This window comes from Pristiophorus japonicus, chromosome 15, assembly GCF_044704955.1.
Source record: "Pristiophorus japonicus isolate sPriJap1 chromosome 15, sPriJap1.hap1, whole genome shotgun sequence".
In the NCBI taxonomy this organism is placed as follows: domain Eukaryota; kingdom Metazoa; phylum Chordata; class Chondrichthyes; family Pristiophoridae; genus Pristiophorus; species Pristiophorus japonicus.
In genome coordinates this window covers 158261443-158405621 of record NC_091991.1, presented here as the reverse complement: position 1 = coordinate 158405621, position 144179 = coordinate 158261443, and the positions used below count along the sequence as shown (strand labels likewise).

General features: G+C 44.6%; 1 protein-coding gene across 1 annotated transcript; it reads right to left on the bottom strand.

The window, feature by feature from the left end:
* Window positions 1-31774: 31774 nt before the first annotated feature.
* Window positions 31775-138702, bottom strand: LOC139281624 (uncharacterized). Its single transcript, XM_070901769.1, has 31 exons — window positions 138595-138702; window positions 137466-137597; window positions 136985-137134; window positions 130712-130828; window positions 123369-123579; window positions 120786-120952; window positions 118953-119065; window positions 116208-116286; window positions 113142-113279; window positions 110118-110280; window positions 109161-109282; window positions 107699-107839; window positions 106135-106248; window positions 102801-102929; window positions 101519-101680; window positions 100263-100427; window positions 99789-99954; window positions 97714-97913; window positions 92007-92099; window positions 84918-85122; window positions 81142-81329; window positions 79400-79497; window positions 77663-77847; window positions 66751-66953; window positions 61604-61766; window positions 51912-52021; window positions 42500-42622; window positions 40576-40629; window positions 36462-36603; window positions 33167-33343; window positions 31775-31788 (listed from the first exon to the last, which is right to left on the bottom strand). The coding sequence occupies exons 1-31, from the start codon at window positions 138700-138702 to the stop codon at window positions 31775-31777; spliced, it is 4332 nt and encodes a 1443-aa protein (XP_070757870.1).
* Window positions 138703-144179: the final 5477 nt, after the last annotated feature.

Here is a 144179-nt window from a genome sequence, read left to right as displayed (position 1 = left end):
CAGGCGTGTGTGAACTTACGGAGGCTGGCCAAGCGCTGCAGGTCCGCAACGAAGTCCGAGATATTTTGTCCCTCCCGAAGCCGGTGTGTGTAGAACCGGTGCCGGGCCATGTGTATGCTACTCGCTGATTTGAGATGCTCACTGACCAGCTGGCTGAGCTCTTCGAAGGACTTGTCCGCCAGCTTCTCGGGTGCGAACAGATCTTTCATCAGTGCATACGTCTTTGGTCCGCAGCTGGTCAGTAGATGTGCCCTCCGCTTGTCAGCCGCTACCGTTCCCAGCCAGTCCTTTGTGACGAAACTCTGCTGGAGTCTCTCAATGAAGTCGTCCCAGTCCTCACCCACACAGCAACGTTCCTCTGTGCTACCGGTGGCCATCCTCGTGGTTCGGTGATTCCCGTTTCTCGTCGCCAAATGTGATGTCCCTGCGCCTTGTTCCTGAATCACATGAGGCATGTATTGCAGACATGGTCACTACGTGACCTTCCTTTATTCCCAGGACAAAGAAGTGATAACCCTGCGTGGGACCTCCCTTTAAATACCTGAATGCCCAGGTGAGGAGTGTCTCCCAAAAGTTCACCCCCTGTGGTCAAGGTGTGCATTTCCAGGACTTATATACAGTGTACAGTGTGGTTGCATGAAGGTTAGTTACATGAAGGTTACAGTTGTATGAAGGTTGCATACATGACAGCATTCATCATCAACAAGTTAGAAAGCCACTTGCCACCCAACACCCAAGAATGGAGAAAATGGAAAAGTGGCTAAAAAGAATAGCATTTATATGAGCTAAATAAAGAACAAAAACTTTTTCTCAGACACCCATCTGCATACCCTCGTGCAACTAGAAAGCCCTACTCTTGCTTTTTCTGTTATTCCTATGTGGTGCAACCTGTGGCTTGAGCAGTGGTAGAGGCAGACTGCTCAGATCCCTGCTCCGACTGCTGAGATGCTGTTGGCCGACGTCTTCTGTGTTGTGGAGCTCTTAAACACCCCGCCAAAGACTGCTCCAGCTGCACCTGTGCAGGGGCAGACTCGGCCATTGGCTGGGCGATTGACAGAGATGGGTTGTGGGTGAGAAGTTGAAGTGCTTTGCGTGGAGCCACACTTCTACGACCCCTTTCACCATCATCCCCCTCACGGCCCAGCCACACTTCACTGCTACCACTGTGCTAGATGTGATCTATTCTTCACAACATCGTAACTGGAGAACACTTTGGTGCAGATCAGTGTGGCCCTGTAAGGCCAAGGTACCTGTCAATCTATTTAAGGTGCCAGACATGTTGCCATCCAGAGTCTGCATGGTGGTGTTGAAGGCGTGCATGGACTCATTTGATTGGAGCGTATGATGATCCATGGCGCTGACCACTCTATCCATGGAAGAACACATCATCTCAGTGGTCTGTGACATCACCCCTCTTCATACTTGGAGGTGGACTCCTCCAATCTCTGTGATCATGGTGATTCCATTTTGAAGGCCTGTCAGTGCATTGCACATTGTCTGCTGCTCAATGATTCTCCTCTTCATCGACGGTCCCCGAGGTACATTATATGTGTGTCCAACTGAGCAAAGCTTGGAGAGGGGTGAGCCCTGACACGTGACACTCCACTACTCTACCTGTCTCCACCATTTAACCTTGCTCACCTGTGAAGTGTGAGTCACCAGGTGAAAACCCAACTATCTGCCTTCCTAATCCCACCGGTGTGTGAATATCTGAGCTGGTGACTGGTCTGCATGAATCCTGTGATGGTGCGCCCTCAGAAGGACTCAGCTCCTCTGAGGAATCGTTGTCAGCAACCTCCACTGACAGCCTAGGTTTCCCGTGGGCTATCGGATTCCCCACCCCGCTCCCAGTGTATTGGGAAATTAAAATCGGGGCCATAGAGTCATAGAATGATACAGCACAGAAAGAGGCCATTTGGCCCATCGTGCATGTGCCTGCTCTTTGATACAGCTATCCAATTAATCTCAGTCCCCTACTCTTCCCCCATACCCTTGTAATTGTTTTCCTTTCAAGTAATTATACAATTTTCTTTTGGATATTGCTAATGAATCTGCTTCCACCTTTCAGAGAGTACAAATGTTTCCTCATGTCACCTCTGGTTCTTTTGCCAATCACCTTAAATCTGTGCCCTCTGGTTACCAACCCTTCTGCCTCTTGAAACAGATTCTCCTTATTTATCAGTTTGCTGTTTGTGGGACTTGCTGTGTGCAAATTGGTTACCATGTTTCCTACATTACACTCAAAAAAGTACTTCACTGGCTGTAAAGCACTTTGGGATGCTCTGAGATTATGAAAGGCGCTATATAAATCCCTTCCTTTATAATGGAGGTCCAGTACAATATCACCCATTTTACACTATCACTAAAAGTTAAAATGACCCCCACAGGGCGTATAACAGGCAGTCAATCTGTTGATGCCAGTTTTCTAGTTCCCCTAAATGAAAATTGCCCAGGTTGTTTATCATTTCCCAGTAGTGACATAAGCAGGTACAGGCTGGATTGAGTGTCTTTAACTGTCCAAGCAAGTGAAATACATCTTGTTCAAGGTATGAGCAGCACAAGCTGTACTAATCTACTTCCATTACCAGGAAAATGAATTCTGCCAGAGTAAACAGAGCACTCTTAATAACATTTCCTTACACTGCTAAAGTTTTATCGTTGCATACACTGGAATAATAACTTGAAAAATCTTTGGAGCAAAGTGAATTGTCCTCTTTATTAAGATTGATGGAATGAACAAATTAAATCCATCAATTCTTTGTGGAGAATTTATGACATACATTAGAATGAATTAAATTGAGCAGCTAAGTCAACGCGAACTTTCAAATAAATTCTGAGCTGTCCCAGCATTGATGGGACATGTAGATACTTCGTAAGTCAAAATATGAAACAGAACCACGCAATTAGGCAAATGTTCATAATTTAAACTACAAGATGACTGTTCGCAGAATGTGACTAGTTGCATTTTTATGAAGACCAAGTCAAAAGCGAGTTGCTTAAAAGATGCCGAGACCGGTGAATTAAAGTATCCGCCCGGGGAATCGAACCTGTAAATCATGAACTAAAACACTAATACATATATATAACTTAAAACACACTGTGCCACCCAGAAATCGATCCAGGGCCGATTATAGAATGGGAATCTTACATAAGAACATAAAAAACAGGAGTAGGTCATTTGGCCCCTCAAGCCTGCTCCACCATTCAATAAGATCATGGCCGATCTGATCATGGACTCAGCTCCACTTCCCTGCCCACTCCCCATAACGCTTTATTCCCTTATCGTTCACAAATCTGTCTATCTCCGCCTTAAATATATTCAATGACCCAGCCTCCACAGCTCTCTGGGGCAGAGAATTCCATCGATTTACAACCCTCAGAGAAGAAATTCCTCCTCATAGTTTTAAATGGGCGGCCCCTTATTCTGAGACTATGCTCCCTAGTTTTAGTTTCCCCTATGAGTGGAAATTTCCTCTCTGCATCCACCTTGTCGAGCCCCCTCATTATCTTATATATTTCGATAAGATCACCTCTCATTCTTCTGAACTCCAATGAGTATAGGCCCAACCTACTCAACCTATCTTCATAAGTCAACCCCCTCATCTCCGGAATCAACCTAATGAACCTTCTCTAAACAGCCTTGAATGCAAGTATATCCTTCCTTAAATACGGAGACCAAAACTGGACGCAGTACTCTAAAGCTGTGGCCTCACCAATACCCTGTACATTTGGAGCAGGACTTCTCTGCTTTTATACTCTATCCCCCTTGCAATAAAATCCAACATTCCATTTACCTTCCTGATTACTTGCTATACCCGCATACTAACGTTTTGAGTTTCATGCACAAGGACCCCCAGGGTCCCTCTGTACTGCAGCATTTTGCAATTTTTCTCCATTTAAATTATAATTTGCTTTTCTATTTTTTCTGCCATAGTGGATAACTTCATATTTTCCCACATTATACTCCATCTGCCAAATTTTAGCCCACTCACTTAGCCTGTCTATATCCCTTTGTAAATTTTTTGTGTCCAATTCACAATTTGCTTTCCCACCCATCTTTGTATCATCAGCAAACTTACACATTACATTGCACTTGGTCCCTTCATCCAAGTCATTAATATAAATTGTAAATAGTTGAGGCCCCAGTCCCGATCCCTATGGCACCCCACTAGTTACTGTTTGCCAACCGGAAAATGACCCATTTATCCCGACTCTCTGTTTGATACCACTACACTGGCAGCGCTGCCGATAATAACCTTCAGTCAGGTGTTGAACTATATTTATTGCAATGGGTAAGTCATTGATACAATTTCATACATATAGGGATTTCTGCAACTTCTCGCCTGAAGAAAAAAGCGAGTAAAGCATTTGATGGTGTTGGTAACACTCATACCTCGGAGTCAAAAGGTTGTGGATTTAAGCTGCACTCTGGGCTCCAGCATATGACTTAGGCTGATACAGTAGCCCCGCTTGTAACCCAGCAGGTGAGAACTATGTGGACGGCGGGTGGGGTTAAACTGGTGGCCGGGCAGGACCTGCTGCGCTCCCAACCCGTCATTTTAATTGCCGGGATTCCAACAATGTGGGGCCCACCCACCCACCACAGGCAGGCAAGGTCCCGATCAAATGCAAAAGTCATAGCCCAATGACATCATCAGTGCTGCATCATCATTTTTAGTTAAAATCATAGGAGGCCCTCAGGGGGACCAAATACTACAGGAAGTCCTGGTGGAAGACAGTGGAGTGGCCAATGTAATTATAAAAATGTGACTCTTCTGAGGAATCCTTGTGGGGCAGTAGGAGCAGGAGTGCTCCCCTCAGACCCGCAGTCCTTGGGCCTCCCAAGCCATGGTCTTGCCTCTCCCTCCCAGCGCCAGCGCCCTCAGTGAACTCCCTTCCCCAGCACTGACTACATGCCAGGCATCGATCCTTTGGTTCTCCAGTGTTCTTGAGCTTCTGACCCAACTTCTGTTCCTGTCCTCAGTCCCAACGTTACTCCTACAAAAGCAAAATACCCCGGGTGCTGGAAATCCGAAATAAAAACAGAAACAGACGCTACTCATGCTGTTTTCAGGTGGAAGACTGTGGTGGGGTATTTAAACAGTGCCTGTGAGTTAAAATGTCCCTGGCCTTAGGCTGCACGCTCCATGGGGATTTCTCTCCCGCCCGTATCTTGTCCATGCCGAACGTGCCTGAGTTAGAATCGTCCATTTCATTATAGTATTGAAAGAGTGCTTCCTGTCAGAGGTGCTGTCTTTTTGTTAAGACATTAAACCAAGCCACGCTCTGACTATAAACAGAAAATGCTGAGTATTTCCAGCGTTTTCTGTTTACATTTCAGATTTCCAGCATCCGCAGTATTTTGCCCATCTCTGACCTCCTGTTCAGCTGGCATAAAAGATACCACAACAATATTTGAAGAGCATGGTGTCCTCCTGGTGTTCTGGCTAACACTCTTCCCTCAACCAACAGCATCAAAGACAAATTAACGGTTTATTCATCTCACTCTAGGATATTCTGTGCACAGATTGGTTGCTATATTTGTTTACAAAAGAACAGACTTCAGTTCAAAAGTAATTCATTGGTGGTAAAGCATTTTGAGGATGTCATGAGTACATAATAAAATGCTCTATAAATACAAGTTATTTATTCTCTTCCTCTTCCAGTGTCAGCTGTGGCTCAGTGGGTAGCACCCTTGCCTGAGTTAGAAGGTTGTGGATTTGTGACCCACTCCAGGGAATTGAGCTCATAGTCTCGGCTGACACTCCAGGGCAGTGCTGAGGGAGTGCTGCAGTGTCAAGTGTTGTACCGCCTTTCAGATGAGATGTTAAACCGTGGTCCCGCCTGCCCATTCAGGTGGACGTAAAAGATCCCATGGTATTGTTTCGAAGAGAGCAGGGGAGTTATCTCTGGTGTCCTTGCCAATATTTATCCCTCAATCAACATCACAAAAACAGATTATCTGGTCATTATCACATTCCTGTTAGCTGTTGTATTTCCTACATTACAACAGTGACTTCATTGGCTGGCTGTAGAGTGCTTTGAGACATCTGGTGGTCGTGAAAAGCGCTATAGAAATGCAAGTCATTCTTTTTTCTTTTTTGATTTGAATTCAAAATGATGCTAATACACATCTAAGCATTGTTGGATTTGTAGTTATTTTGCATGTTGCTTGTCAATTAAAGTATGACTTTCAGCTTGAGCTAATACTGAATTGACTAAATGACCTCGAAATTGTTTCACGTCGGCAGGGCGGCGCGGAGTGGGTGCAGGGAACATTCCTTCCGCCAGATCGAGAAGGCCCGAGGCCCACGCAATATTGGGCCTCAGGCTTCATTTACATCAGCCCGCCGACACTTGCTGAGCATCCCCAGGCAGCTCGCCAGCAAAGGCATTTCAATTTTGCGCCGTTGTGTCACCGGCAGCAGCCTTCCACTAGGTCTTACAAGAGAGGTGGGGGGAAGCGATCGAGAGGGAGGGGGCGATCAGGAGAAGAGAGGAAGCGATTGGGAGGGTGGCTGTCAGCGACCCATGGGTTTAACGTGGATTCCAAGTGGAGCACTCCTGCTTCTCCTGACTCCATATTCAGGTAAGCATTTTTAACAAAACTTACCTTTTGGTGATGGTCTGCAAAAGGACCGCTGGTTAGGCCGCACATACATAGGAAGGTAGAAATTTGTAGTTGAGAGAATACCAAGGCTCATCAAGCTCGCCATATGCCATCCTGGTAGTTGTACTCAGTACCCTGGTACAAGGGTAATAGAGTTGCTGACTAATCGCAATCAATCTCCATCAACAAAGGAGAAATACTACGGATGCTGGAAATCTGAAATATAAACATAAAATGCTGGAAATACTCAGCTGGTCAGGCAACATCTGTGTAGAGAGAAACAGAGTTAACGTTTCAGGTCAATGACCCTTTGTCAGAACTAATGAACAGCTTTTAAGCAAGTGCAGAGCCAAGGGAAAGGGGGACAGGGAAAGAACAGAAGGGAGAGGTCTGGAGGGAGGGATTGATTAAATGACAAAACTCCTTTAAGGCAAAAGGAGTTGATCAGAAGATAAATAACAAAAGATGGGTCCAGAGGAGGTGTAAATGGTCACAACAGAATAGCAGAGGAGGAAGTATGGAAAATCTGGCAAAGAGAAAGCTTTTGTGGCCCGGAACCTTGGCGGAGAAAGGCAATTAGAGCCCAAGGGTGTGGACCATCCCACCACCCGTGTACCACCAATAGGGGACCCCACCCCAAACACCAGCCCACACCTCCTTCACTCAGTGGCTCTGGTGCAGCCACCCTTCATTACTAACACCTATTATCCGAGAGGTCTAAGGATGTCTAAAGTTGTTAAAATTCAATGTTAAGGCTCATAGGTTGTAAAGACGGTTGTATCTCTATCAATTAGTCTGCCACAAACCCAGAAATGAAGCGAGGAAAACTCCAGTGGTGGAGAGCTTTTTGGAACAACCTTAGGTCCAAAGTCACCTGTTGATCCCAAGCATGCTACACTTACCACATCATGTAGACCTGGTTTTCCCGAACACATAGCCGACCCTCTGGCCCAATTTTAAAAAGGGTGCCTCAAACAGCCATATGCAAAGTGGCAAATGCATGTTTCAGGCGGATGGCCCTAGACGCATCTTTTGATGCTCACACCAATATGGTGAGAGGCGCTCTTCAGGCTCCGATCAGGTGCACTCGCCACCCATCATCATGGATGCTTCTGCACCTGTTTTACGTTTGTAAAATGGACACAGTGTCATCGGATTTTGAGGCCGATGTGCCAGATTTAAATAATTTGAATTAGATACTGATCTGAAGTTAAATCTGAACCAAAAATTGATTTATAAATCCTTCACTTTTAATATTAATGGGATTGTAGGGTAGATTTGGTTAGTTTAAAACTTTAAAATAGTACCAGTTGATCTTCCGTGGCATGGTACGTAGAGTCAAGACCAGGGACACTTTTAGGTCAAGCATGGTTAGAGGGTGGGGAAATAATTGAACCCAGACGGAGGAAGGGAGACATATAATGGGCAGTTGATCTGTTATCGCCTGTTTTACACTATCATCCAAAGTCACAATTACCCGCATTACGTTTGGCATTAAATGAATTCTCTTTATGGCCTTTGGGCTTTGGTTTGCAGAGTGGTTTTGTAGCAGGTTCTCAGTCTGCATGGTCAAAATGCCATTGATATAGAAGTTGCCTGATTGGTTTGAATGTTTTTCAGTGGATGGAGAGAGTGGTGAAGAATGTGACAAGAACTGTTATGTAGAGGGAATCTTTGCAAGTTCTCAGGGCAGATGTGTGAGAAGCTCTGTAGAATCATAGAGCTATGAGCTGATTCTTGACATTTTTTACTGCAAGGTGTTGGTGTGCCCTTCCACCTCCGCTCCTTCCTGTCCTTCCCCAGGCCTTCCTCGACAGATGATGACTCCTCTAAGTACAGGGCTCTTTGCTGTGCAGCAGATTCACGACAATGTGTGACACTCTATCTGGGGCATATTACAGAGTGCACCCCGAGTGGTGCAAACATCTGAACCTATGCTTGAGCTGTCCAATCATGTGCTCTAAAAGGATCTTATTAGCGCCCTGGCTTTGATTGTATCTTTGTTGCTCGGGTTTGGTGAGGTTGCACAGGGTTAAACATAAGAACATAAGAAATAGGAGCAGGAGGAGGTCATATGGCCTCTCGAACCTCAATAAGATCATGACTGATCTGATTGTGGACTCAGCTCCACTTCCCTGCCCGCTCCCCATAACCCCTTATCGTTTAAGAAACTGTCTATTTCTGTCTTAAATTTATTCAATGTCCCAGCTTCCACAGCTCTCTGAGGCAGTGAATTCCACAGATTTACAACCCTCTGAGAGAAGAATTTTCTCCTCATCTCAGTTTTAAATGGGCGGCCCTATATTCTGAAACTATGTCCCCTAGTTCTAGTCTCCCCCATCAGTGGAAACATCCTCTCTGCATCCGTCTTGTCAAGCCCCCTCATAATCTTATACGTTTCAATAAGATCACCTCTCATTCTTCTGAACTCCAATGAGTAGCGGCCCAACCTACTCAACCTTTTCTCATAAGTCAAACTCCTCATCCCCAGAATCAACTTAGTGAACCTTCTCTGAACTGCCTCCAAAGTATATCCTTTCGTAAATATGGATACCAAAACTGCACGCAGTATTCCAGGTGTGGCCTCACCAATACACTGTATAGCTGTAGCAAGACTTCCCTGCTTTTATACTCCATCCCCTTTGCAATAAAGGCCAAGATTCCATTGGCCTTCCTGATCACTTGCTGTACCTGCATATTATCCTTTTGTGTTTCATGCACAAGTACCCCCAGGTCCCGCTGTACTGCAGTACTTTGTAATCTTTCTCCATTTAAATAATAACTTGCTCTTTGATTTTTTTTCTGCCAAAGTGCATGACCTCACACTTTCCAACATAGTACTCCATCTGCCAAATTTTTGCCCACTCATTTAGCCTGTCTATGTCTTTTTGCAGATTTTGTGTGTCCTCCTCAAACATTGTTTTTCCTCCCATTTTTGTATCGTCAGCAAACTTGGCTACATTACACTCAGTCCCTTCTTCCAAGTCGTTAATATAGATTGTAAATAGTTGGGGTCCCAACACTGATCCCTGCAGCACTCCACTAGTTGCCAACTAGAGAATGAACCATTTATCCCGACTCTCTGTTTTCTGTTAGTTAGCCAATCTTCTATCCATGCTAATATATTACCCCCAACCCCGTGAACTTTTATCTTGTGCAGTTATCTTTAATGTGGCACCTTGTCAAATGCCTTCTGAAAATCCAAATACACCACATCCACGGGTTCCCCTTTATCCACCCTGTTCGTTACATCCTCAAAGAATTCCAGCAAATTAGTCAAACATGACTTCCCCTTCATAAATCCATGCTGACTCTGCCTGACCAAATTTTGCTTTTCCAATTGTCCTGCTACTGCTTCTTTAATAATGGACTCCAACATTTTCCCAACCACAGATGTTAGGCTAACTGGTCTATAATTTCCTGCTTTTCATCTGCCTCCTTTTTTAAATAGGGGCGTTACATTTGCAGTTTTCCAATCTGCTGGGACCTCCCCAGAATCCAGGGAATTTTCATAAATTACAACCAATGCATCCACAATCTCTGCAGCTACTTCTCTTAAGACCCTAGGATGCAAGCCATCAGGTCCAGGGCATTTATCTGCCTTTAGTCCCATTATCTTACTGAGTACCACCTCCTTAGTGATTGTGATTGTGTTAAGTTCCTCCCCCGCTATAGCCCCTTGACTATCCACTGTTAGAATATTGTTAGTGTCCTCTACCGTAAAGACTGATACAAAATATTTGTTCAGAGTTTCTGCCATCTCCATGTTTCCCATTACTAATTCCCCGGTCTCATCCTCTAAGAGACCAACATTTACTTTAGCCATTCTTTTCCTTTTTATATACCTATAGAAACTCTTGCTATCTGTTTTTATATTTTGTGCTAGTTTACTTTCATAGTCTATCTTCCCCTTCTTAATCATTTTTTTAGCCATTCTTTGCTGGCTTTTAAAAGCTTCCCAATCTTCTGTCCTCCCACTCATTTTGGCCACTTTGTATGCCCTTGTTTTTGATTGGATACTGTCCTTTACTTCTTTAGTTAGCCACGGATGGCTATCTTTTCTCTTACACCCTTTCCTCCTCACTGGAATATATTTTTCTTGAGAGTTGTGAAATATCTCCTTAAATGTCCACCACTGTCCATCAATCGTCCTACACTTTAATCTATTTTCCCAGTCCACTTTAGCCAACTCTGCCCTCATACTTTCATAGTCTCCTTTATTTAAGCTTTGTCAGCAGCCATTCTGTCACACTATTCCCAGGGTTGAATAATGGAGGCTGCCAGAGAGCCGAAGAATAAAAGCATTGTTGCAGCTTCCTGGGTACCTTGCACAGACCGGCATGATGTTGTTCCTGAGATCGGCCACTAGCTCTACACTGATAGAGCGGTGCTCTTTTCTGTTGCTGAGTGCTGCAGGCTCGTGCTCCGGTGCCCTCATGGCCACTTGTGTACTGTCTATCACACCCTGCATCGCGAGGGGATGCCAGCCACTGCTGCAAGGCTTGAACTCTGTCCTGTTGACTGCTGAAGTCAGTGGGTAAGGTAAAGTATTGCTCAGCCCTAGCAAGTAGAGCATCAGTCACCTGCTTAATGTGAGGGGCAGCGGATAATGCAGACTGAAAGGAGCCAGTGCCATAAAAATTCAGGGCTGTTGAGGGCCTCTGGCAAGGCATACCCCCCCCCCATTGGCCCAGCAGGCAGCAGGTCCTGTTGCAGGAGGATGCAGAGAACTGCGACAGCCCGCCTGGGGAATCGCACTGTTCCTCAGTTAGGTCCAGGAAGCTAAGTCATGGCCTGTAGACTCTGTGTGCTGGGTACAGCCTCCTGTGACCTGATGTATTCTGAGAGGCTCGTGTGCTGGATGAGGCTCCTGCTCCTCCTCCAAGTCTGCTTCATCCAGAATAAAGAAGCATGAATAGCTCCCATATTATGCAGAGAAAGCTGACAACTCCCTGAAGCTGAGCCAGACCGTTTGCAACCTTGGTGTTGTCTTTGACCCCGAGATAAGCTTCCGACCACATATCCACTTCGTTATCAAGACTGCCTACTTCCACCTCCGTAACGTCGCCGAACTCTGACCCTGCCTCAGCTCATCTGCGCTGAAACCTTCATCCTTGACCCTGTGACCTCTGGCCGGCCTCCCATCTTCCACCCTACATAAACTTATGCTCATCCCGTGACTTAACTCGCACCAAGTCTCGTTCACTCATCACCCCTGTATTCGCTGACCTAAACTGGCTCCCAGTACAACAAAGCCTCATTTTTAAAATCCTTGCTTTCAAATCCCTCCAGAGCCCCGCCCATCCCTATCTCTGTAACCTCCACCAGCCCTACAAGCTTTTGAGATCTCTACGCTTCTCCAATTCCGGCATCTTGTGCATCCCTGATTTTAATCGCTCCACCATCAGCAGCCAGGCCTTTAGGTGCGTCGGCCCTAAGCTCTGGAATTCCCTCCCTAAACCTCGCCACCTCTCTCTCCTTCTTTAAGATGCTCCTTAAAACCTACCACTTTGACCAAGCTATCGGTCATCTATCCTGATATTTCCTTTTGTGGCTCGCTGTCAACATTTCTATTGATAACATTCTCAGGGATATTTTGCAACATCAAATGCGCTATATAAATGCAGGTTGTTGTTGTAAGGCAACAAAAGTTTAGAAGAATAGCGATTTGGAAACCGGAAACTCTCCTGGCAGTCCAAACAGCAAAAGACCCTGCGATGCATCTGAGGGCCCTCTTTTATACTGATTCAGGAGCTCGCAGACACCTATCCCGGTAGGTTTTGCTCTCGGGTCCGTAAGTGGGTGGAGCATCTGCGAATTTGAATTAAAATGCAGCGGGAGGTGGGTATGATGTTACCGGAGTGTTACTTTGATCTTTCAATTAGGATGCCATTTTCCTGGGGCGGGCACCTGACACGTAGCCACAAACCGGTCAGATGAAATGTTGGGTGTGTGTCTGTTGCAGGTAGTGTGTGGGCGGCAACAGACACAACTTTAATCCTCCCCACTTGCACCGTTCCTGCCAGGCGGGGGAAGGGGGTAGGGTTAAAATCGCCCCGTTAACTTTTGCTATTGAATTGTTAATTAAATTAGATTTCAAAGGAATGTGGGAATAGACAGTCTATCACTCTATCAACGTGAGAGAAAGACTTGCATTTATATAGTGCCTTTCATGACCACCGGACATCTCAAAGCACTTTACAGCCAATGAACTACTTTTGAAGTGTAGTCACTGTTGTAATGTAGGAAACATGACAGCCAATTTGCGCACAGCAAGCTCCCACAAACAGATAATCTGTTTTTTTTGTTACGTTGATTGAGGGATAAATATTGGCCCAGGACACTGGGGCTAACTCCCCATCTCTTCTTCGAAATAGTGCCATGGGATCTTTTACCTTCACCTGAGCAGACGGGACCTTGGATTAACGTCTCACCCGAAAGACGGCACCTCCGACAGGGCAGCACTCCCTAAGCAATACACTGGAGTGTCAACCTAGATTTATGTGCTCAAGTCCATGGATTGGAAGTTGAACCCACAACCTTCTGACTCAGATGAGTGTACTACCCACTGAGGCTCAGCTGACAGAAGACCCAACTTTTAAATGGCCAGAATAATGGAACAGTTAAAAACTCATGTAACCTAGAAATGCTTATGCTGTCAAACAGGATAGAACACTAATCTGTCACACTCAGGTCTTTATGCATTAACACCCCCAGTATGGAAATATAATCTCCAGAGACAAATTAAATGAGTTAAAGATATTCATCATGCACAGCAAGACATGTACTGAGGAGAGAAAGTTACCACTCTACATTAATGCATTCAATGGAGGTGAAAATGAGAGTACTGCAAGCCAGACGGCACAGGCTCATGTCACAGGTTCAATTAATTTTCAACAGATACCATAAATCTATTTTGTTTGACTTATGAATATTCCGTCAAAGGATAGCTCATTCTCAGAATGAGTTCACTGCCGACAACCACAAATAACGTATGCCAAAGTGTAGATATTTAATAACCAATCTAATTATGAAATGGTTCCAACAATTAGAAATCAGTGCACATTTAACCTGCTTTGTGACACTATAATATACAGAATTGTTTGAAGAGGAAAAGAGCTAAACAGGATTGTGACAAAAATGAAGTGTTAGTTTACTGGTCACCAACACCTTGTTCCGCCAGAGGGACAAATACAAGGTGTCGTGGCAACACTCTTGCTCCAGTACTGGCACCTGCTCGACTATGTCATTGTCCGAGCCAGGGATCGCAAGGATGTGCGCATCACCCGCGCCATGACAGGAGCCGACAACTGCTGGGCAGACCACCGCCTAAATAGTTTGCATGCCAGACACGAGACTCCCAAAGCAAGTGCTCTACGTGGAGCTCCTTCACGGCAAAGAAGCCAAAGGTGGACAGCAGAAACGTTACAAGGACACCCTCAAAGCCTCCCTGATAAAGTGCGACATCCCCACTGACACCTGGGAGTCCCTGGCCAAAGACTGCCCTAAGTTGAGAAAATGCATCCGGGAGGGCGCTGAGCACCTCGAGTGTCAACGCTGAGAGCATGCAGAAATCAAGCGCAGGCAGTGGAAAGAGCATGCGGCAAACCAGTGCCACCCACCCCTTCCCCCAACAACTATCTGTCCCATCTGTGACAGAGTCTGTGGCTCTCGTATTGGACTGTTCAGCCACCAAAGAACTCACTTTAGGAGTGGAAGCAAGTCTTCCTCGATTCCGAGGGACTGCCTAAGATGATGATGATGACACTGGGTTAATTATGGAATGTTTCTGCAAAGTATAGTAATACGCATTTTGGTCTGGCAGGCTTAAGTCAATCATTATGCATTGAATTATGGCTTCTGTCAAATAAAGGAGATATTCGTATGCTAATGTTGATTGAAACCGATGGCTGTACATTCAATCTTTTAACAACTGGATTATTACAGTAGCAATTAAACGAAGGAATAGGACTCACATCACCGCAGAATCTGGAAACATGCCATTAAGGTTTGTGGCTCAGATCAAAGAAACAGACCACCTGGGAGATCTCTTGATTGACAGGTGTGACTAGGATGAAGACACGTGTCAGGCCTGTGAGTAGGAGCAGAATCAATGGATCTTTGTAGTCTTTTTGACGGATAACTATGACCAGGGATTCCAATTATGGGTTTAAATTGAGCTACATGCGTTTAGCTTGGTAGTCAATCCAGAGTCTACAACCAGCAGTGTCTGGGCTAGTTTGACTCTGTGGCAATGCTTCATGGCTTAAGAAGCAGACATTCATTTTCAAGATTCCATAAAAGTTGAGAGATAGCTCAGGGTGAGATGCCTCATTATTGTTTTGGATATATCATGAAAGATAGCAACATTTGTAAATTTCTATAAATACACTGTTTTACATTAAGTACTGTTCATTTCCCTGTTTTGTGTGAAATTAATTATCTGTTGGTTTATAGTCCAAGTCCAATCGAATGTCCAATTCAATTAAGGGGAAGCTAGATAAGTATATGAAGGAGAAAGGAATAGAAGGATATGTTGATAGAGTTAGATGACGTAAGGTGGGAAGAGGCTCGTGTGCAGCATAAACACCGGCATAGACGAGTTGGGCCGAATGGTCTGTTTCTGTGCTATAATTTCTATGTAGTCCACCTACTGAATACTAGGAGAATCACATAGCGACTTGTGGTACATACCAGCACAATGGAAAGAGTTCTGTTTGAGCTTTGGGTCTTGCTATCTTTTACCTAAATATTGGGTAGGAAAAGGTACTCTCTGCACTATAGGGAACACAGGGTCCATTTACAGGAGTGGTCCTTTACACTGAACTCAAGTACCATGTAAAACTCAAAAACATAAAAGGATAAATATAAAAATAGTACTCAACTTGTCAAACCTATTAATTTTGCAATTAGATATTCCTTTTATTTTGAAATGAATAATCAACTGCCCAGCCCCATTGTGAAAGTAATACTTCCAGATAAATATGGAAATAATGCTTTGACGTCAAGCTGCATCAATCTTAGCTTACATTTTTTAGTCAATGCATTTCCGTTGTCTAAATAATAAAAGACTAAAACTATGTTAGCAGCAGTCCTCTGTAGCGCAGATCCTTAATGGCTCAATCAAGCATTAGTTGTTGGATGATAAGATAAAATGTTAATCACTACATTCTTAATGAGATAAGTATTAGTTGGGTAATTAACTTTATATGTGATATAAGTGATTACAAAACTGTAACCTAATTGAACAGTTCAAATAATGAAGCAAATGCTGACAGTGAAATACCATCAGCAGAATCCCACAATTAGACAACGGCACTAAATCACTTCATGCAGTCTACCTTTTACTATGTACTGTTTCAATCATATTGGTTTCTTCTTGTTGTTGAGCTGGCAGCAGTTAGTAAAGTGTCATGCCAGCTGTAAATACACTCCATCTTCTTGATATATGATGACATTCTTACTAAGCTTTTTTTTGCCTCTCCCCCAATTTTCTCCCCACCTCTCCTGAAGGTGCTGACTCTTGTTGGGGTACAGTTAAACCATTGCCAGTCTTCCACAGCCCCAGTGACTAGTCTTCATAGGTCCAAGTTTCGGCCTGAGTTGCTCCTGTTTTTTTGGAGCAACTGGTTTAGAATGGAGTATCTTAGAAATTGCAATTCTCGGCATTTAGTTTGCTCCAGTTCTAATCAGTTAGAACAGCTTCAGTTTGGAACAGATTTTTTTTTCAAAAGGGGGCGTGTCCGGCTATTCACGCCTGTTTTGAAAGTTTAGGCAGTGAAAATATACTCCAAACTAACTTAGAATGGAGTAAGTGTAGATTTTTGTACGCTCAGAAAAACCTTGCCTACACTTAGAAAATCAGGCGTAGGTTACAAATCAGGTGTAGGGAATGGGGGGGTTTAAAGGGAAGTTTACAAACATTAAACACTTCAGTTTTACAAATAAAGAGCCATCATCAATAATAAATGATAAATACATCAATAAATCAATCAAAAAAATTAATTAAAAAAATTAAAAAATCAATAAATAAATAAATTTCTACTCACCAACTGCAGCACCGGGAACCCTCCAACAGCATGCTGGGACGGCCCCCCCCCCCCAGTGTGTGTGTGTGTCTCTCTCTCTCTGTCTGTCAGTGTCTATGTGTTTCTGACAGCGAGGGGAGGGGGCAGGGGAGAGGGAGGGGTGGGGAGAGGAGAGGGAGGGAGAGTAGTGGGGAGGAGGGAGAGGAGAGGGGGGAAGGAGGAGAGGGGGGGAAGGAGGAGGAGAGGGGGGAAGGAAGAGGCGAAGGGGGGAGGGAGAGAGGAGGAGGGAGGGGAGAGGAGAAGGAGGGGAGAGGAGGAGAGGGGGGAAGGAGGAGAGGGGGCAGGAGGAGAGGGGGGAGGGGGAGAGGAGAGGAGAGGAGAGGGAGGGGGAGAGGAGAGGAGAGGGAGGGGGAGAGGAGAGGGAGGGGGAGAGGAGAGGGAGGGAAGGGGAGAGAGGAGATGGGTGGGAGAGAAGGGGAGAGGGAGGGAGGGAGTGAGGGAAGGGGAGAGGGAGGAGGCTGAACGGGCCCGGCTGATGTGAAGAAGCCGGGCGGGTGGGTCCCGCTGAAGGAGTTAAAGGTAGGTGGCCGGGGGGAGCGGAAGCTTGGGGGGGGGTCGTCGGAGTGGGAGCTTGGGGGGGGGGGGCGTCGTCGGAGGTGCAGCCTGATTCACGCAGCCCCAGTGAGCCCATTCGGCCAGGGCTAGGGGCTGCGTGCTTCGGGCCCCTCCCACAGTTTTGGTCGCCTGGAGCTACTGCACATGTGCGCCCACTGTAGCGCGTCTGTGCAGAGGTCCCGGCACTGATTTCAGCGCAGGGACCTGGCTCTGCCCCCCCACCGGAGAATCTGCAAATATTTTTTAGGCGCACTTTCGGGCGCGAAAAACGGGCGTCCAGGTCGGGGCTGCGCCATTCTAGGCGCGGCCCGAAACTTGGGCCTCATGTGTGCGACTAGATTATAAGTGGACCGCTACATGCAAGTCCAAGCCAGAAACATGCATTGTCCAACAGGGGTCAGTAAATAGCAATCAAGAGCAGGCACCCCTGCTGATTGTCTCTCTAGATGTGCTTCACGTGCCTGGACAGATCTGGAGGTGCCCTTCAGTACGCACCAGCCAGGGTCTCCAGAATGGTCATGTTTTGCTGTGCTCTGCACAACATTGCACAGCAGCGAGGTTTGGACCTGCAGGAAGAACAAAGCAAAGAGCTTGGATGATTTGGAGGGAGAGGAGGAAGATAAGGAGGAGGGTGATGAGGGCAGTGCAGCCCTAGCTGCTCACACTGCTGCCTGAGATGTCCTTATTAATGCAAGGTTCACTTGGGTTGCACCAGTGCATCCACGTCACGAGAAAATGCAACGGCCACTCTTTCCCTTCCGTCCGCCCCGCCCCAATGCCACTGACACAAAGCAGTCCTGAAACAACCAACTACCCCTTCAACATCCCCCATTGGTCCCCGTCAATTCATGTACTCGCATTCATCATCAAACAAGTTAGAAGACCACATACCACCAAGCACCCAAGAATGGACAAGATGAAAATATGGTGAACAAGAATAACATTTATGTGAGCTAAATATGTGAGCTAAATAAAGAAAACCTTATCAAAACGCTTTCTCAGACACCCATGTAAATAAATACCCTTGTGCAACTACAAAGCCTTACTCTTTTTCTGCTACTCCTAAGTGGTCCAATCCCTGTAGCTTGGGCAGAGGTAGAGGCAGGCTGCTCAGATCCCTGCTCTAGCTGCTGAGATGCTCTTGGCTGACGTTCTCTGGGTTTTGGAGTTTGTGAGGGGCCCTCCAAAGACTGCTCCACCTGCACCCGTGCTTGTCAGCTGCAAAATGTTTGGAGGGCCCACTCTGGTTCTCTCCCTTTCCCTGGTGTTCTTTTCTCCCTTCCCCTGCAAGGAGGAATAGAAGAGATGTATGAATGTTATGGAATGTATTCATCTGATGGATGGAGTGCATTTAGTGAGGATGAGAATGAGGGAGAGGCATGACATTGCATAAGGGTGAGGATGAGTGGGAGTGGTGGATGGATAGATGGGGATGTGAGGAAGTGCATAGAAAGAGGAGTGCGTCTGGAAGGTAAGCGGGTGTGAGGTGTGATGTGGTGGAATAGGCTTGACAAGGCAGAGTGGGGGTGGGGTGATATGCTCAGCAGGATGTAGGTTAATGTGGAACTGCACTCACCTTTCCCGATCTGCTTAGGTCATTAAAGCTCTTTCTGCACGGAATCCAAGAGCGTTTGCACCACATCCCGCTGATGACCTCCTCTGCTATCTTCAACCACACCTTTTTGGTCTCTGCTGGAGGCTTCTTCCTCCCATTGGCAGGGAAGAGTATCTCTCTTCAACTCCACACAGCCCCCAGGAGCACATCCAAGGAGGCATAATTAAAACAAGGCGCAGTCTTTGTCTGTCTGAACTCCATTCTGCCAGTTCCTTCTCTTTAGTTCTCAACTCCAAACTCCTTCAAATTACATGTTTGGAGTGTCCCTTTAAATATTGGAGTTGAGATTGCATCAGGCGGGTCCACATCACGCCCGCTGCCACTGATTGGACAGGAAACCCGTAGGTAACAAGCCACTGACAGACACGCCGCACTTACTTCTGGGTTTCACGTATGCTATCGGCCCCCTGCCTACCTCACCCCTCACCCCCCCACCCCACCGGCTCCCGGTGCGTTGCAGAATTAAAATCAGGGCCTTTTTCTGCCTTCCCAGGTGGATGTAAAAGATTCCATGGCACTATTTAAAGAGCAGAGGAGTTCTGCTGGGGTGCCAGACAACATTCCTCACTTAACCAACACCAGCAAAAACAAATCATTTGATTGCTGTTTGCAGGACTTTGTTATGAATAAATTGGCTGCTGTTTTTGCCCAGTAAACAACATGGACTACACTTCAAAAGCAATTCATTGGCTATGAAGTGCTTTAGGACATCTTGAGGAGCTGAAGGGCTATGCATATATGCAACTTCTTTCTTTACAGTGTGTTAAAAGAGTGGAATTTGGGTCAGAGTTGGCCAGGAGCACAGTTTTCTGTAGATCTGGCAAATCAGTTGTTGCCAGCTTGGGAATCTTGCGTAATGCTATTGATTTTGTCAGTGGCTTTGTTTAATGTTGGTCTATCCCAATTAAAATGGGACAGCTGAAATCTATGATCTGGATCTTGCAGAATGAAGGTGGGTGATTATATATTTCATTATAGATTCACTACTGGTGAGTACTTTTCTATATTCAGATCAGCTGTCGAGCTCTGATGGACACAACAATAGACACTATCACTGCAGACCGTGCTCTGGTATGGATTGCAGTGGCTATACACAATACTTCACACAATGACGCAGGATAGTGATTTAATGGTACAAGACAAAAAAAATTGAAGATACAAAGCAGGTGGGCAAGGAAAACAATAGCCTCGAAATGTAGCCATCTATTGTCTGGAAAACAACATGGAGGAGAAAGTTAAATGCATGTGCTTTTTATAAGAAACAGAAAGGGAGAGGCTGGAATGGAAAATGAATGGTTTAGAAACCAACTACACTTAAAGTCCAATGTAAAAAAAAATATGGAATGAATTGTAAATGAAAAACACAACTGGCAACAATTATTAATGGAAATTGAGATTGTGTTTCAGAGATGTAATTTGAACATGGGCGGGGCTCCAGAGAGTACTTCATTCGATGAAGAATGCTTAGCCTCATGCTGGGGATATCAAGATGGAGTAAAAAAATAAGAACTTACATTACAGAGAATGTAAAATATTGCTTTAATATTGCTGAATTTTGGATCTCTGATCCAGCCAGGTACAGTGCGTCTTAACTCGTGCAGCTGTATAGAAAGAATGAACATGTATTTATATGGTGTCTTTCATGACCTTAGGACATCACAAAATGCTTTGCAGCCAATTAAGTACTTTTGAAGTATAGTTGTGGTTGTAATGTAGGAAATGCGGCAATCAAGGTCCCACAAACAGCAATGAGATAATGACCAGATAATTTGTTTTAGTGATGTTGGTTGAGGGATAAATATTGACCAGGATATTACACTGAAGTGTCAGCCTGAATGATGTGCTCAATTCTCCGAACCTACGACCTTCTGATTCAGAGACAAGAGTGCTAACACTAAGCCAAGGCTAATATGGTATTCAAGAAAAAGAGGTTGTTAATCTACTGAAGGGCCTCCGGCTATCCAAGTCTTGGTTTAATCAGCAGTTTTCATACTAAAATTATATCCTGACCTTGGACCTCATTTTCCTGGATGGTTTTAAATCAAGCCTGCCAAAAACTACTGAAAATATTGTGAATGGTGCCAATTGCAATTCTGCCAAACATGGGGAAAGACACCATGCTGTATTGAGTTATAGATGGATAGCCCGGAAAGGCCTGCTTCTACTACACCAATGTAATAGTGACATGCAGCAGTTATGGAAATTGCCACGCAATTTTGAATTAAGTTTATTTTTTGTCAAAAAAACCAGTCAAACATATCAAAAACACTGATGGCATGGGTTACACAAATCCAATTTGAACCTGAAAATGAACATATTATATGTCGCATAAAAAAACTGATATTGCAGCATGTTTTGAAATCAGAGTACCCCCTGTTCATGCTTTAACAATAAACTTTCAAATGAAGACTAGATGCACACAAGAATTTCTAACCATTTTTTTTGTTAAAAAATTAAACTATAAACACAACCAAATATAAAAGTGCATTGCATCAATGAGGTAAAGGAGAACTAAGACACTGAAAACGTTTGCAAGACTCAGTACCCTCCAGTCATTATAAGTTCTGGAACTCATGACAACGTTCTTAGAAAATAATTTCACTGATAGCACGAAACAAAATAGAAAACTGAGAATCACAAGATTATAACAGAAAAATTTGCTTTCTCTGCATTCCAAAAATGTGTAATTCAATTAAAATCACATGTAAGAAACCTGCAGGTCATATTATTTAAACAGTTCTCAAGCAAACTGACTGAGTTTTTGAATATGAATCTATATTTCAGGACATTTAATGCCCGAAGGGGTAATGACATCTACGATTCACTCATTGAAAGAATACCTTACTGAGACTGATCACCTAAATTTAACAAAACCAAAGAATGCTTTCTTTATTAGTACAAACAACATGTTTCAGGGAAAAGGAATGTAGTAATATTTTTAATTGATAGACAAAAATAAAAAGGCACCCAGTTTGTGCAATGTTGAGATATTTACAATTCTGTACTAAACTATCAAAACTACTCAACAATCTGATGCCTTTCTTAATGTCCTGAACATTATTCTCATAACTGGTATCATCTAATGTGAGTAATTAAGGTTCCAGTAATTTATGCTAAAGCTTGTTGCTTTGTATAGGAACTATAGTGGCTATGATTTTCAGCGGCATATTAGCCAGCATTTTCCCATGCTGCTATCCATTCCTGCCATTGGATGTGCTAGACCTCTACTATTCTTTTGTTGTAACTGCTATTGAACCTCCTCATCTCGTCAGGCAACCTAACTGGCTTCAGGCTTTCATTGTGGACAATAGCAAACTCTACAGCACTGGCAAACTATCACACCACAACGACCTCCAGTAAACACACTAATATATCTACATCGTACAGCATATAAAAAGTATTGGGAGAGGATTTCAAACCCCAACATGCTCGCAGGATTTGTACAATGCTGTCAAAATAGCTGAATCTTGATCTTTCTCATTTACTGCATGTTTTGAACTCATCAAACGTGCTTTGTAACCCATGTTCCCTCTAATTTATTTTTTCCTGCGTGGTCCCTTTGACTGGCTGCGGGGCCCATTCAAATTTCCACGCATGTGCAGTTTCTTCTATGTAAAAGCCAATGAGCGGCCTGCGTGGGATCGTCAGACTGCTGTGCAACTTAGCGGGAAAGTTGCTTGTAACTGACTATAAATCAAGTACTGTTCTATGTTTTATTCAGCAGAATCCGAGCACAAAATGATCTCTTACTTTGGCTGCACTGTTTCTCATAGAGTATGATTCAGAAGGATTGCATTAGTCATACGTACTTTGAAAATGATGAAATCAAAGATTTACAGTTAACCTATATTAAATTGCACTGATACCAGATACCCAGACAGTTATCCACAGAACACTGATAGTATATAAAGGATGTTGAACAGATGCCTGCATATATGTTCTTTTATATTCCCACAATTAAGGCAGAGCCATGGCTGAAAAACTAGCTGGCATGAGTCACCTTGCAGCTTTGTCGAGCTGCAATGTCAAAACAACAGTTTTCACATCAGGGCTTTTGCAGCATATTTCATTTGCCATGTTTAGCTCCCTGTGATCGTTAGCATTAATTCTTTCTGTTGAACGTTCAAGCAAATTTTGTGGAGAGAAAAACAATGATTTAGCGAGTTTAAAAAATATCCTACCCATTAATGTGTTAAGAATATAAATCCATTGCTGGACTGTCTGTACCAGCAAGTCACAGAGTGAAAATAAACTTTTTTTTAATTTAAAAAAATGAATTTGAAATAATTTGTAACTGAGACTAGGAATTCAGAGTAATGTGTATGGTGACATCACTGTGTCATGAATGGGAAAATATGACTTTTAATTCCATGGGTGTTACAGGCTGTAGTATACATTCCTCATATTGTGTATCTGCAGCTATAATTATCTGACATTCTCTATGCTATGAACTAGTCAACTCAAGATACCAAAATGAGAAGCACTTTCAACCTGTAATGGACTGACAAATCTCACACTTGCCAGCCTTATACATCCTAGTGACTCGGCAACTAAACAACTGGAGGAAATGTTTGCTTTGTTTGGTGAACTTTGAAGAGTCAAATATTGCCCCTCCTGATTCGACAGCTGCAGCCAGACACACGTCCTCAGCAGGCAACTGAAAGACAAAATGAAGGCGGTAGAAATATATTCCCTGTCCGAACGGAATCATTTAGTCACAATTGTGTGTAGGAATGTAAATAATGCTGTGATTACTGGCTCATTAATGCAGGGCTGCAAAGCTGGAGCTGCCACACAGTAAAGTGCCAGTGGTGAAATCAAAATAGTGATTGGAGGTCGGAGGATCAGAGAGTCGGGAGGTTCAGATGAGGGTGGGCCCCAAGAAGTGAGGGAGGCATTAAATGAAGAGAGAGATTAACTTCTGTAAAAGGAGGGGAATGAAAGATCAAGCAACAGGGTAGGAAGAACTTCACAGATGAATTTTTAGCTTTGACGCTGATAGAATTATGTCATGATGCTTCATACTGTGTCATAGCTCTAGTTACATCACAACATTATTTTAACAGCTCCCTCTGCAATGGCAGTTTCATAAATTGCAGAAACAATTTCACATATGGCTTCTTTTTGTCCCAGGAAAGTCCAAATCTCAATGCATTAGCTGACCATATTTGTCCAGAGATTCACTTAGGTACTTTTACAGATGCATTACAATTGTAAACGAGAAACCCCGATATTTCATTGATAAATGCACCAAGTTTGCCAGCAGCTTTAACCTTAAGAAAGCTGGACTGAATTTTTTAAATGATTGTAGACCTCTGGAATTGGCATACGGGAAGTAGGAGGAGATTGTTTATGCTGCAATGAGCACTGCTCACTGATAAACCCACTGTGTGCATCAGCAGGCTGGCTATCTTGGCACTAGCAGGCCTGATGTCATTGAACTCCAGCAAGGCATCAACTGGAGATAAACATAACGATTTCTCTTCCTGGGCAATGAGAACAAACAAACAACTGTTTTTTTAGAAATTGAATGGGCTGGGGAATTCTGTATATTTAAAGCGTTCACCCCCAAAGTGAATCTTCCCTTTGAAATGATATAAACTTACCGCAATGTGATGGCGTAAAGTTTTAAAAGGCCGATTCCCACTGTTGCTGATAGTGTTGACTCTAAAGAGATTGCGGTCATCCAATCCTACAACACTGGCATCACTGTCTCCATTCTTCAGCTGAAACCTCATGTCCTTTAGTACATGCAGTATGACCCCTGAGGATTTCAGCAAGTTCTGCAAAGTATCCTCAGACAGCTAACAAAACAACAGAAATTATTAGTGGTGTCAGAAGCCTATGGCCGCACAAGCTAGAAAAAATAGCATCTGGTACTAGTCAGAACACGACAAATTCATGCTCCCTTTAGATTACAGTTCTGTCACTTAATACAGGCCCGACCTCAGTAACAGTGATAGGGGCCGAAATTACCCTCTGCCCGAAACGGAGCCCACCTACTGCTTTTTGCTGTGCATTACCGCCCCAATGGAAATTGTGCTCGTTGCCCCCGTCAGCTTTCCCTGGCGGGAAGCTTCTTATGGCTGGGCGCGTGTCCACTCTTAAAGGGGAGGGCGCACTGCCGCGGCCGCCATTTTATGTTAATTGTCAGCCGACCCCAAAGTCGGCCTGACAATGGCAGCCATGGGTTCGGCCGGGCCGCCAATAGGCAGCCCGGCACCCCCTTTTGGCCCGGCCGAAACCCTCCCTGGTGGTCCAGTGGGTGCCACTAAAGTGGCTGTAGAGCCATTTTTTCCCTCCACCCCATGGATTGGAGCGGAGAAATTTTTTTTAAAAACAGTAGGCGCGTCTCATTTGGAGTGGAGGGCAATTTCGGCCCCTTAATTCTAGTCGGGGTGGACTTTTCTGCCTGCCCGCCCACCTGCCTTTCCTACATTAAGGAGGAATGTTGGGAGCAATTCTGGAGCATCTCCAGGAAATTCCTTCCTTTACACCCATGAAAGGCCTCAAAGCAACCCATGCCAGTTCAGACCTAACACAAGTCTCTTTAAGGCTTGCTACAGGCCCCCAATCTTCACTATCATAAAGGGATCAATTACCCTCCCTAATTATAGTAGTTGCCATTTTTAAAAAAAAACAATTATTCTGCACATTTGGTTCTCTGGAGGTCTCGTCCCTATCTTAGAAGGGCAGACCTCCTCGAGCGGGGACTGGGCATCGCTGACGTGCCCTTGCAGGTGCCCACACTATACAAATGGCCCCATCCCAAAACTTTGGGATGGAATCTCTGGTCCTGGGCAAGGTGGGCACTTAGACCAGCAAAGCGGGGCAGTAGGCATTTCCAGGCCTATAGCTCCTCCTGAGGCCACAGTGCTACCAGTGGTAAATACAAACAGATGCCATTTTGTCTGGTTGCAAGTGGGCTAGTCGGCTCACCTGCACAACTGTTTGCATTACTGGCCTGTACAGAACTTCCTCAGCCAATGGGAATGATCCGTGACCACAAAATAAAAGTTACGATCACAACTTTTAATCAACAGGCCAGGCAGAATTTATTTTAATCTCTTTTGCTCCTGGTGCTGTGGATTGCACCCCACAGGATACATGGAACAATAGGAGCTCTAGCAACTGTAACCACTTCTGCCTGAAATGGTTCTGCAATAGAAAGAGGCATAAATAAATCAGGCAGGGTTGTTTAATGGGATTAATCTCATCCCGCCAGTCCAGTTACCCTGGTACATTCATTAAAATTAACTAGAAAGCATCATTTACATTTGCGTAGATATCTCCAATAGGACAAAGGGTAGTTGTAGCAACTGCATGGTGCCAAGAGAAATTAGCACTTCGAACAGTCAATGCAATTAACTATTGACAACATTCTTTTTTCCCCTGTGATATATTATTGGCAATGAGTATTTACTCAGCCAAGTGTGCCAAAGCTCAGTAGATGTGGTGTAATTAATACGAATATACCTTGTACTTTCGATGACACCGGGAACAAGTCAGAAGAATGGCGCTCTTGGTTGCTTCAGTGCGGAAAGGCCACTGCGTTACAAGTTTCACAGCAGCTGGCACATTGTGAGAGACATTGTGGGTGAACATCAAGTTACTGGTAGGTGTACAGATAAAACAGGTGTAAGACATTCAAGGTCAAACTGTTTAGCATTCGCTATTGATCTCATCTATCCAATCTCTGGTTAGCGATTAGCAGTTTTGATCTCCGTATTTAAGGACGGATATGCTTGCATTGGAGGCTGTTCAGAGAAGCTTCACTAGGTTGATTCCGGAGATGAGGGGGTTGACTTATGAAGATAGGTTGAGCAGGTTGGGCCTATACACATTGGATTTCAGAAGAATGAGAGGTGATCTTATTGAAACATGTAAGATAATGAGGGGGCTCGACAAGGTGGATGTAGGGGAGGTATTTCCATTCATAGGAGAAACTAAAACTAGGGCACATAGTCTCAGAATAAGGGGACGCCCATTTAAAACTGAGATGAGGAGGAATTTCTTCTCTCAGAGTGTTGTAAATCTGTGGAATTCTCTGCCCCAAAGAGGCTGGGTCTTTGAATATATTTAAGGCGGCAATAGACAGATATTTGAGCGATAAGGGAATAAAGGATTATGGGGAGCGGGCAGAGAAGTAGAGCTGAGTCCATGATCAGATCAGCCATGATCTTATTGAATGGCAGAGCAGGCTCGAGGGGCCAAACGGCCTAGTCCTGCTCCTATTTCTTATGTTCTTATGTTCTGATCAAATCAATCAGAACACCAAGGGGTAGAACTTCTGATCTTCTTTGGGGTGGAAGCAGCTGGAATTTGGGTTGGAACCAACATTCCAGCGCGGCCGCATGGTGGTCTGGAAAATGTGAATGGGCCGCGCAGCCAGTTAAAGAGACCAGGCATGGAAAAAAAATTAGAGGGAACATTGGTTGGAACCCTCCGGGCTTTCACCCCTTCCCGGGTCACATGGTGAATTCCGATGGAAGGGGCGTGTGCCCTTCTTCCAACCGCTCCCCACCTCCCAATGCCATTTTTACACGTGTGTCTGGTGATCCCAGGCTCCCCTGGAAATCCTGTTCTATAGAAGCCAGCAGGAAGTAGGTCTGCAGGAAGCAAATGTTTTTGGCATTCTTGTAGTTTTTGTGGGCCCACAGTGTCAGATTCAAATGGCAATCAATCCCAGATGGATTGACTGCTGTTAGAATTAGGGACCCACCATCGAGGGAGCTGCACAGCAGAATTTTGGAATTGTGTTTTTTGGATAGCACGGCCTCTGACCCCTTCCAAGGAGCATAGAAACATAGAAAATAAGTGCAGAAGTAGGCCATTTGGCCCTTCGAGCCTGCACCACCATTCAATATGATCACGGCTGATCATTCCCTCAGTACCCCATTCCTGCTTTCTCTCCATACCCTTTGATCCCTTTAGCCGTTAAGGACCACATCTAAATCCCTCTTGAATATATCTAACAAACTGGCCTCAACAACTTTCTATGGCAAAGAACTCTACATGCTTACAACTCTCCGAGTGAAGAAGTTTCTCCTCATCTCGGTCCTAAATGGCTTACCCCTTATCCTTAGACTATGACCTCTTGTTCTGGACTTCCCCAACATCGAGAACATTCTTCCTGCATCTAACCTGTCCAATCCCATCAGACTTTTATGTGTTTCTATGAGATCCCCTCTCATTCTTCTAAATTCCATTGAATATAAGCCTAGTCGATCCAGAGCACTGAGCAACCCTCTGACATCCTCTGTGTGGAAACCAATTTAGCCCTGTTATTGGCAGAGGGATGGGGCCTGTCCCTAATACTTAAATACAGGTTGAACCTCCCTTATCCGGAACCTTCGGGACTTGGCCTGTTCTGGATAAGGGATTTTTCCGGACGAGGGGTGGTCACGTTAAATTGGATGGTACAAGGGGAAAGCGGGACTGGCTGGCTTGGGGCTGGGAGTGCGGCAGAGAGATCATGGGTGGGGGGGGGGGAGTGGATTGCGGGGTCAGTCCAGCGATTGCGGGAGTCGGCAGCGAGGAAGAATTTCAATTTGTTCATGTAGAAGTTCTGCGCATGTGCCACCTAGTGGCCGGGAATGGTTCTGGACAAGGGGTGGTTCCAGATAAGGGAGTTCTGGATAAGGGAGGTTCAACCGGTATACCCATCCCTTTGGGCTTTCTCTCCAACCACACTTCCAGCAGCTCAATGGTGCTACCAGAATTTCTACGAACAAATGTGTTTTCTTTGTAGTTGAAGAGCAATTATTGACTGTTATAGTCTGCAATGAGGGCTAATGGTCCCAATATTTACTCGGGGCCATGAGGAGAGCGGGGCAGAGGATTTCCCATTGGAAACCCGGAAGTGAGGGTTTCCCGGACTTCTTGCTGAAATTAACAGCAGGATGTCTTTTCCATTTTTTCACCAGGTTTCCGACCCCACAGCCAGCCTGATTGAGAAGCTGCCTGCCTGTGGGCGGGAACACAGCTGGGTACTTACGTGATTAAGTAGCAGCACCAACTTTGTGCGATGAATTTAATGGGCAATTAATGAACAAATGCAGCAACTTCATGAGATTCACGGGGCAGTTGAGGTCAAGATGCTGTTTTCCGAGGCTAATGGCAGAGTGGACTGCCTTCTCAAATGGACATAAAAGATCCCATGACACTATTTTGAAGAAGAGCAGGGGAGTTAGCTCCATTGTCCTGGACAATATTTACCCCTCAATCAAATAACAGAAACAGAGTATCTGGTCATTATCACATTGCTGTTTGTGGGAGTTACTGTGCGCAAATTGGTTGCCGCGTTTCCCACATTACAACAGTGACTATACTTCAAAAAGTACTTCATTGGCTGTAATGCTCTTTGAAATGTCTGGTGGTCATGAAAGGCACTATATAAATGCAAGTCTTTCTTTCATAAATGATTAATATTAATAAACTGCGTCCATCATATGGGCCACAAGTGATATTAATCCATTCTTCCTGCCTCTCTTTTATCCTCCTTTCCATGTCTTTCACTACTTATCACTTTCATTCTTTACCGTAATTCTTTCATAGTAGCCCCCCCCCACCCAGCTTTGACATTTGCAAGTCTTCCCCTACAGCTCAGGAAGCAGGGATATTGATAACAGCTCAAGGGCTGGATTTTCGGTCTTCTGCCGCCCCCATTAGTGCTCCGGAGGGGCGCCAATGGCAGCGGCAAGCACTTCCGGGCAGGCGGCCAGCTACCAGTGCCCCGCCGGGACCTTTGGTGCCGGTTTCGAGGGGGCATGGAACATTACCGCCCAGAAGAGACGAGCTTGTGTGCAACCTGGTTGCGACACCGGCTCGATTTTTGGCTGCCGCCTGACTCGTAGGGCTCTGTGGAGCGTCCTGCTGGGACCGCCTGTGAAAGCTGGCGGTCCGCACTGTAACGGCCACAGTGAGGTAAGTAATGTCGACTTCAGATAAGTGTGATTGTTTTTTATTTAAGTTTATTTGCGATTTATGTTGTGATGACATGAGTTATTTATTGGGAATGTTTTTGGTGTTTTTTTTTCCCAGAGTTTTTCTCCCCCCTGCCCCTCAGGCCTGTCTTACAGCTCTCCGAGGCCGGCTGTTTAGCTCAGGATTTTCGTTTGCTCAGCCAGCCTAGCGCCTTGAGAGAGGTCTGCAACGCCTCCCTTAGCGCTCCGTCCTACACTCGGGGCCCAGCTGATGAATTTTGCTACTGAGGCGCAAACTGTTCCTGTGCGCAAACTTAACCGCCCCGCCGCCATTACCGCCCTGAAATGAGCAGAACCAATAATCCAGCCCCAAGATTATTGTTTTAATATAGGATAACGCTCTCCAGCAAGAGAAATCAAAAGCTGGGAAATACCAATCCCATGCGTGAGTTCCCACTGAAGGCGAGGCCGATGGCCTGCTTTCATGGCTCATCTGATTGAGATTGTCGATTAATGCTAATTTATTCCAATTTGTGGACTAATGACATTTGTAAATAATTGCTAAAGATTCAGAGGTGAAAGGCCAACGCACATTAGGGAGGAGAAGCTAATGAATCAAGGAGATGGGAACTGATCCGTGTTGTGCAGAAGAGGCTGAGCTCACAAGGAGAGGTTGGGCTGAAATATGTTCAGAAAAAGAGGCTGAGCTGAAGAGCATTGGCGTCTCCAGAGGCCCTGAAATGACATGAGGCTAGCAATGGTCTTCCACTGGTAGAAATCCTCTAAGAAATTGCGTTGGTGGCCGTTTTCAGCCATTTATTCCGTTTCTCTGGGGGTTCCACTGGATGTATGGCAGGAGGTTACTGGTAGGACTGTAGAATCGCAGGACTAATAACTAACGCCTGCCATTAATCCAGTTTCTCTATTGGTTGGGCAGGAAACATAGATTTGCATTTATCCAACGTGATTTGTAACAGGGGAGGTAAAGACTGCAGTTAATCTTCAAGCTATAAACTAACTATCCCACTGACTATGCATGCAGTACAACTTTAGGAAATGCGCTTTCATATGGTGGAACAATTTAAAATAAAGATTTTGAATTGTGATCATATGTATCACTGAAATACCCAATAGCCATTAAATAATATATAACAACCCAGCTCTGTTGAGTACATAGAGTTTAGAAGAATCAAAAGTGATTTAATTGAAACGTATACAATTCTTAAGGGGCTTGACAGGGTAGATGCTGGGAAGATGTTTCCCCTGGCTAGGGAGTCTAGGACTAGGGGTCCACGTCTCAGAATAAGGGGTCAACCATTTAGGACTGAGATGAGGAGAAATTTCTTCACTCAAAGGGCTGTGAATCTTTGGAATTCTCTACCCCAGAGGCTGTAGATGCTCAGTCGTTGAATATATTCAAGACAGAGATCGATGGATACTAAGGGAACCAAAGGATATGGGAATAGTATGGGAACGTGGAGTTGAGATAGAAGATCAGCCATGATCTTATTGAATAGTGAAGGAGAATCGAAGGGCCAAATGGCCTACTCCTATTTCATGTTCTTATTTTCTTACAAGGACATCCCAATGGATAATTTTTTCCCTGGGAAAATAGGATACTCTTATAACAGAGCACCATTATATTTGAATTTCTAAAGGTGTTCTCTTCAGCAGTAGTTATGTTCTTGAAAGGGCTCCAGTAGCACTGATGTGACTAATTTTACAGCCTTACCTCAGTTCCTTTTCCAAGTGCCATGGTGAGGAGGTTGAGTTATCACTCTTCACAGCGAGGAGATGTTGCTCGTGAACTCCATCATCACCAAAGCCAACAAAACCAAATTTTACATCTGTGACTCCTGGAAAAGAAAAGAAAATCATAGATATTCATATGGAAAACATTCTCATCAGCTGTGGGTTGTAAAGTTCGCCGTAGCAGCATTATTGCTAGAGTTGTCCTTATCAATTAAAACAGTAACAAAACTTATAGCTTAATCACTATAACAAACACCAAGATAAATGTTTATTAGGAGTTATAATATTGGCGCTGACTCTCCCAGTCTCCTGCCAAAGTGGTGCATGTATGCAAGTGACAGGATAATGAGGGCCAAAACTATTGGCCCAGAAATTCCGCCATTTACACCACAATTGGATCTGGCTTAAACCTGTAGGTTAGGTGCATGACAGGAAATGGTTGAGTTCACAGGCTCTACTGTCATTGTCCGGATTATCAACATTGAATTTAAAAGATCTTTTCTCAGAAGCACTGCTAAAAAAGAATCTGCAAGCAGCCTCAGCAGTTTCAGGCAGGGAAATCTTTTTCTTTCCATCCTTCCATCATGGTGACTTTACCACAAAGTTCACGATGGGCATTTCTATATACGTCCTTATACTGGAGACACAGCAGGAGCAGGAAGAGGAGGAAATTAAAGAAGCATGCAGGATAATGCTACACTAAACGGAAAGACCACCAACTATCTGAATCGTTGCAGGCTGGCTTTAGATAGCCTGCGGGCTGGATTGTAAGTTTTTCTGTTTTCGGGTGATAATGGCGACGGGACGGGAAAGTTAGCGGCCGGGAATAGTTTGCGCTTTAGTATTTAAATTTGGGCGCCTGGGCCCTGATCAGGGGGCGCAGCGCTAAGCAATACGCTGTACACCTCTCTTGGCGCAAGGAGGGGAAACTCCCGAGCTAAACAGCCAGCCAGGCAGCACTCCGAGAGAGGTCTGGCGGGAGAGGGGGCAAGGCTGGAGAGAAGAAACCTAACAAAAACCCCACAAAACCATTCCTAAAACACTGCCCATGTCACCGCAACACAAATCGCACAAAAAATGAAAACGCTTGCACTTACTTTTGGAGTCCATTACCTTCCGTTCCACCGCGGGGATCGTTCGACCGCTCTGGTTTGTCAGGCGGTTATGCCGGGCGTACTTTCCGGGTGGACGGGTCAGGCAAGACTCTAAACTCCTGCCAGTGTCACAACCAGAGGCGCTGCACACCGGGTGCAGCTCTTCCGGGTGGTGCTGCTCCGCGCCGCTGCAAAACCCGACCGGAGGATCCCGGCGGAGCGCTGGAGGCCTCACCACCGCCTTTCACTCCGCTCCGGGGCAAAACCCGGAGCGCACAGGACCAGGAAATCCAGCCCAGTTTGTCTTTTTATATTCAAATATCCTAATTCCACAAAGTCATGACCAGGATGTGATGGTAGGCGGCACAATGACAACGTCAGAGTTTCAGAGCCCTACTCTCATTCACTATTCCCCTGTACTGGTCTCGGTGCCTTGCCACTCTCCTCCCATCTCCCTTCCTAGTTCTTACTTTCAACGAGCAAGGCAATTATGTGCTTACTAAATCAAAACAGAAGGGGAACCTTACCTTTTTGCTTGAAGGTTTCAACCAACGAATTAATAAGTGAAGGGAGTTTTGCAACAATCGGCTTATTACAGTCTCTTTCTTCAATAATGAAGAGGACATCTGCTGGTTTTAAAGTCAGCAATTGCTCCTTATTGACCACATCATCATTTTGCATTTTGTCACGCTCCTTGCCAGCCACTGTAAGAGGAAAAAAAATAATTGAATGCAGAATACGCCTTGTCTGCCATAATGGGTAGAATCCCTTTGGTGGATACTGATAACTTGAGAGTCCTCAAGGGGCCAAGTTTTGGCCTGAGTGGCTCGTTTTTTTTTGGAGCAACTGGTTTAGAATGGAGTATCTTAGAAATTGCAATTCTCGGAATTAGTTTGCTCCAGTTCTAGTCAGTTAGAACAGTTTCAGTTTGGAACAGATTTTTTTTTTCCAAAAGGGGGCATGTCCGGCCACTTACGGCCGTTTTGAAAGTTTAGGCAGTGAAAACATACTCCAAACTAACTTAGAATGGAGTAAGTGTACATTTTTGTACGCTCAGAAAAACCTTGTCTACACTTAGAAAATCAGGCGTAGGTTACAAATCAGGCGTAGGGAATGGGGGGGGGGGGTTTAAAGGGAAGTTTACAAACATTAAACACTTCAGTTTTACAAATAAAGAGCCATCATCAATAATAAATGATAAATATATCAATAAATCAATCAAAAAAAATTAATTAAAAACATTTTACAAAAAAAATCAATGAATAAAACATTTTCTACTTATCGACTGCAGCTCCGGGAGTCCTCCAACAGCATGCTGGGACAGCCCCCCACCCCTCCCACACAGTGTGTCTCTGTCAGTGTCTCTATCTCTCTGTCTGTCTGTGTGTGTTGACTCTCACTCTCTGTCTGTCAGTGTCTGTGTTTCTGACAGCGAGGGGAGGGGATGGAGGGGGAGGGGGAGGAGGGAGAGAGAGAGAGAGAGAGAGAGAGAGAGAGAGGGGGGGGCAGTGAGAAGGGAGGGGAGGGGGGAGGGGGGAGGGGGAGAGGGGGGGGAAGAGGGGGAGAAGAGGGGAGGGGAGAGAGGGGAGTGGGGAGGGGGGAGGAGAGGTGAGGGAGGGGAGGGGAGAGAGGGGAGTGGGGAGGGGGGAGAGGGGAGGAGGGGAGGGGAGGGGAGGGGGAGAGGGGAGAGAAGGGAGGGGGGTGGGGAGAGGGGAGAGAAGGGAGGGGGGAGAGGGGAGAGAAGGGAGGGAGGGAGAGAAGGGAGAGGAGGGAGGGAGAGAAGTAAGGGAGAGAAGGGAGGGAGAGAAGGGAGAGGAGGGAGGGAGAGAAGGGAGGGAGGTAGAGGAGGGAGAGAAGGGAGGGAGAAAGGAGAGAAAGGAGAGGGAGGCTGAACGGGCCGGGCCCAAGACTTCGGGCTGGGCCTATTTTTAGCACCGGATTTACAGGTAGGTGGCGTCGGGTCCGGTGTCCGGGGGGGGGGCGGTTGGGAGCGCGGGTCGGTGGGGTGAGCAGAGGTCCGGTCGGGACGGGGTGGGGGGGCAGTCGGGTCCAGTCCGGGGGGGATTCGGGTCCGGTCCGGGGGGTGGGCAGAGCGGGAGTCGAGTCGGGTCGGGAGGAAGCAGGAGCTGGGCGTGGGAGGTGCAGCCTTATCCACACAGCTCCAGTGAGCCCATTCGGCCAGGGCTAGGAGCTGTGTGCTTCGGGCCTCTCCCACAGTTTTGGGCGCCTGGAGCTACTGCACATGCGCGCCCACTGTAGCGCGCATGTGCAGAGGTCCCGGCACTGTTTTCAGCGCAGGGACCTGGCTCCGCCCCCCACAGCTCGTGCTGCGCCGCGCCCAGCTCCAGAGGACCTGCAGGGAGCCGGAGAATAGGTAAGATTTTTTTAGGCGCACTTTGTGGCGCGAAAAATGGTCGTCCAGGTCAGGGCTGCGCCGTTCTAGGTGCGGGCCGAAACTTGGGCCCCAAATTACACGGCTGATTGCTGCACTGAAATACTTGTTGCAACTATCACACAAATTAAAATAACCCTTTAAAATGTCTGAAATGATTATTTCACCAAACTAAAGCAGTTTTGACAGAGTGTTTATATGATGACTCTTCTTGTCATGAACTAGGAAACTGCAAGCCTTAGATTGTGCGTCACATTAATAGTTCCTTCTTTCTGTTAAATGTCTTTGTTCCAATCAGCCATTGTCATAACAGAAGTAATGGAGTAACAAAGGTATCGTTGTTTGCTAATGTTCCCTCTTCTGCCCCACAGGAAGTCTCAGTACTCTGAGCTCTCCTTCGGACACTTGTCTTGCATTGTGACTGGTGCATCACCCAACTCAACCTTCCCAACCTGCCAACTCCAGGATCTTGGAGAGGGTGCAGAGGAGTTTACTAGAATGGTACCAGGGATGAGGAACTTCAGTTACATGGAAAGACTCAAAGAATCTGCGATTGTTCTCCTTGGAGCAGAGAAGGCTAAGGGAAGGTTTGACAGTGGCGTTCAAAATCAAAAAGGGTTTTGTTAGAGTAAATAAGGAGAAATTGCTTCTTGTGGCAGAAGGATCAATAACCAGGGGACACAGGTTGAAGGTAATTGGCAAAAGAGCCAGAGGTGAGATGAGGAGAATTTTTTTTACGCAGCAAATTATGATGATCTGGAATGCACTGCCTGAAAGGATAGTGGAAGCAGGTTCAACAATAACTTTCATAGGGGAATACTTGAAAGGGAGAAAAGTGCAGGGGTATGGGGAAAGTGCAGTGGACTAAGGCTAATTGGAGAGCTCTTTCACAGAGCCGCCACATACACGATGGGCCGAATGGCCTCCTTCTGTGCTGTAAAATTTTATGATTATCCTTGAAACATAACCATCAGTTTTATCACTAAAATCAGTGCAAGTAGGAAAATATATCCCTTATTATTTAGCTTTTGATGTTTGGAGTATATTACTAGCTACCAGGAATCAAGTGTTATGTATTTAGGAGACAGGTATGGACAAAGAGAACAGAGGCATTTACTTATTTCTCTCAATCACTACCCTGCTGGATGCAAGCCAAGCTGTCTATTGATGTACTCATTCCCCCCTTGTAAGAATCTGTGAGATGCTGTACCTGGGATTCAGGCAATAACGGGCAAGATTCCTTTAAAGACTGGTAAGGTGAACTTGGGTGTCACAGCCGTGAAGTACAAAGCTGTTATACACATAGCAGTGCTATTACTCAGCTTGTCAGTTTTCAAATAAACAAAAATAAGGCCCAGTTATTACAGTGTTTTCTGGGATTCGACGTTATCATTTTATCAACTGATCGGATGAAAATTGGCCAAGTTTACCACACTGTGATGGAATTTCCAGAGGGACAAAATTCCTGTTGCACAAGTGGACAAAGGCAGCTGCGAGGTTACAGCCAGGCTGAAGATCCAAGGATTCACACATGTCATTCAGGCACATGTCATAGAATGGAACAGGATCTACCTAAAAACATGGCCGAAAAGCACAAATGTCACATTATGAAAATTTGCAGGCATACATTAATAACTAAAATATTCATCATAAAATAAGATCTGCGAGGATTGGTTTATATATTCATGTTCACTTGTAAAAATACAACTAAACCTTGTTATATCAAGCTTTTGGTCACCTGCCCCAATATCTCCTAATGTGGCTCGGTGACAAATTTTGTTTTATAATGCTTCTGTGATTAAAGGCGTTATATAAATACAAGTTGTTGTTGATATAGAAAGCATCGATCATTCGCCTCACTCTTACTTCTCCTTTTACTCCCATTCACTTCTCCCAAGGGCAGGTGCAGGAGGCTTAAGCCCCTTTACCCTCAACCAGTGTTCCTCCTCCCTTAACTGTCATACCCTCCTTTCCAATCTGTTTCCTCAAAGAAGCTTCTTTTTGCTTTCAAAATTCAACTTACTTTAATAAAAACAGAAATCAAATTAGAATGAGGAAAAAAATGAATGTGTCTTTCTCTCGCTTGTCTCATGGGTGTTAGAAATTAAAATCTGTGTCACAGGTGTATGTGATTAGCATTTACTTTTTCTAATTGCGAACAAAACAAAGGTGTTTTGGGTTTATATAAAATATTGTCACATATCTCTATTGCCCTTATGTGGAGGTATTATAGGATATTGTCATATATCCTTTATCTCTAATACAGGTTTGAGGACTAAGAAACATTCAAAGGTCTGGTTAATACTCTTTATTAAATCAAGATAATGAGATAATAAAACACAACACTATGGGCTCAATTTTCCCCAATGCCGTTTTTTGGCATATTTCAAGAGTTATGCCCGTTTTTTTTGGCTCTGACTACTCAAAAAAACCCCTAAATTTCCCCATTCTAATTTTTGAAACTGGCGGCACGCAGCCTGTCCGTTAGCTTTGGTGGGTGGAGCATAATGTCTGCGCTGAAAAACGGATGCCCCACCTCCTGCACATGCGCGGGGGGAAAAAAATGACGTTTTTTACGTGACTTGCTATGGGTGTGCATGCCCAGTACACCTCACGGTCTGCATTCAGACATTTTTAAAGAGCCAGTTGTGTGAGAGAATTTCAGTGCTGTGTGAGAAATTTAATTCTCAGTGGAAAAATCGAAGCTGCAATATGCAACGTGGCTCAAGGACCAAGAATTTCTCACAGGAGGAAGTGGAGGCACTGGTTACTGTAATTGAGGCCAGATGGCAGGAGCTGGACACCAGCAGAGGTCACATAAAAGTTTCACCGAAAGAAATGAAGAAACGCTGGAACCAACTTGCAGATGATTACTGTGCAATGGTGACCACCCCGAGGTCTGGAGGCCAGTGCAAAAAAAAGTGGCAGGACCTTGGTCAAGTAGTTAGTTTAAGTAATATTTTCATTTATTTACTGGAATTGCAATTGTAAATGTCATCATCTGTATGTCCCACCCAGCAGAAAGACACCCTCTCCAAAATACTTTCATCTTTGCAGAGGAAGGTGGCACACAACAAAAGAGAGAGAACTTGAACAGGAGGAGGCCCGGCAAATCTGCATCCACTGACATACTTGGAAGACAGGGTCACTGCTTTGATGGGTCCTGCCTGGAGAAAAGCAACCATCACTGCACAAGTTGGAGCCACACTCAAGGGAGTCCTGCAAATTCCACAGTCTGGCTTTGCTAAATGTTAAGTACTGCGCAGGCTAGCCATGCTTCGGTTCCTGGGGATGTCTCCGTCAGCTATGCTTCGGTTGATGTAATGTGCTGTCATTTATCGTGGTCCTTCAAATGAGCCTGCTGCCTGCGCTGTGTTAGCCTACATATGCCACCCACCCTGCCCCCTCCTCTGCTGCTAACCATTTGTCTGTTCTGTTATATTTTGTAGAACTTGAGGTCAACCCTGATGAGCCAATGCAGAAGATGATTCAGACATGGACGAGCCCGAAGAGGACAACATCTTCCAATCTCACCTTCCAGACCAAGAGCATGGGGGGGAAGGGTGAGGGGGAGGATGAAGACCTCACGGTTGTACTCACTCTGGAGGAGGTGCAGGTGCCGCCCATTGAGGTGCCAGACCGTTTCCTGAGTGGTACGAGTGTTTCACACAGTCCGAGGCTGCGGGTCCCAGTGGTGCAGCGAGGCACACCCAGGGCCCCATCGTCTGAGTCTGTGGGTCCCAGTGGGATGCAGCGAGCCACACCCAGGGTGAGGAGGGGAAGGAGTGCTGTCCTGGGGTGCAGGATCTAACAGATGTAGTTCAGATGATGGCAATGAGTGTGGAGAGCTTGACGTTAAGCGATCACTCCTGGACACCATCAGTAGGGTGGGTAATGAGGCAGTGGGACAGTCAAGAGAAGTAACAACACTCTCACGAGAAATGGGAACACTGTCCAGGCACATGTGGAGACTATCGGTGAACGTGAGGGAGGGAATGTTGCAGGCAGCTGCTGGAATAAGAGAACCCGCCCAGACCCCGCGGCCATTGACGGAATCAACTGCCACTTCCACTCTAATCACCAGACCAGCCTCTGAAGAGGCCCAAGCCGAGCCTTCCACATTACCGCCTGCCCCGCCCCCCCCCCCCACCACCACTGCCCCGCCCCCCCATCAAGAAGTGCGCTTTACCTGAGATGCACGAAAGAATAAGCTACTAACCCAAGAAACGCTGCACCACTGCCTGCGGGCAGGGGTGAAGTCACCAAGACCAAGCGCAGCGGGCGGTATTCGAATAAGGTGGAGGAGAGATGGGTGCAGCCTTTCTTTGCTGCTGTCGTCGTTGTTGTTAGCGTGCCAACGCAGCCTTCGGTCACCCGGGGAAGAAAGTGTTTGAAGACCATGACCTTAAATCTGGCACCAAGCTTATGGTCTACAGGGCAATAGTTATACCCGGCCTCCTGTATGGCTCAGAGACGTGGACCATATACAGTAGATACCTCAAATAGTTGGAGAAATACCACCAGCGCTGCCTCCGCAAGATCCTGCAAATCCACTGGGAGGATAGAGGCACCAACGTCAGTGTTCTCGATCAGGCCAACATCCCCAGCATCGAAGCACTGACCGCGCTCGACCAGCTCCGTTGGGCGGGCCACATCGTTCGCATGCCCGACACGAGACTCCCAAAACAAGCGCTCTACTCGGAACTCCGACACAGCAAATGAGCTCCAGGTGGGCAGAGGAAACGTTTCAAGGACATCTTCAAAGCCTCCTTGACAAAGTGCAACAACCCCACCAGCACCTGGGAATCCCTGGCCCAAGACCGCCCAAAGCGGAGGAAGAGCATCCACGAGGGTGCTAGCACCTCGAGTCTCGTCGCCGAGAGCATGCAGAAACCAAACACAGACAGAGGAAGGAGCGTGCGGCAAACCAGACTCCCCACCCACCCTTTCCTTCAACCACTGTCTGTCCCACCTGTGACAGAGACTGTAATTCCCATATTGGACTGTACAGTCACCTGAGAACTCACTTTTAGAGTGGAAGCAAGTCTTCCTCGATTTTGAGGGACTGCATAATGTTGTTATTATTGTTGTTACTGTTCTCAAATTAAAAGTTTTTTGTAAGTCATGTAAATTTACAAGTTTAAAAGTGATCTTAACTGAAAACTTTAAAATTGATACAAAAATATTTTTATTAAAGTTAAGTTAATATAAACATGTGTTAAACTTTTGAATAAAATATATTTTAAATTATAACAATCGTTTCCATTATTTGTTCCATTATTAACACAACTTTTTGAACTAAAGAAGAATAATTTCCATCATTTGTTCCATTAACACAACACATTATGGAACAGGTCCAAACAGTAAACATTCTCCATTTGGAATAGTTGCCACTGAGCCGTCAGATGAGCTGCTGGCACAAGGCTCGAGCAATCGTTAAAGGGGCATGATGGCCCGCCTCCTCCGCCGTTGTGCTCCGGGTTCAGGTAGTTGCATGGCTTCCTCGTCATCTCCATATTTCTCCTCGTCATCAGCCACTCTCACCTCAGGTGGGTCTTCTACTACCAGCTGCTGTTGTCTCATGATGGCTAAGTTAGGCTGCATGCAGCACACAACAGTGAACTGACCGACAATCTCAGGGGAGCATTGCAATTAGGCTCCGGAATGGTCCAGGCATCGGGAACGCTGCTTCAAGTTGCCAATGGTCCCCTCTATTATGCTGTGCATCGCAATGTGCGACATGTTGTATTCCGGTCAGTTTCTGTCCGGGTTACGCGTCGGGGCTCTTCCCTTCTTGCTGCTGCTGAAACATGGCAGATATAGCACTCTCGCATCAACTGACATGATGCAATGCATGTCGTCACACACGAGCTGCACATTAACGGAGTGGAAGCCTTTTCTGTTCCTGTACATCTCGGAATCCTCCAAAAGGTGCTCGCAAGGAAATGTGGGTACAATCTTTGAACTCGTTATGGGGGCAACATGATTAATCATTGACGCAAAAAAAAAACTAAGCTAAAAAAAATCGTAACTAACTGAGTTACGCTGGTGCAGAAACTTTGGGGAAACTTGGATATTTTAATTTACGCCAAAAAAAAGCGGCACACGCCAAAAACATGGCACAAATAACGGGAGAAAATTGAGCCCCTTAAATGGAGTGTATATGAGATTTAGGTACCAACTATAACATTATAGATCAGATACCAGGGACTCCTTCAGGAGATTGAAAGTGTTTGTCTTAACTGCAAATGCTAGCCTCAGCAAAACTAGATTAAAAAGTCCTCAAGAAGCTGCAGTGTTTGTATATTTCATGTGTTTAATTACATCCTTCTACCATAACGCCATTATGTCAGCGCGTTCGAACTATGTCTGATTAATCGCCCTTCAACGAGTATGCTCAACAACATCCGCTTACTCACTAATGAGAAACAGCAGGTATCAGTTGTGACCTTCCTCTTAACTCTTCCCTGTACATTCAAAGAAGATTACCCCCCGACAGACATTTGACTGATTTACTATATATCTACTATATTTCTTAATCTCTTCTCGTGGGGTGGTTAATGAAGTAATGTCTCTATTGCTCCAGGCCTGGCCTTCCATAGACATTGCAGAATGAGTCCTAATATGTGGATATATATATATTTTAAAAGCTTACTATGGCTATTCTTCATGGTACACCTATATTTACAAGGTGTTTGGTTTATTGATGTTAGCAGAGTTGTACAACATACTCAGCATATTTATTCGCACAAAACTGTTGTGATCCAGAAAAGCAGTACAATCCTGCAATACCTCACCACATTGAGGTCTGCAGTGAAATGCCCTGGAAATTGTCCAGGACCTGGATTTGCCACAGGTATTCAGGGGGCACTTTCTGGGAAGAACCTCAGCCAGTCTCAAAGGGACTGCCTACCCTTTCCCAATGCTCAGTGGAACCCGGCATAAGGTTGGAGGCCAGTAAGATGAGGTGTACCATCCTCCTGAAGGGAGCAACTAAGTCCCAACAGGGGGTCCAGGCCAGGGAAGCAGCCTGGACTCCAGGGGAACTGATATTTAAAAAAAAAATCTATATTCCACCCTGCCCCCTCCTGGAGATACAAATATTGTTTCTCCCATGGGGTAAGGGAGGAGGAACTGAGCAACCCTTTCTCTCCCTGCCAGAGTTTCCAGTCTGTGTAGGTTGATGCACATCCTAGATGTACCCATAATGGTATGAGCACCTCCTAGGCCTATGCAAACAAGGTGCTCTCCCACGCACCCTGCAGACAGTGGAAGACAGTGGCAAGCTGCAATCCTGCTGTAGTAGCCGAGATTGTGGCCCCTGCAAATTTGGGACCATTAACATTTATATCACTTTCTGATGACTTATTATGAGGTACAGTTTATTCATGAGAGATGAGGGCATCCATTAAGACTCAAGATACATAAAACTGAGTATTTCCGCTATCACGGTTTTACAGTGACTTACCACTCTGAAACAGTTTCTCAGTGGCGAATAAGTGCCTTTGAACAAAGTTTTGCAGATATATTGAAAAGCACTGCCAAAGGACAGCTTAACCTTCTTGTCAGTAGTGTGACACGGTGCATCAATCTATTCAAAATAGAGGAAAGATATTTCATCATCATATCATCATCATTTAAGATGTGACTCACTGCAAAGAAATCCTGCAAAATTCTCAGGAGCAGGTACTGCATTCTGTGATAAACTGTTGTTAGCACAATAGTTTCCCTTGTGCTAGCCTAGGCTAGTTATGTAGAACTAGGCAAGGGCATTTGATGGATTGCAAAACCACGAGGGAAGTGACATTTGTTTGAATGGATCTGTTGTAGAAATTGCAGCGTGTTTTCATCCTGTGCGACAGTATAAATACCAACATGTGTTTGCTCATCCAGACAGCTTTATATCAGTTCTACGGTTTCAAGTTCCACAGTGACAAACCCAGTGAAAGAACTGCAAGTGGCTGAAGGTTTAACCTCATTGTGTACTCTTTTTGAAGGCTTTTATTCCTCACTGGAGTAAATGCACAGCATTCTTGACACCAGTGGCACTTCTCAAGGTCAATGGCCTGACCTCAGTAGATCTGGCAGCAGGATAGAGCCATCATTTTCATGGGTCTTCCATCTGCCATCAGATCAACTGCCTCATCCCCTGGCTTGCTAATGCATTGAACTGGTTCAGTGTATCACGTGCATGTGGCATGTGCATCTTGATGCCAGCAACTGATGCATTGAGACCAGCTGAAGATCAACAGCCCAGGCTCCCGGCTAGGTGTTCTATGACACGATGCATCCAGATCTGCCTCCGCATTGAACTTTAACTGATCTGATTGAGTGCAAGGTTTGGAATGTTGTTTTCTGCAAGTTAAAAAGAGAATGCATTTTTTTTTAAATCCTTCGTTTTACACTTAGAGTTAACAGCCAGAACAACAAATCTTTCAGGTGAGAAACATCTGATCTGCAAAAGGATATAGACAAGCTAAGCGAGTGGGCAAAAATTTGGCAGCTGGAGTATAATATGGGAAAATGTGAGGTTATCCATTTTCGTAGGAGTAATAAAAACACAAATTATAATTTAAATGGAGAGTGATTACAAAATGCTACAGTGCCATGGGATCTGGGGGGTCCTTGTACATGAAACACAAAAAGTTAGCATGCAGGTACAGCGAGTAATCAGGAAGGCAAATGGAATGTTGACCTTTATTGCAAGGGGGATGGAGTATCAAAGTAGGGAAGTCCTGCTACAACTGTTGGTGAGACCACACTTGGAGTACTGCATACAGTTTTGGTCTCCTTATTTAAGGAAGGATTGCATTGGAGGCAGTCCAGAGAAGGTTCACTAGGTTGATTCCCGAGATGAAGGGGTTGTCTTATGAAGAAAGGTTGAGCAGGTTGGGCCTATACTCAGTGAAGTTAAGAAGAATGAGAGGTGATCTTATTGAAATGTATAAGATTATGAGGGGGCTCGACAGAGTAGATGCAGAGAGGATGTTTCCCCTGTGGGAGAATCTAGAACTAGGGGGCATTGTTTCAGAATAAGGGGTTGCCCATTTAAAATGGAGATAAGGAGGAATTTCTTTTCTCAGAGGGTTGTGAATCTTTGGAATTCTCTACCCATAGAGCTGTAGAGGCTGGGTCATTAAATATATTTAAGGTGGAAATAGATAGATTTTTGAACGATAAGGGAAGCAAGAGTTATGGGGAACAGGCAATGAAGTGGAGGAGACAAATGGCCTACATCCTGCTCCTAGTTCTTATGTTCTTATATAGACAGGCAGCTGGCAATTAAAATCACCTCCAATCTCTTTCAAATAACCATTTCTCTCTGAATGTCTCAATTTTATGCAAAGAAGAAATACATCACCTTAAATCACTTTGCAGTTTTAATCAGTAGGTTTAGTCCTCTTTTACCACATACTATAAAGTGAGGAACACCAACACATAAAACACAATAATACTTTACAATTCCAGAACAGAGCCATTGCTACAAAGGACCTAACCAAATGTATTTTTATTTGTACTGATGGAGCCTCTTTTTGGTCAAACAATTGTCACACTCAGTAATTTATTCAGCATCTTTGAACTCGTTATGGGGGCAACATGATTAATCATTCTTATAACTTCTTAAGCACTGAATATTTTTAATTAAAGGTTAATTGAAAAATGTGGCACATAATGGATTTAATCATTCCATTTTACTCACTGCTGGACAAAACCCTAGAAGCTGCATCAAGATGTGCTGTGTCCGATTGATGCCAGAATTCCAAACTTTAGTGAAAGAGAAAGACAGCTAAATTTTGCACTGCATCGTGGTAGATGTTTGTTCAGTAAATACACATATGAAGTACATTTATTTGTATTGAGTGTAAGGCATTTTCTACTAAAAGTAGTGCTTGTGTCTAAAATGCTATCCCCTGTGGCTGGTCAACTATTTCCATTGGACAACACAATATTCGGACCCAGTGCATTTTAATGAAAGGTTAATGTTTTGGATTTGGACCAGCTTTTCCTTTCTGATGCAAACTGGCTTGATGCATTTGCAGCATTTTCTGATTTTATTTCTGGTGTTCAGTTGTCTGCAGACAAGTAGAGCTACCAAACCAGTAAACAGCTCCAGTAATTGGAAATGATTCAATGCATTGTTAATAGTGAAATTGAATACCTAAGCAAAATTGCTAGGCTTTCTGAAGTGCAGACTGTTTCATTGTAATTACAATACAAAATCAGCATCAACAGTTTTATTCTCTCTGGAACGCCAACAGTTGAACATTAATACATAAAGACTTTTGTTTAAGAATTTTCTTCATCGCAGTCAAGGCCACCTGCGGTCCAAACTGCCAAGGCCCCAGCCCACTGCTGGCCAAGAATGGGGAAACACTCATCAAGGACACCGAGGTAGTCAGGGCCCACTGGAAGGAGCACTTCAAAGATCTCCTCAAGCGAGACTCTACCTTTGACTTGAGTGTTCTCGACTCCATCCCGTAGCATGCGACCCCGCCACCACCTCAGTGAAACTCCAACGTTGCACAAGGTAGGAAAAGCCTCAAGACAGCTCAAGAACAACGAGGCTATGGGAGCGGATGGAATAAAGTATGGTGGAGAGGCACTGTTGGCGCGGATACATGACCTCATCTCACTCATCTGGAGGGAGGAGAGCATGCCGGGAGATCTGAGAGATGCAGCGATCATGACCATCTTTTAAAAAAGGGACAGGTCCGACTGCGGCAACTACAGAGGAATCTCCCTGCTATCAGCCACTGGGAAAGTTGTCGCTAGAGTCCTCCTCAACCGTCTTCTCCCTGTGGCCAAGGAGCTCCTCCCGGAGTCACAGTGCGGATTTCGTCCCCTACGGGGCACAACGGACATGATTTTTGCAGCTCGACAGCTGCAGGGAAAATGCAGGGAACAGCGCCAGCCCTTATACATGGCCTTCTTTGACCTTACAAAGGCCTTTGACACTATCAACTGCGAGGGTCTATGGAGTGACCTCCTCCGTTTCAGATGCCCCCAGAAGTTCATCAACATCCTTCGCCTGCTCCACAACGACATGTAGGCCGTGATCCTTACCAACGGATCCATTACAGACCCAATCCACATCCGGACCGGGGTCAAACAGGGCTGCGTCATCGCTCCAACCCTCTTCTCAATCTTCCTCGCTGCCATGCTCCACCTCACAATCAACAAGCTCCCCGCTGGAGTGGAACTAAACTACAGAACCAGTGAGAAGCTGTTTAACCGTTGCTGCCTCCAGGCCAGGTCCAAGACCACCCCAACCTCTGTCGTCGAGCTACAGTACGCGGACGATGCCTGCGTCTGCGCACATTAAGAGCCTGAACTCCAGGATATAGTCAACATATTTACTGAAGCATATGAAAGCATGGGCCTTATGCTAAACATCCATAAGACAAAGGTCCTCCACCAGCCTGTCCTCACTGCACAGCACAGCTCCCCAGTCATCAAGATCAACGGCATGGCCCTGGACAACGTGGACCATTTCCCATACCTCTTATCAACAAAAGCAGACATTGATGAGGAGATTCAACACCGCCTCCAGTGCGCCAGCACAGCCTTCGGCCGCCTGAGGAAAAGAGTGTTCGAAGACCAGGCCCTCAAACCTATCACCAAGCTCATGGTCTACTTGTCTGTAGTAATACCCGCCCTCCTGTATGGCTCAGAAGCATGGACCATGTACAGTAGACACCTCAAGTCGCTGGAGAAATGCCATCAATGATCCAAATCCCCTGGGAGGACAGATGCACCAACATTAGCGTCCTCGACCAGGCCAACATCCCCAGCATTGAAGTACTGACCACACTTGGTTAGCTCTGCTGGGCAGGCCACATTGTCTGCATGCCAGACACGAGACTCCCAAAGCAAGGCTCTACTTGGAACTCCTTCATGGCAAACGAGCCAAGGGTGGACAGAGGAAATGTTACAAAGACACCCTCAAAGCCTTCCTGATATAAAGTGTGGCATCCCCACCAACACCTGGGAGTCCCTGGCAATAGACCACCCTAATCCTAAATCCAGGAGGACGCTGAATGCCTCGAGTCTCATCGCCGAGTGCATGCAGAAAACAAGTGCAGGCAGCGGAAGGAACGCGTGGCAAACCTATCCCACCCTCAACGACTGTCTGTCCCACCAGTGGCAGGGTCTGTGGTTCTCGTATTAGACTGTTCAGCTACCTAAGGACTCATTCTAAGAGTGGAAGCAAGTCTTCCTTGATTCCGAGGGACTGCCTATGATGATGATGATGATGAAATTGTAGATCATTATTTTTTTTTGATTGCCTGCTTCACTTTTCATGTTTGTGTGGGTGGATTGAAAAGAAGCTAAAATAGGCTTGGTACTTGTCCAAATAATCTTTGCGTAGGATCACATTCAATGGGTGCGAGGAGGCTTGTGCGGAGCATAAAGACCGGCATGGGCCAGTCAGGCCAAATGGCCTTTTCTGTGCTGTACATTCTAGATAATTCTACGTAACTGAGCATTAACTATGTGACAAAAATCAACCTGCTGCATCAACAGAAATAGCAACTAAAATTAATCTGAAAATAATTTTTACACCCCAAATTGTACCTCAAATTGTGTGCAACCCTTCTCCGCTTCTTCACAATGTACCCTCTGCCAGTTTGCTTTCTTCTCGAGTGAAGATAGGATAAAGGCCAGGTTATCCCTGCTGTAAGCATTGCTTAGATTTTGATAGAGTTATTCAAAAGTAGAACTCTTTGCTCTCCTAGTCATAAACTGAGGCAAGCATTGGTCTTCCTGAACCTTCACAGTGGAGCAGAAGTCCTTACAGGGGCTTGGTTCTGTATTTACAGAGACTATGCCATTGGACTGGAATGAGTTACAGGTAGGCAAACAGGGAGCAGGCAGTAGGAGATTCTGACACGGAGTGAATAGTACGATTAAGAGATATGCAGATTCTGGCTAAGATGACCAAGTTTAAAACAAAGCATTCAAAATTGTGAAGGGCTTTGAAAAGGTAAATAAGGAAAACTATTTCTACTGATTGATGAATCAGTGATAAGAAGGCATATCTTTAACATCATTACTGAAAGACCAAAGGAGAGATGGTATGAAAATTTATTTTTTACATTGAGTTTATTAGCACATGGAATGCACTTCGTTATGAAATCAGGGGGTGAAATTGCTGCTTTTTAAAGCCCCGTTAGCGCCTCCAGGGGGCACTAAGAGAGTTTGCAGAGGTACTGCCATGGCAGCGCTGCGCCCCCGCGGTTAGCACCCAGGCCACCGCGCAACAGGTGATGATGTCATTGACGTGCATGGCGCCCCACGCCGACCCCTTAACGTGGGGGAAATTGCTCCGCAGCCCGTGGGGCTGGTTGACATCTGCTCTTGGGGCGCTTCTTAAAAAGGAGGGCGCCAGTGCCCCGGATCGCCATCATTGTTTGGTTGCCAACTCTTGGGTCGTCTCAACGATGGCAGCCCTAGCATGATCCGGCACTCCGTTTTGGGTGCTGGGCTGCAGGCCTGGTCGCACGCTGCCCCTGCCCTGGTGGTCCTGTGGAGGCTATCAGAGACCTTGCAGAGTGCGCAACAGCCCTCCCCTTTAAGCGAATGGAGGAACATTGAAGCACGTCAGCGCTACATAGAGCATCGAAGTAGTGCTTCCCTCACCGCCCCAGTAACCGTTCCCAGAGGAAGTGGAGCGCGCAAGATTGTGCTCCTCTTCCTTTGAGGGGCGGTAAGCCGAATTCACCAAGTGCAGAAAGTCCCAGAGTCCCGGCCCCAGACAGTTACCACCCCCAATCGAGGTGCAGGGCAATTTCCCCCCCCCCCCACCCACCTTCTTGGCTTCAGTGATGTCAGTCACTTCCTTCAGCGGTTGAAGCATCTTATTTTTATGGGAGTTGACTCACATAACCCTGTATCTGCTTATACATCAGCTTAACTTGGAAGTGTATCAATAACATCCCACAGTGATCTGGAGATTCATATCTTGCTCACATCTATTTCTCACATCTCTTCAAAGAGGTAATAAGCTATCATTAGGCAAGGCATGGCCTGATTGGATTGCTAAAGTTAACATACAAAACAACAGTTATGATCAGATTTGCTTCGTTCAATTGTTAAAACTAATCTTTATGTAATAATATAAAAATATATATACTACACTAACCCACTTTCATGAGTTATTTTAATTAACAAACAGAAAACCTCCTCCCATTCGTCTCCTGAACCTTTTACTGAGCCTGCATAGCATCCAAAGATTCTCTTTCTCTATCTAGCTCTCCCTTTTTATTACTTTCTTCAGATAGAGATCACAGAATTTTCCAGAATTGAGTGGGAGGCCTTTTTCCAGTTATCTAGACAAACTAATGAACTGCTTATTTTTAGTCTTGGGGGATACAACTTCCATATTAACCAGCTTTTATCCAGGAGCCTTTTTAGCCTTGTAAGAATACCATTTTAGAAATAAACCCAACTTTAAATCTAACTCACATTTTTAAATTTTTCCCATGGAATAATGGTCAGAACATCCTGAAATGTAATAGCGTTATCAAGAACAGTGGTGTGAGAATCTATAATAGATTTAAAGGAAAGAATGGATAAACATTTCAAAAAGAAAAATAAAAGGAATGGGGAAAAGGGCAAGGAGGTGGGACTAAATGGATAGCCTATCACAGAGCTGGCACAGGCACAATGCACCAGATGCCACTGTAAAATTCTAAACGGGGAATTTTAAATGTCTTTAATCAGCAGGAAAGGTATTGGTGAGCAGTTAAAATAGAGCAAATGAGCTTCCCGTTGTAATGTATGCAGCTGTGAGTATGCTCAAAGGCAGTAGAGCTGTTGAATTGTGAGTGGCTTAAGCCAGTCATGTGATGTTCACAAGACTCAATAAAACCCCAACCAGTTGGGTTCAGGGTGTCCACGATGAGGCAGGTAGTTGTGAACCTGGTGGATGAACTGGTAATGTATTGTGTGATTGTTAAACCTTTGCTAATAGACCAACTAGTTCTTAATAGCAATGTGTTGCTATGAATTCTTCAGCAAAGAACCCATGAAGCAAATACATTACACCAGCCAAGCTCCAACAGTTGACTAGCAGGATTCAACTGAGGCCCGGCAATTAAAATCTGATTGGCCTCCGACTCACACTCCCATGCGGGATTGTCGTCTGCTCCCGATGCATTCCCGCCAAGAGTTAAAAATTGGCCCTAAGACTCTAAAGATTGCTGAGGAAAATATCTCCCTTCAGGCACTGCAGGGGCAAAAAAAAAAACAGCCTGGAAAATGGTTCGTGTACGTGGAACCAAACAGCCCACGGATCCCACGATACTTAATAAAATAAAAAAATAACAGATACATTTAGTGTAATCTACTAGTGTGCTTTGAAAATTCTATACAGGTGCAGCGTTGAAAATCCGGAGTTCCAGAATCCGGAATCTGGACCGATTAGCGGCAGGGTCGTCCGGAATCCGTAAAATGTTCTGGAATCCGGACTCGCCGATTCTGCCGACCTCAGGCCTTGCCTCCACTTGCCCGCACCTCACCGCTGCTGCCGTTACCACGGGGCCTTGCTGTTGGCCCACCCGAATACCTCCTCGGCAGCGGGGCCCGCTCCTCCATGGCGGGGCCCGCCCGAACAGCACCTTCACTGGGCAGGGCCCTCCCGCACATCTCCTCCATGGCAGGGCCCCGATCCTCTCTCCTCAGCGTCCCTCCCCCGCTTCCGAAATCTGGAAATCTTTGGAATCTGGGCTCGGGTGTTTCTGGATTTGTGATGTCAGAAAGACGATCGAAATTCCAGAAAAGCCCGGAATCCGGACCCGGTGACCAAGGGTACCGGATTCTCGATGCTGCACCTGTATATATGTTAGAGCATAGTTGGGAATATTACATAATATAAATAGAAAATTTCCGATCCATTTGGCCATCACTGTAAACCAGATGGTTTCAGTTGAAGCATCAATAATTCATTGAGCTGTCATCAATACTGTGCAGTAACATGTTTCATTCCGGGTTTAATATCATGGCTGTAGTCAACACTCTAGTAAGTTAAATGGCTCTCAACTGAGTTATTAATGTAAGAATGACACGAGCTTAGGTCGGAAAATTATGAATATTTGTAAAATCTGAATATAGGTCTTTGTCTTTGCACAACATGCTTATTCTAATATACTTTTGAACACGATCATTTATATTTTATCTTAAAAATTAATATTTATTCGACTTGAGCACAATAGAACATAAGAACATAAGAAATAGGAGCAGGAGTAGGCCATTTTGTCCCTTGAGCCTGCTCCGCCATTCAATAAGATCACGGCTGATCTAATCCTGGCCTCAACTCCACTTCCCTACCCGCTCCCCATAACTCTTGACTTCCTTATCATTCAAAAATATTTCTAGCTCCACCTTAAATATATTCAATGACCCAGCTTCCACAGCACCCTGTGGTAGAGAATTCCAAAGATTCACGACCCTCAGAGAAGAAATTCCTCCTCATTTCTGTCTTAAATGGGTGACTCCTTATTCTGAAACTATGCCCCCTGGTTCTAGATTCCCCCATGAGGGGAAACATCCTCTCTGCATCTACCATGTCATGCCCCCTCAGAATCTTATATGTTTCAATAAGATCACCCCTCATTCTTCTAAACTCTAAGAGTATAGGCCCAACCTGCTCAACCTTCCTTCATATGACAACCCCTTTATCTCAACACCTTCAATATTAAATTCACTTTGACAATAAGCATCTTCTCAGTTTTTCACATTAATATTAATAAACACAAGTCCATCATTGGCTGTGGAAGTGTCTCAGATCTGTATTTCATAAGAATTGTAGTTTGTTATTAGAAAGCATTCAGTGACAGTAACCTCCTCCCTCCTCCAGTGTACTGGAATCAATATTTTACCTGCCACTTCTGTGTAAACTCTTGCACATCCTCAGTCTGGGCGTGGTTAGGTAGCGTGAACTCATTTCCAGCTTCATTATCATTAGTTCCAAACAGACCAGCTGATATACCTACAAATAACAGGTAAAAGCATGAGTAAGAGACTTTGTTTAGTCCTTTCTTTCCTTTGGCATTACATATCTATTTAGATGTAAGCATTTTTGCAATTGCTGTTGTTATTGGCACTCTTATGCGACAGGAGACTGTCAGATTATTAAAAAGAGGCACCATTAACAATAAAAGTCATTGGTATAACTTTGCTGTTTGTTATGATGATGTAATTTACTATGCTGCAACATGGCACATGTCATTTGGTCTGTTTCACTGTCTGATCTTTGCTTCAATTATTTTCTTCCCCGATTTTTTGCCCTTCTTTACTGAACGCTGATGTTCACTTTTGCTGGGTCTATGGTTCCTTAGACACTAGCAACTCTCTGGTACCTTACCCAAGTGACCATGTGTAGGCCTAGACATTAACATAAGAACATAAGAATTAGGAGCAGGAGTAGGCCATACGGCCCCTTGAGCCTGTTCCACAATTTAATACGATCATGGCTGATCCAATCATGGACTCAGCTCCACTTCCCTGCCTGCTCCCCATAACCTCTTATCCCCTTATCGGTTAAGAAACTGTCTATTTCTGTCTTAAATTTATTCAATGTCCCAGCTTCCACAGCTCTCTGGGACAGCGAATTCCACAGATTTACAACCCTCTGTGAGAAGAGATTTCTCCTCATCTCTGTTTTAAATGGGCGGCCCCTTATTCTATTATGCCCTCTAGTTCTAGTCTCCCCCATCAGGGGAAACATCCTCTCTGCATCCACCTTGTCAAGCCCCCTCATAATCTTATGCGTTTCGATAAGATTACCTCTCATTCTTCTGAATTCCAATGAGTAGAAGCCCAACCTACTCAACCTTTCCTCATAAGTCGACTCCCTCATCTCCGGAATCAACCTAGTGAACCTTCTCTGAACTGCCTCCAAAGCAAGTATATCCTTTCGTAAATATGGAAACCAAAACTGCACGCAGTATTCCAGGTGTGGCCTCACCAATACCCTGTATAGCTGTAGCAAGACTTTTCTGCTTTTATACTCCATTCCCTTTGCAATAAAGGCCAAGATTCCATTTGCCTTCCTGATCACTTGCTGTAGCTGCATACTATCATTTTGTGTTTCATGCACAAGTATCCCCAGGTCCTGCTATCCTGCAGCACTTTGCAATCTTTCTTCATTTAAATAATAACTTGCTCTTTGATTTTTTGCTGCCGAAGTGCATGACCTCATACTTTCCAACATTATACTCCATCTGCCAAATTTTTGCCCACTCACTTAACCTGTCTATGTCCTTTTGCAGATTGAGTTCCAGCAGCCAATTTGATGGTGTGAGAGGCATTACAAATGGGCGCAATACTGTCCCCATCCAATGTCCACACTTGCACTTTACAATATGAGCTACTGGATAGTTGCCAGGAGTGGGAACCGTGACTATTTTTGATTTACCCTGTCCTGGCCAGCTCTGTACCACATTAGGTGGCGTATTCATCACTAAAACCCAAGGGGGTTTGCTTATTCTACCATCTAACTCTGTAACCTTCTCCAGTCCTACACCTCTCCGAGATTTCTGCATTCATCCAATTCTGGCCTCTCGTACCTCCCCGATTTCTTTTGCCCCACCATTGACAGCCTTTAGCTGTTTAAGCCCTAAACTCTGGAATTCCCTCCCTAAACCTCACTCCACCTTTAAGACGCTCCTTAAAATATACCTGTACCAATATTTCCTGATGTGGCTCGGTGTCAAATTTTGTCTGATATCACTTCTGTGCAGCACCTTGGGACCATTTAGTATATTAAAGGCGCTATACAAATGCAAGTTGTTGTATTTCTGCTATTTCTCCTCCCACTGTTGACAGCTTAATATTGCAATGATGTTGAGGTTTGGAAAAAGAAGGATCTTTTAGTCGAAAAAAACCGCTAAGATTAGCTGCTGAGAATAATTCTGCTCCCTTTAGAGGAGTTCGTCTTAATCCAGATAAAAAAACATTCAAATAGCCACCAAGATTTTAAATATAAACAGTAAATACAATAACTTGGATATTAATTTTAAATCACATCTGAAACCATGCAGTCCCAAGAAGCTGAACATCTGTAAAAGGAGATTCCACCCTTTTTAGAATTAGAAATATTTTATTAACAAGCAGGATCCTCTGCCAAATATTCTGGATTCCATGTTGCCCAGAAACCAATCTTGTCCCTGGCATCTTCCACCACCAGGGATCTATGACTGCTTCCTGTTATTCAGTGCCTTCTGGGAAAGATGAAACCAGTGTAATTGGCTGATGTGGCACTGCTATTAAACGCTACAACTTTACGATAAAACTTTCCAGAGATCTTTGGACCATAGAAACAAAATTGGTTCTGTTATGAGCCAAACATTTCTGGAGAGTTTTACAGCACTGCTACACAGCACTGGCTGTGATAATGCCATGCTTTTGAGAATACAATGCAGTGGGCAAGTGCACCTTAGATGCAGTTAAATCTGTACGATAACATTTTTTGTGCATGTCTTGTACATTGAGTATGCCATCTATTTTGTGATTTCGTGGAGCTGCCGAGACATTGGCCAATTTTCTTCTTTATGGGTAAAGTGTTTCGGTCTCTGCTTTTCTCCTTTTCAATTGGTTATTTTCTACAATTATATTACAAAAAACATTTGGCTTATAGCAGAGTAAATACTGCTGTCTTATAATCAGAACATTTTTGCAAAGTTTTATTATAGAATTTTGCTACTATGCATCAGCCAATGAGAGTGATTCGATTTTTCCAAAGAACACATTGCATAGCAAGCAGTCACATACATTTCTTTCTAATCAGCAAACAAACCCTAGCTAATTATAATTCAAACAAAAATCTACTCAATCAACAACGTTCCTCTTGATATATTACCAAAACAACTCGCCACCCACCTCACTACATATCCCTAAAAATAAAATTTATAACAAAAACAATAAAAATTCAGCAATTCCGAAAGTTAGCTCATAAGCTTATCCGTCCCATTTTCCAGTCACTCTAAGAACTTGTGCCATCCTCACACATTCCAACAGACCTGACTGGACCTCACCAACATTGCCAGCCCCATGTACACCCTTACCTGTCCTACCAGCCCAGCTCAGCCCACCCAGCGGAGGCTAATAGTTTGAGCCAATTGTCCATCATGGGCCATTGTGTTGCCCAGCCTCCAAAACAACGCAGACACAAAGAGTACAATTAGAAGGAGATGATAATAATTGATTATATAATCAAGCAACCAGACTACAACTCCCAGAATCCAGGCTCTGGGCATCACCACTCACTCACTCCTACTCTGCAGCAGCTTCTACTCCTACTGCACCCTCCTGTCCACCGTCCTGACCTGGAAGCCCAAGCTAAATTCCCTGAATAATCTCCTCTGCTCTCCCAATATGATCCTTTCTTCAGCCCTTTTGTCTACCTTGACTCCAGGCCTCCCACTATTCCAGCCTCTGCACCACTGCAGTTCCACTCCAGCTGTTTGACCCACTGCAGCCCGGACTTCACTCTCGCTCCCTTGCCTAGCTTGTTTTTAGAAAGTGCAGTGGGCAAATTGTTCCTTTAATAAAAGACTAAAATAATTTGTAGATTACACTGAACAACATTATTGTACAGACACTTAGGGGGAGAAATTCGGTCGCGCCTCAGTTGGGCCTTATAAAAGTTTGCGCCCTCCGCTGAGAAATTGGTCAGATCTGGTCGAAGAACTGACAGGGGTGCTAAATCAGTTGTTGCACACTACAGCTGCGGGGGGGGGGGAGGGGGAGGGGGGGTCAGGTGATAATGAAAGTTTGGTCGCTAGATTTGGCAGACCCAATGCACATGTGCGGAACTCCGACTCAGACACCAGGAACAGCCGAGTCTTAAAGGCACGGCCAATCAAGTTTGCGCATGCGCAGTTCCAGCTCCACAGGGTCTTCAGAGCGCGAAAATGAAGGAACGAGGAGGACGCCAGCTATCTACCCGCTTCTCGCCCACCACCCTGGATGCCTTGCTGGAGGCACTGGAGAGTCGCTGGAATGCCCTCCAGCCTAGAGGGGGAGGCATGCCAGCGCCTCTGAATTTGACAAGGCTCTGGAGGGAGGTGGCTGAGCACGTTACAACCCAGAGCACGGTGCCCACAACAGAGACCCAATGTGGCAATAAATTCAACGGCCTTACTACGGTCGTCAGCGTGAGTACCCTTTTCATTCACCGTCCAATGCTTTCATGTGAACCTCACTGTCTCACACAATGTAAAGATTTTGCAGTGCCTACCCCTTCTCTATGTCTGCCAGGCTATGCTCCTCCTTCCTGAAGCCAGCCTGAGACCTCTCCATCGCCTCACCCGACATGCCCTGGCCATCCAAGTATCTCTCACTTTCTGGCTCCTTACTCAGCCTGAGCCCACCTACCAGCACCTTTCAATTCTTCATATGCGGTCGCAGTCCTGTGCATCATACTTACTGCTGGTTGCTTGTGCCCCAGACCCACTGTTCACACATCCACGGTGCAATGCCACGCAGGATGAAATGCAGACATGCACACTTCGGCATATTACTTGCGAGTACCCTACTGCAGACACATGTGGCACAGCAGCTTTTTGCTTTTGTCATTGCAGGTCAAACTCGCGCGCAATCTGTGATGGAGGGTGGGGAGGCAGAGCCCCCGCTCGACAGTGACGGTATGTGAATGAGATGGCCGTTTTGTGTGAGTCCCCTTAGCCTTGAGGCCGCATGCCTTGCAAGATGTTGCAACCAAAATAATAATGCCCCCTCTTTCATGCCTTCCTACCCCCCCCTCCCCAGCTGATAACCGCACTTCTGTTGCTTTGTGCTTACAGATGATGAGCCAGAAGAGAGCCAGCCTGCCCGTCAGCCTGCATCTTCAGGTGACAGGGAGGAGAAGGAGGAGGTGGAGAGCAGTGTGCCGGGACAGGACGAGACGTCCACATTTGCATTGAGTGGGGAGAGCACCTCGGTGGAAGAGGCCGTTTTCCCGGGGTTGGCTGAACCTGAGGCTCTGGACCCCCCCGGTGGCCTGCAGCAACACCCAGCGCGAGGGGAAGCTCAGAGATCCAGCTCTCCAGAGGGTAAATGAGTCTTGCTCACAGACAGGCAGATGAAGATCTGGACTTGGAGGCTATAATCCAGGTAGTCAGTGCAGATGCACCGCGAGCTCATGGGTGCATTGGCGAGGATCCTGCACTTGCTTTGAATGTGGAGGAGGCCACCTCAACATTGGCATTTGCATTTTGGCGGCCCATCGAGCCCATCCTTGGTCGATTGCAACGGATGATGGAGGCTACAAGTGACCATGGGGTCCAAGACATGATGGCGTGGGCCATGGCTAAAGTGGCAGTAGTCATTGAGTGAGCAGGCCGAGACCATGCTACAGCTGCATTGTCATGTTGTCAGTGCATGCTGGCATCAATGCGCTTTGTGCTTTGATGCAGGGTCAAATTGATGCCACGCAAGCACTAACTGCTGCCATCGTGTCTGGGGTCCCCATCAGTCCAAAGGGGAGGTTACGGTGCCGAAGTAGGCCAGCAATCTGTGCTCCACCAGATTGCTCCAGATGCTGAGGCCCTGCCCCGAGAGAGTGGCTGGCCGTGGGTCAAGATGGAATGTGATGTCGTCTCTCAGGAGGACATCAGTCAGTCTCCCGACATTGCCATTCCACCATTGCACCTGCCGTAGTCTGGACCCCAGCCATCCCACACTGCTGCTGCCCATTTTCAGGCGGTGCTGTCAGCAGCCGGGCCTTCCAGGCCCACAGCTGGTCCTGGGCGTTGTGCTAGGTCATCTGTCCTGTGTCCACAGCAGCCCTCAAGCAGTCTTGTTGCAAGCACTAAGGACCCATTGAGGAGGAGCAGTAGGCAAGGGAGGAGGGTGAGGCATAGGGGTGGGAAATGTCTACGCAAGACCCACCGATGAAAGGTGTGTCCAATGTAGAAAAGGTATAAATGTTATTCATCTGTTGCATTATTTGAAGGGGCGGGTGCCCGATTTTGTTTTCTTTGAGGTGGGCGGGGTTTGGGGTTGTTTGAGAGATGTTTTTTTTAAATAGAATGTTATGTTGAACCCTTTCTTTCAGCCTCTGGTGTCTGACTGTTCAGTTGTGATGGAGATGTGGCCTGATCGTGGCACAATGCGCGGTCATTATTAGCTGCATCCCTCAGCTCCCTCCATTTAAGCGAAGCGTTCCCTTATGAGCCACCGCTGAATAGTCATGGCGCCGCCAACATTGGCAGGCTGTTTCCTTTGTGGCTGTTGCTGGTCCTCGTCGTCTTGCTGGACATTTGGGGTGTTGGCAGGCTCCTGTTCCTCCTCCCCCTCCTTGTCCTCCTGAGGTGGGCCTGCAATCCCCACTGGCAAGGCCTGGGCCCTCATGATGCAGCACACCACAATGAATAGTGCGCTCTGTTTAGGGGAGTATTGAAGCCTGCCTCTAGAGCGGTCCAGGCATCGGAATCGCTGTTTCAGCAGCCCTATTGTCTGTTCGATAATGTTGTGGGTGGTGCGTGGCTCTCATAGCGTTCCTCCAGCTCTGTGTGGTGGGGTTGGAGAGGGGGGGGTCATTAGCCAGGTGGCCAGGCCGTGCCCTTTGTCCCCGAGCAGCCAGCCTCGGCTGAAACAGTCGAGGCACAGTGCTCTCCCGTAGGATAAAGGCATCATGAGCACTTCCAGAATAGCGAGCATTGACTGTGAGGATGCACTGCATGTGGTCGCACACCAGCTGCACATTTAGGGAATGGTACCCCTTTCTGTTTCTGAAAACCTCTACATTGTGGAATGGTGCTCACAAGGCCACGTGCATGCAGTCAATTGCTCCTTGCACCCTCGGGGAGCCCGCTCTCTGGGCAAACCCACTTGCGCCCTCATCCTGTTTCTCCCTGGTCATCGGGAAGGTAATGAAGTCCATTCTGCATCTGCAGAGAGCCTGTGTGACGTCGCGGATGCAGCGATGTGCTGTGGATTCAGAGACGTTGCATATATCCCCTGATGCAGTCTGGAGGTAGCCGGAGGCATAGAAGGTGAGTGCCAGTGACCTTCACTGCGACGGGCCACGCAGTCCTGGTGCCGATGAGAGGCTGCAGGTCTGCCTGCAGGAGATGGCATGCTCTGTATCTACCTCCTTTCGAAAGCGCAGCCTTCTGACACTGCTGCTCGGACAGGTCCAGGTATGAACGTTGCTGCCGGTAAAGCAGTGGGGGTTAAGGCCTCCGCCTCTTCTCCTTTGGCTGCCGACATGGCCAACACTCCTTCTCTCTTCACGATGCCTTGCTAGAGCATGTAGAATGCAATGCTGCCGAACTAGTAATGTTCCCATCAAAGTTTTAGAAATAACTTTTTCTCAACCTCAACTGGTATGTCTCTCTGCAGCTGCAAACTCGGAGACTCACCACTGTGCCGTGTGTAAATGTCGCATTGACTGTGACCTCCGAGGGAAGCACTTTCTCATCCCTTCTACCAGTTAACTCTTCAAGCGTGGACCGACTGTTTTTTCAGACTTTGTTCTTGGCGGTCACTAAATGAGGCGGCCGCACATAATTTACCGACGGGACGCAACCGTGGAATGACGTCAGGATCGCACTGATAGTCAGCAGCCAGGCGCTACTGGTTTGCACCCATGGTGAGCCGCTAATAAATTTCCAGTTAGAGTGCTAAAAGCTATGCACCCGATCGATAACCTCTTGCGCGCCCATTAGCGCCCCCTCTGGCCGCTAATTGAGGTGTTAGACATCTGAAAATTCAGCCCTTAATGTATTGATATTAAATTCCTTTCTCTATTTTAACAGAGGCATTAATCTGTGTAAAAGAAACACATGGAGGAGTTTGATACAAATAAGGACATAAGAACATAAGAAATAGTAGGCCAGGCAGCCCCTCAAGCATGCTCCACCATTCAATAAGATCATGGCTGATCTTTGACCTCAACTCCACAACCCTCTAGGGTAGAGAATTCCAAAGATTCATCACCCTCTGAGTGAAGACATTTCTCCTCATCTCAGTCCTAAACAGCTGACGTCTTATCCTGAGACTGTGACCCCTGGTTCTAGACTCCCTAGCCAGGGGATACAGCCACCCTGCATCTACCCTGTCAAGCCCTGTAAGAATTTTGTATGTTTCAATAAGGTCACCTCTCATTCTTCTAAACTCTAGAGAATACAGGTCTAGTCTACTCAATCTCTCCCCATAGGACAATCCCCCCCATCCCAGGAATCAGTCTGGTCAACCTTCGTTGCACTCCCTCTATGGCAAGTGTATCTATCCTTCCTTACTTAGGTTAGGAGACCAAAACTGTACACAATACTCCAGGTGTGGTCTCACCAGGACCCTATATAATTGCAGCAAGATGTCTTTACTCTTATACTCAAATCCTCTTGTAATAAAGTCCAACATACCATTTGCTTTCTTAATTACCTGTACCTGCATGTTAACCCTCAGTGATTCGTGTACAAGGACACCCAGGTCCCACTGAACAGTTCCCAATCTCTCACCATTTAAAAAATACTCTGCTTGTCTACTTTTCCTACCAAAGTGGATAACTTCACATTTCTCCACATTATATTTTATTTACCATGTTCTTGCCCACTCACTTCGCCTGTCTATATCCACTTGAAGCCTCTTTGTCTCCTCTCAACTTACACTCACCTAGCTTTGCATCATCAGCAAGCTTGGATATATTACATTTGGTCCCCTTATCCAAATCATTGATATAAATTGTGAATAGTTGAGGCCCAAGCACTGATCCTTGAGATATGCCAATCGTTACAGCCTGCTAACCTGAAAATGACTCTTTTATTCTTACTCTGTTTTCTGTCTGTTAACCAATCCTCAATCCATGCTAGTATATTACCTCCAATCCCATGAGCCCTAATTTTGTTTAATAACCTCTTGTGTGGCACTTTATGGAATGCCTTGTGAAAATCCAAATACACCACATCCACTGGTTACTCATCTATTCTGCTAGTTACAACCTCTAACAGGTTCGTCAAACATGATTTCCCCTGTATAAATCCGTGTTGACTCTGCCCAATCAATAGTGTTCTAAGTGCCCTGTTGCCGCATCCTTAATAATAGATTCTAGCATTTTCCCCATTACTGATGTCAGGTAAAACAAACATTGCATGCAAACTGAGTAAATCGTTGATTTAATTCACAATTGATGCTATTGAGGATTAATATACAATTAAAAATGCAGGCAAAAGTTATTAAATATAAAAATAAATATTATTTGCCCAAATAACTAAATTCTAAAACAGAAACACAAAAGGAGGATAATTACAATGAGTATAAGAGCAAATTGAGGATTGCAAGAAAGACATTTTAAAAATAAACAAAAATTGGGGAATAGCACAGCAAATAATGTAAAAATATTAAACAGGATATTAAAAATAATGTTTAATATTTTAATCTATAAATTAAATAACCTCGTAATAGAAGACATTGCCATTTGTTTCTAGATACTGGACAGAGAATTGTGTTTATAAGTAAGCTATTTAAAGTTCCATCATTTTCAAATAGGGTAGGGGTCCTCTTTAAATGGGCAAAGCACACTTACACTATGGTTACAATTTTAAGTGTAAATATTCCTAGTACTAACCATGGTACCACCCAGGGAGAGTTAGGCTGCAGATTTCATGTTGCATATCACATGATACAGTAACTCCATTTTGATTTGACACCTTGACTACGTTAAGATCCCTTTTGACTGTCACTCCATTTTTCACCAAAGGCAGTTCACCTGCTTTGCAGTTCTCTTCGACCTGTGGAAAACAACTAGTTTTATATTTTTATTATATTATCTAAATGTTCTATTGCATTTTAATAAACAAAATAGGTTGAAACACTGAAAAGCTCAGAAGAAAACCAGTGCCAATCCACAATCCCAGTTATACGTCTGGGTGGCAAGTTGAAAATCTGCCTATGTTTGATGAAACATAGAAACATAGAAAATAGGTATAGGAGTAGGCCATTCGGCCCTTCGAGCCTGCACCGCCATTAAATAAGATCACGGCTGATCATTCCCTTAGTACCCCTTTCCTGCTTTCTCTCCATACCCCTTGATCCCCTTAGCCGTAAGGGCCATATCTAACTCCCTCTTGAATATATCCAATAAACTGGCATCAACGACTCTCTGCGGCAAGGAATTCCACAGGTTAACAACTCTCTGGGCGAAGAAGTTTCTCCTCATCTCAGTCCTAAATGGCCTACCTCTTATCCTAAGACTATGTCCCCTGGTTCTGGACTTCCCCAACATCGGGAACATTCTTCCTGCATCTAGCCTGTCCAGTCCCGTCAGAATCTTATACGTTTCTATGAGATCCCCTCTCATCCTTCTAAACTCCAGTGAATAAAGGCCCAGTTGATCCAGTCTCTCCTCATATGACAGTCCAGCCATCCCTGGAATTAGTCTGGTGAACCTTCGCTGCACTCTCTCAATAGCAAGAACGTCCTTCCTCAGATTAGGAGACCAAAACTGAACACAATATTCCAGGTGAGGCCTCACTAAGGTCCTGTACAACTGTAGTAAGACTTTCGGGCTCCTATACTCAAATCCCCTAGCTATGAAAGCCAACATACCATTTGCCTTCTTCACCGCCTGTTGTACCTGCATGCCAACCTTCAATGACTGATGAACCATGACACCCAGGTCTCGTTGCACCTCCCCTTTTCCTGATCTGCCGCCATTCAGATAATATTCTGTCTTCGTGTTTTTGCCCCCAAAATGGATAACCTCACATTTATCCACATTATACTGCATCTGCCATGCATTTGCCACTCATCTAACCTGTCCAAGTCACCCTGCAGCCTCTTAGTGTCCCCCTCACAGCTCACACTGCCACCCAGTTTAGTGTCATTTGCAAACTTGGAGATATTACACTCAATTCCTTCATCCAAATCGTTAAAGTATATTGTAAAGAGCTGGGCTCCCAGCACTGAGCCCTGGCGGCACTCCACTAGTCACTGCCTGCCATTCTGAAAAGGACCCATTTATCCCGACTCTGCTTCCTGTCTGCCAACCAATTCTCTATCCACGTCAGTACATTACCCCCAATACCATGCGCTTTGACTTTGCACACCAATCTCTTGTGCGGGACCTTGTCAAAAGCCTTTTGAAAGTCCAAATACACCACATCCACTGGTTCTCCCTTGTCCACTCTGCTAGTTACATCCTCAAAAAATTCCAGAAGATTCGTCAGGCATGATTTTCCTTTTATAAATCCATGCTGACTTGGACCAATCTTGTCACTGCTTTCCAAATGCACTGCTATTTCATCCTTAATGATTGATTTCAACATTTTCCCCACTACTGATATCAGGCTAACTGGTCTATAATTACCCATTTTCACTCTCCCTCCTTTTTTAAAAAGTGGTGTTATATTAGCTACCCTCCAGTCCATAGGAACTGATCCAGAGTCGATAGACTGTTGGAAAATGATCACCAATGCATCTACTATTTCTAGGGCCACTTCCTTAAGTACTCTGGGATGCAGACTATCAGATCCCGGGGATTTATCAGCCTTCAATCCCATCAATTTCCCTAACACAATTTCCCACCTAATAAGGATATCCTTCAGTTCCTCCTTCTCACTAGACTCACTGTCCCCTAGTACATTCGGAAGGTTATTCGTGCTTTCCTTCGTGAAGACAGAACCGAAGTATTTGTTCAATTGGTCTGCCATTTCTTTGTTCCCCATTATAAATTCATCTGAATCCGACTGCAAGGGACCTACGTTTGTCTTCACCAATCTTTTTCTCTTCACATATCTGTAGAAGCTTTTGCAGTCATTTTTTATGTTCCCTGCAAGCTTCCTCTCGTACTCTATTTTCCCCCTCTTAATTAAACCTTTAGTCCTCCTCTGTTGAATTCTAAATTTCTCCCAGTCCTCAGGTTTGTTACTTTTTCTAGCTAATTTATATGCCTCTTCCTTGGTTTTAACACTAGCCTTAATTTCCCTTGTTAGCCACGGTTGAGCCACCTTCCCCGTTTTATTTTTACTCCAGACAGGGATTTACAATTGCTGAAGTTCATCCATGTGATCTTTAAATGTTTGCCATTGCTTAACCACTGTCAACCCTTTAAGTATCCTTTGCCAGTCTATTCTAGCCAATTCACGCCACATACCGTCAAAGTTACCTTTCCTTAAGTTCAGGATCCTAGTTTCCGAATTAACTGTGTCACTCTCCATCTTAATAAAGAATTCTACCATATTATGGTCCCCAAGGGGCCTCGCACAACAAGATTGCTAATTAGCGCCTTCTCATTACACATCACCCAGTCTAGGATGGCTAGCTCTCTAGTTAGTTCCTCGACATATTGGTCGAGAAAACCATCCCTAATACACTCCAGGAAATCCTCCCTCACCGCATTGCTACCAGTTAGGTTAGCCCAATCAATATGTAGATTAAAGTCGCCCATGATAACTGCTGTACCTTTATTGCACACATCCCTTATTTCTTATTTGATGCTGTCCCCAACCTCACTACTACTGTTTGTATACAACTCCGACTAGCGTTTTCTGCCCTTTGGAATTCCGCAGCTCCACCCATACCGATTCCACATTATCCAGGCTAATGTCCCTTCTTACTATTGCATTCATTTCCTACTTTAACCAGCAACACCACCCCACCTCCATTTCCTTTGTCTATCCTTCCTAAATGTTGAATACCCCTGGATGTTGAGTTCCCAGCCTTGGTCATCCTGGAGCCATGTCTCTGTGATGCCAATTACATCATATCCATTAACTGCTGTCTGCGCAGTTAATTCGTCCACCTTATTCCGAATACTCCTCGCATTGAGGCACAGAGCCTTCAGGCTTGTCTTTTTAACTCACTTTGCCCCTTTAGAATTTTGCTGTAATGTGGCCCTTTTTGTTTTTTGCCTTGGGTTTCTCTGCCCTCCACTTTTACTATTCTCCTTTCTATCTTTTGCTTCTGCCTCCATTTTATTTTCCTGTCTCCCTGCATAGGTTCCCACCCCCCTGCCATCCTGGTTTAACTCCTCCCCAACAGCACTAGCAAACACTCCCCCCAGGACATTGGTTCCGGTCCTGCCCAGGTGCAGGCCGTCCGGTTTGTACTGGTCCCACCTCCCCCAGAACCGGTTCCAATGTCCCAGGAATTTGAATCCCTCCCTTTTGCACCACTCAAGCCACGTATTCATCTGAGCTATCCTGCGATTCCTACTCTGACTAGCACTAGCATCCTGAGATTACTACTTTTGGAGGTCCTACTTTTTAATTTAGCTCCTAGCTCCCTAAATTAGTCTCATAGGACCTCATCCCGTTTTTTACCAATATCGGTGGTACCTACGTGCACCACAACAACTGGCTGATCACCCTTCCTTTTCAGAATGTCCTGCACCTGCTCCGAGACATCCTTGACCCTTGCATCAGAGAGGCAACATACCATCCTGGAGTCTCGATTGCGGCCGCAGAAATGCCTATCTATTCCCCTTACAATGGAATCCCCTATCACTATAGTTCTCTCACTCTTTTTCCTGCCCTCCTGTGCAGCAGAGCCACCCACAGTGCCATGAACTTGCTCTCCCCTGATGAGTCATCCTCCTCAACAGTACCCAAAGCGGTGTATCTGTTTTGCAGGGGGATGACCGCAGGGGACCCCTGCACTACCTTCCTTCCAATGCTCTTCCTGTTGGTCACCCATCTACTGTCTGGCTATGTACCCTTTACCTCCGGTGAGACCAACTCGCTAAACATGCTATTCATGTCATTCTCAGCAAAGCTGAGAAATACATAAAAAACAAGATTGGACACTGGCTTACATATCCGTGCTGTTTTAACAATGTATTTACAGCAGCATATATTCTTATAATTAACTGGCATAATTGTGCCTATTGGTACAAGGGATTTACATTATTTTAATGTTTAGAACAGAATGAAATTGGCTGCGCAGACACAACTTTAAGGAACAAATCAGTTGGAAAAATCTTAAAAGCCCTACACTCTACTCCTTTAACTCAAATCACTTTTTACAAAAAAAACCCAGAGTTATCCAGTCGTTTGAATGAAGCCATTTCAATAAAACAGCATAGGAAGCATTTTTGCAATGATTCCTACTAGGATTAAGCAACTTTGAAAACACTGAATTAAGTGGACTCCAGTGACATCCAGTGCTTCTTCTAAATATGTATTTTTAAAATTCGTTCGCAGGATGTGGGCATGCTGGCAAAGCCGGCATGTATTGCCCATCCCTCATTGCCCTTGAGTGGCTTGCTAGGCCATTTCAGAGGGCTGTTAAGAGTCAACCACATGGGTCTGGAGTTACATATAGGCCAGACCAGGTAAGGACGGCAGGTTTCCTTCCCTAAAGGATATTAGTAAAGCAGATGGGTTTTTACGCCAATCCGGTAGTTTCATGGCCTTCATTACCGATACTAGCTTTTTGTTCCACATTTATTTAATTAACTGAATTTAAATTCCCCAGCTGCCGTGGTGGGATTTGAACGCATGTCTCTGGATCATTAGTCGAGGCCTCTGGATTACTAGGTCAGTAACATAACCACTCAGTAAACAAAAGAAAGCTTCCCTGAGGCAGCCTTTGACCTTCTGAGCATTACCGATAAAGACAACCACTGGATACATTTGTCAACCATTACATCCTTTCCAGGCTGTTTCATATGAAAACATTCTTATTCCAAGCAGTAGGTTGATGTACATTGGTGTGGGTGTGATGGGAAAGAGAGCATCGATGTTCGCCAGAATTCGAAAGCAGACGTGTTTTTACCTTTACTCCTGGGTAGATATCAATGGTGGTCTGATTCATTTCCACATGGAGGGAGTTCCTGCCATCACTCTCGTGATTCAGTAGCACTGTGAATGTGTTCCTCAGGAAATCTTTAGCTAACAGAAAACTGCACTTGCTGGCAAAATCATACATCTTCCCATCAAATGTCACGTAATGTTTGTTTCCAATGAGTAGGGCTTGATCTACGGAATGTTTAAGGAAAGAGTTTCAAGATTACATAAAATGTTGCTCCGAATATAGACAATTGCATTTAGATTACGTTTAAATTAAAGGCAGATTTCAAATAAATACAGAACGTCTTCCCCCTCTGGTATCGTGCGATGCACACTGTTGCCAAGATTAGTTAGTAAACAAGTGAAAACTGGATTTTACCAGTTATGTTTAGCATTCTAGCCCAAAGTTTAAAAAAAATTCAGAATACTAAATGATCTAGCATGTGGTGTGTTACTTTCATAAAATTGAATGCCCATATTGTGTATTATATTAGTGAGAATCACAAGATAAATATCAATAAAGGAGGCCAAATAAGCCCACTTTAGCTCAGCCATCCAGATAAAAAAGACTGCAAGTCCCCATCACATGGCTATTGAGTAACTCATAGGTCTTCGCCTCCATATCTACCAGATGTCTATTCCAAGTGTTAATTACTCATCGTGTGAAGAAATGCTTATTGACATCAGCCCTAAATTTTCTGGTCCCCAGCTGAGCCTATGCCCATTTGCCTCCTGTTGTAGATTACCGTCAAGTAGTGCTTCACATTTAACATTTCAACATCATTTAATCGATATACAGTAAAACCTGTAAGTTACCGGACGGACATCAGCTGTCCTTTTTTTGTTGTTGTTGGTGTCCCCATTTTTAAAATGGTCATTGTACATACTGTAAAAAACTTCAGTAGAATGGGGAGTTCTTTACCCAGCTTCCAAAGCGGCAGAGAAACCACTCTATCCCTGGGATAGGGCCGTGCAAGCATTCAGTCCCAGAGATAGAGCGTTTTCTCTGCCGCTGTGGATGCTGGGTAAAGAACTCCCAATTCCAAAAAAAAGTTGTTTCTTTCACAAAACCCGCTGCCGCCTCGCGCAGAGCTGCATGTCCCGTGTTTTAAAAGGGCTTGGTGCATTGAAAGCTGCCTGTCATTTGTAATTTGCGAGTGCCTGTGATTTCAAAGTGCTTCTTTTATATTTTACCATGCAAGTTTTTTGGGTCTCTTAATATTTGTCTGTTTTTTTCAGGTGTCCATTTTTTGGGAGGTTCCACTCTATGCTCTTATTCATATGTCCTGCCACATTCCATTGAACCCTTTTTGTGTGATGGTTACATTATCTTAATAGGACTTTTCAATGGAATGTGACTCTGTGAAGCTGCAGTTGCATATTCTGACCACCAAGTACGGTAGCAAGGAATCTTTACATTCAACCCTCACTCTCTAGGTTTGTATTTTTAGATGGTAACTTTACTTTTTTGCAGCTCATTACCAAAGGTTAACGGACAGAAAATAGAGAGTAGGAATAAATGGGACTTTTTCAGGTTGGCAGGCTGTAACTAGCGGGGTACCATAAGGATCAGTGCTGGGGCCTCAGCTATTTACAATCTATATTAATGACTTAGATGAAGGGACCGAGTGCAACGTATCCAAGTTTGCTGATGATACATAGCTAGGTGGGAAAGTAAGCTGTGAGGAGGACGCAAAGAGGCTACAGAGAGATATAGACAGGTTGACTGAGTGGGCAAAAACATGGCAAATGGAATACTATGTGGGGAAATGTGAAATTATCCACTTCGGCAAGAAAGAAAAAGCAGAATATTTGTGGAATGGTGAGAAACTGGGAAATGTTTGCATTCAGAGGGACATGGTGTCCTTGCACATGAATCACAGAAAGTTAACATGCAGGTATACCAAGCAATTAGGAAAGCAAATGGTATGTTAGCTTTTGTTACAAAGGGATTAGAGTATAAGAGTAAAGAAGTCTTACTACAATTATACAGAACATTGGTGAGGCCACAACTGGAGTAGTGTACAGTTCTGCTCTCCTTACCCAAGAAAAGACATACTTGCCTTTGAGGGAATGCAACGAAGGTTCACTGGGGTGAGGGGATTTCCCTATGAGGAGAGAATGAATATGCTAAGCCTACATTCCCTAGAGTTTAGAAGAATGAGAGGTGATCTAATTGAAACATAAAATTCTTAAGGGACTTGACAGGGTTAATGCTGGGAAAATGTTTCCCCTGGCTGGGGAATCTAGAACACGGGGTCACAGTCTCAGAATAAGGGATCGGCCATTTAGGATTGAGATGAAGAGAAATTTCGAGATGTTGAGATGTTGAGTATATTCAAGATGGTCGATAAATTTTGGGGAAATAGGGGGAATTAAGGGATGTGGAGATAGTGCGGGAAGGTGGAGTTGAGGTAGAAGATCAGCCATAATCTTGTTGAATGGCGGAGCAGGCTCGAGGGCCAAATGGCCTACTCCAGCTCCCATTTCTTATGTAGCTGTCCTTCGGAACCCATTCTGTTTCCTATTTCAATGGACTTTGCCACCTAGCCCTGAGCTGCCTGCTACATCCGGTAATATTTTATTAAAGAAAACTTGCCACTTGTTCTCTAAACTCCTTTGTTCAAATTCTCCTCAGTACCTCTGGCCCGACCCACCACCCCAAGCTCTACCAACTGCTGATGTGTTCTTGCTAGACGGTGGCTCTGCTCTCATCATTTGGCTCCCCGCTCTCAATAGAGCACCACTGCTCTTATCGTTGGCTCACGGCCTTTGTGTTACTCTTTCCCACTCCCAGCCCAGTTGCTGCTTCCAGTGCTCTGTGCCCCATTGCCCATAGATTCATTGGGGGAATTTTCAGAGCCTACGTTGGGCAGGAATAGGATGGTACAGCTCCATAAATCGCAGTGCAGCACCAACTGTCCGACTCCTGCTCCTACTCCAGCTACCATCATTTCCAACATGTTTCAGGCGCGAGGCTACATTTAGTATTCGAATCAGGATCCTGCGCCATTTGTAGGAGCCCAACGCAATTTTCAAGTACCAATGGGAGAGATTGCTACACGCCACACTTGGCTTCCCATAACCGGCAATATTTTCATTTAAAAACCGTGCCATCCCTACTCGAAGCGCTACCATCTCACGAACTGGCCTGACTCTTGGCTATCCCATTCATCCTTACTATTTCTACCTAAATTGCACCAGTTAGTTTATATTGCCTCTCCTCATTCTTCCTACCAAAATATATCACTTCACACTTCTCTGCCCATTTCACCAGTCTGTCTACGTCCTCCTGAAGTCTTTTAATATCCTCCTCACTGTTTACTACATTTCCGAGTTTCATGTGTTCTGCAAACTGTGAATTTATGTCCTGTATACCCAAGTTCAGGACATTAATATATTTCAATAAGAGCAGTGGTCCCAACACCAACTCCGAGGGAACACTTCCCTCCAGCCTGAAAAAACAACCGTTCACCACTATTCTCTGCTTTCTGACCCTTAGCCAATTTTGAACCCACTCAGCCACTGCCCCTTTTATCCCATGGACTTCAAATTTGCAAACAAGTCTATTATGTAATACTTTATCAAGCACCTACTGAAAGTCCATATACACATCAACCGCACTACCCTCATCCAACTTCTCTGTTACTTGTTGCTCTTCTCTGCACTGCCTCCTGGGCCACAGTGATTCCCTTTAGTTTTAATGATCAAAACTTGACAATATTCAAGGTTTGTTCTCACCAGGGCACTGTAACAATTTTAGTACAATGTCTGACTTTCAGTTCACTTCACTGATTGTTACTTCAAAGTGACTTGATACGTAAAGATTTAAATGGAATGAAAATCGGGCAGGTTCTGCCAGATCACCAGGTGATGACAAATATCTACACCCTGAATTGCATAGCAAACAAAAATGCAATTCTGTTCCACACACCCCTCTCCTGCTCGCCCCACCCTGCCCCCGGCCATCGAACAGTCATTCTTGGATTACACATCAAAATCACATTCATCCCCCAACACCCACATAGAAAAGAAACATCGAGAATGGGCCCGAGACTTCCTCCCGCTCCACTGAGTGGAGATTTAGACACAGGTTCGCAAATCAACATTAATCCTCAACCCCCTCCCTCCACTGAGCAGTGATTGCCGGATTGGATTTTAAACTGAAAATAACCCTAACTATGGAACAAAAATAATGAGTTTAGACCAAACATTTATCCTTAATCCCGTTCCCAAAATTATCAGAAATTCCATATTAAATCTTATCTCACAGGGAATATAAATATTGGTGTAAATCCCCGACTCCCCATTGGTGTTACCCACCCCTCAATCCTCCCCAGCACAGAGCATCCCACCCCCAAAGGAGCAGAACTAGCTAGAACATAGCCCAGCGATGGGATGGATTTCCTCCCTGCCTCCTCCCCCTTCCACCTCCTCTCCTCCCTACCTCTTCCCACACATCCCCCTCTCTATCTCCTTACCTCCTTCCTCTCACCTTCTCCAGCACACTGGAGATTGAGAGTGTTAACAGAGGACTGTAATCCAGTTCCTGAATGTAATGCCAAAGTCATTCTTTCTAGTGTTACTGGGAGGAATGTGCAGTTGACTCGGTCAAATATCTTTGTTGCATCCAAGAAGAGTGCCAGTATAGGAGTACCACATCACCTGGTGTTGGCTCTAGAGAGGCAGCTCTGCATAAAACCGGTTTGGTCTGTGCAGGCCAGCCCACAGATGACAGAATCTGTCTGGAGGCTAAGATCATGGCTAGTACTTTATAGTGGGCAGTGGTTTTATCTTACTTCTTTTGGATTTTAACTATTCTCTTTAGGCCATCAGTTTCATCCCTTTTTGCATCCTTTATGGTTCTCATCTCTTTCCTGACCATCTTCTTGCTGTTATAGAAACATAGAAAAATAGGTGCAGGAGTAGGCCATTCGGTCCTTCGAGCCTGCATCACCATTCAATATGATCATGGCTGATCATGCAACTTCAGTACCCCACTCCTGCCTTCTCGCCATACCCCCGATCCCTTTAGCTGTAAGGGCCACAACTAACTCCCTTTTGAATATATCCAACGAACTGGACTCAATAACTTTCTGTGGTAGACAATTCCTAAGATTCACAATTCTCTTTCATCTCGGTCCTATATAACTGGAAAAAGATCTCTTGCTGTTATGTGTAGCAACCTTAGCTATTTTCAATTCCAAATTCATCTTTTCCCCTCTTAGTGTGTTTCTGGATGTTCTTGTGCTCAGATCCCCTGACCATTCTCCCTACAGGCTTTGCAGAGTTTGTTCTTTAGAATTGTTTCAGCTTAAAGGATGTTGACAAAGCCCATGGACTTGATTAGAGGATGTTAACAAGAATGATGGTCTGGGTCAGACGGTGTCTGGAATAAAGTGGAAGAGATTAGATCAGCCATTGGAACAGAACCTGTGATCGGGATAGGCTGTGGGATTGAAATGAGAAGTGAGACACAGCTTGGATAAGATGGAAGAAGTAGGACAATAAAATAGGGATAAGGCCTGCTTCTGGCAATGGGGTTTATCAATTTGGGTCAGTTAGGTCAGATCAGATTAAACTATGATAAGATAGACTAGTTTTGCTCACTGCTATTATATGCTGCTGTAAATTGCTCAATTTGTCAAACATCATGCACCTTTCATAATTCTAACACTTATTTTTGTAAATTAAGTGTTGCTATAGATGGATAACCACAACCAGATAACATAAATTACCTCTTATGCCACCAACTGTAACTACTCTGTCGGGTAGGAAACATAAGGTGCTGCTACGTTATCAGAAAGCATTTTAATGCAATGGGGCTGATTTCCCTCCTCTTGTATGTTCCTGGTTGTATTGGGTGATCTGGGGCCCAGCAGACAGTTTGGCAGGCCAATTACATGCCTGTACGGGAGCACACCTATTTTTCTGTCGAATGGAAACACCAGGTGATCCAATATGGGTAGCCGCAGGATCAAGTAAATCTGACAGAGTAATTCTTTAAGACAGACAGGTAGACTCGATCAATTTGTAATTTCTTCCTGAAAAACGTTTTAATGAAAAAAATAACACATTTGAAGTTCTTTCTAAATTCGCTTTTGGTAACCGTTGGGTCTTTCTTTTGTACATTGAACTCGAGTGTTTCTTTGAGAGACAGCTTCCCATTGGTAACTTTTTGATGTTTTTCACATTTTTCTTCAAATATAAAAATATTGAATTTCTTACTGCTGTAACTTCCATGTAAGATCAGTGGAAACTCTCGAGAAATGGTATAAATGGTCATTTTTAGCCATTTACGCAGTTTCTCCAGAGGTTCAGATGAAATTGCGTCAGTAGGTCAGGAGAACCGCCACAGAAATTTCAAGCGACCGTGAATTAATGTAATTTGTGTTTTCTTTAAAACTATCTGTACTTATGAGTACATGGAAATCAGTTTTAAAAAAAGTGTTTCATTTTGAGAGGCACGAATGCAGGTATCTGAATCCCAGTCACCCACACCACTCAATGCTGGCAATGCTATTGGAGGAGGACTTCCTGGAGTGTATTAGGGATGGCTTTCTAGATTAATATGTCGAGGAACCAACTAGAGAGCTGGCCATCCTAGACTGGGTGGTGTGTAATGAGAAAGGACTAATTAGCAATCTTGTTGTGCGAAGCCCCCTGGGAAAGAGTGACCATAATATGGTAGAATAGCTTATTAAGATGGAGAGAGATAGTGTTAATTCAGAGACTAGGGTCCTGAACTTAAGGAAAGGTAACTTCGATGGTATGAGACATGAATTGGCTAGGATAGACTGGCAAATGATACTTAAAGGGTTGACAGTGGATAGGCAATGGCAAACATTTATAGATTACATGGATGAATTTCAACAATTGTACATCCCTATCTGGAGTAAAAATAAAAAAGGGAAGGTAGTTCAACCATGGCTAACAAGGGAAATTAGGGATAGTGTTAAATCCAAGGAAGAGGCATATAAATTGGCGAGAAAAAGAAGCAAACCTGAGGACTGGGAGAAATTTAGAATTCAGCAGAGGACAAAGGGTTTAATTAAGAGGGGGAAAATAGAGTACAAGAAGCAGCTTGCCGGGAACATAGGGCCCAAGTTTCGGGCCGCGCCTAGAACAGCGCAGCCCGGACCTGGACGCCCGTTTTTCGCGCCAGAAAGTGCGCCTAAAAAAAAACTGACAGATTCTCCGGCTCCCTGCTGGTCCTCTGGAGCCGGGCGCGGCGCAGCACGAGCTGTGGGGGGCGGAGCTAGGTCCCTGCGCTGAAAACAGTGCCGGAACCTCTGCACATGCGCACTACAGTGGGTACGCATGTGCAGTAGCTCCAGGCGCCCAAAACTGTGTGGGAGGGGCCCGAAGCACGCAGCCCCTAGCCCTGGCCGAATGGCCTCACTGGGGCTGCATGCATAAGGCTGTCTCCCACGCCCAGCTCCTGCTTCCTCCCGACCCGACTCGACTCCTGCTCCCGCCCCCCCCCCACCCCACCCCGGACCGGACCAGACCCGACCCGACTCCCGCTTCCCCCACCCCCCCCGCCCCCGGACCCAACCCGACACACGCCCCACCACCCCCCCCACCCACCACCCGACCTGACCTCCCTCTCCCTCCGACTCGAACCGACCTCCCTCTGCGCCCCCGACCTAACCCGCGCTCCCGACCCCCCCTCCCACCCGGACCTGACCCAACCTGACCTCCCTCCCCCCACCCCCGACACGAACCGACTCGACCCGACCTGCGCTCCCCCCCCCGCCCCCCCCACCCGAACCAACCCGACCTCCCTCCTCCCCCCCCCCCGACCTGACCCGTGCTCCCGACCGCCGCCCCCCCCCCCCAGATCCGACCCGACCTCCCTCCGTCCCCCCGACCTGACCCGTGCTCCCGACCCCGGACCCCTGACCCAACGCCACCTACCTGTAAATCTGGTGCTGAGGACGAGCCCTGCCCGAAGTCTTGGGCCGGCCCGTTCAGCCTCACTCCTGCTTCTCCTTACCCTCCACCTTCTCCTTATCCCTCCACCTTCTCCTTATCCCTCCCTCCCTCCTTCTCCTTTCATTTCTCCCCACTCCTTCCCCTTCTCCCCCCCCTTTCCCCTTCTCTTCCACCCCCTTCCCCTTCTCCTCCCCCCTTCCCCTTCCCCTTCTCCTCCTCCTCCCCTTCCCCTTCTCCTCCTCCCCCCCTTCCCCTTCTCCTCCCCCCTTCCCCTTCTCCTCCTCCTCCCCTTCCCCTTCTCCTCCTCCTCCCCTTCCCCTTCCCCCCACCCCCATCCCTCCCTCTACCCCCCCTCCCCCTCCCCTCACTGTCAGAAACACACAAACAGACAGACAGAGAGATAGAGACACTGACAGAGACACACTGCGTGGGGGGCATTCCAGCATGCTGTTGGAGAGCTCCCGGTGCTGCAGTCGGTAAGTAGAAAATGTTTTATTTATTGATTTAAAAAAAAAATTATTAATTTTTTTTGATTGATTTATTGGTTGATTTATTGATGTTTTTATCATTTATTATTGACGATGGCTCTTTATTTGTAAAACTGAAGTGTTTAATGTTTGTAAACTCCCCTTTAAACCCCCCCATTCCCTACGCCTAATTTGTAACCTACGCCTGATTTTCTAAAGTGTAGACAAGGTTTTTTCGAGCGTACAAAAATCTTCACTTACTCCATTCTAAGTTAGTTTGGAGTAAGTTTTCACTGCCGAAACTTTGAAAACAGGCGTAAGTGGCCCTTTTGAAAAAAAAATTCTGTTCCAAAGTGAAACTGTTCCAACTGACTAGAACTGGAGCAAACTAAATGCCGAGAATTTGAATTTCTAAGATACTCCGTTCTACACCAGTTGCTCCAAAAAATCAGGAGCAACTGAGGCCGAAACTTGGGCCCATAAAAAATGACTGCAAAGGCTTCCATAGATATGTGAAGAGAAAAAGATTAGTGAAGACAAACTTAGGTCTCTTGCAGTCGGATTCAGGTGAATTTATAATGGGGAACAAAGAAATGGCAGATCAATTGAACAAATACTTTGGTTCTGTCTTCACAAAAGACACAAATAACCTTCCGGAAGTGCTAGGGGACCGAGGGTCTAGTGAGAAGGAGGAACTGAAGGATATCCTTATTAGGCGGGAAATTGTGTTCGGGAAATTGATGGGATTGAAGGTCGATAAATCCCTAGGGCCTCATAGACTGCATCCCAGAGTACTTAAGGAAGTGGCCCTAGAAATAGTGGATGCATTGGTGATCATTTTCCAACATTCTATTGACTCTGGATCAGTTCCTATGGACTGGAGGGTAGCAAATGTAACACCACTTTTTAAAAAAGGGAGAGAGAAAACAGGGACTTATAGACTGGTTAGCCTGACATCGGTGGTGGGGAAAATGTTGGAATCAATTATTAAAGATGAAATAGCAGCGCATTTGGAAAGCGGTGACAAGATCGGTTCAAGTCAGCATGGATTTATGAAAGGGAAATCATGCTTGACAAAACTTCTACGATTTTTTTGAGGATGTAACTAGTAGAGTGGACAAGGGAGAACCAGTGGATGTGGTGTATTTGGACTTTCAAAAGGCTTTTGACAGGGTCGCACACAAGAGATTAGTGTGCAAAATCAAAGCATGTGGTATTGGGAGTGGTGTATTGACGTGGATAGAGAACTGGTTGGCAGACAGGAAGCAGAGAATTGGAATAAACGGGTCCTTTTCAGAATGGCGGGCAGTGACCAGTGAGGTGCCGCAGGGTTCAGTGCTGGGACCCCAGCTATTTACAATATACATCAATGATTTAGATGAAGGAATTGAATGTAATATCTCCAAGTTTGCAGATGACACTAAGCTGGGTGGTGACGTGAGCTGTGAGGAGGATGCTAAGAAACTGCAGGGTGACTTGGACAGGTTAGGTGAGGGGCAAATGCATGGCAGATGCAGTATAATATGGATAAACGTGAGGTTATCCACTTTGCTGGCAAAAACAGGAAGACAGAATATTATCTGAATGGTGACAGATTAGGAAAAGTGGAAGTGCAACAGGACCTGGGTGTCATGGTACATCAGTCATTGAAGTTTGGCATGCAGGTACAGCAGGTGGTGAAGAAGGCAAATGGCATGTTGGCCTTCATGGCTAGAGGATTTGAGTATAGGAGCAGGGAGGTCTTACTGCAGTTGTACAGAGCCTTGTTGAGGCCACACCTGGAATATTGTGTTCAGTTTTCGTCACCTAATCTGAGAAGGACGTTCTTGCTATTGAGGGAGTACAGTGAAGGTTCACCAGATTGATTCCTGAGATGGCAGGACTGACATATGAGGAGAGACTGGATCAACTGGGTTTGTATCCACTGGAGTTTAGAAGAATGAGAGGGGATCTCATAGAAACATATAAAATTCTGATGGGATTGGACAGGTTAGAGGCAGGAAGAATGTTCCCGTTGCTGGGGAGTTCCAGAACCAGGGGTCACAATCTAAGAATAAAGGGTAAGCCATTTAGGACCGAGATGAGGAGAAACTTCTTCACTCAAAGAGTGGTTAGCCTGTGGAATTCTCTACCGCAGAAAGTTGTTGAGGCCAGTTCGTTAGATATATTCAAAAGGGAGTTAGATATGGCCCTTACGGCCAAAGGGATCAAGGGGTATGGAGAGAAAGCAGGAAAGGGGTACTGAGGTTGAATGATCAGCCATGATCTTATTGAATGGTGGTGCTGGCTCGAAGGGCCGAATGGCCTGTTCCTACACCTAATTTCTATGTTTCTATTAGACACTTCAAAACAAATCCAATTTTGTTGAGTAATTAATTCATAATAATAATGCGTTAATATAGTGCATCACTTAGAAACTTCTCAGAGTGCTTCACATAGTGAGTTATTTTGAAGTCCATTGACCGTTGCCTGTTATGTTGGCAAAAAACTTACGTTCAAACGGGCTGTCCATCATCCTGCGTTTTAGTCTGTAATATTCTGCTACTGGGTTTATGTTGTACAGGCTCCGGAGTGCCTTTATCAGCTTGGTTTCAACAAGGTAGTTGGTAATATTAGCCACATCAAGCAACTGCGTCCCCATAGGCAACAACGGCACATTCACTGTGACAGAGCAAACTCTGCAAAATAGGTTCATTACACATGAAGAATGAAAGCTATCTATTGAGACTACTGAATCTAATTTAACAGCAATCTGCCAATAACTGCTTATTAACGAGTCTGAAAATTAATTTTTCAAATGTTACTTTTACGGCTTGTTGAATGCCAGTAATATTGAATGAAAATACTTGCATTCATATAGCGTCATTTACATCCTCCGAATGTCCCAAAGTGCTTCAGAGCCTGTGAAATACCTTCAAAGTATAGCCATCATTGTAATGTAGGCAAACATGGCAGCCAATTTTCACACAGCAAGGCCCCAAAAACAGAAATTAGAGAAATGACCAGATCATCTGTTTTTCGGTGTTCGTTGAGTAATTAATGTTGGCCAGAATACTAGGAGAACTCCCCTGCTCTAGTTTGAACAATGCCTGGGACCTTATCCATCATCCTTGAGAAATTTAAGAAATCCAGATCGTTCAGTATTAATGATCTGTGAAACTTGCATCAGTAACCTGGTTTATAGTTATCTTGAAGCTTCCTCATTAACAAGCAGAAGTTGAAAATTCCAATAACCTGTGCGATACCAGTTCCTGTAATAATTGTAAAATGCTCTTCAATCCATGCTACCATCATTACAGTACAGCCCACAGTATGGATATGGCCTTGGTTTAATATCTCATCCATAAGACAGCACCTCAGATAGAAGAGCACACCTTTAGCATTGCACTGAAGTGTCCTCCTGTATGGCTCAGAGACATGGACCATATACAGTAGACACCTCAAATCGCTGGAGAAATACCACCAATGATGTCTCCACAAGATCCTGCAAATCTCCTAGGAGGATAGACGCACCAACGTCAGTGTTCTCGATCAGGCCAATATCTCCAGCATCAAAGCACTGACCACACTCGACTAGCTCTGTTGGGCGGACCACATCATCTGCATGCCCGACACAAGACTCCAAAGCAAGCGCTCTACTCGGAACTCCCACACGGCAGGCGATCCCCAGCTGGGCAGAGGAAACGTTTCAAGGACACCCTCAAAGCCTCCTTGATAAAATGCAACATCCCCACCAACACCTGGGAGTCCCTGGCCAAAGACAGCCCTAAGTGGAGGAAGAGCATCTGGGAGGGCGCCGAGCACCTCGAGCCTCGTCGTCGAGAGCATGCAGAAACCAAGCGCAGGCAGCGGAAGGAGCATGCGGCAAACCAGACTCCCCACCCACCCTTTCCTCCAACGCCTGTCTGTCCCACCTGTGACAGAGACTGTAATTCCCGTATTGGACTGTACAGTCACCTGAGAACTCACTTTTAGAGTGGAAGCAAGTCTTCCTCGATTTCGAGGGACTACCTATGATGATGATGACGACGATGATGAAGTGTCGGCCTAGATTATGTGCTCAAGTCTCTGCAATGGGGCTTGTACCCAGAACCTTCTGACTCAGAGGCTAGTGTGCTACCAATTTGCAACGGTTGACATAAAGATCTTATGGAAAACACATAAAATGTAACTGTTAACGCAACTGAAATATAGTTATAAATGCACAATATTTAACATCCTGGCACTTACTCTGCCGAGTGTTTGTAGAGATTTGCAAGCGGCTTTTGGATCTTGCTAGTGGCTTTGGAAATTTTAGCCTCGACCCACTTCAAAGTTTGTTGTGTTGCCTGTTCGGATATGGGGAAAAGCGTTACCTTCATGTGTAATGAACTAATATCAGATGCAGGCAGACAATGGTAAAAACAGAACAGAAAGATAAAGGTAAATGATTAATTAAACAGAGATCCTGCAAATACCCTGTATGAGCTATTTGACAGTTAGAACTAACAACCAAGATCAAGGAAAGTAATGTGTTCTAAAAAAAAGTATTCTATTTCAATTTATTATTTATATTGAACATGTTAGAAAGCTCAGGAACTAAAATGATTCTTTTGTCAATTTTGTTCAATATTAGAAAATGCCTTTTACTGATTCAGTTTTACTGTACTGTTCAACACTGACTCAGTTCACAAACAGGAAGAAGTCTAGAATTTTTGTATGGCAACATTAATTTTTGTGATTTATTTTCTTTACTTTTCATCAACTGATATTTCCTTTTCCAAGGGGCTGATTTTCAGCAAGGCCTCCGCCTGCCAAAGTGCCGCCGAAGTACCAGACGGTACTTTGGGCAGGATATTCATGGCCGAAGTCCCTGGAAGGTCAGCGGGTGACAAATGGAAGACATACCCTGCCAATCTGGGGGGCAGCGGGCGGGAGCATTCTCGGCGGCAGAGGCGCTTGCCGCCCAAGTGCCGCCGAGGATGGAGTCGGGCCCACAGCGGGTCGAAGACCTGAAAAAAAAAAACAACAGCAAAAAATACAAAAAGTATCCGAAGACCTTCAGGGGACCCCATGCAGGTAAGTTGCTGTTGAAAAAAATTATTAAAATGTTCACTTACCTTTTTTTCAGTTTCTTCAGACTCACCGTTGGGGACAGACCAGCGGTCCACCCCCGTTCTGCCGCCGAGTCCCGCCCACGGGAAGCTGAGAGCTCGGCGGGCGGGAGCTCAGTTGCGCCACTCGGCCGTCCGCTGACATCAGCGGGTGGTTCCAGCGGCTCTCCCCTCCCGCCTGCTCCAGGCCACCCCGAAAGTGGCCCTGGGCAGATCTTCAGGAGGAATGTTGGTGGCAGTGGGCACTGAGGTGCTGAAAATCGGCCCCCAAGTCTCCAGACCTGCCTTGAGTTTCTCTTTTTATGTGAGGGACTGGGCCTAGGATTTCTATATAGTTGTTAAGTCGTATCTTGAGTTTGGTAGACTGGAGGTGTGTTTCTGTGGTCCTGACAGGTTTTCCTCCCTCTGAGATAGAACATACTGTTACCATAAAATGCTCCAATTATTAGCCTGGGGAGATTGCAGCAATTTGTTGCAATCAAGCTTGAATGGCTGGAATTTGAATGTATGCCCCAAGAGTCAAAATACTTAAGTTCTGCCGCTACCAGATTTACTTTTAAATTTATTTATAAATCATCCCTACGCAGACCAACTAAATATACACAGTCGGGTTAATTTTACCTTTGGGTGATATCGATTCAGCTGTCCATTATACATCTCTCCATTGAACTTCCCAACAAATTCTTTCACTGAAGCCAATGGAAAAGAAAATCAGGAGAGATGTATCTCACGATTCCTAATATTTAGGGCTGACCATGATTTTTTTTCATACTTAATAAGGTCAATTGGAGTTGAGAAACAAAACATCTTTCCCCAGTCTAGAAAACTGTTAGCGGCACAAAGTATTTCCCTCTGCAATGCAGCATTTATTACACTTACCAAATCAAATGCTTGCTTGGTAATAAGGAGCACTCTCTGCGCCGATTGCAGCAGCCATGTATCCTGAACTACTGTGGGTATAAAAGACTGAATTTTCTCCAGATACTCCTCAGTTTTCAGTCTCCACTCATGATCTAGTTCCTTCAGTGTCACATCGTAGTAAGCATCTTTTAGTGTGGCCACAGGCTCTGAAAATCAAATGGACTTAGCAGTTAATATATTAAAATCTTACATCTGCATATAGTTTGGGTCAACTGTTTCCATTATAACTTACTATTCCTACATTTATAATGAAAACTTGCTATGAAAACGTGACATGCTGTAATTACGCCCTCCCACCAACGGAGGCGAGGCATTGCAATTATAGCCGCAGGCCATTGCTCAATCACTCCCTTTGTGAAAATGTCGACTATAGGGAAAGCCAGGTAATTGTAACTACTTCTAAACTCCTACGATCAAACAGTTGTCACGGCTTGTATATTTTAGGCTCCCGGTCAGTGACTGTATATTTTCCCCTCATTTCTTTCCGTAACAAAGTGTGATGTTCTGAAGTGAAAGTCTCGTGTATGACAATCAAGTGATAGACACAAAACTATTCTAACATAAATACACACACGCCAGCAGATCTCTCATGATGTTGCTCACAGTGAGTCAGAGGTCGGGCTACTACGAGATGATGGGGGTTGCTACAATGAGCATTTTCAGTGTATTTGGACTTTCAGAAGGCTTTCGACAAGGTCCCACACAAGAGATTAATGTGCAAAGTTAAAGCACATGGGATTGGGGGTAGTGTGCTGACGTGGATTGAGAACTGGTTGGCAGACAGGAAGCAAAGAGTAGGAGTAAATGGGTACTTTTCAGAATGGCAGGCAGTGACTAGTGGGGTACCGCAAGGTTCAGTGCTTTGGCCCCAGCTGTTTACACTGTACATTAATGATTTAGACGAGGGGATTAAATGTAGTATCTCCAAATTTGTGGATGACACTAAGTTGGGTGGCAGTGTGAGCTGCGAGGAGGATGCTATGAGGCTGCAGAGTGACTTGGATAGGTTAGGTGAGTGGGCAAACGCATGGCAGATGAAGTATAATGTGGATAAATGTGAGGTTATCCACTTTGGTGGTAAAAACAGAGAGACAGACTATTATCTGAATGGTGACAGATTAGGAAAGGGGGAGGTGCAACGAGACCTGGGTGTCATGGTACATCAGTCATTGAAGGTTGGCATGCAGGTACAGCAGGTGGTTAAGAAGGCAAATGGCATGTTGGCCTTCATAGCGAGGGGATTTGAGTACAGGGGCAGGGAGGTATTACTGCAGGGCCTTGGTGAGGCCACACCTGGAGTATTGTGTACAGTTTTGGTCTCCTAACTTGAGGAAGGACATTCTTGCTATTGAGGGAGTGCAGTGAAGGTTCACCAGACTGATTCCTGCGATGGCGGGACTGACATATCAAGAAAGACTGGATCAACTGGGCTTGTATTCACTGGAGTTCAGAAGAATAAGAGGGGATCTCATAGAAACATTTAAAATTCTGACAGGTTTAGACAGGTTAGATGCAGGAAGAATGTTCCCAATGTTGGGGAAGTCCAGAACCAGGGGTCCAAGTCTAAGGATAAGGGGTAAGCCATTTAGGACCGAGATGAGGAGAAACTTCTTCACCCAGAGAGTGGTGAACCTGTGGAATTCTCTACCACAGAAAGTTGTTGAGGCCAATTCACTAAATATATTCAAAAAGGAGTTAGATGTATTCCTTACTACTAGGGGGATCAAGGGGTATGGCGAGAAAGCAGAAATGGGGTACTGAAGTTGCATGTTCAGCCATGAACTCATTGAATGGCGGTGCAGGCTCGAAGGGCCGAATGGCCTACTCCTGCACCTATTTTCTATGTTTCTATGAAAGAATTTGTTAAGAAGTTTGAAAGAGAGCTACCCAGAGGCAGCAAAGTAAATGGGGCAGATTTTCCTACTATTGTGCCTGGGCCACATTGGATCACCGAGGTGCAATGTATCGAAGAACATCAGGTGTCGAGGATAATATACTGGTCATGAAGCCCGTCCAACTTTCCGTTCATTAAAATTAATGGATGGAAAATTGGGCAGGTTCCCTTATACTATAGCGTCGTAATCATCCTGGCCCAATTGACAGTTTGCGTTGTGTCCAAATGATCCAATGTGCACACAAATACTCGAACAGCAAAATCTGCCCTTAATTGTTTCTTGATTGGGTCGTGGAAAATAAATAAGTGGAGTTTCCTCACCGACATTACAACAGTGTATGAGGTCGAAATTCCGTTTGCAATGCCACGCACTAGCACCAGAGGGGGGCAGCTAACGGGCGACTAAGGACTTACCGTCGACAGGGGACGGGTTCCTCGGCTCACGAGAAATTTAGTTGGGTGGTGGAGGCAGTGCCAAGAGGTACCGCTGCGTGCTCTACCGCCACCCACCTGGTGACATCATCGAGCGTGCAACTCCCTCTTGCCGCCATGGTTGCGAAATTAGGTAAAAAGGGTGGCCTTCCTGGCAAGCGTTTATACAGCCTGGGAAAGGTGGTGGGGGGTGGGGAGAGTATCGTCCAGAGTAGTAAGTTGGTAACTTTAATTTTTTCAGCGTTTATGTATTAATGGCACCAGTGGGGAAGTGTGGGTGTGGGTCAGAGAGGTTTTCAGAAACTTTTTTTCCCATTTTTTTTCAACTCGCAGCCTACCTTTGGGAAATTCAGTCGGCCTCCTGTATGTGTGAAAGGTATGGGAAACAGAATGAGGGGGAAGAAAAGCATCGCTTTTTAAAGAGTTCGTATTCACCAGATCGGCATAAAAAAGGATGGAAAATGCAATCCCTTTGTTTGAATGAAGGTATTTTTGAGCATTGTAATTTGCAGGCTTCTCTGTTGTTGGTTAATTGGGTTTAAGGGAGGCTTCCTAGTTGTACCTACTAACATAAGAGAATTGAATAAACAACAATGAACTGACGGACACTGTATGGAACTTGTGATATAATGAGATTTGACACATCTAAAGTAATGGAAAGAAAATCGTGCAGGATTTCTTATGGACGTGTGACCCACCCATGCATCACACACAGGCAATTGAATAACCCTGGGCACCCAAAATTACGGCTATTTTGAAAAGTGTTTTTCTTTCTCGAGTTTCCAATCAATCTTATTTACATGTCACTAAGCGCAAAATCGGTCATAAACCAGTGCAATTGTGCAACATTTTAAAATGTCATTGAAAAAAATTGCTTTAAAAAATATTCCTTGTTATATTTAAGAGTGGTAACTAGCTGAAAATGGGTTTATCAGAAAAACGAAGTATTTTTAGTCACAGTGTCAATCCACCACCTGTGAGTATGCTTTTAAATGACTAAAAATGATTTTTTTAAAGTACAGACCCATTTGCTAGTTATATTGGTGTACTCTACTCAGTTTCTTAGTAAATTTAAAAAAATTATATTCCAAAGTTTTTAAAACGTGCCTTGCGCCCAAAAGAACCAGCTTAATATTTGGAGCCTCCTCCAAGGCCTGCAAACGAGCTCAATTAGCAGAAACTCCCAATGGTGATTAATCCATCCTGGGGTTGTGGCCTGCTCCTAGCGTGATGATTTTTAAACGAGCACAAAAGATTGCAGAAACTTGAGCTGCGCTGAACATAATTTGTGCATAAAATTCTGCGCTCTTCTGCCGATTACGGACGAGTTCTGAGCAGAAACTCCAAGCTAATGCACCAAACATCGTTTCAACCTTTTATTGCATTTTCCTCATCGGTCTTTACTTACTTTGTAGTTCCCCTTGTAACTGTTGCAATGTTTCTTGAATCTTTGCTAGGTACAATGGAACAACATGCAGCAGCATCTGTCTGGCTCTGCTCAGCTTCCATAACTGACGAAATGTTCGACCGCCATTCCTAATTACGTCCGCTGCTTTCTGTGAGACTGTTAGCATCCAGTCACATGTTTCATACAGAAAGTCAGTATCTTCAACCTATATAGAAGCATAAAATTACAGCTCAGAGTACACGTGCAGAGAGGAAAATGTTTTGCCCACAGCCTCAGCTAGACAAATTTCGGGCCATTAGTAGCGTGAATCAGGAGTACCTCTACATAGCTGATTACTGAGCTTGAAAGCACTGACTGCACGGAGTCAAAAGGCTGACAGAATACAAGCCAAAAAGGCCACAAATTATCAGTGATGGGTGAAAATAATACTCAAGTGCAATGGAAATAGGAAATAGAATCTAGAATGTACAAGAGGGACAGGTCAATATATGTGTCGCAGTTCCTATTCCATAATCGAAACTGCTACACATATTCATGCTCAGGGCACATCAAATGATGCAATTCTTTTCAGTCTTTAAGCTGACTACATTTCCTCCCCATATCATGGGGATATACTGTCCTGATATTGCAAAAGCATTCTACCATAACATTGAATTCAACGTTTTTCCACACTGTGCAATTTCCTTTGGTTATGGGGATTACGGTGGCCTCCCAAACAATATTCTGTTCAGTCACAAACACGTCCACAATTAGAACGGTGGCATTCTTCCCTGCAGGTCCAGACAGAATGAATACAAGAAATAAAATATACAACAGCTGTTATTGGCCGATGGCTGGGATTCATTAGAGTTCAATTTAGGGTTGCCAAATAACATTATGTCTGGACCATTGCAGTGTTTACAGAGATACATTTACAAAGCTATCTATAGATGCAATACCATTACAATCTTAAGACCACTCAACCTTTATATATAATTGATTAGTGTTAATAGACAATTTGCATGATTTCAAAATTGCAATGTCAAAAAAGTTTATGATGTGATGTTTTCTTTTTATGTATTAGCATAACATATTAACATATTAAATATAAAAAGGTGGCATAATTATGTGCAGTCATGATGGCCTAGTGGTCTACGGTGCTGTATTCAGGTTATAGTCTCCCCTAGAGCTGTGGGTTCAAATCCCACCCCTGACATTTAATTAGTGGCTGGTCATCGATTTCTATTCGACAACACTGGTATACAGAGGCGGTCTGTAAGTTTGACTGCACATGCTGAATTCCGGCCACCTTCCCACCATATTGGAAATAGCGGACATTTTGAATACTTACTTTGTTTTAGTATTTACAGTAGAGCATGCCGGACATCCCAAGGAAACTATTAAATCAGGAACAAGGTCTTACCAAAATGAACGTAAGTAAAAAAGCAGTAATGAAGAAAATAATGGCACTAAGAGTGACAAATCTCCAGGACCAGATGGTTTCTATCCCAGGGTTTTAAAGAAAGTAGGTGAGCATATTGCAGATGCGTTAACTATAAACTTCCAAAGTTCTCTCTCAGGAACTGTTCCTTTATATTGGAAAATAGAAACATAGAAAATAGGTGCAGGAGTAGGTCATTCGGCCCTTCGAGCCTGCACAACCATTCAATAAGATCATGGCTGATCATTCCCTCAGTACCCCTTTCCCGCTTTCTCTCCATACCCCTTGATCCCTTTAGCCATAAGGGCCACATCTAACTCCCTCTTAAATATATCCAATCAACTGGCATCAACGACTCTCTGCGGCAGGGAATTCCACAGGTTAACAACTCTCTGAGTGAAGAAGTTTCTCCTCATCTCAGTCCTAAATGGCCAACCCCTTATCCTAAGACTGTGTCCCCTGGTTCTGGACTTCCCCAACATCGGGAACATTCTTCCCGCATCTACCCTGTCCTGTCCAGTCAGAATCTTATACGTTTCTATGAGATCCCCTCTCATCCTTCTAAACTCCAGTGTATAAAGGCCCAGTGGATCCAGTCCCTCCTTATATGTCAGTCCAGCCATCCCTGGAATCAGTCTGGTGAACATTCGCTGCACTCCCTCAATAGCAAGAACGTCCTTCCTCAGATTAGGAGAACACAACTGAACACAATATCCAGTTGAGGCCTCACCAAGGCCCTGTACAATTGCAGTAATACCTCCCTGCTCCTATACTCAAATCCCCTAGCTAAGAAGGCCAACATGCCATTTGCCTTCTTCACCGCCTGCTGTACCTGCATGTCCCCGTATTTTGAGGCTGTGCCCCCTAGTTCTAATCTCCCCGACCAGTGGAAGCAACCTCTCTGCCTCTATCTTGTCTATCCCTTTCATTATTTTAAATGTTTCTATAAGATCACCCCTCATCCTTCTGAACTCCAACGAGTAAAGATCCAGTCTACTCAATCTATCATCATAAGGTAACCCCCTCATATCCGGAATCAGCCTAGTGAATCGTCTCTGTACCCCCTAAGCTAGTATATCCTTCCTTAAGTAAGGTGACCAAAACTGCAGGCAGTACTCCAGGTGCGGCCTCACCAATACCCTGTACAGTTGCAGCAGGACCTCCTTGCTTTTGTACTCCATCCCTCTCGCAATGAAGGCCAACATTCCGTTCGCCTTCCTGGTTACCTGCTGCACCTGCAAACTAACTTTTTGGGATTCATGCACAAGGACCCCCAGGTCCCTCTGCACCTCAGCATGTTGTAATTTCTCCCCATTCAAATAATATTCCCTTTTCCTGTTTTTTTTCCCCAAGATGGATTTTCCGACATTGTATTCCATCTGCCAAACCTTAGCCCATTCGCTTAACCTATTTAAATCTCTTTGCAGCCTCTCTGTGTCCTCTCCACAACCCGCTTTCCCACTAATCTTTGTCATCTGCAAATTTTGTTACACTACACTCTGTTCCCTCTTCCAGGTCATCTATGTATATTGTAAACAGTTGTGGTCCCAGCACCGATCCCTGTGGCACACCACTAACCACCGATTTCCAACCTGAAAAGGACCCATTTATCCCAAATCTCTGCTTTCTGTTCGCCAGCCAATTCTCGATCCATGCTAATACATTTCCTCTGACTCCGCATACCTTTATCTTCTGCAGTAACCTTTTGTGTGGCACCTTATCGAATGCCTTTTGGAAATCTAAATACACCACATTCATCGCTACACCTCTATCCACCATGCTCGTTATATCCTCAAAGAATTCCAGTAAATTAGTTAAACATGACTTCCCCTTCATGAATCCATGTTGCGTCTGCTTGATTGCACTATTCCTATCTAGATGTCCCGCTATTTCTTCCTTAATGATAGCTTCAAGCATTTTCCCCACTGCAGATGTTAAACTAACTGGCCTATAGTTACCTGCCTTTTGCCTGTCCCCTTTTTTTAAACAGAGGCGTTACATTAGCTGCTTTCCAATCCGATGGTACCTCCCCAGAGTCCAGAAAATTTTGGTAGATTATAACGAATGCATCTGCTATAATTTCCGCCATCTCTTTTAATACCCTGGGATGCATTTCATCAGGACCAGGGGACTTGTCTACCTTCAGTCCCATTAGCCTGTCCAGCACTACCCCCCTAGTGATAGTGATTATCTCAAGGTCCTCCCTTCCCACATTGCCGTGACAGCAATTTTTGGCATGGTTTTTGTGTCTTCCACTGTGAAGACCGAAGCAAAATAATTGTTTAAGGTCTCAGCCATTTCTACATTTCCCATTATTAAATCCCACTTCTCATCTTCTAAGGGACCAACATTTACTTTAGTCACTCTTTTCCATTTTATATATCGGTAAAAGCTTTTACTATCTGTTTTTATGTTTTGCGCAAGTTTATTTTCGTAATCTATCTTTCCTTTCTTTATTGCTTTCTTAGTCATTCTTTGCTGTCGTTTAAAATTTTCCCAATCTTCTAGTTTCCCACTAACCTTGGCCACCTTATACGCATTGGTTTTTAATTTGATACTCTCCTTTATTTCCTTGGTTATCCACGGCTGGTTATCCCTTCTCTTACCGCCCTTCTTTTTCACTAGAATATATTTTTGTTGAGCACTATGAAAGAGCTCCTTAAAAGTCCTCCACTGTTCCTCAATTGTGCCACCGTTTAGTCTGTGTTTCCAGTCTACTTTAGCCAACTCTGCCCTTATCCCACTGTAGTCCCCTTTGTTTAAGCATAGTACGCTCGTTTGAGACACTACTTCCTCGCCCTCAATCTGTATTACAAATTCAACCATACTGTGATCACTCATTACGAGAGGATCTTTTACTAGGAGATCGTTTATTATTCCTGTCTCATTACATATTTATATGCCTCTTCCTTGGATCTAACACTATCCTTAATTTCCTTTGTTAGCCACGGTTGAGCCACCTTCCCTGTTTTATTTTTACTCCAGACAGGGATGTACAACTGTTGAAGTTCATTCATGTGATCTATAAATGTTTGCCATTGCCTATCCACCGTCAACCCTTTAAGTATCATTTGCCAGTCTATTGTAGCCAATTCATGCCTCATGCCATCGAAGTTAGCTTTCCTTAAGTTTAGGACCCTAGTTTCTGAATTAACTGTGTCACTCTCAATCTTAATAAAGAATTCTACCATATTATGCTCACTCTTCCCCAAGGGGCCTCGCACAACAAGATTGCTAATTAGTCCCTTCTCATTACACGTCACCCAGTCTAGGATGGCCAGCTCTCTAGTAGGTTCCTCCACATATTGGTCAAGAAAATCATCCCTAATACACTCCAGGAAATCCTCCTCTACCGCATTGCTACCAGTATGGTTAACCCAATCTATATGTAGATTAAAGTCGCCCATGATAACTGCTGTACCTTTATTGCACACATCCCTTATTTCATGTTTTATGCTTTTCCCAACCTCACTACTACTGTTTGGTGGCCTGTACACAACTCCCACCAGTGTTTTCTGCCCTTTGGTATTCCGTAGCTCCACCCAAACCGATTCCACATCATCCAAGCTAATGTCCCTCCTTACTATTGCATTAATTTCTTCTTTGACCAACTCGCCACCCTGCCTCCTTTTCCTTTCTGTCTATCCTTCCTAAATGCTGAATACCCCTGGATGTTGAGTTCCCAGCCTTGGTCACCCTGGAGCCATGTCTCCGTGATGCCAATTACATCGTATCCATTAACTGCTATCTGCGCAGTTAATTCGTCCACCTCATTCCTAATACTCCTCGCATTGAGGCACAGAGCCTTCATGCTTGTCCCTTTAACACACCTTGCCCCTTTAGAATTTTGCTGTAATGTGGCCCTTTTTGTTTTTTGCCTTGGGATTCTCTGCCCTCCACTTTTACTATTCTCCTATCTTTTGCCTCTGTCTCCCATTTATTTCCCTCTACTCCCTGCATAGGTTCCCATCTCCCTGCCATATTAGTTTAACTCCTCCCCAACAGCACTAGCAAACACTCCCCCCAGGACATTGGTTCCAGTCCTGCCCAGGTGTAGACTGTCTGGTTTGTACTGGTCCCACCTCCCCCAGAACCGGTTCCAGGAATTTGAATCCCTCCCTTCTGCACCACTCCTCAAGCCACGTATTCATCTGAGCTATCCTGCGATTCCTACTCTAACTAGCACATGGCACTGGTAGCAATCCTGAGATTACTACTTTTGAGGTCCTACTTTTTAAATTTAGCTCCTAGCTCCCTAAATTGCACATGTTACTTTACTATTTAAGAATGGTGAGAGGGGGAAATCAGGGAATTATAGACCAGTTAGCATAACATGTGTTGTCAGGAAATTACTAGAGTTTGTAATTAAGGATAGAGTGAGTGAACACCGTGAAAATCTTTGGCTGATCAGAGAGGCAGCATGGATTTGTAAAGAGGAGGTCATGCCTGACAAACCTGATTGAAGGTTTGATAAGAAGGTTGAAGTTTCCAGAAGGCATTCGATAAAGTCCCTCATAAAAGACTGTCAGCTAAAGTTGAAGCTCATGGAATTGAATGCAAATTATTGACCTGGTTAGGAAATTGGCTAAGCGGCTGGAGACAGAGAGCAAGGATAATGGGCAGATACTCTAATTGGCAGGATGTGACTAGTGGTGTCCCACAAGGATCTTTTTTGGGGCCTGAATGATTCACCGTATTTATTAATCATTTAGATGGTGGTATAGAAAGCCATATATCCAAATTTGCCACTGACACAAAGATAGGCAGCATTGTAAATGGAAGCATAAAATTACAAGGAGATATTGATAGATTAGGTTAATGGGTAAATCTGTGGCAAATGGATTTCAATATAGGTAAGTGCGAGGTCATCAACTTTGGACCTAAAAAATTCAGAGTACTTTCTAAAAGGTGAAAAGCTAGAAACAGTGGAGGTCCAAAGAGACTTTGGGATCCAAGTACAAAATCATTAAAATGTCATAGACTGGTACAGAAAATAATCAAAAAGGCTAATGGAATGCTGGGCTTTATCTATAGAGGACTAGAGTACAAGGGGTTAGAAATTATGCAACAGCTATACAAAGCCTAGACAGAGCACACCTGAAGTACTGTATTCAGTTCTGGGCACCACATCTTAGGAGAAAATATTGGCTTTGGAGGATTTATCAGAATGATATAAGGGTTAAATTACGAGGAGTGGTTACACAAATTAGGGTTGTATTCCGTGGAATTTAGAATTTAGGTGATTTGTCTGAAGTTTTCAAGATATTAAGGTGAACTGATAGAGTGGATCGGGGGAAAATGTTTCTGCTGGTTGGGGAGCCTTGGACTAGGGGGACATAGCTTAAAAATTAGAGTCAGGCTTTTCAGGAGTGAATTTAGGAAACACTTCTATACGCAAAGTGTGGTAGAACTTCAGAACTCTCTTTCGCAAATGGCAGTTGATGCTAGTTAAAATGCTCATTTTAAATCTGAGATTGATAGCTTTCTGTTAACCAGGAGTATTAAGGAATATGGGGCAAAGTCGGGTAGATGGAGTTAGGTCACAGATCAGCCATGATCTCATTGAATGGCAAAACAGGAAATGGAACTGCTATTCCTTTGTTCCTAGATTTTTTGTAAGACTAATGAAAGCAAACTGCAAATTCTAGGACTTAGTGCGTGGTACTCACATTTTTCCTGAATTTCCAAACACGTAGATCAAAATCTTTGAGCTTTTTCAGCAACTGGTTCTTAAAATGCAGAACAATTTCTGAGAGTTTGGCCTAAATGCAAAAAAAAACTACAATTGGCATTAATGGAATTAGATTCAACACGTATTGGATAGAAGACTTCTCAACCATTTGAAATCTTTCATGGTCTCGTAAGCTGTAATAAAATCTACCCTGTTCAAAGGGAGCAAACTCAAAATACTGCAGCAAATGATGTAATAATGCAGGAGGTGAGAATGCACCCAAAGTCAGCATCAAGCAACATGTTCTCCTGTGCCTGACTATAAAACACAAAACCCCCTCAGTACTGAAAGACACTTTCCGTTTTCATATCATGCTCCTTTTTCATGTAGCTGGAAAAATAATTGTCTGTGCAATATCTAATGATGAAATGTTATGAACTGTAACACACTGAAGTACTGGGCTACCACTCCAGACCTCAAAAGATAAATGAAGTTTATAGTGCTTTTTGACAAAAAAAACCTCTCCATTTTCTCAAATTGCAGACTACTTGTCACCACATACTTTGCCCTCGCCTGATGGATAGGATGAGCTCAGCTGTAGACTTTCTATCAAGTTCCCCCACGATGAACGTGAAGTATAGAAGATGTCACTTTTAAAAACTGGATGCCTTGCAGTGCTTGATTGAATGAACTAGCAAAACTTGACTCTATTAGGCAAATCTATCTTGTGGTGCGAATCAAACACTTAAATTCCAGCTACAAATGTGTAAAATTATATTTACTGCCATTATTAACCACTAAATGGTCACTAAATGGAATTCAAAATTAGTAAAATAAAATTGATTCATTTAAACTGAATTATTAGTGCCAATGGATATGTTGTATAGTAAAATGGAATGTGATAAACTGGCTACCTTTAGGTCATTAGTACAGTTTAAGGTTTTGAAGATACTTGATTAAATGGATCTGTAGGTATCATCATCTTACTTTGTTCACTACTCAGATTGGCCTGTGCTATTGTAGTTCTGCTTGGGGGAGGGGGGGGGGGGGAAAGAGTTTTGGTCTGGGGGGATGCAGGGGTGATAACTGTGTAACCAGTAATTTTAATGAGCTTACTCAAGACTTTCCTTAACCCTGTTGATGAAAATACTTTCCTACATAAGAACATAAGAATTACGAGCAGGAGGTACTTCTATTTTTTATTTGGATATTTTGAAAAAATTATGTAAATATGTTTTGTCTCTTTACTTCTTTTATTTTTGTAGTTTAAGCTTTCATGAATGTTTCTGTTGTACAGTAAATTAACTTTGCGAAGTTTGTCATATGATGCCCTGTATAGCTGTTTGATCCTATTCACATTCTTTAGTCAAGTCATTAGTACCTATCTGCGCTGATTTCTTAACTCTCCACAAGGGTTTTCTGCGGCCACAAGTGGCCACATATGCTGGCCTAAGTTAGTTTGGAGCAACTATTAGCTGGCCAAAGTGGCCTAAATGACCAAAACAGGCATAGGTGGCTGGTAATGCCCCCTTTTGAAAAAAACTAAACGAAACTAAAAAAAATCCTAACGAACTCACTTACACTGGCGCAAATTGAATGTGCAAAATGGGGATTTTTAAGATAATCCAGAAAAATCAAATTGCTCAAAAAAAAATAACAGAGCAACTCCTGGGCAATTTTGAACCCAAAGAGAGGAGAATAAAGAATTAATTAAGAGAAAGAAAAGAGACAGAAAGGAAAAGTAAGAAAACACAATTTAAAAATATTACATTTTTAAAATCTACCCAAAAAATTCAAATCCTGAAGGAAAGAGACCCCACACTTGTAATAGTTAATTTTCAGTACCAATTCTTCAATTGCTGCTGACATGTGAAGGACCAGAAGAAGTTGCAAGGGGATATTGATAAGATGGTGGTTGATGGAATTCGATGCCATGAAGCATGAGGTGGTACGATTTGGCAAACAAATAATGATGCTTTGAATGAGGGAAGGCTGGGTGATGTGGAAGAGCAGAGGCATTTGGGGATTCAGGTTCAGAAGCAGCACCTTCAGTGGCAAGAGGTATATATTATATATATATATATATATATATAAAAGTCACACATGTGGGCCGGATTTTCCACTGCTCTCCACCTGTTTTCGTCCCAAAGGTGCGGCAATGGGAGCGGCGAGCTCATCTGAGCGGGCGGTCAGGTTCCAGCGCCGGTTTCGGCAGGGCGCGGAGCATAACCGCTCAGAAGAGGCGAGCAGGTGTGCAACGTCCCTGCTTGCGACACCGGATCGATTTTTGCCTCCTGCCCGACCCGTTGCGCTGTGTAGAGTGACATGCTGGGACCACCTGTGGAACCGGGCAGTGTGACCTGTAGCGGCTGCAGCGACGTAAGTAATGTCCACCTCGGTAAGTGTGACTGCTGTTTTATTTTATTTTTTTGAGATTTATGTAGTGGTGGCGTGAGGTATTTTGGGGGAATGTTTTTGGTGGGGTTTTTGTTTAGGTTTTTTTTTCTCCTGAGGCCTCTCTTGGGGCGCTCCGAGGTCGGTTCTTCAGCTTGGGATTTTCACATGCTAAGCCGGCCTAGCACCCTAAGAAAGGTGTGCAATGTCTCCCTTAGCACTCCGCCCCACACTCAGGGCCCAGCTACCCAATTTTACTGAGTGAGGGGCAAACTTTTTCGAGGTGGTATCAGGACCGCCCTGCCACCATTATCGCCCCGAAATCCTAAAAGCCGAAAATCCAACCCACCAGTGTAATGGTGAATATAGAAAAAAAACAGTAGTAAGACCACAGTTGGGTACTGAAAGGAGTTTTGAGCTCCACACAATAGGGAGGATGTTGAGGTATAAGAGGGTACAGTGTGGATTCACTAGAATGCTGCCTGGTAAGGGAAAATGCAAATACAAAGACATACTTGAAAAGTTTGGGCTATTTTCATTAGAAGAGGAGATATGGTGTGATTTGATAGAGCAACAGGTTAGTTAGAAACAGACTGATTCTAGTGATTGTGGGGTCAGGAACAAGGGTAAATAGATAGAAGAGTAAATATGAGAGATTCAGGACAAAGAGCAGAAGAAACGTTTTTAACAGAAGTTTGTGCGCTGTGGAATGCACTGCCAGAGTTAGTGATTGAAGTAGAGGCTATGTCATCGTTTAAGAATAGGTTAGATAGACAATAGAAGGAAAGAGGGATAGCAGACTATGGGAACAGGGCAGTCACATGGGATTGAGACTACCAGACGTATGGAGGATAAACATCAACACGGACTAGTTGGAGCAAATGATCTATTTCATGTTGTAATTTTGATGGAATTCTATAGAGGGGATAGGTGGTTGACAACCCATTACATTTTAAAACCATGAAGGTATCTTCATTTATTCCTGACTGTTTTCAAATATGTGTGGAGATACACCTTTAACCGAACAAATACTGTGACTGAACCTTCCCCACAACTTATGTTCTGTTCAGTCCACTCCATGCAACACATATCTGGACAAAACTAAAGGATGAAAGATTGAAAAAAGGAAAGAACTTTCATTTATATAGTGCCTTTCACATACTCAGCACATACCAAATTGCTTCACCCCGATGAATTAACATAGCAGCCACTCTGCACACATCGAGGTTCCACAAACAACACGAAGATACATGTGAGGGTAAAATACAGCATATGCTGGAAATCTGAAATATAAACAGAAAATGCTGGAACCGCTCAGCCACTATGGAGAAACAGAGTTCACGTTTCAGAACTTCTGATGAAAGGTCATCGACCTGAAACGTTAACTCTGTTTCTCTCTCCATTGATGCTGCCTGACCCGCTGAGTATTTCCAGCATTTTATATTTATGGTAAGTGACTAGTATTTGGTGGTGTTTGGGGGATGCAGCTTATCCATCGCAAGAGGAGAACATCCTGCCCGTCTTCAAATAGAGCCATGGGGATCTCCCATAACAGGAAGATGGGCATCTTGCTTCGATATTGCATCTAAAAGACAGCACCTCCAACAATGCAGTATTCTCTTAGTATTGCATTGAGATGCCAGCCTAGATTATATGTTCAAATCCCAGAAGGGGGGGGGGGGTGAACCCACAACCTTCTAGCTAAGACACAAGAGTGCTACCAATTGAGCTAAACTGACATAGCTAGCAGACCTCCTTGAGGATTTCCATATAACAATATATTAACATAACTCATTGTGAACATACTGACCAGCTATTCACTTTCACAGAATCAACGAACCTTACAGCACAGAAGGAGGCCATTTGGCCCATCATGCCTGTGCCAGCTGTTTGAAAGAGCTGTCCACATAGTTCCACACCCCAGCTTTTTCCCCACAACCCTGCAACGGAGCCCTTTTCAAGTATATGTCCAATTGCCTTTTAAAATCTCCTATGGAATCTGATTCCACCACCATTTCAGGTAGTGCGTTCCAGATTTTAACAACCCTCTGTGTGAAGAAATTTCTGCTCATTTCCCCTCTAGTTCTTTTGCCAATTATTTTAAATCTATGACCTATGGCTACTGACCCTCTTGCCAGACGAAATAATTTCTCTCTACTCGCTTTATCAAAACCCCTCATAATTTTGAATACCTCTCTTAGGTCTCCTGTTAAACGTAGCTGCTCTAAGGAGAACAACACCATCTTCTCCAATCTCACAACATAACGAAGCTCCCTCATTCATGGGATCAACCTGGTAAACCTCCTTTGAAAGAGTTAAAGTTGCAATCTGCTAGCGGTTGTCGGTCTATTGTCATGAATGTCGTGTGTGGAGGCGGAAGGTGTGGGTATGGTTCTTAATGAATACTTGGCCTTTGTCTTCACAAAAGAGATGAATGATGAAGACATTGTATTTAGGACACAAAAAAATCTGCAAAAGGAGACAGACAGGCTAAGTGAGTGGGCAAAAATTTGGCAGATGGAGTATAATGTTGGAAAGTGCGAGGTCATGCACTTTGGCAGAAAAAATCAAAAAGCAAGTTATTATTTAAATGGAGAAAGATTGCAAAGTGCTGCAGTGCAGCGGGACCTGGGGGTACTTGTGCATGAAACACAAAACGATAGTATGCAGGTACAGCAAGTGATCAGGAAGGCCAATGGAATCTTGGCCTTTATTGCAAAGGGAATGGAGTATAAAAACAGGGAAGTCTTGCTACAGCTATGCAGGGTATTGGTGAGGCCATCAGCAGGCCGGGGCCATTGGAGGGAGCAGCGTGTGCTGCTGCAGGAGGGCGACGGCTACAAAGCAGATCCCAGGTCGCTGATTGCAGTGCGGGCAGGCACAACAGGAGGGGTGAAGGAGCGGCAAGAGTCCATAGAGGGAAGTGACCGGGGCCCAGGAGAGGCGTGAATCTGGGGCCCAGAAGAGGCACGGGCCCAGGGGCAGTACGGGCCAGCCCACACTGCGATATGTGTGCATGCTTGGTCTGTGCAGCAGAGCTGGTCTCCAGTTAGTCTTGGGTAATCCTTGCCACTGGACCAAGACCTAGCTCTGTCAAGCTGGTGTGGTGGCTGGTGTGCAACGGCCACCACACGTTAAAAAAATCCACGCACAGGCATCTTCCACCCTTCACGATGTAGTTCGGGATCTGGAATGTTAGATCCTTCATTGAAACACCTGTGAACTCATCCCTTTTTGGCGTGGAAGCAAGTCATCCTCACTTCGAGGGACTACCTATGATGATGATGATGATTGTCATGAGACAAAATTACCTCTGATCTGGTGATGAGGTGTCCACAGCCTTGTGCTGTTACCCTCAGTTCACTCTGCATACTTTTGTTGACAACAGCGACCAAAATGTGTCCCAGATCTCCCTTCCTCGTCTGATTCAGGGTGTGATACAGTTCCGCTTTTGCATTTCCTCTTCCATTGGAGCAAAAAGCCAATTCTACTCCCTCCTCATCTGATCCACCTTTGACACAGACAGGCATTTAATATTTAATAATAACTTCTGCGACAAATGGAAAGAAATCGAAGACAGTCGAACAAAAGGATGCTGGAAAATTGTGAACCAAAATACAAGAGATCAACTAGTTTAATAAATAACTAAACCATTAATAATCTCATGCAACTTATTTTTGCTCCCATTTTCACAGACAATGAGAACGGTTCTGCTCTAACCATTTACACCTCCTCTGCATCCATCTTTTCTTTCTTTACTTGTCCCACCACCATCCACTTTTGCCTTCTACCATTATCCCTTTTGACATTTAGTCACTCCTGCCCTCCACCCGATCAGGGATCGTTCCTTTTGTTCTCCCCCATTACCCCTGGCTTTGTACTTGTTTAAAAACTGTTAAACCTCCAACTTCCAGTTCTGATGAAAGGTCACCGACCTGAAACATTAACCCAGTTTCTCTCCGCAGATGCTGCCTGACCTGCTGAGCGTGTCCGATCGTTTATGTTTTTATTATTAAAAATCTAGTTTTGAGTTTACCTTTAAAATCTGTTTTGTTTTGTTCCCCCTTCAAGACGTCAAGTCAATTCTAGTTTGGAAACCTTACCCTACATTAGCAGGCCTGGGTGATTTCCACCGTGACCACTTTTTGGGCAGACGGCAGTCGCCAAGAGGACCCAGCATGTGATCCAACCTGGGTCCTTATTATAATGTGGCCAATGAGCTGCCAGCATGAAAGGTGCTCCCCAATCGGCAGCTCAATGACCTGAGGTTGGCTGAATGTGAAAGGTTTCCAGCAGCACCTCAAAGGGGTGTTAGTGTCGGGAATTCAGCCACTTTAGAGCAGCAGGCATCTTGTGTGCAGAACCTAAAGCAGCAAATGACATTTGGGATCCTTTAAGGCTCAATACCCACAAGTGATTGTTGTAAAAACATCTTCCAACCCTCTATCCAACTTTTCCAGACTGAGGATCCCTATTATTTTCCACTGGGAATGGCAGCCTCCTGACTTGTATTCCCTGTGGTTGATGGGTGGGAGCAGGAACTGGCTGTATTCAGGCAGGCTGAGGCAGAAATGGTATCGGGGTTCATAACTATGTCAGCCGACCACAATTTGTATTTTTGCAGGAGTCTTCTGCCTGTTGACAACTTGGTGCTGTCGGTCCGCCTGCCTGATGTGCTAGTTTGGCTCTGTTCTATCCTGTTTCTCAGCCCAAACGGTAGCACGTTAAAGTCATTCTCTACGGTTATTATTTGCAGTAACATTTTGGGCCATGAGGCCCAGCCTCATTTGCATTTAGCTGCCAAATGGCCGCTTCAATGCAGCTTGCTGGATTAAGGCTGGCCAATATCCGGCTTTCCCAGCCGGCAGCACGGTAACTGTGGTGGGAGGGAGGGGAGCGGGGAGTCATAATTGCTCCTGCTCCTCTTGGCCCCACAAAAATAATTCCAATCATCGTTGCTGGGCTCTATCACTAGTGGAGCTGATCGGGGTGTACTTGGCAATTGGAATCCGAGGAATTCATTAAATACAGATAGGCAAGTGAGGGCTTGGAGCGAGGTCATGATCCCCCAATCACTCGGAGATAAGCCAATTTTGAATGACAGGACTTGGCCAAAACTGACTGCAAATAATTTACTCACTTAACTTTTAAACTCTTGATCACGATCCTGTTGCAGTTTTGAAAACGTCGTTCTGCCAAGTTGGACAAATCTGTACTTAGAACCACCCCCCAAACCTCTGCCCCATGCCACAATATTTAAACACAAGTTCTTCATTCAGTCTCCTTCAAGTCAATGAGTGGCAGCTATTTTATAATACTTTATCAAATAGTAGAATTTTGCATTGTCAAAGGTGAATACTTGTTTCGATCTATTAGTCATCCTTACCATTAGTGTATCCAGTGTAGTACTGCTGACAACCCTTCTTGTGTATGCTGGCTAGTTTAATTTTCTCTCTGTGATCGATCATTCCTTCCAGTACTACTCTTTTGTTGAGGGCAGAGGCAGTGTATGTTCCCAGCAGGCCTAGATGACTGGCTTCTGAAGTTTTCAACTGTGAGCGAAGCAAAAATCAATATTTAAATATTTTTTTTCTTTTAACTTAGGTATCAAAAGTGCATCTAATATCATTACAAGACTGTTGGATTTTAAAAATCAAATAGTTACGTGTACAATCATATAATTCAATGTCATACTGGGCTCGGACCTTGAAAATATTAAGCAATTTTGTCACATCAATTTAGAAAAAATAACTTGCAGAATTGGGTGGTCAACTATTACTCAGTGATGAAATAATAGTGTAATATCAGAAAAATGTCACTGCAGTACTTTCTTCTTCAAAGCCACAGCGAACTCAATTACCTCCACATCCAGAGAGTAGTTCTTTATGTCAGCCTGTCCATCATTCCTCAGTGACATCCCCAGCACCATGTCATGCTTCTCATCACTGGAAAGACTGACTCGGGTTTGGGATGACAGAATAATTTCTCCTTTATTTCGCTGATGCTTTCCTGACAATTTGATAGACTGCAAGCAAAGTTGAAACTTTTCATTGCAACGTTATTTTCAAATCCCTCCATGACTTCACCCCTCCCAATCTCTGTAATCTGCTCCAGCCCCACAACCCTCCCAAGATGTATGTGCTCCTCTAATTCTGCCCTTTTGAGCATCCCTGATTGTAATCGCTCAACCACTGGTGGCCATGCCTTCTGTTGCCTGGGCTCCAAGCTCTGGAGCTCCCTGCCTAAACCTCTCCGCCTCTCTACCTCTCTTTCCTCTTTCAAGACTCTTCTTAAAACCTACCTCTTTGACTAAGCTTTTGGTCACCTGCGCTAATTTCTGTTTTTGCGGCTTGGTGTGAAATTTTTAGCGCATAATACTCCTGTGAAGCGCCTTGGGACGTTTCACTACATTAAAGGCGCTATATAAATACAAGTTTTTGTTCTGTTGTTACCTCACATGTATTTTCTTATTCTTGCTGTCCAATTCTATCTGTCAATTTTCCTCTTTCTTGTCTTCTCTCCTGAATTTTTGTTAACATTGAGTCAATGTTGGAGGCAGGGTCCATCCAAGAGGCCATATCTGAGCAAGTACAGTAACTATTTGACCAGTAGAGATCTGAGCCAAGCCCAGTGCTGCCCTTGTTCGATGTCCACACAAGTGCACTTCTATCAGGGGCTGTTGGCTAACAGGAATTTTGGCCGAAATCCCATCTCTGATCTCAGAGCACCAAGGACAACTGTATCTCCCACCACAGCACTGACTGAGATCCATTAACTCAGCTCAGACAGGAGATTGAACCTGGGATGTCTGTGGTTTCTACGACACAGCTAGCCATAGCTTCGCCAGCTGAGAAACCACCATCACATTTAATAACACAATGACCCAAAACTTTTTGTTTATAGTTTTTCCGGATTGATTCCACAAAAATATTTGAATTTTAACACCAGCCAATGGCCTATGTTTTCAGATTGCAATGCTGATGGCAATACAGTTTAAATGAAATGAAATGAAAGTCTCGGCCAGACATGTCCTTTTCAAAAAGGTCTGCAGGATGAATGAAGGCAAAATAAAATAATAATTCTAACAGCTAAAATTAAAAAAGAAACAATTCCTACATTTGACATGTTACAGAAGGCCACTTTCAGGTAATGGTTCAGCTGGTCATGGTAATCAGTCTGGATCCTACCAAGAATGTCTTGCCTTCCACAAGATGACTGGAAAACATTTGAGAAAGTAGCAGCAATCCAGATGTTGTCTGGTCTCGCCGGTCGGTTATTCTGTGGAAAGGTGGCAAACAGATGACACATAATGATTTGACACTCACCTATAAAATATCCATTCCAGGATTCTTACCCCTGTGCAGTTTCTTTAGGAATTGTTGGTGAGTGAGGCCCGGATTAGCGCTCGTTCAACAGGAATGTGCAACAGACTAAGATCTATGTTAACTTTGAGATACAAGAATTAATGAGGTGTCCATGGAAGGGGTCATACATTAACTAAAAAGCAGTTTTTAAAAAAATATTCGTTCCTGGGATGTGGGCGTCACTGGCAAGGCTAGCATTTATTACCCATCCCTATGACAAGCTTGCATAGTTCCTGACACTGGGTATCAGGAACTCTGGGAGCTGACGCCACAGAGTTCCTTGGCTGTAAAGCAAGTTAACCATAGCTTTATTACTGTGGTGACTACATAAAACACACATGCTTTAAAACCTCAATGACAGAATTTTAGATGAATAACCTAATCAGCATGATAAGTTTAATGAGGCTGAAATTTGACTTTAGTGCAAATTGGACGACAGCGCATTGGTAGCCCATTTCACAGTCCACCCAACGTAAAATTAGCTATTCATGGCTACTGCCCATTCTGTGTTGCTTCCCAAGATGCATTTCACCCCGGACAGTTACAGACCGATAAATAATCACATGATTACTTTTGTATATCGTCGTTCCTTCATCGTCGCTGGATCAAAATCCTGGAACTCCCTCCCGAACAGCGCCTTTACCACATGGACTGCAGCGGTTCAAGAAGGTGGCTCACCACCATCTTCGCATGGGCAATTAGGGCTGGGCAATAAATACTGGCCTTGCCAGCAATACCCACATCCCGTGAATGAGTAAAAAAAATAACATTACTGTCAGCGTTCGTTATTACTGTCAGCTGATGGTATTTAAATCACCGAATGTCTAGTGGGTGTTTGGCTTTCAGAGGTAGAATCATATTTTTAATTGCAATTTTTAGCACAAAAATATAAAGTGCTTGAGACGTACAATTTTGACACATATTGGGCTCAAGTTGTAGAATAGGGGATTCGACTACACAAAGGACACTAACACTGCATACGCTTTTAACACAAATCAACAGATTAGCTTCCTTATTGAAATATTTATCTTTACCTGATACTCAAAGCTTTGGTTGAGTTTCTTGTCATCCCAATGCAGTTCCACACTTTCAGTAAAAGAGTTTTGAGTATGTTTGGCAGATCCACAACCATGCAGAGATTGTATCATAAGCAAGGGCTGCAGCTAGACAAACACAACAGTGCATCAGTAAAACAGTTGCGCATAGAATTCTCTCAATTACTGTAATAAAACCGAACAATTATTGCTAAATGTTCCCATCTCACTCTTTTAGTTACTATTTGCCATCATTATATGGTCTTACTCACCAGATTAGCTAGAAAACTGACGATGTTTGAATTTTCCCATGTGTCAGTGGATTGTTGTGCTAACTGGTAACGTTAAGAACAAGGAGGCAACTGAGAAATGCCCTCATAAAAGGTATATAAGACTGCAGACCACAATTAGTATAGAAAAGGCAACCTAGACCACAACTTCAATTTGAACCATGAAAGTAGGACAAGTGGGTCACAGGTTCAAACAGACAAAAGGCAAATTTAGGACCAATGTCAGGACATTCTCCTTTAATGAGTGGTCAATATTTGGAATAAGAGTGATGGAGGCACAAACCTTGGAGTAATTTATTAAACAGCTAGGTAAAGTGATGTGGAACTGTTATTTTTTCTGGATAGATGAGTTTGGCTGAGGTGACTGGCCTTCCTCACCCATATCTATGATGTCATCTTGTGACACAATCGACCCACAACCTCTGCAGCTGTTGGCGATAACATCCGTCAATTCACCCACAATTTGCACAAACAAATGAGATGTGTCTAGGCTGCAGTTAACCCTGACTGTAATTATTAATTTGACCTTTTAACAGCCAATCTCCTTCAAGGTAAATGAACACTTAGTCACCTCATCAGATGTAAAAACATTCATTACGTTACTTAACAACAAAACCATGGTTAGTAAAACACGTTAGAAATTACAGGATATTTCTTAATTTGATGAATCTGGATTGGGTGAGGAAGGAATCAAACAAATGTCAACACAAAGGCCATTCAGTCTATCAGGTGAATGAGTAATTAAGAATCTGCACCCAATTTAAAAGGTTACTTGTCTTTCAACACTGAGCGATAAAGTTTAGCCAATCGACATTTCCTGTCCAAATTCAATTTTTTCTTCATTATTTAACCCAGTCTTCAGTTCTGTGCAAAATTCTGACCAAAAGGTCGTTGAAAGCCATCACTGGTTGCTTGGTGCCTTCATATATTGGGTGCGTGCTTGAATACACTCATTCCCATGTAGTGCACCGTCACTGGTTGTTGGCTGTAAATAGAACTTCCACAGAACTGGATTTTCGGTTCGTTGCTGCCACTCTTTGCGTCCCGGAGGGGCGGTAATGGCGACGGAAATCACTTCCAGGCGGGCAGCCAGCTTCCAGCACCCCACCGGGACATTCGGTACCAGGTTTGCGGGGGCGTGGAGCAGTACCGCACGGGAGAGGCGAGCCGGTGGGCAACGCTCCTGGTTGCGACACCAGTTCGAAATTTGTTTCGCATGCGATCCATAGCACCCTGTAGCACGCCCTAGTGGGACTGCCTGTGAAAGCGGGTGGTCCGAGCTGCATCGACCGCATTGAGCAAAGGAATGTCTGCCTGAGGTAAGTGTGATTGTTTTTTATTTTTTATTTTTGCGATTTATGTTGATGTGGCACCAGTAAGATATTGGGAATGTTTTTGGTGGGGTTTTTTGCCTATTTTTTTGTCTCATGGAATCCTCTCTTAGGGCGCTCCGAGGCCGGCTGTTTAGCTCAAGGTTTTCAGTTTCTCAGCTGGCCTAGCGCCCTAAAAGAGGTGTGAAACACCTCCCTTAGTGCTTCGCTCCACATTCAGGGCCCAGTTAATGAATTTTGCAGCTGCAGTTGGGGGGAGATTTGTAAGCAAGGACGAGTAGGTGAATCAATGTAATAGGGAATGGGAACATTCTGCTATAGGAATGTATATTTTAGTGTGATACTTATCCTCTGACGTTCTCTTTGATTCACTTGACCTCACAGCAGCAGTTCTGATCCAGAACAATGGCGCTGAAATTCCGATGTCCCGGGTCTGTACGAAGTTTCTACCGACCCAGGAAGGCATCGGAAAAGCCGAGTTTCAGCACGCAATGGGCATGCGCTGAAAACCGGCATTTCCGATCTGTCAAGTTTCTGGCTTGACAGATCCTCCGTATCTTGGGAGTAAGGACACTTGCAGGGCAAGATTTCCAATATTTACGAATATCTTGCCCTGCAAATGTCCTTTACAATCTTGCGCTTGAAAAAGCAGGTGTATAGAAAAAATATGATTAAAATAAAAATTTTAAAAACACATTTATGTTAAAACCCTGCCCACTCAGATAATTTAATTTTAAACCCTAACCCTAACTATTTTTTAAAAATTGGGATTTTTTTTTTAATTTAAAAAACATGTGTAATATTGTTAATTTCTATGAGTTTATTGTGTGAGGTGTTTTTTAAATGTTTTGTATAGTGTTTGTGCGTTTTGGGGTTTTTCTCATTCATAACTTACAAATCTCCTATTACTATGAATGAGAAAATACTTACCTGTGATTGGGTGTCCAGGCACATGTGACTCCTGCGGACGTCCCAACGTGCACGCGCTGCGCGTCGTTGGGAGAGGAGGCCTGTGAATCGGAAGTCCCAATGTGTGCAGCAGCTCCAGGTAAGTGCACAGTTTATTTCTATTTTTTCAGGATTTACCCGTGGGAAGCCCTCCTTGGAATTTCAGGGCCAATATATTTCTGAGTCTAGATGTAGCTGTGTATTTAACAGTAGCTGTCAGATGATCAGTACCCATGGTTGCTATCTGATCTGACATTTTTACTGGGTAATGACTTATCTTTTCCAAAAATATTTTATTTCTTCTAAAAAAAACTGTCCCCATTGGAGGAAGGGTCGAGAACCAAAGGACACGGATTTAAGGTGATTGGCAGAAGAACTAAAGGCGACATGACAAAAATGTTTTTTAAGCAACGAGTGGTTAGGATCTGGATTGCACGGCCTGAAAGGGTGGTGGAGGCAGATTCAATGGTGGCTTTTAAAAGGGAATTGGATATGTACCTGAAAGGAAATGAATTGCAGGTCTATGGGGAAAGAGCGGGGGAGTGGGCCTAGCTGCGGTGCTCTTGCAGAGAGCCGGCACAGGCTCAACGGGCCGAATAGCCTCCGACTGTGCTGTATCCATTCTATGATTTCTATGAAAAAAATCTTTAATAAGCAATAGAAATATAGATGATTTTCAGTTACAGTGTAACATATTTTTGGAAGTACTTCCTAGTTCTGATAACTACAGTACAGGGCACTGGTGTAATTGTAGGTGAGGAATACCTGGCCTGAGGAAAAGTCCAAGCACGTGTCCCATGCTGTTAAGCTGTTTTCCAATTGGTATTCCAATGCAAATTTAAGATCAATGGGTTGGCCTCCATTCCAGGCAACATGGGCCTAGAGATTAAACAAATGTTAGTCAGACTTTATATTGTTCCATTGTATACTGTACAAGGTTACAACTTAAATTAAACACAGTTGATGTTCCAAATCACTCTTGAGTGAAATATTATAGCAGCTTGGGTTTATTTTTTAATCAGCTTGATTCAGACTTGGGTGATAAAGAGCGACAGGGTATAGAGTGCTTCTGGTAAACCGTGCTGACCATAATACACGCCCACCTCCAGGTTTGTTGTACTCTGCATGTTGAAACTAAAAATAAAACCCTATGGCTGCTTTATAATATGGAGCTGTCTTCCCTGTAGACACAACGGGGCAGGCCGGCCAGGAAAGAACGATGGCGGATACGGAGCATAACAGTTTTCAAAGCTGGAATGACAGTGGCATCAGTAGCAGACAGAATGACAGTGGTAGGGCCAGAATCTGGATGGAGGGACAATTTTGGACTGAGTGATATGTATATGGCTGAACTTTAACAGCCTGTTATACTTTCTCCCATATTACTTGTGCAGTATCACATTGGAAAAGTCGTCAGCACAAAAGCTACTCAAAATGAATGAGGAAAGCCACACATTTACCAATCTAGATCGTTTTTTAAGGGCATTAAGCAAGCAGATTTTGCAATACAATGTACCGTCACCCTGCTATCTTCAAAATTCACAGGATAGAAAAGATGCGCAGATCAACTTTTTAATAGTCAGAGGAGTGACCTTACATGGGGCCGATTTTCAAATGTAACTAAGCAATAATATATGTAAGTACTGAAGCTGAAAATGAGTTATCAATCTTTTAGTGACTGAAATAAATAATTCTTTTTGAAGTTAAGTGTGTAATTCTAAACATTCAATGTGATTGTATTGTGAGGGATGTAATAGTGGTAAGATTAATAGTTCTCTTTAGAATTACACACAAAATACGTCACACGCTTTTTTATAGCTTGTTACAGGATCTCGTTGTGCAGTGGGATTTTGTGCTAAGTCAGGCTGTGTGCAAATGATTATTTGCTGTCGGCCACTCTGACATTATTAGCACTCCCTGGGGGTGTTAGTGAGAATTAGCACCAGGTTCTTTTATAATTACATGCTGCGAAAAAAAATCTTCAATAAAGTAAAACAAATAAATATCAGATTTATAATGGCTGGCCTGAAAAACTTAAAGGAAAGTGTTTCCTGGAGATGTACCTTGTGAGACACTTCCAAACATGTAAAAATATCAACTGGCCTTGTTGTGAGGGGGATAGAAACTAGCTGGCTAGAGTCTTGCCTCAGGCCATCATTTAGTACATTGAACATGCAACAGTATGGTTGCCATTTGTACAGATGTCTGTGGACTGGAGCAGCATTCTCATTAGACACAAAAGGGCATGCTGGCCGTGAAGGAATGCTGGGGAATACATTACAAAAATAACATTGATAACTCCCTTCCCTCTCTGGTTCACTGGTCCAACCTTTTGATTGAATTTCTGTTCTTTTCTTTCAGAAAGACACTTTAGTTCAAACTTTTCCAAGGCGAGTTTGAATGGGTGTTGAAGATTAGCTCTACTTTCCAGACGATCTTTATCCAAATTCAGAGAGGCTAAAAGAACCACCTGTTCCAAGGAAAGATATTTTTATACAATTGAGCATTAAAAAGCTCCATTAAATATTACTCTTCCGATATCAAAGCACGTTTTCATTTCCATTGCTATCTGCCGTTTTACACTCTTGCCCAAAGTCACAAATACAGTCTTAGTTACCTTCTGAATGCGATTAAACAGAGAAGCCGAATGTGCCTTAAAAGACATGGCGGGTGGGGGGGGGAGAAATTTGGTGCATTTGCGCCTCCCATTAGCGATCCCGGGGAGCGTTACCAGGCCACAAATGCCTTACAGCCCAGGCACGATGCTAGCAGTGACTCCCGCCATATTCAGTGGGAGTTTAATGGCAATGCTGCAGCATAGCACCCCGATCTCTATCGCCACATTAGCGTCCTAAACTCTAAATTGAGGTTTGCCCCCTTCGGCTGGGCCGGGCAGTAACAGCGACAGCTCCAGGGGACGTGTACCGGGCGGCAGGCTGCTACCAGGGCAAAAATTAATGGGGAGGTGGCCGACTGGTGAGAAAAAAAAATCTGACCTTTTTGTTGCCGCTCCGGTTGCGGTTTCTTCACGAGGTCAGGGCCGTGATCGCTCAGCTGGGTACTCTGCTCGAGTGCTGAGCTGAGTGCGCTGCAACCCCCGCTCCCCGGTGGTCCAGGGAGGTGGCTTTAACTTTGGCAGAGTCGGTAGCGAGGGCCCTTCTCTTTATTTGAGGGACGAACCCCTCGGATGCAGCAGTGCGACGTGACCCAGTGTGCAGCGCTGCTGAGGTGTTCACTCCGTTACCACCCCAGGAAGGAAGTGAAGCGCTTGGTTTAGCGCTCCACTTCCTTCCGGGGGGGGGGGAGGGGGCAGTAACCCGAATGTAGCACGAGGAGCGAGACTTCTGTGCCCTGCACAAAGTCTCGCGCCTCCCAAACGGGGCGATAATGAATTTCTGGGCCATGATAAATACCAGGAGCGAGGTAAGAAGTGGCTTCCAAACTTCAATTGGGCAAAGTTGAATTTTTCCCAAAGCCATTGAGATGGATAAATGTTGGCAGTTTGGGAGTGAAATTGGTCGGAGTGAATCGACAGCACGTTTTACACAATGCTTGATTTTTTTTTTCTATTGCAGTTAATGGAAGAGAACATTGAGCACAGTGTAAAACAAGCTGCTGATTCACTACAGCGTGTTTCACACCAAGACCAACTTCGCTCCTTGAATTCTGGAACTAAGCAGTCTCCTCGCACGGCAGTGCAAACACTGCAGCAAATAGAGAAATATTGTGTTATATATCTCACAGGCCACAGTTTCCACTTATCAGTCACAATCCATGTTTATCAAACTAACCTGATCCTTGTTGTCCCAGTTGATTACAATGTCATCCTGGTGACTGAGGAGAGAATGAGAAAGCCTCATCCTGACTTGCGATTGATGAGGTAATGGGAAGGCAAATGGGTGGAGAAAGTCCACTGCAAAGGAATGATAAAGTCGATTTAACCTTGTTAGAAATGCAGGTAATGCTAGTAATTCAATGCATTTGTGCCTTCCGTTAGCGCTAGCAGGATGCAACAGCCTTACCGCCCAGGTGCAGCGCTGGCAACGACTCCTGCCATCTTGGGCCGGTGTTTCACGGCGGCGCTGCAGCTTTGCACGCCAACCTCCTGTGCTCAGAGATCGTGATGTCATCACCATCGTCCCCTTAACGCCCTGGCCCCAAAATTCACTTTAGGCTCCTGCAGCAGCGCCGGGCGGGCGACAGCCGCAGGAGGCGTGGATCAGGCGGCCGGCTGCTACCGTGGGCGATAGAAAATTAAAAAAACACTTACCTTGCTTTTTTTTTGCTGTTTTCTTCACGGGATCCTGGCCGTGTTCGCTCAGCCCGGCACTCTGCTGATCGCGCAGCACCCCCGCTCCATGGTGGTCCGGGTAGGTCCCTTTTTAATGCGCAGAGTCTGCAGCATGGGCCCTTCGCTTTAAGTGAGGGAAGGGCCCATCGGACATGGCAGCGCGGCACGGTCCAGTGCACAGTGCTGCTAAGGTGTCCGTCCCATTAGCCCTCCAAGAAGGAAGTGGAGTCTTGATTTAGCACTCCACTTCCATCCGGGGGCGGCAACCCAAACTTTGAGAGGGGTGAAACTTTAGCGTCCACCTCCAAACGGGCAATAATGAATTTTACCCCCAAATTATTTTGCTAAACAAAAAAATTGTAATATATCTGCTGAACTATTGATTAAGTATTCCAGGTTGGAAGATTAAAATGTACAATTTCTTATTATTTTACCAACATTCCAAGTGAGATTTTACCATGAATTTCATGGCGTCCAAATATCTTTGGGAAAGGCCCACTGTAGTTTCCTAAAAAATTCAGCTCTTTTTCTCCCCACAAGGCGGTGTGACTGAGCATGTAGGTCCGGCCATTCTTCTGGTAAACTGAGTTACATACCAATATTTTCGGAATTGTTTTCCACTGTAAAGGGGAAACAAACAAAGCTAATTAAAAAGTAATGTATCTGCCATTATTGGAAAGAAATGTTCGGAGACCATTATAACAAGTGGTGCAGTTATCACAGAAACACTGTACAAAATCTTGACTTAAATTAAAAAGCAGATGAAGGATGAGTAACACAGACCATCTGTTAGCGTAAATGTCGCAAGCCTGCTCCCAGCAGAGTTGGATTTACTGGAAAGGACAGAAGTCTCTAAGGACCTGACTTCATATTTTCATAAAAATGTGAGAGAGGGCTCCTTCTTTGCTACTAGTGGAACTGCTCACAAAAAGGCAGGAGGGTACGTTCGACTCCTGTGAAATAAATGTTGTTCGTGATAACAAAGAAGTATCAGCCAATCACATTGTATGCTTTAATATCTCTCACAAAGGCACTTAACCAATATAAATCTGCCAAACTCTGATAATCCAGCTGTGTAGTGTACAATTGCCGTGCAGAATGGCTTAAGGACAATAGGGGCGATTGTAACCCTACCTGCAGATGGACAGTTAATATCACCCAGGTACTTAGGATAGTTCCTGACTTTAGCCTACTTAACAGAACAGGCAGCAAGGATTACATAGAATATACGGCACAGAAACTGGCCATTCGGCCCAATCAGTCCATGCCAGCGTTTATGCTCCACTCGAGCCTCCTCCAGTCTTTCCTCACCTAAATCTATCAGCATAACCCTCTATTCCCTTCTCCCTCATATGCTTGTCTAGCCTCCCCTTAATTGCATCGATACTATTCGCATCAACCACTCCCTGTGGTAGTGAGTTCTACATTCTCACCACTCTTTGGATAAAGAGGTTTCTTCTGAATTCCCTATTGGAATTCTTGTTGACTATGTTATATTGACAGCCTCGAGTTATGCTCTTCTCCATACCCAACCACAGCTGGCAGCATCCCTCCCGAGTGCAATTTTAACTTGGCGACCTGATCAGGAAGCCACAGCGAGTTTCCCGCCAGGTAAAGGCAGTGGCAGATCAGGGTCAGAAGAGGCTGGAAAAAGTATGTTTAGCTTTCTTCCTTTTAAAAAAAACACTTTCCTTTGGGGCCACGAGGAGCAGTAAAGCTTAGGCCTCCCCTGTGTGGGCTCGCCTTCTCAATTGCATGAACTGACAAGCCGATCCCTGCCCCCCAACCCCACCCCCCCTCCTCCCTCCCCTCCCCTCCCCTCCCCCCGCCCCCCCCAACCGAGCAGTCTCCCAGCCGGAAGTCGTCTGATGGGATTTCTGAAGCTTCAGTTTTGGCGCAGCAGGTGAGTTTCTACCCACACCGCTACTCACCTGCTGCCAACAGGTCCAGCATTAAAATCGGGGCCAAAGAAAATTCTGGTTCAGTGACTATGCAGTAAAAGCTCTTCCAAGTGTTGAAATGAAGCACTGCAAACAAATTGGTTGGTGGTTGAGGAAAAGCTTGACTATGCAAAGAAGGCAGCATCCAATGGCGTACGTCACCCAGATGGTACACTAAGTTCAGAAGGAAACAAATTGCATGACTTAAAGGCAGCACCAGCGGAGGTCTGAACGCCACCACGACGTCATAGCACAGGACATATATACACATGGTGGAAAGTTAGTTGTAATACTGCAACTAAATTCATGCAAAAAGCTGTACTGACACAGAGACATTATTCCATACATAGTGGTTGTGTTTAAGTGCACCTGCGGCTCAGTGGGTAGCACACTCGCCTCTGGGTCAGAAGGTTGTGAGTTCAAGTCCCAATCCAGGAACTTGAGCACATAAACGTAGGCTGACACTCCAGTGCAGTGCTGATGGAGTGCTACACTGTTGGAGGTGCCGTCTTTCGGATGAGACATTAAACCTGTACACCTGTCTGCCCTCTCAGGTGGACGTAAAAGATCCCACGGCACTATTTAGAAGAGCAGGGGAGTTATCCCCGGTGTCCTGGCCAACATTCATCCTCAATCAACATAACAAAAACAGATTATCTGGCCATCATCACATTGCTGTTTGTGGGAGTTTGCTGTGCGCAAGTTGGCTGCCGCGTTTCCCACATTACAACAATGACTACACTCCAAAAGTACTTTATTTGCTGTAAAGCGCTTCGAGACGTCATGTGGTCGTGAAAGGTGCTATATAAATGCAAGTCTTTCTTTCTCATGTACCTGTCGTGGTGGCTGGTGTGCTGCTGATGCTTGTTGTGCACCATCTTCCTTCTGGTGATTCAGGCTTTGCAACTGCTTCTCATTTGAGCCAGCAGTACATTACTGTCATTTTGTCAACCTTCTTGGAAGCATCCTGAATGGCTCTCTTCTCTCTACCCAGCACCCCGACTGGTTACTGTAGCATCCTAATTGTCTCCTTTCTAAGGCTGCATGTGCAACATTGAAGGCACTCTCTGATGGACTATCGGGGTTATGCAGAGGTGCCATCTCTAAGGTAGAACCATGTAGCCTATGGGGAAAATTTGATGAGTTAGCCCTTCTGAGGGTAGAAATTGACTTTGTGCGCTAGTGTAAACCGGGCACTAGTGAGTCGTTTTACATCTCCCCCGATTGACTTCAATGGAAGTATAAATAGGGAGAGATGTAAAATGGGCTGATGACTCACTATCCCCCATTTTACACGATTGCACAAAGTCAAAATCTATCCCCTGCTGTGGAGCTTTGCTGGATCGAAAGGTCGATTGGATAATCAGGCAAAGGGATTTGTATGTTCTCAGTAAAAAATTAAAGAAATGGGATTAAAGATACAATCATTAATCACAGAAATAAAATCACTAACAAGCTAAGGAAATAACAAAATATCAGTGCAATACTTTACTGGTACAAGAACACAAGCATGTTATGTTAAATTAAATGATGGAACAAACCTGTGGGAACGTGTGAGTCATCTCCAAGACCTCACTATAACCAGAATCACCAATAGTTAAAATGGTGTAAGCATTCAGTTTACTCTTGTCCAGTATGACGTTCAGTATTCCTTTTACCATATTTGCAGAGTAATTCACCTACAAAGAAAAAAGTTGTCAGCATTCGTGTTTTAAAAAATGAAAGAATTCAATTAGGTTATGTTTATGTTATTTGTATTGTTTTATAATTAAAATTGAATGTTAAAACATACATAATAAACCACACAGAGGCTACTTTAATACATTATATATATATATAATATATATGTATATAGCATATGGATCCACCCACACCAAAAACTCTCAATACAAAGCTCACGCACATAAAGTTGTGTTTGGAGTTTCCTTAATAAAAAAAAGAGCTACAGATTGTAGTTAGTGAATTTAATAAGCTGCATTTGTGCTTTTGCCGACTCAATGTATCAAGAAATTATCAGTATAAGTTTACAATGTCCTGCCAGAAATTTTTGGCAATATACAGAAAGCATAGTAATATATTTGTGTTCTCCTCGACCTGCTGTCAAATATCTCTTCCTGGATTTGTGATGATGACAGTGTACCAGGACAGTTAAGTCTCCTGTTACATTGGCAATACTGCATGCACATGGAAGGAAGTTCATGGTGTGCTAGCATTGCAATGAACTGGATGGGGTCTCATTCTCAATGCTATAAAACCTCTCAAGGGAAATTAGAACGAATGGGAGCAGAACTGTGCCAGGAAAGAAAAGATAACTCATACAATGTTTGTAGGAGAGGTAGACAAAGATTCTAATAGAAATGTGCAAGAAATTGTAGCAGTCAGTGTATGGATATAGTCCGATTGGTTCAAATAGCACTGACATTGTGTAAAATAAATTTAAAAATGTATTCCATTTTGGGTGTGGTCCAATCCAATACGACGGCCATGATTTTACCAATCTCGATGGGTCGCGGCCCTGTTGCTATCTCCATCCCGACCTCTGAAATGAATTTCCCCTGATTGGGCTTGTTCAGCCCACCCAGCACATTTCCCAACCAATTAGAGGAAATGGGTCTGGCGACATCATTTGATGATTCGTCATCAGCTGGTTTCCTTAAAGGGACCATGGGCAAATTTATTTTGACATTTGTGCTGTCAGTGTTCTACAGCATTGAGGTGCTGCAAACACTGACAAGCACTGCACAGAGATGCACAGCTGCACCCAGGCTCTCCCATGATTCCCTCTGTATGCTTATGGATGGAGTCCCAGCATGCAGGGAGGGTCTCTTCCCTTCCCCTGGGCGGAAGAGATCAACACAGCCTGGTTGCACATTACGGTGGAGGGCAGAAGCAGGGATGTGATCAGGAGGGCCTGGGTGCAGTGCTGCAAACGCTTCAATGATCTCAGTAGATCATGAAACGTTACAGCAAAGCCACGCTCAACCTCATCCTGCTGTGCCTTTCATCACATCCCCATCACTCTGCCTTCCCTACCCTACTGCTGCACATCCTTACTCACACCAACTTGCCTTGCACGTCCACCCAACCCTCTCTATCTACAGTATCACATCCCAATCTCACTAGCCACCTATCACCCCTCATCTTAGTGCAATCATACCAACTAATAACACACAAGGGTAGATAGACTCTTGGCTGTTTTCTACAATGTTTATGTCAATTTTCTGTTATTGTGGTGTCAAACAATGAAACTTTTATTTTCAACACTTTGCCTTCTTGGACAGATTTGTGTGCACCTTTGAAAGTGGCTTAGTGAGTTGCAGTGAATGGTGAGACATAATGGCTTGGGCATTGTCGGGATGCTTTATGCTGTTGGTGTGAGGTGGTGCCAACCTGGTGCATAATGTGGCAGCCAGGATGTACAGTGTCAAGTGAAGTAAATCTGCCCATGGTGAGGCCATCCTTGGCCACCCGGGCAGCAACGTGGTACGGGTGCTGATGCCTTGTGTCCTGTGCAGCATCAGGTGATTGCAGAAAAGGTTGGTGGTGGTGTTGTTGGTGCTGCTGGTGTGCTGGTGTTGGGGCTAATCGTAGTGGGATTCTAAGGACCAAGTTGAGAGAGTATAAAGGATACCCATGCTGATCGAATAGAAGGCAGGTGAAGTAGACATGTCAGAAGCGACCTGTCAATGGTGAGAGAAGTAATGAGGTCAGACTGGATGGGGCCTGTTGTAAAGACTTGCAGCATGGTGAATCTGTTGTGGAAATGCAGTGAGGAAGAATTTGTGGCTGAGAAGGTATCTCTGTACATTTGAAGCTGTCAACTGAACAGCTGATTCATTGCCCACTGAACTCCCGCTTCAGCTTGACAGACGTGGTACATGACCTGTGTGGATACCGTGGGCGAGCTGTCAAATGCAGACGGTGAGCTGAAATTCATTCTTAAGTGGCTCTAAACAAGTCCCAAATTATATGAATTGGGTCCCCCATTGTGAACCGGCCGCTGAGTGTTGGGTCTACTCAGCGCTGACAGACCCGACATCAGGGAAAGGCGCATGGTGGCGGGTTCACCGCTGGATCCCGACCTGCTGAGGGAAAAAAAGATCTTTCCACCTGACCCGCCACTGATCGCTCCGGCTGACCCCTGGAAAAACCAGCCCTTCTGTTTAATCAGCTGCTGTAAATATAAATAGCTGCTGTCTGGTTGGTGGCTTGCTCAAGCCCAAAAAAGTACTTTGTTTTATGTTGGTAAATTTGATCAATTTATAAATAACAAAAAAGCCCTCAGACTTCTCAGCATGAAACGTTGCACTTGTTTGGGGGGGGGGGGGGGGAGGGGGGGCGGGGAGCTGAGATCATTTTCAGTTTGGGTAGAGAACTAGCGGTTGAGGATCGGAATCCTTTCCTGCACCCACCTGACTTTCCATTCGATTGAACTCAATGTAAAGGAAATTCAGCCAGGGTATATAACGGGCGCCCAATTACCAACCACCTGTTATCTGCCTGCGCGCACAGATTCTCCCCCACTGCTTTCAATACAAGGTGGAATTTGTTTGCTAAAGAGCTTTATACTGTTTTACTTCAGTAATTTCAAAACAGGAGATATTTACCTTTGGCACTATTTCCACTGTCCCAGGAAGATAACTGAGGGCAGGGATATTCTGCAATACGATCAGCTGCAGCTCTTTACTATAAAGGGAAGAAGAAAACAACCAAACAGTAAGTTAGCCAAATGAGAACATTGTAAAAATTAAACAATACTGGCAACAGTGAATGAAACAGTACAACTATATTCAACTGTATTGAAGAAAAATCTCATCAATCGCAATAATACCAGCAGAAAATAAGGCTGTGGTAGCATAGTGGTAATAATAATAAAAATAATAACTTTTATTTATATAGCGCCTTTAAGGTAGTAAAACTTCCCAAGGTGCTTCACAACAACTTTACAACACGTTAGATATTGACCATTGAGGGAGAGAGAGAAAAAGCGTGAGAAGGAAGTGTAAAAAGAGATTAAAGGCTCGGGTCCAAAGCGGCAGCCGAAATGTGCACGCAGATAGACATAGGTGAAAAAACAATTAAAAAATTATTCAAATTACATTGTAAATAATACAGTAAGGAGTATACAATAGTAAAATCAGTATTATAAAAATGAATTATAATTAAACAAAATTAAATAATATATACCATAATAATAAATTAAGTTAAAATTAGAAAATCAGCAATTGAATCAAATTAAATCAGTTATTAGCTTTCTTTAAGATTCATTCCCTGTCCAGTGATTCAATTAATATGGAAGAACCAATCACTGTCCTCCATCCTTGTGATGTCATCATTTTATTACTTTTTATTTCTCATTTTGTCCTCTTGATAGGACCTGTAATAGCTCCAGACTCGAGCTGCCTCCGTTGTCAGGGAGGCGGTGATGTTTAAATCTCCCTCCAACTGCTCCAGGCTCACATTGCCTCCGTTGTCAGGGAGACACTGATGTTTAAATCTCCCTCCAACTGTTCCAGGTTCAGGCTGTGTCCATTGTCAGGAAGACACTGATGTTTAAATCTCCCTCCAGCTGCTCCAGTATTGAATGGTATAATGGTACTGAATAATAATCCAGAGGTCATGCATTCATTGTCCTGCCATGGCAAGCTATGAAATTGAATTTAATAAATCTGATCATTTGTTGGCTAGCACCAGAAAATGTTATAAGAACGTAAGGTAAGAACATTAGAATTAAGAGCAGGAGTGGGCCATACGGCCTCTTGGGCCTGCTCTGTTGTTCAATAAGATCATGGGTGATCTTTGACCTCATCTCCACTTACCCGCCAGATCTCATAGCCCTTGATTTCCCATGAGTCCAAAAATCTATCTCAGCCTTGACTATACTCAATGATTCAGCACCCACAGCCCTTTGGGGTAGAAAATTCCAAAGATTCACAACCCTCCTCATCTCAGTCTGAAATGGCCAACCTCTAATCCTGAGACTGTGACCCCCTAGTTCTAGACTCTCCAACCATGGGGAAACAATGGGGGGGGGGGGGGGGGGGGGGGGAAATTGCGGTCGGAGGCTTCCTTTGGACGAATGCCTCCGACCCCAAAAAAATCTACGAAAATATCTGGTGGTCCCAGGGGAACATAGGATTCCGGTCGGAGGACTCGATTCGCTGCGCATGTGCTCGGGAACATGTGCTCCAGGTACGTATTCGTATCCTGGAATCACGTGGGCCTGGACCACCAATCACTATGTAGTATTCTCATTGATAATAATGGGAACTCCGTTTTTACAGGCTACCACCACTATCAATGAGAATACCCCCCAAAAAACAAGAAAAACACAATAAATTTTTAAAAATCATCTCACATAGTTAAAATTATTTGAAATTGAAGGTAATTAAATGTTCTTGAAAAAAATTTTTTTTGGGGAAATCTTTTATAATGTGTTTTAATAGGGTTAAAATAAACTTACCTTAATGGACAGGGTTTTTAATATAAAAATGAATGATTAAATTTAATTTTTCTAGGTTTTAAAACTCTTACGTTGGTAAAAGTAGGCTATGCGCCTGCTTTTACCAGGCGTAAGAGTTTGAAGGACATTCGCTGGGCATGATTTGGGCAAATAGCCCAATCTCTCCCGCGGATGTCCTTCCCCGGGATGCATAGGACCTCTCAAAATAAATTTTGAGAGATCTGAAAAGCTGTGTATTGGCACATGCGCATCGCGCCGAGAACAGGCTTTTGCGAGGCCTTGCCGGGTGCTTGCGCACTTTGTATGCACCCGGTGAGGCCGCAATTTCCAGCCCAATCTCTCAACATCGAGCCTGTCAATCCCCCTCAGAATCATGGTTATATGACCATGAAAGCTGCTGAATTGTTGAAAACCACAATTGGTTCACTTATGTTCTATAGGGAAGGGAACCTGCCACCCCCTACCAGGCCTGGCATGACTCCAGTCCCACACTACATGATTGCTTCTTAATATCTTGAGGGCAACGAGTGATGAGCAATAAATAGGGCTTTGCCAGTGTCACCCACATCCCCAGAACAAAGAAATAAAATGTCAAATAGAAAATGATTTCTTCCTCAGTCATATTCTCCAGCCCCTTTTAACAATATCTGTAATGGTTCTAACTGCATTCTATATTCGGTGCGTACATCAAAAGTTCAGACTCTGAGTAAGCTTAGTGTGCTGAATGGCCTTTGGAGTTAAAAAGAAAGCATGTTTTCTGTTGTGGACATTTGTAAAACAAGTTTTAAAATCCTGAATGCGATGGAATAATTACAGCGCAAAACTTTATATTTGTCTATCTATGATTCCTTGGTCTCTGTTAGACGACTGCTGAAACTGTTCCTCTTACTTGTGTTGTTGATTCCTGCCCTCCACATGCAGTATCAGACTGGCATTTGGCTCATAGTCCAGCCTCAATGATGCATCCATGTCGGTGTCTTTGATCATACCATTGCATTCAGCCTGAGTAAATGACAGCACAGCAATACAAGTGCAGTATTAGATGAGGGTAGTTGTGCTGCGACTGAAATATTTGTTGGGCAACATCCACTTTATCACTGCAGGGGTTCAGCCCATTCAAACTCAGGGAACCAAACTATTTTACCAAGTGTGGTTTCTACAACTGAACAATTATGTATGTCATTTTACAGAACAATCTGTACATATATAAATGATAGCCATTGCCCACCCTAGACAACTATGCAGACTGCCACATCTGCTCTCTAGTTGCTATTAGCAGCTTTATTCTGCCTCTCCATTCCTTGTCATGGCTTTGTTAGAAGCCACTATTTTGTTTAGACAAAACTGTAAAATGCAAAAGATATTGGGGCTGAATTCGCGGCCCCCAGGGGCGGGTACAAGGTGCGCTTGCGCCCGTAGGGGCCGCTCAAGTTCCGGATTTCGCCATGCACTGCGGAAAGCCTCCGACCGCAATTTCTCCACCATTAATTTGCCACTGTGTTAAAGCATAACCCAGAACATCATTTGTTACGTCTTGTATCAGGCAGTATCCTTGAAATCCCGCAGAGGCTCTGCTGGTCTCCTGCCATAGCTAACCAGCAGAACACTGTGTGCAATTTCAAGGATACTGTGCTGTTTCCAGGAGTTTCCTCATTGCCTTGTAACTCCTGTCATTAAGGACTCTTGAAAAAGGTAATAAAAAAAAAAAATGCTCATCTTAACCTTCTTCCTCAAGGGTTGACAGGACCATGTCTGGGGTTGAGAGTGTGGCCCCTGGGAAATCCCCTCACCCACTCATGGACAGACTGGCACTGGAGTTTCCAAATGGTCATGGGTAGGAGAATGTCCAAAGTGGTGCTTGTGCCCACGCAAAAGAGGTGCCCTTCCACTGACCTCACAAACTCCAGTGCTGGAGGGCATCCGCTGGCTCGAGCCTGGCTTAACCATCGAGATCGCACCCTGCAGATTTTCAGAGTTGTGGGCTGGATTTTCAGTTCTGCTCATTTCGGGGCGGTAATGGCGGCGGGGCGGTAAAGATTGCGCCCGGGAACAGTTTGCGCCTCAGTCAGCAAAATTCATCAGCTGGGCCCTTTGTGTGGGGCGGAGCGCTAAGGGAGGTGTTGCACACTTCTCTTAGAGTGCTAGGCCGACTGAGCAACTGAAATCCCGAGCTAAACAGCCGGCCTCGGAGTCAGGCCTGGGGCGGTGGGGGGGGGGGTGAAATACATCAAAAACATTCCCAATAAGTAACTCGCGCCATCACAACATAAATCGCAAAAAAATAAAAATAAGAAACAATCACACTTACCTGAGGTCGACATGACTTACCTCACTGCAGCTGCTACAGCGCGGACCGCCAGCTTTCACAGGCAGTCCCAGCAGGGGGCGCTATGGAGTGCTACGGATCGGGTGGCAGACAAAAATCGAGCCGGTGTCGCAACCAGGGGCGTTGTACACTGGCTCGCCTCTTCCAGACGGTAATGCTCCACGCCCCATCGAAACCGGCACCTAAAGTCCCGCCAGAGCGCTGGAAGCTGGCCGCCCATCGCCGCCATTGCTGCTCCTCCGAGGGCCGCTAATAGGGGCGGCAGAAGACCGAAAATCCAGCCCATAATGCCTCATCATAATTTTAAAATCATATTACAAACTAAATTTGAAGTCATTCTCTAGAAATGACGACTAACAAGTAAACATTTACAGTGGAACATTTCACGTCAATTACCTTGATACTGAAGGGCACTCCAAGCCGTTTGATGAAGGGGATGGAATGCTCAAGTCCAGCATTCAATTCAATGACCGTGCCCAATGCAAACTGTCTGGAGGCACCCAAACTTATCTTCATTTTCTTGGCATCATACTGAATGTCAAAAATTGAACTCATTTTGGTACCTGAGAATCAAAAGGGTAGCACAAAGCAATATGAACTGGCAAAACTGAGGAGCTCACACCCTATAGCCTCGAAATTGTTGTTGGCAATAATCATGAATGAATGAATGAATGAATGCTTAACACGTTCGTATGAAAATCTGTTATTTTCGCCGAGGTGTTAACCCGTGCAAAATACACGGGTTGACACCTGTGTTATAATAGCAGAGAGGAATGTCCGACAAATGTATCTAAATGGTTGTCGATCAGTATCAGCAGTGGTCATTCCTGGGCTTATAGTAACACTGAGCCTTGCATGGAGCTACACTGATGATGAATACAGTTTGATTCAGGGTTATGGTGCTTGGAGTAGATTGTGCCTCAGTCTGGTGTTAATGTTTCCATGTTTGTTTGCATTATTTCCAAATCAGTATGGAAATCTTATCGATTAGATTTTGGAAATGCTGTGTTAATTCTATGAGGTATGTCCGTGCTGGGGAAAGGAACATTTGTTACTTCAAGCACCCAAACGCTGATTTTAACTCGGGGCGGCAGTCGTACGGGCGGGGGGGGGGGGGCGAGTTGGGCAGCAAACCTCGGCCTCGGAAGTTTTACTTCCTGGGCATAATCTACATAGGTCCAGTCAGTCCGAAACTGGTAGGCCGCAACAGCGGGCCGCTGGTGGGGCCACAATAGTGGGTGGCAGGAGGCTGTCGCTGGGGACCGAAGGACCAGTCCCTGGCACTTGGGGAAGTAGCAGGGAGGGGAGGGGGGGGGGGCGGGGGAGATCAGAAGGGCCTTGCAGGTGGGGAGGGGTGTAACCCAGAGGCAGAGGAGGCCTAAATCTTCCCTGTTGGGCCTAGAAGAGCACTCCTGACTTCCTGGCCTCATAACCAGACCTCACAAGGAAATTCAGATAAAGTAAAAACAAAGTTAGCTTTCTAGACCTCTCCTGGCCCCAACTCGTCTTCCTGCTTGGTTGACCTTGCGGGAACCGTTACTCCATGCAGACCTCTGGTTAAAATAGCAGTCGGGCCCCAATGCCATCAATTCAGCCTAATCTGAATATTTAAAGAAGGACCCCACCAGTTTGCAGCAGGTGTTTTTCCTGCTTGCACAGAAGAGCAGGTTAAAATCAGATCCTGTGGGAAGGGTGCGGGACCTCAGCAGTAAGACACCGGGTGATTTTAACTGCCTGTCCACTTGGTTTCTGCTGGGCGAGCAGGGTTAAAATTGTTCCTCGAATGTCAGTATTAAGCACAGTTTTATCTTCTTTGACTTTGTCGCAACAGTGCATCATAACCCCAAACTGCTACTGCATTAATGCAACATTCCCATATCAGCCATTCAGTGGCCTCTCTGAATGAGAATCACAATTAATGTTTAATTAGGAGTCATTTTGTGCTTTGGGCCCATATTTGATAGGAACTGGATTAAAGCTACCCAAATTAATTACATCAGCCATTGGGGGTGAAATTGCTCTGCGTCCCGATTCGGAGCAGTAACCTGCTCGGGACAGGCCTCAGAAATATTACCCCTGCCGCTGAATTGGGCTTACCACCCCCTCAAAGGAAGTGGAGCGGGACCAGCAGCACTAACAAGGCGTGCGGTCATGAAAGAATATTTATTTATTTCCTCTGCGTAACACCGGCGCGCTTCAATACCCCTCTCCTTCACTTAAAGGGGAGGACCTCTGTGCACTCTGCAAGGCCTCTGATGGCCTCCACTGGACTACCAGGGAAGCGTGGTGCTGGGGCTGCAGCCCGGAACCCAAAATGGAATGCAAGGCTGCATGCCATGCTCGTGAGCAAGTATTGGAGTCGACCCGAGAATCGGCAAAATGGCGGCACGGGTGCTGGCGACCTCCTCTTTAACATCCAGCCCGCGAGCGGATGTCAACCAGCATCGCCAGTATCTATGGATAAGGGGTAAGCCATTTAGGACTGAGATGAGGAGAAACTTCTTCACTCAAGAGTTGTTAACCTGTGGAATTCCCTACCTTTGTTGATGCCAGTTCATTGGATATATTCAACAGGGAGTTAGATATGGCCTTTACGGCTAAGGGGATCAAGGGGTATGGAGAAAAAGCAGGAAAAGGGTACTGAGGTGAATGATCAGCCATGATCTTATTGAATGGGGGTGCAGGCTCGAAGGACCGAATGGCCTACGCCTGCACCTATTTTCTTGTTCTATGCACCATTAGTGTCTCCCAGAGTCAATTTTGGCCCCATTGTTTTTAAAATTCAGCTGTTGAAATCAATGGGCAGTGACCTACTGACATCGACAGAAAACTGCTTCTTTCAATGAGATTCCAACCCTACTCTAAACTGGTGCAGCAACTAAGAAGGTTTCCAATGAGTTTTGTATTTCAATGAAAAAAATACCTTTTTTTTTTACAATTAGAGCAATGTAATAATTTGGTACAAATTTAAAACCTTACCAGTTCTTTGTGCAGTTAACACAAACAGAATCTCCTTTGGATAACCAGAGGTCACTAAGTTTTCACTGTTGTGATTGTTTCTGATGATGAACTTCAAATCCTCATCATTTGAATAAATGTTGAATGCATATGCAATGGACTTCTCACCGTCCACAATGATTTGAACAAATCCCTCAAGATTTGGAGTCAGACCTTGGATGTTAGCATTTACCTGAAGTGAAAGAATATTTCTTTATTTCCTCCTTTGCATCCATATTTTTCTCTGTTTAGTGACAAATAATATTCTCAACCAAGAGGGTGGGCAGGTGCCCTGCTGACCAGAGTCGATAAACTGTTGGAAAATGATCACCAATGCATCCACTATTTCTAGGGTCACTTCGTTAAGTACTCTGGGATGCAGACTATCAGGCCCCGGGGATTTATCGGCCTTCAATCCCATCAATTTCCCTAACACAATTTCCCGCCTAATAAGGATATCCTTCAGTTCTTCCTTCTCACTAGACCCTCGGTCCCCTAGTACTTCCAGAAGGTTATTTGTGTCTTCCTTCGTGAAGACAGAACCAAAGTATTTGTTCAATTGGTCTGCCATTTCTTTGTTCCCATTTTTAAATTCACCTGAATCCGACTGCAAAGGACCTACGTTTGTCTTCACTAATCTTTTTCTCTTCACATATCTATGGAAGCTTTTGCAGTCAGTTTTTATGTTCCCGGCAAGCTTCTTCTCGTACTCTATTTTCCCCCTCTTAATTAAACCCTTTGTCCTCCTCTGCTGAATTCTAAATTTCTCCCAGTCCTCAGGTCTGCTGCTTTTTCTGGCCAATTTATATGCCTCTTCCTTGGATTTAATACTATTCTTAATTTCCCTTGTTAGCCACGGTTGAGCCACTTTCCCCATTTTATTTTTACGCCAGACAGGGATGTACAATTGCTGAAGTTCATCCATGTGATCTTTAAATGTTTGCCATTGCCTATCCACCGTCAACCCTTTTAGTATCATTTGCCAGTCTACTCTAGCCAGTTCACGCCTCAAACCATTGAAGTTACCTTTCCTTAAGTTCAGGATCCTAGTCTCTGAATTAACTGTGTCATTCTCCATCTTAATAAAGAATTCTACCATGTTATGGTCACTCTTCCCCAAGGGGCCTCGCACAACAAGATTGCTAATTAGTCCTTTCTCATTACACATCACCCAGTCTAGGATGGCCAGCTCCTTCGTTGGTTCCTCGACATATTGGTCGAGAAAACCATCCCTATGGACTGGAAGATAGCTAATGTAACACCACTTTTTAAAGAAGAAAGAAAGCGGATAATTATAGACCAGTTAGCCTGACATCACTGGTGGGGAAAATGTTGGAATCAATCATTAAGGATGAAATAGCAGTGCAATTGGAAAGCAGGTGACAGGATTGGTCCAAGTCGGCATGGATTTATGAAGGGGAAATCATGCTTGACAAATCTTCTAGAATTTTTTGAGGATGTAATTAGTAGAGTGGTCAAGGGAGAACCAGTAGACATGATGTATTTGGACTTTCAAAAGGCTTTTGACAAGGTCCCACACAAGAGATTAGTGTGTAAAATCAAAGCACGTGGTATTGGGGGTAATATACTGACGTGGATAGAGAACTGGTTGGCAGACAGGAAGCAGAGAGTCGGGATAAACGGGTCCTTTTCAGAATGGTAGGCAGTGACTAGTGGAGTGCCGCAGGGCTCAGTGCTGGGACCTCAGCTCTTTACAATATACATCAATGATTTAGATGATGGAATTGAGTGTAATATCTCCAAGTTTGCAGATGACACTAAACTGGGTGGCGGTGTGAGCTGCGAGGGGGACGCTAAGAGGCTGCAGGGTGACTTGGACAGGTTAGGTGAGTGGGCAAATGCATGGCAGATGCAGTATAATGTGGATAAATGTGAGGTTATACACTTTGGGGGCAAAAACGCGAAGACAGAATATTATCTGAATGACGGCAGATTAGGAAAAGGGGCGGTGCAACGAGACTTGGGTGTCATGGTTCATCAGTCATTGAAAGTTGGCATGCAGGTACAGCAGGCGGTGAAGAAGGCAAATGATATGTTGGCCTTCATAGCAAGGGGATTTGAGTATAGGAGCAGGGAGGTCTTACTGCAGTTGTACAGGGCCTTGGTGAGGCCGCACTTGGAATATTGTATTCAGTTTTGGTCTCCTAATCTGAGGAAGGACGTTCTTGCTATTGAGGGAGTGCAGCGAAGGTTCACCAGACTGATTCCAGGGATGGCTGGACTGACATATGAGGAGAGACTGGATCAACTGGGCCTTTATACATTGGAGTTTAGAAGGATGAGAGGGGATCAGAAACAAATAAGATTCTGACGGGACGGGACAAGTTAGATGGGGGTTGAATGTTCCCGATGTTGGGGAAGTCCAGAACCAGGAGACGCAGTCCTAGGATAAGGGGTAGGACATTTAGGACTGAGATGAGGAGAAATTTCTTCACTCAGAGAGTTGCTAACCTGTGGAATTCCCTGCCGCAGAGAATTGTTGATGCCAGTTCATTGGATATATTCAAGAGGGAGTTACATATGGCCCTTATGGCTAAGGGGATCAAGGGGTATGGAGGGAAAGCAGGAAAAGGGTACTGAGGGAATGATCAGCCATGATCTTATTGAATGGTGGTGCAGGCTCGAAGGGCCGAATGGCCTACTCCTGCACCTATTTTCTATGTTTCTATGTTTCAACTGTGGCACTGATTTACTTGTCCTCAAATTTTCCCTCCCTCCCACAGTTCTCAAACTGAAAAAAGGATGAAGTTGTAGTCCAGCACAGCACATGCTCGAACACTCACCGAGCAGAAGGTCCCGAGTTCAAATCCCATGCTATCTTTTACTGAGCGAATTAGATGCAGTACTGGAAAATAGCTTCCAAAGAATTCCTGGCTGGTTGGGAAGAAGAATTTTTCAGCTTTGGTGGGCCAAATTTCCTTGGCAGTAGGGGCGTATTGAGGACATTACTGGAGCAGATGAGGGTAGAAATTGGAGCAGGGCACTGGAGTTTCCTGAGGTGGTGGGGTGGGCGGTTCTTGCATCTGATCCTTGCAGCCAGACATCAGGAATGGAGCTGGGTCTCGTGGGTTGGTATCACCTGCCAGAAATTCCCACCAGTCCCGTCTGTGGTGCCCCCAACGTATTGTACACCCACAGTGGGGCAGTAGATCAGAGTTTCAAATAGGGGCCACAGGATTGGCGAGGGCCAGTATTTTTTACTGCAGCTGGTCACAAAGCAATTGGCTACTGTAAGGAAAGCAGCCTTTGTGCAAGACCCTCAGGCCTCTCCAGCCAGGCCTGGCAGGTCTGCAGCTGACACCGCCACATGTTCCTAGTTCCCCAAATAGCAGGCATCAAACTGCACTAAGACTCGCACAGGCAGCTACCAACGATATGCTAATTACCTGACTCCATTCCTGCGGGGTCAGACAACCAAGTCTCTGCTGTATCGGAGGCCATCTGCGCCACTGCTACAGGGATAACTGTTGGGCAGGACACAAGGGAGAACTCCCATGCTCTTCTTCGAATCGTGCCGTGGGATCTTTTACATCCACCTGGTCGGGCAGATGGGGCTCCGGGTTAACATCTCATGCAAAGGAATGAACCCTTTGGCAGCACTGCACTGCAGTGTCAGCCTAGATTACATGCTGAATTCTCTGGAGTGGGACTCGAACCCACAACCTTCTGACTCGGAGACGAGAGCACTATGGCCGCACCGTCAGAGAGTGTATGTTATCCATTATTGTTTGGAATTACTTAGATTTGAAGGAATGTTTTCAGTTTAATACAGAAAAGGCTTCAGATGGAACCACTGGTGCTGATCCCAACACACCTCACTCCAACAACAACTTGTATTTATATAGTACCTTCAACGTAGTGAAACGTCCCACGGCACTTCACAGGAGTATTATGAGACAAAAAAAAAGTTGAGGGCAGAGTTGGGATTTTCTGCTTTGGCATAATCCTACTGTATCTGTAGCAGAGCACAGCTTCTCGCCGCCTGTTTGTCCCCGTGCTAAACCCAGCTAAAATATAGTCATTTTGGTGGGTTCAGTGGGATTCTTGCCTCTGCCGAGAACCTGCCTAAGGGGAAGGACAACTATTGCAGGTTCCAAGGTTGACTGCAGTCCCTTGGGAGGAACTGAAAGTTTAAGTACCCTTCCGCTTGCTATAGCAATGCTGGATGCCATTGAGAACATAAGAAATGGGAGTAGGATTAGGTCATTCGGCCCTTCGAGCATGCTCCACAAACCCACTGACATCCCTTGCGTCTAGCGTTGCTACGGTGGCAATGATGGGAAATATGTTGGATGATATCATCACATTGTTACTATTCCTCTTGAATCTGTCCACCGACATAGTGGCTGTATTCACCTTCAGTGGAAAATCACAAATGAGCAGTAACCATTGGAAGCCACAAAACTACTCCCAGTGGATTTTCCGTCCTCATATGCCTGATGTCTGCCAGAAATCAGGCGGATTTGAACGAAATCTCTACCCCCTGATGTGTGCAAGTCCCTAGTGACCGCAACTGATGCTGAAGTCGTTTTCATATGGACTTCTAGGAGGGGGCAGAATTGCTCTATGCTAGTGGGGTGCCACAGGGATCAGTGCTGGGACCCCAACTATTTACAATCTATATTAACGACTTAGAAGAAGTGACTGAATGTAACATAGCCAAGTTTGCTGACGATACAAAGATGGGAGGAAAAGCAATGTGTGAGGAGGACACAAAAAATCTGCAAAAGGACATAGACAGGCTAAGTGAGTGGGCAAAAATTTGGCAGATGGAGTATAATGTTGGAAAGTGTGAGGTTATGCACTTTGGCAGAAAAAAATCAAAGAGCAAGTTATTATTTAAATGGAGAAAGATTGCAGAGTGCCGCAGTACAGCGGGACCTGGGGGTACTTGTGCATGAAACACAAAAGGATAGTATACAGGTACAGCAAGTGATCAGGAAGGCCAATGGTATCTTGGCCTTTATTGCAAAGGGGTTGGAGTATAAAAGCAGGGAAGTCTTACTACAGCTATATAAGGTATTGGTGAGGCCACACCTGGAATACTGTGTGCAGTTTTGGTTTCCATATTTACAAAAGGATATACTTGCTTTGGAGGCAGTTCAGAGCAGGTTCACTAGGTTGTTTCTGGGGATGAGGGGGTTGACTTATGAAGAAAGGTTGAGTAGGTTGGGCCTCTACTCATTGGAATTCAGAAGAATGAGAGGTGATCTTATCGAAACGTATAAGATTATGAGGGGGCTTGACAAGGTGGATGCAGAGAGGATGTTTCCACTGATGGGGGAGACTAGAACTAGAGGGCATAATCTTAGAATAAGGGGCCACCCATTTAAAACAGAGGAGGAGAAATTTCTTCTCGCAGAGGGTTGTAAATCTGTGGAATTCGCTGCCTCAGAGAGCTATGGAAGCTGGGTCATTGAATAAATTTAAGACAGAAATAGACAATTTCTTAAACGATAAGGGGATAAGGGGTTATGGGGAGCGGGCAGGGAAGTGGAGCTGAGTCCATGATCAGATCAGCCATGATCTTATTGAATGGCGGAGCAGGCTCGAGGGGCCATATGGCCTACTCCTGCTCCTATTTCTTATGTTCTTATGTTCAGCAATATTGTATGCTTGTTCTCTTTGAATGTATTTACAGTTACCACACAAAGCAATTAGAGCAATCCCTCCCTTCTATACGACAAAGTATTGTTGACTTATGAGGAAAGGTTGAATATGTTTTTTAATTCTTTCAGTACCAGGGTAGTCTGATAGACAGAGTGACAGTAAACCCACCGATTGGCCAAAGCATTTACCAAGGCATATTCGGGTATTACTTAGCACGCTAGTTAATGTAATTGCATTATAATTCTGTTTGTGCTATTTTAACATTGTCATTCACCTATTCAAAATAGTGCTGGTAGGAATTTAATGTTAAACTAAAAATGAGGTAAGAGAAAATTAAATGTGGCTTCATATAACTGCTTAAAATATTACATACCTTACTGAAATATGCTTTCATATTAAAAATATGCACCATGTAAGGAAATGTTTAATGAGTCATTGTCCAGATATTGTTACCATTGTTCCATCAGGACTAGTAGGCATTTAGTTTAAAACGTTTTTTCATTTCAATGACCACATACTCAGATGTTTGTGTCTGAAACTTTTTTTCTCTCTCAAAGTCAGTTTTATTTGAAGTTTTAACTTCTTTTGAATTAGTTCACAATCAAAGTTTACATGAGCAGTAAACATGCTAACAATTAGAATAAGCTGTACTAACCACATCTACATGACATCAATTGATCCCTGGGGTTGAGGGCCACACATGCTACCTGAAAGGCACCAGTTAAAATACCACAGGGCGCATATGTAGTGCGGTGAGTGTTATGCTGTGGATATTTTAACCCCCTCCCACATGCTCATTCCTGACTGGTGCAGGAGCTTGAAATTAGGGTTTCATTTTAAGTATTGCTTAATTATGGGCAAGTTGGTCCCACTAGAAACTAGGTTGAAACTGGCCAAACTTAATTCACGCTTAGCTTTTAAAAATGACTAAAGAATCTTTCCAGTTGTTCCTTTCATCAGCCAAGACTAGATTCTAAGCCATGACTCAGAGATGAAAAAATAACATGCAAATCCACCCATTATCATCCCCCTTCTCCTTGGCACTAACAGTTATATGTGTAAAAGATTACGATCCTGCAAAAGTACGAAAATTTGTCAAAATTATACCTGGACATATTTATAAGAAACACATTTCAACATAAATGAAAATCTTCTGGTGTACGTTTTAAACAATTAAATGAATAAAAATTTACAAATATATTTTAGCGATGTCAGCCAGTTGGTAGCACTCTGGTCTCTTGAGTCAGAAGGTTGTGCGTTCAAGTCCCACTTCAGAGACTCGAACACAAAAATCTAGGCTGACACTTCAGTATAGTACTGAGAGAGTGCTGCACTGTCGGAGGTGCCGTCTTTCAAAAGAGACGCTAAACCGAGACCCGCCCGACTGCTCTCTCAGGTAAAAGATCCCATGGCACTCTTTCGAAGAAGAGCAGGGGAGTTATCCCTGGTGTCCTGGCCAATATTTATCCCTCAATCAACATAACAAAAACAAATTATCTAGTCATTATCACATTGCAGTTTATGGGAGCTTGCTGTGCATAACTTGGCTGCCGCGTTTCCTACATAACAACAGTGACGTGACTACACTCCAAAAAGTACTTCATTGGCTGTAAAGCACTTTGGCACCTCCGGTGACCATGAAAGGTGCTATATAAATGCAGGTCTTAATTTCTTTGAATGGCATAGCTTCTTACCTGTATGTCAATGTGGCCATCTATGAGTAGCATCTTGAGCATCTCTATATTATGAGTAAGTTTGTAGTTCAATGAAATATGATGCGCCTTTTGAACGAAAGTCAAATCTTCAATTATCTAATTAAAATGTAATCATAGTTACAATGGATTCATCAAAGCTTTTCCTGGTGATATACACTGTACATTACATTAACACATAGAGCATAAGTATATGCTTGGTAGTTTGTCTACAACTGTGCTACACTGCAATGTTTTCTTATAATATATTAATGTCACTTTCCTATTACCAACAAATGTGAATCAGAGACAATGCCAATCATACCATACGTTATGAAACAAATCACATAGCGGCTGACACAAAGATTTGAAAGTGACATTGTCCAGGGTCCCATTGATTTACTTGTACTACTTTCAATTTAGTACACTATATTCGCTGCTCACGATGTGGTCTCGTCTACAATGGGGAGACCAAATGCAGATTGGGTGACCGCTTTGCGGAACACCCCCGTTCAGTCCGCAAGGGTGACCCAGAGCTTCCTGTCGCCTTTAATTCTCCGCTCTATTCCCACTCTGACCTCGGCCACCTCCACTGTTCCAATGAAGCTCAGCTCAAGCTCGAGGAACAGCATCTCATCTTTCGTTTAGGCATTATACAGCCTTCCGGACTCAACATTGAGTTCAACAATTTCAGATCATAACTGTTATATATGTAAACTTGTATTTACTCTGTACAGCCACCAGAGGGCTCTCCCCTGGAGTCCCCAGGGATCCCATAATCCCTTGGGAGCAGAGGTATTTAAGGAGGCTTCACAGGTTGGAGAGGCACTCTGGAGACCTGCAATAAAAGACTAAGGTCACACTTTACTTTGAGCTCACAGTATTCAGTCTGACTCTTTCTCCATACACGACAATTGGCGACTCGGCCAATACTTCGTGGTCAACGAGCTAGATGGGGAAAAGAGCACTGCCAAACGAAGGGCGATTCTCCTCACCGTCTGTGGGGCACCAACATATGGCCTCATGAAGAATCTGCTCACTCCAGCGAAACCCACGGAGAAATCGTACGACAATTTGTGCACACTGGTCCAAGAGCATTTGAACCCGAAGGAAAGCATTCTGATGGTGAGGTACCGGTTCTACACCTACAAAAGGTCTGAAGGTCAGGAAGTGGCGAGTTAATGTCGCCGAGCTAAGACGCCTTGCGAATTTGAAGAACATTTGGAGCGCATGCTCAGAGACCTTTTTCGTACTTGGCATTGGCCACGAGACCATACTTCGCAAACTTTTGACTGTAGGGACCCAAACCTTGAGTGAGGCCATAGCGATAGCCCAGGCGTTCATTGCCAGCAGTGACAATATGAAGCAAATCTCTCAGCACACAAGTGCTGCTACAAGTATTGTGAACAAAGTGATGTTGTTTTCAAATTGTAATGTACAGGGCAGGTCACACATACCTGCAGCTGCATGTCCGCAGATGTCTCAGAGTCCAACATCAAGGGTGATGAATGCAAGGCCATTAACAGCTTGTTGGTACTGCGGGGGTGATCATCATTTCCATTCATGCCGATTCAAAGAGTATGGAACAATGGGACACCTCCGAGTGTGCAGGCGAGCTGCAAAGCCTGTTAAACCTGCAAACCACCATGTTGCAGAGGAGGGCAGATCCACGGAGGATCATGATGAACCAGAGCCTCAGATCGAGGAGGCAGAGGTACATGGGGTGCACACATTCACCACGAATTGTCCCCCAATAATGCTGAACTAAATGGACTCCCAGTGACAATGGAGCTGGACACGGGCGCGAGCTAGTCCATCATGGGCAAAAAAACTTTCGAAAGATTGTGGTGCAACAAGGCCTCAAGGCCAGTCTTAACTCCAGTTTGCACGAAACTAAGAACTTACACAAAAGAACCGATTCCCGTAATCGGCGTTGTTACCATAAAGGTCTCCTACGAAGGGGCGGTGCACAAGCTACCACTCTGGGTGGTACCGGGCGATGGTCCCACGCTGCTCGGCAGGAGCTGGCTGGGAAAGATACGATGGAACTGGGATGACGTCCGAGTGCTATCGCCCGCTGATGACACTTTGTGTGCCCAGGTCTTAAACAAATTTCCTTCGCGGTTCGAACCAGGCATCGGGAAATTCCAAGGAGCAAAAGTGCAGATCCACCTAATTCCGGGGGCGCGACCCATCCATCACAAGGCGAGAGCAGTACCGTACATGATGAGAGAAAGGGTAGAGATCGAGCTAAACCGGCTGCAAAGAGAGGGCATCATTTCCCCGATTGAGTTCAACGAGTGGGCCAGTCCTATCGTCCTAGTCCTCAAAGGAGACAACACCGTCAGAATCTATGGCAATTACAAAGTAACTATCAATCATTTCTCTCTACAGGACCAATACCCACTACCAAAGACCGACGACCTCTTTGCAACGCTGGTGGGAGGAAAGACATTCACGAAGCTGGATCTGACTTCAGCCTACATGACGCAGGAACTGGAGGAATCATCGAAGGCCCTCACCTGCATCAACACGCACAAAGGTCTTTTTGTTTATAACAGATGCCAGTTTCGAATCCGATCGGCAGCGGCGATATTCCAGAGAAACATGGAAAGTTTACTGAAGTCGGTCCTGCACACCGTGGTCTTCCAAGACGACATCTTGGCCACAGGTCGGAACACAGTCAAGCATCTGCAGAACCTGGAGGAGGTTCTTAGTCAACTCAACTGCGTGGGGTTCAGGTTAAAATGATTGCAGTGCGTTTTCTTGGCGCCTGAAGTGGAGTTCCTGAGAATGAGGATTGCAGCGGACGGCATCAGGCCCACCAATGCGAACACGGAGGCAATCAAGAACGCACCGAGGCCACAGAATGTGACGGAGCTGCGGTCGTTTCTGGGACTCCTGAACTACTTTGGTAACTTCTTACCGGGTCTCAGCACACTGTTAGAACCACTGCATGTCTTACGACGAAAAGAGGACGAGTGGGTTTGGGGCAAAAGCCAAGAAAATGCCTTTGTAAAAGCAAGAAAATTGTTATGCTCAAACAAATTGCTTGTGTTGTATGATCCATGTTAGCGTTTGGTACTAGCATCTGATGCGTCGTCATATGGCGTCAGGTATGTACTGCAACAAGCTAATGATTTCGGGAAACTGCAACCGGTTGCTTATGCATCCAGGAGTCTGTCTAAGGCTGAGAGAGCCTACAGCATGATTGAGAAAGAAGCATTAGCGTGTGTCTATGGGGTAAAGAAAATGCATCAATACCTGTTTGGGCTAAAATTCGAATTGGAAACTGACCAAAAGCCACTTATATCCCTGTTCTCCGAGAGTAAAGGGATAAATACCAACGCATCAGCCCGCATCCAGAGATGAGCGCTCATGTTGTCCACATACAACTATGCCATCCGCCACAGGCCAGGCACAGAAAACTGCGCCGATGCGCTCAGCAGGCTGCCATTGCCCACCACGGGGGTGGAAATGGCGCAGTCCGCATATCTAGCCATGGTTATGGAAGCATTTGAGAGTGTGCAATCACCCGTCACTGCCCGGCAGATCAAAACCTGGACAAGCCAGGAACCCTTATTATCTCTAGTCAAAAGCTGTGTGTTTCATGGGAGCTGGTCCAGTGTCCCAGTGGAAATGCAGAAAGAGATAAAGCCGTTCCAGCAGCGCAAATATGAAATGTCTATACAGACAGACTGCCTTCTGTGGGGCAATCGACTAGTGGTCTCCAAGAAGAGCAGAGACACCTTCATCAATGACCTCCACAGTACCCACCCAGGCATCTTAATGATGAAAGCAATAGCCAGATCCCACATGTGGTGGCGCGGTATCAATGCGGACTTAGAGTCCTGCGTTCACAGATGTAATACATGCTCGCAGTTGAGCAATGTACCCAGGGAGGCGCCGCTAAGTTTATAGTCTTGGCCCTCCAAACGTCGACTATGCAGGTCCGTTCTTGGGTAAAATGTTCCTTGTGGTTGTAGACGCGTACTCCAAGTGAATTGAATGTGAGATAATGTCGGCTAGCACGTCCGCTGCCACTATTGAAAGCCTGCAGGCCATGTTTGCCACACACGGCCTACCCGATGTCCTGGTGAGCGACAACGGGCCATGTTTTACCAGTGCTGAGTTCAAAGAATTCATGACCCATAACAGGATCAAACTCGTCACATCTGCCCCGTTTAAACCAGCGTCCAATGGTCAGGCAGAGAGAGCAGTGCAAACCATCAAGCAAGGCTTGAAGAGGGTAACTGAAGGCTCACTGCAGACTCGCCTATGCCGAGTCCTGCTTAGCTACCGCACGAGACCCCACTCACTCACTGGGATCCCACCTGCTGAACTGCTCATGAAAAGAGCACTTAAGACAAGGCTCTCGTTAGTTCACCCTGATCGACATGAACAGGTAGAGAGCAGGTGGCTTCAACAAAGTGCATACCATGATAGCGCAAATGTGTAACGCGAGATTGAAGTCAATGATCCTGTATTTGTATTAAATTGTGGACAATTTCCCAAGTGGCTTCCCGGCACTGTCGTGGCCAAAGAGGGGAGCAGGGTGTTTCGGGTCAAACTTTCAAATTAACTCATTCACCGGAAACACTTGGACCAAATCAAACTCAAATTCACGGACTATCCTGAGCAACCCACCTTGGACCCTACCTTTTTTGATCCCCCAACATACACACCAGTGGCAACCAGCACCACGGTTGACCACGAAGCAGAAACCATCATCCACAGCAACCCTGCAGGGCCCAACATACTGGGCAGCCCAGCAAGACCAGCTGCACAGCAGCCCAGCGAGGGCCCAACAAATGATTCAACAACACCAGGTTTCACACCGAGACGATCAACCAGGGCAAGAAGGGCCCCAGATCGACTCACATTGTAAATAGTTACACTATTGACTTTGGAGGGGGGGTGGTGGGGGAGGTGGTGGGGGGAGTGTTGTTATATATCTAAACTTGTATATACTCTGTACAGCCACCAGAGGGCTCATCCCCTGGAGTTGCAAGGGATCCCATAATCCCTTGGGAGCACAGTTATTTAAGGAGGCTTCACAGGTTGGAGAGGCACTCTGGAGACCTGCAATAAAAGACTAAGGTCACACTTTACTTTGAGCTCATAGTGTTCAGTCTGACTCTTTCTCCATACGCAACGATAACCTCTGCCCATATTTGTTCCCTTTCCGTGCCTTTTTTTCGTTACAAAAACTCCACCCTCCCCTTTTTATTTTGTTTCTCTCTGATTCCCATGGCAGCTGTTAATTATTCTGCCATTCACACCCTATCTCGACCCATCTTTTATTTCCTAACTTGTGCTATTACCATCTCAATTCGGCCCATCATCCCCTTTGTCTCTCAAATCTCTTCTGCCTTCCACCCTATCACAGACTTTCCCTTTTGTTCTTTCCACACCCCCGCACCCCCCACCTCCCCCCCCCACCCCCCCCGTCAGGGCCCCAGCACCTCCTTAAGAATCTGTTATATTTTGAACTATTGCTACTTCTGACGAAGGATCATTGACCTGAAACATTAACTCTGTTTCTCTCTCCACAGATGCTGCCTGACCTGCTGAGATTGCCAGCTTTTTCTGTTTTTATTTCAGATTCCAGCATCTGCAGTATTTTGCTTTTGTATTAGTGACTCATGTGAAGATTGACTAAGTGGCTGGAAAGAAATTACCATTTGGCGTAACGAAGCTTATCCTTCTAATACCTGGCATCATCCATCATGACATCGAATTACATTTTGAATGACCCCGATATTGCTGTCTCTGCTACCTTCTTACACAAACTATTTCAAACATTTATCTCTCTTTGAGTAAAGTAGTTTTTCTTGATATGTGTTCCCAAATTGACTTTTCACTAATTGCTTATGGCCTCTCAACCTACTTCCTTGTCATATTGTGAAGTAATCATTTGTCTCAAACTCCAAACCACTGCACCGAATTAATGAGAAACAAATATGTGGAATGATGTCATGAATCATTGCACCGTTTGACAAACACTGATAAACTCAAAAAATACTTCAAATATGTTCTTTAAAAAGAATACACTTGTGGACCATTTGTGCTACAACAAACATAAATTCACTGATGTTTTCGGAGATACTGTCACAAATAAAAGAGGGTGAAGTTATACATTATTAATAAATAGATGACATTCGGAATGGTGGATATGGCTTTTCTGATATGCATATCTGGCTTCAATTGTCTGCAATCTTTTAGTTATTCTTCTTCAATTACAATCAGAGAATGTTTAGCACTTTTTTACTTTACCTGCTTGCTGTCAGCAATAAATCGGAAGGACCGCTTGTATGTGTCGGCCTGTTTCTCAGCTGTTAAAGTCACAACTGTGTTTCCTGGAATGCCGAGCTGTGAGGCGCCTTCAATATTGTGGAACAATGAGGCGTCAATCTCGTGCTTATTCTTAGAGGGGAAAAAAGGGTCAAAAATTATCGCTATTTGTAGGTTATAGGCATTCCACATTGATTCTGCAGAAGTTCAAGCAATTAAACTTTAATATGTCCAGTGGGTATGAGGTGTCCAATGAGCATGTTTCATTTTGTTAGCTGCAACTTTCATTAATAGATTTTATAATTGTGTTTTATTTGCAGTACAATATAATGCTTAACATTTACATAACTATTATCCTGTCCTGCTGAACAATGATATGTTTTTCTCCCTTCTTGTTCTATTTGTTCCACTGTAATAAATGTGGTATTCATAAGACAAGGCTAAAGCTGCACACAGTACTTACAGCACCAGACTTCAGAGTCAGCAGACCTTCCACTTTAGTTTGATCAACATTTATCTGTATCTGTGACTCAAAGCTAACTCCATTCATCACAATATAACCTGACCCATCAATTTTCAATGGTGCTCCCAGATCCTGAAAGAGAGTAAATTACATGATTACTTATGAATATATATATATTTATATGTATATATGTAAACCAAGACAACCTATTGAACCCAAAGGACTATTTACAACAGACACTTGCCCAAATGAGCTTACAACAACTCAATGGCTAGAATTTTGTCCAGGGAGGAGGGTTGGGGGCGGAGGGGCAGGGGCTCTGAGATGGACGGGAAAACCGGGAGGCCGGATTTTCCGCAGGCCCTGCCGACTTTAACGGCAGGGCCCAGTTTACATGCGAGGCCTTGGATTCGCGCCCGTAGCCAGCCAGATTGAGAGGTGGGTGTCTGTTTGCCTGGCCCCGATACAACAAAGACAAAGAGGCGTCAAAGGAAAGTGAAGGTCAGCAGTGGAGCCTTGGGCTGGCAGGGGTCTGCCTGCTGTTTCTGGACAGTGTCTAGAAGGCCCTGCAAACAACTGCTATCAGTGCTTCCTCACACCTGCAGCAGCAGCTGGATTTCCAACTCCACTTCTGGGTACAGGCCCCTGCCAAGAGGGAGGCTTGTCTCTGGGGTTCATCAGGCCTATGCAAATAACCTGGACCTAGAAATCCAGGCAGGTTCGAATACACACCATCTGACTCGGGGAGGGAGGGGGCAGAAAATTGGGGCTTAGGTCTCAACACTTGAAGTGAAGATGAACGTGAGTAATAAATACAATCAGAGCTGTTTTCTGTGTATGCATGAAGAATATATATTTTATTTAAATCTTATAACTTTACATTCATAATAGAAACATAGAAACATAGAAAATCGGTGCAGGAGTAGGCCATTCGGCCCTTCTAGCCTGCACCGCCATTCAATGAGTTCATGGCTGAACAATGAAGGTGTAGTTGGGTTTGCAATAATTAGTTAAGGCCATGAATATACTATGGAGGAGAAATTGGCCTCCTTTGCGCTTCCCATTATCACCTCCGGGGATGGGGGGAAGGGGGCGATAACCGGGCAATAACCGGTCACTAACGACTGACCGAGTGGGCGCAGCGTAAGAAACGACTCCCATTAAATTGACCTGGAGGTTCGAGGCGGCGGTAGCCCCTAGCACCACGATCTCCAGCGCCCAGGGATCGTGACGTCATTGTCCTGGTTCTGCCCCCCTGAAGCATTGCCAGGCGACAACACCGACAGCTGCAGGTGGTGTTGTCAGGGAGGCCGGCTGCTTGGGGAACGGTAATTAAAAGGTAACGCCGCTGGTCTGCATGTAAAATTTATTTTTATCCCTTAGGTTGAGTTCTGTTAGAGGGCTTGGGGCTGATCGTCGCGGATTGCGGCTGCCATCGGTGATGAGGGACATCGTTCAAATGCAAGTGCCTGCAGCGAAGGCCCTTCCCTTCAAGGAGGAAAGCAGCCTCTGATCCCAGCAGCGCTGCACGGGACATTGTGCAGTGCTGCACCGCTACCACCCTGCCCGCCTGATTTAGTGCTCCAAGGGAAGTGGTAGCGCTTGACTTAGTGCTCCACTTCCTTCCTGGAGTGCCAACACCCAATTTAGTGGTTGCTGAGAATCATCAGTGCCTGTCGCTAATTTTCCAAAAGTTAACGCCCCAAATGGGGTGATACCGAACTTCGAGCCCTCTGTATTCCAATGATGCAGCAGAACGGGCTCCACTGGGAAGTTGGAGATTTGCAGTAGATTGGAATAAACAGCAACGCACATCTGGGGTTTACTGCAGGGAGAACATTTTTGTGCATATACTGGGCTGCTATTGTAATACTGAAGTGAATTGGAATAGCTATAATGTAAACTTTAAACCCTCGCAGTCTGAACTGAATGGAACTTTCTGAGGCCTCATATCATTGATGGGCCTTGCACACAGCAGCACTTTATCAGAAGTTTGCAGGCGCATTGCCGTCCATTCTGGTCAAGGCCTGCGAGTGGCATGGGGCCCCAGAAAGATCCACCAAAGATTGAAAAGAGTTGCTGTGTGCTAACTCGAGATTGTGACTCTCAACAGATAATGTGAGCTTAAAAGCTGTGACTGGGGAGTTGGCACTCAAATGTGCCAACATCACTTCAGTATTTTTATCAGTCAGTGGCTAGAACCTCAGGTACAATCTTCCATCGAAATTTAAGATATCTAAATGCTCCAGTATTGGCCCCTCATGTGACAAAATAGAATCAGCTAACAATGATGCAATATAGCCTCATTAGAAATGTATTGAAGAGACCAAAAATATCCCTCTAACACTTCAACAATCAGATAAATAAAATCATTAAACATACCTGCAGCTTTTTGCATTTATTATCAATCAAAAAGTTTAATTCTGTTTTATTTTTCACTTGAAGACTTCCATTTGCTAGTAGATGACAAGTACCCAACTTCAAATCCAATTCAAACTCAGATTTTGAGTGTCTTTCGGCTGTAAACAAGAGCTTGTTATGTGCTGGAATTCCTTTTAACACTGGCAACTTGTGTTCAAATATAACCTCTATGTTGACTTTTGGGTCACACTCTGACTTTAGCTCCAGGTAAGCGCTGTTGCCTTCTAATTGGATATCGGTTAGAATCTCTGCTTTACAACCATCAACCTGAATGGACCCATTACAATGTGATTGGGCTGGAATCTTAAAATTCTAAAAAAAAAAACATTTTTGGTTAATACCTTTCAAAAAAATTGTTTTATCTCTGACATTTGACTGAAATAAAAATGTTCATTTTGTTATAAAATGGATAATCACAGTTTGTGTCACTTTGTGACAAATTTCAGTGTTCAGAGGCATGCCTGTTCTTTGGTTTGTGAGATTGTGAGGCTGTTTGGAGGTCGGTTTGCAATCGGAGACAGTCCCTTCTATGCCTACTGAACCATTGCCCCTTTAAGCAGACCTCTTCTTGTAATGTATGCACCTGTGAGCATGCTCACAGGCTTGTGGAGCTGTTGCACTGTGAGTGGCTTAGCCAGTCGTGTGATATTCACAAAACTCAATAAAACCCCAGTTCATTGAGTTCAGGTTCTCCACGATGAGGCAGGTCGTTGTGAACCTGGTGGATGACCTGGTAGTGTTCCGTTTGATTATTAGCAAAGTTTTAACAAACCAGCTAGTTCTTTACAACAAATGGGGAGCTGTGAATTCATAAGCAAAGAACCCATGAAGTAAGTGCACTAAGACATTATCAAAGGAATGACATGGTCTTTAGACTCTGGTGGAAGAGTACCTCGTAGTTGGTCATCTTCTCCTTTGGTCTACCATACCCTGTGCTCTTCTGTAATGTCTTCGTCCTATCTCCATCTTTTCTGCCTCCCTCATAAAGGCATAGGAATACCCAGAGTGAACCCCATGGTAAGAGGTCCAGAATGGAAGGGCGGGAAGTTTAAGATTTTCCTGACTGAAATGCTGAAAGTCATTCTTTCATAATTAATAAAAGTTATTTCTAATCACTTCAGTCATAGCTAATATTTCAGACAATGTTTGTAGACATTCAAAACCTGTGAACTCAAGCATTTGCTGCTTTGATATGCCATGCTTTTCTACAGGCTTAATTTATGTCAAGTACAATTCTGATCTAAATGGCACAATTTCTGGGACAGCAGCTTTGGCCCTCATTGTTCTGTCATTGGACACATGCTCTAATTTGGGTTTGGATGCATCTTCTGCCAGCTTCTAATTCTACTGGAATTTATCATGGATTTTTAGAACAGCTGTAAATCGCGTATCTGACCCATGCCCTCAATACTGGTTTCCTATGCCGGAACACCACCATTTTTGTATCACAAAAAAATCGGAATGTCAGCCCCCTTGTGCTTAGTGCACATCAGAGGGCATTTATGGCAGTTATAGGATCATACAGCACAGAAGGAGGCCATTCAGCCCATTTTGTATGTGCTAGTTCTTTGAAAGAGCTATGCAATTAGTCTCACTACCTTGCTCTTTGCCCATAACCCTGCACATTTCTCCTGTTTAAATATACATCAAATTCCATTTTGAAAGTTACTATTGAATCTATTGCCACCACCTTTTCAGGTAGTGCATTCCACAACATAATGGGCCAAAACTTATGGTCAGCAGCTTCCTGTGGACAGATGCCTCCAAGCAAATTTATTTTAACGAAAATACCCAGTGGTCCCGGAGGAACGTAGATTTGTGCTCCGAGGCCTAGCTGCGCAGTCCAGCATAGGGGCCCACATATCCCAGGAGTGTATGCATGTCCTGGGATCACGTGGGCCTGGACCACCAATCATGATGTGGTATTCTCATTAATAGTAATGGGAGCTCGGAGCTCCCATTACTACCAAACAGAATACCCCTAAAAACAAAAGCAACCCACACATAAATAAAAAGGACACGAAATTACATTAAATTCAATACTTTATTTAAAAAAATATTTTTTTGAAATAATTTTTTTTTTAAATAGTGTTAAAGATAAACTTCATGAGCAGGGATTTTAATATAAAAAATAAGTAATAACATTTATTTTTTTCTATCTTTTAAAATTCTTACGCTGGTTAAAGCAGGCCTTAACAGGTGTAAGAGTTTGAAGGACACTCGCTGGGCAAGAGTTGGGCAAATAGCCCAAATCTCCACCCGCGAAGGCCCTTCTCCTGGAGATGAGTTGGATCTGTCAAAAGACATTGTGACAGATCGGAAGTGCCGGATTTAGGTGCATTTGCGGGGCCTCTACGGGTGTGTGTGCACATTGTATGCGCCTGCAGAGACCGCGACTTTTAGCCGAATAACTCGCTTGTTAAAAAATGAGAAGCATTCAAGTTTGAAATGTCATTAGAATTACCGCAAGTGAAAAGAACAAAGTGCAAAATACTGGCAATCTGAAACAAAAATGGAAAATAAGCAACAGGTCAGTCAGCATCTGTAAAGGGAAAAGACAGATTAACCAAATATTTCTGCATTCAAAACATTAATCTTTCTTTTCTCTTTACACATGCTGACTGACCTGCTGTGTAGAAACATAGAAACATAGAAAATAGGTGCAGGAGTAGGCCATTCGGCCCTTCTAGCCTGCACCGCCATTCAATGAGTTCATGGCTGAACATTCAACTTCAGTACCCCATTCCTGCTTTCTCGCCATACCCCTTGATCCCCCTAGCAGTAAGGACCTCATCTAACTCCTTTTTGAATATATTTAGTGAATTGGCCTCAACAACTTTCTGTGGTAGAGAATTCCACAGGTTCACCACTCTCTGGGTGAAGAAGTTCCTCCGCATCTCGGTCCTAAATGGCTTACCCCTTATCCTTAGACTGATATTTCCAGTATCTCCAGTTTTCAATACAGTCACCACAATTGTGAAATTTGGTTACTTATCTATGAAACAGAAAACTTTAGGTGAAATTTGATGAAATCTGTGGCCCCGAACTTGGTGGAAGCTACTTTGGGTGGAGGTTTCATGAAAAAATCCTGGAAAGACCGCCCGGCGGCAAAAAAGGGATTTATGCCATGAATCTGGGCGGCAGCGGGCGGGAGCTCCCAATCTCAGCGGAAAATGCAATCCATGGCAAAGTACTGCCGAGGATTGTGTCGGGCCCAGTGGGGAGGGGGGGGGGCCGGGCAGTGGGTGGGGGCGGGGTCACGGGATCCCATCCACCTGAATCGCTGGGGAAAAAAAAAAAGAAAGAAAAGATATGGACTAACCTTTTTTCGCAGGTCTTCATACTTTCCATTGAGGTTAGACCTGCCTTCCTCTCGGCAGTCCTTTCCGCTGCTGCAGCGGAGGACAGCCCAGACCAAAGTGGCAGCTCGGTGGGCAGGAGGACACTTACACGCGTTGCACACCAGCGGACGTTAGCGGGCAGTCCCCAGCAGTCTTCCCGCCATGCCACCAAACTCGCTCAGAGGGGAGACCGCCCAGAAAACCCGCCGGCAGCGGACGCCAACGGGCGTTAAGCTCACCAAGTTCGGCCCCTTAGTTACAATTTGATTTGCAAGTTGCTTGATTTCAGCAGAAATGAAAAACTCTTCTGTTAATTAAAAACTTTTCAAACTTTAATTCTGAAGGTTCAGGGTGTCTGGAATTTAAGTTTTGTAATAACATTGATAAATATGTCTTTAATTACTTGTGCTGCTCTATGGTTCAGTTATATTTTTCTCATGCATTGAATCGCAGTTCGGAGGGGAATGTGACCGGCCTATTGAGATGCACCAGGAATCCTGTTCAGATCTAGTCTAATCAGGACCGTAAGTATAAGAACAAGAGGAAGCAAAGACTCATGGCAGAGGCACTAGCAAATCAGTATCATTTAATATCTGATGGCTAGGATTCTGAGGTGGGTCATCGGCCTTGAGTGGGAGATGGGACATTCGGACAACTCTAAATCTGCCCTCGAGTCCAACAGATGCGGAATAAATCAGAAACATTATGACACAGAAGGAGGCCATTCAGCCCATCGTGTCCGTGCCGGTCGAAAAAAAACTACTCAGTCTAATCCCATTTTCCAGCACTAGGTCCGTAGCCCTGTAGATTATGGCTCTTTAAGTGCACATCCAAGTACTTTTTAAATGTGATGAGGGTTTCTGCCTCTACCATCCTTTCAGACAATGAGTTCCAGACTCCCACCACCGTGTAACTTACTGGATTTCTACTTCTACCCACAAAAACAAATTTG

Bases quoted from the DNA above. Each gene is read 5' to 3' on its own strand.
- LOC139281624 (XM_070901769.1), bottom strand. From the start codon at position 138,702: ATGACGTCACGATCCCTGGGCGCTGGAGATCGTGGTGCTAGGGGCTAC. The intron at 137,598-138,594 runs GTCAGTCGTTAG...ACTCTCTTTCAG, and splicing joins TCTTACGCTGCGCCCACTCG to GATCTGGGAGCACCATTGAA. The intron at 97,914-99,788 runs GTAAGGATGACT...TCTGTGTCAAAG, and splicing joins CTACACTGGATACACTAATG to GTGGATCAGATGAGGAGGGA.